The sequence below is a fragment of the Nipponia nippon genome, unplaced genomic scaffold (genome assembly GCF_047370975.1).
Source record: "Nipponia nippon isolate SJK-2023a ecotype South Korea unplaced genomic scaffold, ASM4737097v1 scaffold_12, whole genome shotgun sequence".
In the NCBI taxonomy this organism is placed as follows: domain Eukaryota; kingdom Metazoa; phylum Chordata; class Aves; order Pelecaniformes; family Threskiornithidae; genus Nipponia; species Nipponia nippon.
Window position 1 is genome coordinate 22,529,151 of NW_028262313.1, and position 119,183 is coordinate 22,648,333.

Genomic DNA, 119,183 nt, shown 5'->3' on the forward strand with positions numbered 1-119,183 from the left:
GAGGGGGCGGAGGAGGGACGGGAGCGGGCGGCCGGGCAGCCGGTACCTGCCGGCCTTGGTGATGATCATCTCGGTGCCGATCTCATGGAACCTCCTCCAGAGCTCGGAGCCCTGCAGCTCCACCTGCACCCCGGCCTCCCGGCTCTCGGCACCGGCCTGGGGCCGCTTTTCTGCGGGGAAGAGAAAGCGGAGGGGGCGGCTCGGGAGGCTGCCGGGGCCGGGGGGGGTCGGGCCCTCGCCCCGGGGGTCCCCGCCGGTACCGACCCGCCTCCGGGGCTCTGCGGCTCTGCCTGCAGCCGGCCCCGCTCTCCTCGTCGCCACCGTCCGGCACCTTCCTCTTGGCCGAGCGTCCCACCAGGGCTTCCACCGAGAAGGCGTGAGCCCGGGAGCTGAGCGCCATCCCCCCCGGGCCGGGGGTCCCCCCGGGCGGCAGCGGGCCTCAGGCGGGCGGCGGCGGCTCCATCCCGGCCGGTACCCGGCGAGCCTCGGCCGGCCGCCGCCCGGCTCCCGTCGGGGGGCAGCGGGCACGGCGAGATCCTCTTGCATCCAACTGAGTCAATAGACGGCTGCAGCCTCCACTGTTTGTTTTGGAAACTGGTGGGAGCATAAGAAACATTGAGTGACATTTCATGGGAGTAACGGGGGGGGAGAGGGGGAGGGAGGGGAGAGCGGGCGGTGGCGGGGAAGAGCGGGGGAAGAGGAGCCAGCCCCGTCTAGGATCAATAAAAGAGTTACTGTTCTCCATTAAATTGTAAAACTCAAAGAAATTTGACATAATTGCACACTAGGGGCCACTTTTCCAACAAAAGTGCAAATAACGTTTAACCAGAACCAGCGCAAAAAGGAAAAAAAAAATAGGAAAAAGAAAGAGGAAAAAGGAAAAAAATCGAAGGGAATAAAGGAACGGGAGAGCCGCGGCGGTGCTGGGCCGGGGGCGGCGGGGCCCGGGGCTGCCCCGCCGGGCCGGTCACCCCCGTGTCACCCCCGGGCACCCCGGCTTGTCCCCCGGCTTCGGTTGGGTTTGTTGGTTGCCTGGTTGGTTGGTTTGTTTGTTTGTTGGGGTGGTTTTTGGGTGGGTTGTTTTGTTGTTGTTTTCTTTTAAAGGCAGCAAACCGCCCCCGCCCTCCCGCTCCGGCGTCGTCCCGGGGGTGTTTCCACGGCTCCGCTTCAAAGCGCGGCCCCGCAGCGGCAGCTGCCCTGAATTAGGGACAGAAATCCCAGTTTTCCACTCGGGCGGCTGCTGGGAGCCCCTGGGCGGCCGGGCCGGGGCTGGGGCCGGGGGGCTGCGGGCCGGGGCCGGGGAGCCCGGCCGGGACCCGCAGGTACGCAGGGAAGGGGCTGCGCTGGGGTTGCGCGGCCGTTTTCGGGCCTCCCCGCCCTGCGAAGGCTTGAAGGCACCGCGCTGATTTATTTCCCAGCCGGGCACCCTCCCCGGAGCCGGCACCGAAGGGGATTCGGGGCTCGGTGGGGTTTTTCTGGGGGGAAGCGATGGTATTCACACTGAGCGGGGTGGGTGTCCGCAGCCCCAACCATCCCCAGCGCACCCCTCGCCCCGCTGCCGCTCCCTGCGCCGGGGAGGTCAGCCGGGATAGATGAGCCTTAACAGGAAAAAAATGTGGAAAGGGATAAAATTCACAGGCCAGCTGAGAAAGCAGGGGGGGTGCGGGAGCTGTGGCTTCAGGGTGGGCAGGGGATGGGGCGCAGCGCTCCGTGCCCCGCTTCCAAGCGCTCCTGGAGTTTCGGGGAACACGGGTTTACTAAAACGTTTCACTTTCCAGGATTTCTCACCGTATTTGTTAGGGTCTGCGCCCTGGCGCACGCATTCCTTCCAAGCCTTGGGCTGAAACAGAGGGAAAACTGCGTTGTCTTTGTGGAGACAAGCAAACCCAAAGGTCGGACAGCCGCTAGCTGGCAGAGCTCCTGGCGTTTTAAACTCCTGCACGTTTTAAATGCCCCAGCCTCCCGTCGTTACCCTCAAATCCCTGTTCCAAGGATGCTCGTGACTCAGTTTATGGTGGGGTTTGCATGTTGATACTCGTTTATACACATGTGTACTCATTCATACTTTTTAACACACGTTTATACACCAAATGCCTGGCGTATCTGCCTGGGACAGGAGTCTGTCTAAGGAAAAGGCCTTGGAGGAACTGGATGGGTGCAGATACAGGTGCTGAGCGCCAGAGCTCGACAGCCAGCCTGGGGATGAAAGCTGCCCGCTTTTCTGGCTGCCAACTTTTCCCCGAGTGCACGGTCCCGGTGCCGGCTCCAGCTCGGACCACGCCTGCAGCCCGATGCGGGAGCGGAAAATCAGCACCCCTGCCTGCAAAGGGGGCTCTGAAAGCTCCGGCTGAGCTCCCGTTTAACTCCCGGTGGAAAACTAACACCGCCGTTTATACCGGCAGCTGGGACAGATGCACGTGAGCCGTGAAACAAGTGTACGGCAGGATGTTCCTTGAATTTGCAGTCCCAGGCTTTTGTGGAGCTGTGTGTACCTGGGGCTCCAGGGGAGAGGAGCCAGCCCCGACCCGGGGGGGAGCGCAGGCAGCTCCTAGCGCGGCCTTTGGAGAGGCTGATGCCAATTACCTTTTGATTTGACTTTTATTGTGGGTGAATCTTCCTTCACAAAGCGTCTCAGAATCCGGGGACCTGCTACGCCGCGTCGTGATCCGCACTATAGGGTGGTTTTGTCCCAGTGTTACTGCTCCCATCCGCTGATGCCCATCGGCGGCGGCCCCGCAAAGCCCCGAGCCCTGCTGCCGTGGTTTCCCCCCGTCCAAGGCACCTCTGCGGGATGGGTGTCCGGCACGCGTCGGGGGCTCGTCTGGCTCGTCACCCACAGCCACCCCCGGCCGTTCCTGCGGGGCAAGGAACGGAGAGAAAACAGGGCCGGGGAGGAGGCTTCGGGGGTATCCTGCTCTGCCCTCGCCCCCGGGCAGGATCGGCCCCACCTCTGCAGGCCTTTATTTCTTCTTACAGAGAGAAATGAAACAAATTTCGTAAACACGTTCATAATTACAACAGCATAAGCTCACGATTTAAAAGCAAGGCGAACGGCGGGTCCCTCCCGGAGCCCGGCCGGGACCGACGCTGCGCTCCCCAGCGCTGATGGAAGCCAGCTGAGGGCACGAAGTGCGAACCTTTATCTCTGCTGACATGACATATTATTAAAAAGTATTTCAAGTAATCTTTTGTTTCCTTAGCGTTGCAACACATTTCAAGAACTTGGCCGGGGATCAACCAACCCTTTTTAATTTCCTACAATGAAAAATAAAACAAAAATAAAGCCCAATTGAGATGATATCATCAGGAACATTTTGAGGCTGTAGGTCAAATTAATATGTCAGAGAAGGGTTTTCAGGGGACTTGGAGAGCTTTAATCTGTCAAAGTCTGACTCAGACCCTTCTTGGTCTTTGTAATCTTATTGTCTTTACCAAATTATGTGATGGTATGACATGTATTACCGTCATCAGAAAATCGAGCAAATAATCAGTTGGCAGAAAGTTCAGAATAACTAACTTAATTTTAAAGCAAGTGTTATACAATATGCCAGAAATGTTTGCTTAACTTGAAAATGATCTTTTAATACTGTCCATTAATCGGTTAAAGCACACAGGTAAACTCCAAACGCAGACTTTTCCGACCACTTTAGGGGCAGACTTCAGTTGTGTTCAAGCTGCGCTCCGCTTTGCCAAGGTTTACTTTGCATTTACCAAAACAAACCAAAAAAGCCCCAAAGCAAACCGAACCTGGCTTGTGGCTTAGGGGCAATACTTTAATATCACCTGCACTCAATTATGCACCTAATACTTGTATCTTTTACAGCTGATATGTCATAGGTTTATATAAAGCTGCAATTATACATTTGGTGCTAGGACAATTTCGGTTCTAACGGATCGACTCGAAGGATCGTCTGTTCTCTGCTTCACAAATTGTTAGCGAGAAAATCTTTTCTTTTTTAGCATTTGGAAAAAAGGTGGTCTCCAAACCCGCAGTCTCTGGTCAGAGGGGGTGAAACTCCTCTCCTCTCGCAGAGACGCGGCGGAGGCAGCAACGCAGCAAACGCCTGCCGGTCCCTTGCCCCATGTCCTCTCCCCTCCCCGGCCTCGCTGGCACCAGCCACCCCTGCCCTCACATCTGCCCTTTTCAAAACCTTTCTTCTCCTGTAAAAATGTACTTTTAGGATTGATTTAACCATGTTTGCTCATGCTATTAATTTTTTATTCCAGGACGCACAGTCCAGTTTGCATTTTTTCAGTTTTCCAACCTTACTGTTACTAGTAAATAAATAACCTTTTTTTTTCAGGTCCCAGCCTATTTGTTTGTCATGTTGTAAATATAAATGTACGTGCCGCCTCAAATCTGATGGGGATAAACCTGACACTGAAGAAATACAATATTTAACATTCCAATGTGCAAATCATATTGTTTTCTTGGAAGAAAAAAAATAAACTTACGGATGATACAGCGTGCCACAAACAGCTGCCACTACCGATGCAGGAACGGGTGGAAGGTTTGTTACGGCAGCACGTTAAAGCTATAATAAAGCAGTTTCTAAGCGCTCTGGCTAATGCATAGGCTGCAACCGGAGTGGACGCGACCGTCAGCTGAATAACCCTTCTGTGGGCTGAAATAACGCCCGTTTGGGCTCTGCGGGAACTGGAACTTGCAATATTCAACTTTAATTTTTATAAATGTAACTACCACTTCATATGAGTTATTAACTAATTACTTATTAAGGGATTAACAAATGTTTCTTTTTCTAAAATACAAGCTTTTAAACAGAAACTCCTGAAGGGTAAGTAAATCTTGGCAGAAAACACCCATAGTAGCTTATAACAGCGCTTAGGAGATTGTTTTCCCTTACATTCTCAAATGTCCGGTCCCACAGCAAAGCTTTAATTTCATTCTCCATCTTACTTTGCCCATAATGAACTTTGAAAACCCTCTGCTCTTATACCCAGGCACAGGGCGACAGCGAGCCCTCTCCGTCCCGCGTCGGGCTGCGGCGCCTGTGGGCTGGCCCTGCGATGTCCGAAGCAGGGGGTGACGGCACGGTGCAGCCCCTCCTCGCTCTCAGGAACACCCCGAATTAATTTCATGGCAAAACCGGCAGGTCTGGGGAAGAAACAGCCAGCCTACGGCGGTGGACAGCCGGTGTTGAAGTCTCTCGGTTGGTTGACCTCCTAAGGAGGTTCTTCACTGCCACGCGCACTGCGTTAGTTAAAGATATATCAAAATAAATCTCTGCTATGTTGTTTTATACATAAGCCCCCAAAAAGGCTGCACAGGGAATAGGATTAAACTTTAAGGACATTATTCAGTGAAGTAAAAACAATATATACAGCATTTGGGGAGAGTTAAATCAAGCAAGGGGACTCGGCTCACTTTGTGACGAGGGAAGGGTTGGTGGTGTTCCCACCACAGGCAGGGAAGCTGAGGAAGGGTCAGTAATGTCCACGTGCCACTGGGGTAAGGATGAGAGCCCCGTGTGCATTTCTGGTACCGAGACATGACATGCCACCAGAAGAACTTCTATCCAGCATCTCTGGCTGCTGGATCCAGCATCATCTGCATGCCCTGTTGAGAGCTTTCCCGGGACCGCCAATGTGGCTGGGGCTGCGTAACGGGGGCTTCTGTCAGATAACTGACTGCGACCTCAAAATATTGTCTGGAAAAGCAAGATCTCTTGGCTCTGTCCCGTGAAAAACATTTTTAGGGTCGCCGTTCCTAGCCCGGCTCCTGGCTTTTGGCTGGTGGTTGTGTGAGAGCGAGGAGAAGCTGCTCCATCACTTCTCCAGGCACCTCCACCTGAGAAGTCCCTGCCAGCCTGGCCATCCCACTGAGCACCTTCCCACCACCTTCCCATCACCATGACTTCTCCAGAGCTGAGAAATAAGACCAAGACCCGGTCCCTTCCCCCTCTAAGTAAAGGGAAAAATTCCTGCCGTGTTGAACTTTTCTCATAATACTTAAAGAAAATACTTAAAGAATGTGTAATAATAGGGGATTTAGAGAGAGCAAAATTAACCACATGGACGAAGCAGAAAACCTTTAGAATGGCACTAAAATGTATCCGCCCGGCTTTACCATGGGGCAGAGCTCCAGGGGGAGAGAGGGTGACCCCACGTGAGCCCCGCCAGCTGCAGGTCCCCTGTCCCCAGGGCCACCCCTGCTCTTCCTACCGGGGGAGCACAGGGAGGGAAAAGCCAGAGCTCTCGGTTTAGCTGCCAGGGAAACCACACAGGAGAAGTGAAATTAAAATAGTTATGGGGAAGCCGATACTGAGTTATTCTATATTCCCGGGCAGGAGTGAAGCCAGGCCGACCTGGGGCCACCTTTCCTGCGCTCCCTGCTCGGCACCGGGGCCAGGCAGGGTCCGGCCATGGAGCATCCCAGGGTCTTGAGAACCCCAACTGGGGCCTTACCAACAGCGAGCCCTTTCACAGGCAGCAATCTGAGGGCAAAAAGCCTTTTTAAGGGGGAAGGTGATGCTATTTTTACAAAATACAGCCTATGTTCTGGTTTGCTTCACTTTCAATAGTAACTGGATGCCTTGAGACATCCCCTTGGTGCTGGTGCATAGGGGCAAGGTCCTTTGATGGCCTTGATCCCATCGTCTGCTCTGAAAGCAAAAATGGGACAAAGTATCCTGTGATGGCCAAGATTTGGGGCCGGGGAGGACAAGGGTTCACAGTACCAACACGTGTCCCAAACAGGGTTGGGCTTGCAAAGCCCACCTGAATGAACGGTCATCGCTACCAGGGTCAATACTGCGCCACCTTGAAGAGGCTGCGAGAGCTGCCTCTCCCGTACCATCGCTGCCCCAGCGGCGTCCCAGACCCACCTGCCCCTGTGCCGGCTGCCAAAGTCCCCGTGGAGGCTGTGTCTGCGCAGCCTCGGGGTGCACTCCGTGAGGAAGCAACGCCCCGTGGCCAGTGATGCCGGCGGCGCTGGGCCAGGACAGGGATGCTGGGGAGTCCCCAGGGCTCAGGTGATGCCTTTCACGTGCAGCCAAGAGCCTGCTCTGGAGGACGGCTTAGAAAATCAGTCCTGTTGGGGACATTCAGGTTTATTTATTGTTCATGCAGAAATTGCAGGTTATTGGGGCTTACTCTTCTATCTCACCAAATCCTGACATCTGCAATAAGCTTTGCTCCCTCCTTCACTGGGCTTAGAGAAGGTGGGTCCAAACAAGATGTGATGATTTATTCCCGGTCCCACTAGTTCTGGTACAGAGCGCTTTTCCAACTGTTTGGTTTCGACTGATTTCTTTCCACCGCCGCCGTCTCTGCACCACCAGCACTTTGCTGGAGGAGCCGGCCCCAAGACAGGTTTGAGACTTTTCCATCCCTGTCTGGAAAGATAAATGCAAACTCTGGCCTTAAACCAAGCCCACACCTGGGAGAGATCGACAGGCTGCGGAGAAACTCAGCTTTGTTTTGCTATTCTATCCTCGGTTATTGCAGCTAATTATTGCTGTAAATGCACATATAGAGGGACGAGAATAAAAGCTTGGAAGGGGTGATGCACTGGGGAGAAGGACAATAAATCAAAAAGTTGCAAGGAAGCTTTCACTCATCTTCGAAACACCGATTTTCTTGAGTTGTTAGCTTGCACTTTGGTTAAGGAAGCGACTTTTGAAATTAAACAGAAAAGATACAATCTTAATATTTCATAAGATCTGCCAATACAAATATCTGTTGGCAGATATGTAAAATAATAGCTTTTAAAACAAGAAAAAGAATCACATGAGATTTTCTAAGGAGGGTGATGTCACCCCCCAACCAGGCTATCTATTCTTTGTATTTGAAATTAAAACCGCATGAACTCTCCATGCAAAGCTGGGTGAAACTGCTTTTCCAAGTATCCCCTTAGGGATGATGGATATTATTTTCTGGTTTTAATTTTAAAGTAATAAATAAATGTGATTGACTTGCCACCCAACAGCACTGAGTTGTGCAAAATAAGTAAATGCAGTCCGCGCACGTTGATGTACAGGTAGTTGCTATATAAAGTCTGTCAAAGAAGTCCATCTGTAGCTGGTGTTGCTGGAGCAGAAGAAAATCAGCGTTAGCTGAACTGGTCAACAACCTTCAGCTTCACGAGGAATTTCAGCTCAGAGAAGAGGAAAATCTGTCTCCAGGGTATTATCTCCCTTTCCAAAGTTTCCTTCTGGCTGCACTGGGTCACAGGCTGCGGGCTGTAAATTATACGGCCAAAAATCAAACGATCTTTTTCAATAGGGGAAGAAGAAAACCATGCAATGATTGTATATATGAAACAGTTCGGCCTATGGCTTTCTCTTGTTTGCAAATGCGGACAGTCCTGTTGAGATCCAAAAACCACTCCAAACCATCAAAATTAGCAAATAACCATCTGGCCTGGTGGCTCAACACCTCCCGTGGCCATAAATTCAAATCCCAGCAACGTTAGCAGGGGATTTGCTCTGAAAAACAAGCTCTGTCCTCAAGTAATGTAAAAACAAGGTGAGATGGGGAAGGCTCGCGGGAGAGCCGCGGCTCGGGGTGGAGCTGGCTCTGGCCGAGCATCCGCTGCCTTCCAGTGGGGACCGGGGCTCTTGGCTTGCAAGGAGCATCTCCTCCTCGGCTCTCAGTGCCCCATCCCATGGCTGGGCTCCCCGAGCCCTTCCCCGGGGTCTGCCACCCCCACCCAGCAATGTCCCCGTGGTGTTTCGCCATCAGCCTGCTCCATCCCAGCTCCAAGACTCCGTGCACGCTCTTGGGGTTCACCAGAGCCATCATGGCCATGGACCGGTGCTTATCAGCTGTAATTTTCTTTCTAAGGTCTCCAGGACCAAAGCAAGTCAAGCGTGTAGGTGCTAGAGAAAAGATCTTCCTATCTGAAATGTAAAATCCTCTGCTCTGGCCGGGGTTGCTATGATCTGCAAAGACTTTCTCCATCCTTGGTTGGAGCCCACGCTGCAGAACAGGAAGATTTGGAGGGAACAAAATAGCTTTCCTTGTTATGTGCAATCCATTGATCTCAGCTCCTTTCCTTGCGTATTTTTTTTAGATAAGCTGCAATTTAAAACTGGGACGATGGAGATAATATCCCTGAGAAGCCTTGGCAGCAGGCAGAAGGGATGAGACTGGTAGAGCCCTGAAATCCTCATAACCACTGTGCCTGTGGGCACCACAGCCCTGGGAACTCGAGTCAGGCCCTGCATCTGGAGGATCTGCCTTCATTAATATTCTGCCCTGCCAGTCTTGGCCAAAAGGCTGAGTTAGGATTATAGCTCACACACAAAAAATTTGCCTCTTCCTAACCCTCAAGACCTGGAACTAGCAGCTGAGTCTGATTTTGCCTCTGCAGCAAGTTTTATCCATCGAAAAGTTGTGTATTTTTTGCACATCTGGTTGTATTTGGGGGTGATATTACCTTTCAGTGCTGCTCAAGTCTGTCTATGCCCATTAGTTACCGGAGTAAATAGCCCCTCCATCTGCAGAAGTGCGCTGTGGGGAACCTGGTGGACATTTTACATTGAAATATAATTGGTAATTCGTTCGCAATCCCATGTTTGAATCCCGCTTAGGACTGAGCACGGCACTAAACCAAGTGACAGGGAAAGTTTCGCTTCTCCCACGACAGTGCCACCAAAGGCAGAAGGTCAGGCGGCTCCTATGCTGCCAGGAAAAGTACTTTGGGTTGAAAAAAAAACCTTTTAAAAATGCATCTCATTCCAGAACATCGACATGCCCTGTGCCACTGAAGACGAGCGGCCTTGAAACCTCTCCTGTTTTTCTCGGAGCACCGAAGCCCGCCAGAGGTTCCCCAGGAGAAGATCCAGCGCCCGGTGCAGCGTGGCAGGAGCCACGCCGGCCCCGGCCCAAAGCCGCAGCCCTGCAGGGGTCACCCCCTGGGCTCCCACGCACTTCGATTTCGCTCGCCACTCCGCTTTCCCTTCCTCCCGGGCCCGCCGGGGCCAGGGCCGACAGCACGGGTAGGGGCAGGGGAGTTGCTTTAAGCTGTAGGGAGATGAACCATACTTTTTTTTTTTTTTCTGGATTTCTGCCTGCGTTCTTGCATCTGCTCGCTTTTATTGTCCCACATTCCACAAACTTAAAGCACTTCCATATATGACAGAATTAATCCTGTTCATTGAAAGTCATGATGAAGCTGATGATACCAAACGCTTCCGCTCTGCACATCCTCCAATTCCCGATCCTCAGAAATGGCAAATTCAGTGACCCTCTGCGGAGCCAGGGAAGCTTCAGTTACAGCACTGCTTTGCTGTTGGAGGGCAGGGAAGGACTCAAAAGTCTTTTATTTCATGTACTTTCAGGCCAGGTTTTGTTAGCATCGCTCCCCTGGCACTGCCCAGCCCCTGGGCAGAGCGGAGCCGCGGGTGGGGACCGGCCGGCAGCTCCGTGAGCCCCTGCCGTCCTCCGAGCAGCGCCGGGGCGAGCGATGCTCAGAGCAGGAGCATCCCATCCGCAGATGGGATCAGGAGATGCTGCCAGCGCTCTCCGGCTGACGAAGAAAGCCGGCAGACGGGAAGCCTCCTGCTCACCAGGGCTCAATTAGCTGTGGGTGATGAATCCCAGTTGCCTCGGAGAGATCGTTTCCCCATCTGAAAGACCAGCCATGGCTTTGAGGCCACTCGCAGACGCGCAGCCACCCCTACCGTGGCACTGCCTGGCCCAGCTCAATGTGGTTTGTATTACCCTGTCCGGGCAGCTGGAGATTGGAGGTAAGAGGACTGAAAAATATGTTATCCTCTAATTGCTGTAATGCAGGATATAGCCATGAAATAAGGAGTGAATCTGTGCTCCACCGAATCGTAGGGAATAAATACTCAAAGGGCAGCACTGGGATTTCCTCCCCCCTGTAATTTATATCAACAATAAAATGCAAGCAAGAAGATTAGTAGAAAATCAATACAAAAAAAATCTTGTCTCCCTGGCTGGCAAATATAGCTGAGGGATAGAAAAGGGGGAGTGCGATGTGTGACTCGGTCACCGGGCTCAGCTGTGGGACCACGGGGTTTCTGCCCGGGCTGGGGAAGGCGGCTGCTCACCCAAACCAGCCTGCAAACTTCTGGCGGCTATTGCATGTGCAAACAAGCCCTAGTTTGAAAACTATCTCAGTTTGTTTACTTACAGAAAAATCAGGAACACATTGGGAATTATTTGCAAGAAAAAAAAAAAAAACAAAAGCCTTAATTTACCAGGGACTCAATTCAACAAATAACATTAAATATCTTCTACTCCCGGGAAGCCGGCAAACCTCACGCTGGGATGTCGCATGTGCCGGAGCCGACGCTGCTGCAGGGAGCTCTCGGACGGTTTCTCAGCCATAAAGTTATGTAAAATTTTAAGTTCAAAGGAAGAAAGTTAAGTTAAAAGCCTGTAACGCTTTCTGGCTTGGCCTCTGTGCCTACAATTGCATCTCAGATCACTGCAATCGAGTGTGGTTGAAGGAAAATTATACTTTTACTTTCAGCATACTTTTTACTTTTGTTTCCCCTCTCTTACATCTCGGCTTTTCCTCTGCCTCTGTCGGCCAGGTCCTCCTGCTGGAGGCTGAAAAGCAAGGAGGGGAAAATACTATTGCTATTTATCCTTAAAGGCAAAAGAAACTGGCCAAAAAATCAAGGGGAAAGTATAACGATTGCAATCTTTTCAATTCAGATATTTATATGTGTTAATTTTTCAAGTTAAAATAAGTGGAATTGAATTCAGCAGCCTGTGAGTTTACTGCCGCATGTCATCAGAACAGTTACATCCACAGCTTATAAAAACCAGCAACAAAACAGACTTAGTCCCACTATTTATCATTTGTTCAGTTGTTCGCCTTCGGTTGGTTCTGGTCCGGTTGCAGTTTGTGCAAAAGTTGCACTGGTGCAACCCTTGCAGCCGTAGATTTGTCCGGCTCCGGAAGGATGCGGATGGCAAGGCCAATAACCAGTTCCAGTGATTATGTATCATTAAGGGAGGGGGTTTCCATTAGCTCTGCAAGGTAAAGTCGTGGTGCCCATCATCCAGCCACCTCCTCTCCCGTCTTGAATGTTTCTGCAAATAATTCAGAGAAAAGGTTAAAACCAGCAACTCGTACAAAATAACCTCACTGCCGGGAAAAAAGCCTTTTTGCCTTCATATTGAATTAGCAGATCGTTTTGCAAGCGACTGAGAGGTGGGTAGGAAAGTCGGTGTCGTTCAGCGTCAGCCCTTACCCCCGGCTCCATCCTTCGGCGGAGGTTTAGAGGCAGCGAAGGGAAGCGGTGCCCGCCCCCGGCACTGCGCGCGTGGCTCTGGGGACAGTTTCCAGACTTCCTAAGCCCTTTTTCTCTCCTAGAGTGTGAATCCCTGGCCGCTGCATGGCCCGGGCCCAGCAGGGAGATTTAGGGAGGATTTGGTGGGGCCATAGAGGATATCCGGAGTTCAGGGTGCGGGATACACAAACCGACTCAAGCACCCACCGAATCCAGATCTGCTTCTGAGGGCCGCTGGATGCGAGGAGATGGACTTGGTTAGATTTAAGGAGCAACAAGCAGCAGAAAAAGATGTGAATCCAAGGTTCATCACGCAATACTACGTGCTATATCATATTGCATGACATGTAATACGTTTATAATAGCGTTCTAAACAGGTTCTGCCGACAGCTTCCACCTCTGACTCGTGCCGGGTGGAAGCTTTCCTCTGAAATCCAGGAGATTACTCCAGAAAAAAAAATCTAAATTATCCCTGATGTCCCGGTACCTTTGAAATCAATGGGATCTCTGGCACTGATTTCTGGGCAGTGAGGATTTTGCATTACATGAACAAAGGTATCGAAACCTGGCTCATGTGCAGAACACAAAGCACGACCGATCCGGCAGTAATTTGTTTGAGGATGAAATATTTCTTATCCCACTTGAAAAAAGCCCTACAGCAACAGAACGGGAGGAAGAAAGCCTTCGCAATTAACCCCAGCTCAAAAAACCCGCTGCAAACGAAGAAGTGTTTTAAATTCCATTTAGATCTTTTTTTTTTAAAAAAAAAAGGCGTATTGGTTTACATTTATAATGTTGGTATCATCCAGTACTTTAAATCAAATTATAGCTGTATCAGGCTGCTTAACAATGTTTCTTTTTAATTAAGTTTACTCGTCCCACATGCATTTTTTTAAAAAACAAATTAAACAAACTTAATTAAATTACATGACAGGGGTTAGGTAAGACAGCAAAAAGCCTAGCAAGAATAGAAGGACTGATAAATCCTTGTGGCTGTACTCCCATTTTGCACTTTTCCTAAACCCTGTAGCCTTCCAGACAGCCCGATGAAGGTGCCATCCCCTGCCCGCGCCCCGCAGCACCGTACGCGCACGGCCCAGAGCATCTCACTTATATTTACCCTTATATAGGTTTTGATATCCTGCTTTCACGGACAGTTTAAACAGCTCAGGGAGCTCCTCAGAATGCTGAGCATCAATGAATTTCCATTCATTTCCCTGTGCTGTAGAGGCACGAGCAGGTGAAGACCTGCCTGACTTGGGGACCCTCTTGCCGGAGAAGCCCCGGCGGCGGGAGGTCCTGGGGGTCCCTGGGGTATCACCCCCACCCCGGCCGCTGGCAGCAGCCACGGCGCACGGGAGAGTGCGGGGATTTCAACCGCCTTCCCCGGGAGTCAGAATCCATCCCCGTGGGGTTTCGGTTTTATTTGATTGAAAAAACCCCACCAAAGTCAGGGGGTTCGTGGTAGTGCTCGCTTTGCAGAAGCTCCTTCTTTTCACGGAAAGCAAAGGCACTTGTGCCCTGTCGCAACTACCAAGAAAAAGGCAATTGCATTTTTACTGAGAAAATGTTAATAAAAAAGTAGGGGACGAGGGAAAAGGAAGTGGAACGGAGTGGGCAGCGGATTGCATGTGCAGACCTGGAGGGATTTCTGCTTTTCTCAGCTTCTCCAAGCGCACACCCCGGAGACGTGCTCCGTGAGCTGGGATGAGCTCCTGGGAGGGCACTCGCAGCCAGGGCATCCCATTGCGTGCATTTTTCTGGTGGAAATAGCACAAAAATAACCAGAGTGTCTACCTTTAAAAGATAAAAAGATTGCTGCGATGACGGCAGCTGGGACTTATTGCAGCGGGGAAAGCCCCTGTGCTTGCACAGCACCTTTCCAAGGAAGCACGAGATACGGTTGATAGCATCGGCCTGAATTTGCACCCTGAATAACCCGCGGTCACGGTAAGATTACCGGGGATTTTTATGGGGGTTAAAATTGAATAATCTCATAGACGGAGAGCAAAACAGCAAATCCCTCTGTCTCCAGCCCTGCGGGAAGCACAGCGATGGGAGCAGATGAGCGTAACACCCTGCATGGCCACCTAAAAGCTTCACGGAGCTGTGGGGTCCCAAATGTCCCTAAGACGAATTTGCCGTCCCCCCCATGAAGACAGACAGCCGTCACCGTGCGCGGAGAACAGCCTTGCGATCGTCTCCGTAATTCCCCCGACTCCGAGGGCTCTGCATCTGGGTCTGCAAGGATGAAGTCAGCCCCGGAGCTGCTACGGGCTGGAAATGATTTCACCGAGCTGCAATGCAGATGGATTAATTCCAGTACTGTAAAGTCAACATGGTTGAACACTGGCTACATCAGAGTCTTCATTACTGTGGTCTGGATCGGGTTTTGATGAAGTAATTTCCCTTGGGTTTAGCACTTAGAAAACATATAGGGCGTCCTTCTTGGATTTGCCTGGAGAGCGGCGGCGCCCCCTCCCATTCACCCCAAATTGGCCTTTATCAGTTGCACATGGACCCCTGCGAGTTGGAGGGGTTTCAAACGAGGCCCATATGGTCCGTGGCACACCATGCCCAAACAGTCGGCCGCATGAAATGAGACGCAGTTTGGGTGCGTACGATGGATGTCATTAATAACAAATGATATAACACTCCAAGGCTGTATCTTCAAATGCAAGGAGACGTGGGGTGAGTGCGGATTAGCAATTCCTCCATCCTCCATCACCAAATCGACTCTCGAAGAGCTCAACGTTAGGTTTTGGTGTGCCCGACACCAGGAAGCCAACACTCATCATCCTGCTCAATTTACATTTTCCGAGACTTGAAGAGAGCCCTTCATGCAGCGTAGATGTTTATTTTGTCATTTTTTTCCTTAGCTATAGTCTGTAATTGAATACTTGTCATGTGCAATTTGCTTCCTTGGGAAGTATTTCCGCAAACGTGACCGAGTTTTGCCTGGACACCAGGCTCCGCTCGCAGCGGTGGCATCTCCGAGATACCCTTCTGCAGGCGCTGCCCCACGAAAAGCAGCTCTGCCTACTTCATTTGATAGCAGGGCCTGAGTGAAAAATGTTTTTAAGGGATAATAATGGGGTCCCCCCGATCTAAGATTAATTCATTCACTTCCAAAGACCTCTTCCTATCACAGCTTGATGTTGAATGCCAGCACCCAGGTCCCGGTTTCCTGGAAGAGGGCAGAAAACGCTCGTGGGCAGGTGAAATTAAGCTGCACTCCGGCATTTTAAACCGTAAAAGAGAGCTTCAGGTGCAAATAGGAAGCAATACGCCAGTGAGTTTACCTTTGCATCTCGCAATGTCACCTCTTTTTAACCGGCAGGCAGGGAAGGATGAGGTGTGCGACACGTCAGCACGGTCCGGGCGAGGGGATAAGCTGCATCTGGTCAGCAAACACCTTTCCTCTCTTTCGACTTGCATTTAGAGGTTGAATTTAACCTGTCCCTCCAACACGCTCACCCTGCAGCTTTAGCGTTCGGCCCATAAGGCTTTCTGAATACACTTTATAGCGTGATAAATATCTATAATGAGCTGGCAACAAGAAACAAAACTATGGAAACACAAAAAAATGCTGAAATGCTGATGTAAAACGCCGTGCACACACCCACCCGCAGTCACCTTTCCGTGGGCAGCGTTGCAGGGGCAGAAACTCGGGGGGAAGCTGTGCTGGAGCCGTGCAATGCACCAGGGGTCCCCCGAGCCGGTGGCTCTTGGCCAGGCAAGCTGGGGTGGAAACTTGCTTTTTTTGATAATAAAAATATAAGGTATATATGGATACACTGAAGGAAAAGCAGGCAATTTGTGCACGGTCAAAACGAAGCCGTTTGAATGACTCAACGTCATTCTTCTTGCTTGGGTGTTTTCCTGCACAAACAACATTTTGGGGAGGGGAGGGTGAGTGGCAGGCAGCTAAGTGGGAAAAGATGAGATCTGCTCTCATTTGGGCTGAATCAGCGTATTTTCATTCTCGATATTCTGTCGAACCAGGAATTCAACGCTGCATACTGCTCCACTAAATAAGCTCGTTGCTCATCGAGATAATATTTATCTTTGATATAAAGCGTATCGCCGGCCAGTCTCAGGGCTCTCCACTCGTCGGTGTTGCTCTCTGCCATAACAGAGGACATGGCACGGCTGGTGCCACCTCCCTGCGCCCAGGGCGGGTGCGGGATGGAGCCGGCCTCTTGCCCACGGCCACGGTGCCGCTGTGGGGGCAGAGGCTGTTTCACCCACGCCGGGCCCTTGCGTGCCGTGTCTGCACCGTGGTCGATACCAGTTTTGCTGTGGGGCTGAATTAAAACCCCTGGCCTGTGAACAAAAAGCAGTGCCGCAGCGCAGCCGCCGCAATGCCCGACGGCTCCAGCCGCCTACAAGCTGTCCCCGGGAAATGCATCCTTGCTGCAGTGATCGCGTCTTTCATCTCTAACGAGAAGCAGCGGCAGAAGCTGTTCCGTGTGTCCATACAGCCACGGGTCAGGGAGCGGGATGTGGCCGAGACCCCCTTGACAGTCCTGCTTCCAGCAGGTCTTTGCGGTGAGCTCGGTCCTTCCAGCTCACCCCTCGTCCTCACGTTCATCAGCGCTGCCAGGGGTGGCAATGGGTACCAGGACCCCCCACTGCTGGGTGGGACCGGTGACAGCCACGGTGCCAGGAACACCAGCTCTGGGGTGGTGGGATGCTAGCATGGGCATGGGGGTGCTGACCCTGGGGTTTGGGGTGCTAACGCTGGGGTTTGAGGTGCTGACACCGGGGTTTGGGGTGCTAACACCAAGGTTTGGGGGTGCTGACATAGGGGTTTGGGGGATGCCAGCTCAGGGGCTTGGGGATGCTAACACTGGGGTTTTGGGGTGCTGACACCAGGCCTTTGGGATGCTGACAGCAGGGTTTGGGGATGCCAACGCAGGGGTTTGGGGGTGCTGACACAAGGCTGTGGGGTGGTGCCAGCACCACGCACATTTCGGGACAGCCGAGGTTTATCACACACCTTGTAAAGCATCGCAGCTGAGATGCAAGTCTCCTGCCTGCCATCTTGAGGCAAGACTGCGCTTTTCTTTAGCCTCCAAATCCTGCAAGAAGACAATTTTTCTGCGGCACCACATACGTTTTGCTGGATCTGAAACTTGGTCTGTGGCCCTGTTTTCCTGTGATGCTCATTGCTTGTGAAGTTTAACATGAGTGCTCGGGCAGGGGATTGGAGAGACAGCGCAGTGGACGGAAATATAAAATGCGCTGTTTTACTGTTTTCTAGTGAATCCTCTTTTCTAGTGAATCCCAAAGACAGCATGTGCAGTCCGTCCTGCTCAGCCGAGAGGAAGCAATGCTGCAGTTGGGTTATTTTTATGATCAGAAAAAAAGATTTCTTTCTCCCTGTTCTTTTTTGCAGGTGCTCTCTAGAGTGATAACGTGGAATTTCCTCTGAAACTCGAGCAGGGTGAAGGAAATTAATTTCCTCTCTTTTTTTTTTTCTATATATAAATTATTTCATATGCCTGAAACAAAGTGCCTTAACAAGCAGACTGACAAGTTTTAAATTTGAGCAAAACGATCCTCAGCAGTGCCATTGCCGTTGCTGGCACAGGGTTAGGACGTGGATGCTGCCGTCGGTTCAGTTCTGCAGAGGATGAGGAGCTCTCGCGGTGACGGGCGGCAGGGACGGAGCTGGGGCTGGCCTTGCTTCTTTGCAGGTTCTGCGCTGAAAAGTTTTACTGGGAAATATAGAAAATTAATTAATGTTCCTGAAGTATGAAGGTGAAGCATTTACCTCTAAGAGCTGGTGACTATCTAGGCTTATTTAACTCCAGTTATTATTTAATTCACATTTTATAAAACAATCAATAATACGATACCTCTCTTAAATCCTGTATTTTAAGCCATGTAATAGCAAACCACAGGGAGAAGAAAATATTCCCGATTTAATTTCCAAAGCGAGTGATTCAGTACTTTTACAAGCAAAGGGAGGTGGGTGCCTCAAGAGAACGACGATACCGGGAGAGCGAGTTAAACCACAGCGACGGCGAGCGATGCTCGCTGGAGTGCCGCTGCTCCCAGCTCTTAGGGCCGGGCTTACAGCACGGCTTCTGCTGTACATTAAAAGACTCCCGCACCTTATTTCCCACACGGTACTATTTCCACTTTTCGGTGTCATATAAGACAAAGGGAGGGACTGAGGGGACAGCGATCGAGGGCCTGATCCGGAACCGGCCGAGGGAGCTTGGAGGAGGCTGGGAGAGGGGGCGGCTCATTCTCCCCCTCCTCCTCCCTCATTCCCTCCATCAAAATTTAGTGAAATATTTGGTTTTTAATTGCCTGTTCTTTTTTTTAAACATCAGCAGCTTTTATTGTTTTTTACGTTGAACTGCAATATTCGGCTAAAATGACTTGTTCATCAAATTATACTAACTGTAAGTGCTTGGAGCATCAAGTGATAAAAATGGTTATCATTATTTCCCAGATTTTTCCTAAAAATACATTCACGTTGTAGGAGCTTTTGGGCCAATTCTTCTCTTTTTAATTAAAATTATTCCTCTCTTCTCCCTCCCCCCATCCTTATTTTATGTCTTTTTCTTCCCAGTTTTGGGTTTGCCATTGTAAATTAGAATGAACTCCATTAAATTTAATCACTCAAACAAAAATTACCATGAAAGCACCATAGGAGCAGCCTGGACTTCCTCTGCCTTTGCTTTTAAAGCTGTACTGATTATTGCAATAGGCTGGAGGAGGTGAAGCCGCATCAGTTTTGGGTTATATTTGTCCCAAATCAGTCACTTATCCTAATATTACATTTTGAGGCTCTTTCGGAGGTGGCCACTGACCGGCAAACCCCATCACTTGCTCCTTGATTTTTTAATTTAATGCATTTCTTTCATTTTATTTTCCTTACGCTGCAGCCGGTTCTCCTCCTGCCCTGGGAGGGCTTGCTTCACCCACTGCAAAAACACTTCAAAACCGCTCGGAGCTGCGCCGAGAAAGGCGCTGGGAGGAACGCAGGTTTGTAAACCTGGAGTTTCCTCTTCTTTGTTTTCTTTGTCGATCCAACTCCCCGCACGGAGGGCTGCGGGCAAGGGCAGGAGGTGGGAATCCACCTCTGCCCGCCCCGAAGCACTCAACTGACAGAATACAGTACTTCCATGTACCGTCAAAATTTGCCATCTCCCTTTTTTTGTGTTTTCCTTCAAAAGCTGGTTCTTTTTTCATAAAATGGCCACTCCCGAAGAAATGTAAATAATTTACCTTTTCTCTTATATATAAAAAAAATTACAGTAATAGAAAATGTTGTAATTTATCAGATTCCTGAAATGAATCAGCCTGACTTGGAGGAATTTTTTCTATTATTTATTTACTCGGTACTCAATGCTTGTAAGCCGCTCATCCCGGCGGCCCGCACCGGCCGGGGATGCTCTGCCAGGATCTCCCCGGGGTTCCTGCTGCAGGAAAAAATCCCAGCAGGACTACTGCAAGATTTCCTCTAGGTTTTAATCATCAGCTCGTCAAAACTTCAAGCTCTAAACTCCCACGTTTGCATCTCTGGGGCTGCAGAGCAGAAACGGTCGGGGCATGGGCAGCTTAATAGCTTAAGTACATAGAAAATTGTCAGGATGTGCAAGATATGGAGCCTACTAAGTTGCCTTGGCTTTGTGCCCTGGTAAAAAGGTTTTTCCTTTCACGGCCTTTCACAATACTACAGATTTTTTTCTACTGAATTGAGCCCTGAAAGGAGTAACTCTAGACAGAGCGAAATTTTCCAATCCCGGAGCCCTTTGCTTGCCCTTTAACAGCTTCCCTGTTATTTTTGCCCTACGACGAAATATTTCTGAACTGATGAGAACAGAACACCCACTTCTGCCGGGATCTGAAAAATATTGTTTCTCAAAGTGAGGCAGACCCTGGTATTCGAGTTATGGACCCAAAACCCAGGGAGGCACACGAGCCTCAGGCTTCCTCCCCGCGCCAATAAATGGTGATAAAAATCCATCTGCTAGGAGAGCAAGGATCACAGCGGGGTCTGCTGATAAAAAAAGTATCAGGTTTTCACTAATTTCTGGGCAGAAACAATTGTTTCAAACACTTGGTATGTGAATTATTTTAGTCTTTGCCAACGTGTGTTTTTGGCAACAGGAAAACAGGAAACCAGCTTGGAAAATATTAACGAAATGGAAACCGAGATCGTAAAGTATTTCGGTCTGGAGAGCTTTCGATTTTCCAATATGCGAAGGCAGCAGAAGCAGAACTGTAAACCAATTAAAGGCAATTTAATTTAAGAGACTTCTCACGGAGGGAAGAGATCTGGCGTGTATATGGTGATGCAGTAAGCGGCGAAGACAACACAACCCCCAGCACCTGCGGAGGTTATTGCTAACAGAGCCGGAGCGGGGATTCGATGCAGATGTGTCCCGGCATCCGCCTCCCTCCCTTCAGCTGCAGATACCAAAGATGGGCCGGTCGTGTCATGTTCTTCCTTAATTATTAGGGAATTTGAGGCAGGTTTTTAATGGCCCTGGTGGATATTTTGGAAAGGTTTGGGTTTAGGGTTGAGTCCTGCTTGGCTGAGCCAGGAATTTATGCCACACGCGGTCCCTGCACCAGCCCGCGGCAGCATCCAGCCCAGCACGGGGTAATACACCTCCATGGCAAACGGGGAGAGAATATAAAAAAACAAGTAAAAAGGACAGAACAGAGAAATAAAGTGAGTTTGTGGGTTTGCTCCATTCACATGCACTGGTGTGTCTTCACGGCACAAACCACGGGGGCTGGACTCGTGCTCCCCAGCAAGCAAGCAAGCAAGCAGCCCTGGAAGTTATTCCTCTTGTGCCTCTTCTCCTCCTCGTTTCTCTGATGATCAAAACATAGTTAAAGCAAAATAAACTCCTGCACCACCTCTGCTCTTCATTTGCATGGAGAGGGACGCAGACAGGCTGACTTCGTTCCTGTTTCTGGTCGGCTTCTTGGTAATTTCATTTCCACGCCGCCTCCTGGATGTCTGTGAGGCAGGAGGGAGCTGCAGCAGAGCCGGGAGGGTCAGGGTGGGCTCTGCAGTCCCCACGTCCCCACGCAAGCCCCGGCCGGGGCTGCCCAGGTGAATTACTGCTCGTCCTGCCCCCTTGGGACCCTTCCCGGGACCCTAACCCCCTTCAGTCGGGATTTTGCCCATTCTCTTAGAAACTCTTCTGGCTGTAACAACTCCCAAGATGAAACATCTCTCTCCTAAGTGCTTTTTCCTCCTAAGAGTCCTTGCAGAGACTCGTTTTCCCCCCTCGGCGCACAACCCGGCGAGCACTTACAGCCCACTTTGCATCCTGAGAACTCACCAACAAATTGCTTCCACACTACACCCCGACTTCAAAAATGGTGCAGTACAAGGGTTAACCAACTTAAACGTTTAAAGAGTCATGAAATGGACTGTTTCCGCTTTCCATCTGGCTTTTATCAATTTTAAGTCGGTTTCAGAAGTATTGCTACACAATCAAAACACACAATCTCCCTAGTCAGATAATTCAATTTTATAAATGAATTACTTATGTGCCTATAAGTAAATACATTCCTAGGAAGGGAGATATTGACTGCTGTCAATGAAATAATGAAGTCCAGGGGAAGCGGCCACGGCTGGAGCAGCGGCCCCTCGGAGACGTCCTTCTGGGGTGCAGTGGGACCGGTTGAGTCCCCGGCACAGTGGGGGACGTGGTGGAAAGGAGGGGCTGCCCAGCGGGATGGGACATCTTGAGCCACCACTGAGGACCATAGCGTGGACCATGACCAATGTCATGGACACGAAGGGGTGATGGACTTGGCTACGTTTGTGATTTGTTGTATCTGGGGGGAAATATGTTGACAGGGACACACAGAGCTCCTGCAGAGGGGGTGTAGAAGGTCCCAGTCTTCTCATGCAGACATGTCCCCTTCACCCATGCTGTTTCAGCCCCACCTTGTTCACCAGCATGCTAAAGGAGGGTGAAAATCTGCACTTAGATGTATCAAACCTCATGCAAGAAGACCTGATGCTGCAGGAAATTACTTTCAGCTATTGCATGTTGGTGCATGGGGTCTTTATTTAACGTGGACCTTGTCCAAGTGCAGACATGGGCACAAACACGCATCTACACACACCAGTTTGGTGGAGATCCAGCCTGCTGGCACCTGCTTTGGGTATCACTCAGCAAAATGTTACACAAAGGAATATACAGACTCTTGGCATCAAGTTTACCCTGGGGCAAGGAAATCTGTGAGGATCCTCTGATGGCTGTGCATCTCGGGTATGGATCTTGGCCAGGTGGCCCGTGGATTTCTGCTTTCCTTCTATTTTCATTGCTTCGTTTAATGATGAGCTAAAGGTGCCACAAAGCCTCCACTGGGCTGGGACCAAGCAAGGGTTTCAGACTGGGGGCTGGACCTGCCCCAACAGCCAGGGCAGACGATGGATCCCAGCGGAATCAGGGCAGAACTTTTAAAGTGCAAATATTTTGTGATTCACAGAAAATGGCAACTCTTTGGGGGTAATGTAACTGTTGAAGCATGGTTTTGTTTCCCCTCACTCTCCAACAGCTTCAGACCGAAGTCTGACAGGGCAGAAAAGGCCAGCATTTCTAGCTTTTCATGGTTTATGATCAGTTTTGATGAGTACGAGCACCATATTTAAACTAAAGCTGCTCCCAGTTCCCGGCGAGCCTCAGTTCCCCATCATCTCGGGGTCCATGTTTGCCTTCTTGTGGCACAATTGGAAAATGGTCCCATGGGAAACCAGCCCAACCCAGAGGGATGCAAGCTGCAGAGGTGGAGGATGAGTTGGATAGTGGGAACCGCCTGGAGTAGGCAGCAGTTGGGATTTATCTTGTCTTTTAAACATCTGTTTAATAGGAATCAGGTCATTGCGTTGAGTCACTGGAGGAAGGGCTGCTGTGAGCGCGAGCTGGTGCTGCCAAGACCTCGTATAGTGTTTCCCACTCTGGACGTGCGCCTCCTTGAACTAATCCTTCCCTTCTTCAGTTATTTCCTTTTTCTGCAGCAGTGATTTGACACCATCGGAGCAGCCCTGGCTGGCGGGGTCGTTTCATTGGGAGCTTTGCGTGGGTTTCTGCTGGTGCTTCGTCCACATCGGAGGCAGCGCACGGGCTTTTTCAAACTCTTCTCAAGCCCCTGCAGCTAAAAGCAGGGTTGTGCTGTAAGATCCATACCATAAGCTGTAACACATTCTTGAGAAACGTGGGGCTCTGCTGAGCAGCAGGATGCAAGCACATCTCCTGTGAAGCGATGGCAGACAAGGACCTGGCAGCAAAATTCGCATCCCACCCACAACAGACCGAAACGAACCCCATCACCGGTCCAGCCAGTGTCTGGAGCATGTGGGGTGCTGGGTTTTACATCGATGCTCACTTCCAGTAGCAATTTCAGCTATGGAAGTGGCTCCTGTTGCTTTGTACACACTTTTCTCCATCGTTTTCTTCTGGTCTCCAAAGCTGCTGGAAGGAGGAGAAGCAACGGGGTCTTGCAGCAAAATCCCTACGGAGAGACCCCGCAGCAGTGTGGAGCTCTCTGCAGAAACAGCTCCCCAAAAGGTGGAATAATTTGCTGGTTTGACTACCCTGGCTTGGCAGAGATCCCTAGGCTAGCCGAGAAAAGCAGCTCTGCTGTGTCCTCGGGTCCTCTCCGTGGGTTGGGAGGACCAGGGCAGGTCCGGCCCTAATCCGATGGCAAACTGACCTCGGGGTTGCTCCAGCCAGGGCCGTCCTCTCCCTCCCAGCAAATCCGGCACATTTCTGCATAATAATGCAATAAATCTTCTTTGCTGAGGGGGATTGGGAGCAAGGGTGATGTTTGCTCTCTAACGCTGCGAGTCAATTGCTAAACAAATAGAGTGTTGAAAGCCTGGAGAAATTTGGAGACAAGCCTTCAAACGGACAATTTTAGGGGGTACAAATTGTAACCACAAAATCTGCATTCACATTCTGCATCTGCAGATAATTGTAAGCATCTGTAGTGCCAAGTATGAGAGTGGGTGGGGACGAGGTAGGCAAGGGTAAAAATACAGGGGCATGCTCCTCCAGATCCTTGTCCAAGGTGTAAAAGTTTGGACACCGCAGGGACGCTGCACGCACCAGGGAAGAGCTACTATCATGCGTACTCTGTAACGTGCTAGGCAAATGTGTGGCTCAAAGGAAATAAGAAAAATACTTAATTAAAGAAAGTAATGAAGTGAAACAAAATAAAATAAAATATAATAAACTAAAATAAAATAAACAGATTGGTTTTAAATGCAAAATCCAGGTGTGCATAAATGCCATGAAGCAGACCTGTAGCACTTCCCATCCCAATCCTCTCTCACCGTACAGGGAATCGACCTGCCAGAAAACACAGAAATCCATACTAGGCTGATCTTTTGAAAAGGACTTCTGCCTCCTCATCTTAAAAATGCCAAATAAACAGGCTCCATTTTCTCTTTTGCTCCTTCTGTTGGTGCTGGCAAAAAATCTTTGATGCTCAAGTCCTATTTTTTCACCTGAGAAACTCTACGGGCGCTGACAGCTGGCTGGCATTTTTACAGCCATTATGTATTTGGAGGGTAATGCGCATATTTTGGCACTTTCCCTTAGAAGGGAACTGAAGCAAGATCTTGCCAATAGCCCACTAAATTACACCTCTACAGATATTTTTTTTCTGTCTTGTGATGGCTAGATTCTTTTATTATAATGTTGCAGGACAAACTGGCAGAAGTAGAGTTTGACGTTGCCCAAAGAACAGCTTCTGAGCAATCAGCTCTCTGCAAAGTTCAGGAGGTCCTTATTTTCGTGGGGGAAGTGCTTTAATCAAGATTAATTTTTTCCAGTTTTCAGTAATCGGAGCTCTTCCTGAGTTTTCCTCAACTCTCCTTTAGGATGAAATTATCAAATTTCCATGGCAATTAACGAAGAAAGTTTGAGCATAAGGATCGTTCTGTACAATTGATGGCAGGGAACAAGTGACATTAGGTCGGACGCTCTGTATGAAGGATCTCTACGTGACGTTGTCCCATAAAATGTGTCACTCTGCAATGCGCAATTTGTATCCGAGGCGTTGCTGACCTCCTGATGCTCACGAAAATCTGAGTCCTGCTCTCAGACTCTGCGGTCCACCAGTAAGACTGAGAAGGATTAGCAGAAGAAAGCAACTTTGACCTGGATTTAGGCTTTAGCTGAATATCCACCAAATCTCCTTTACCTTAAACCCACCTCGTGGCAAAGCCCTGGTGCGAGCCACCAGCGCGGGCTGAGCTTCGCAGGCGATGGGGGAGCAGCCAGGGCGCGCACCCTGACCTCAGCCGCAGCCACCCGGGTCTCCTCGAGGTGGGAGCGGGTGCTCGCAGATGTGGGGCTGCAGCCCACCGCTGCAGGGCTACTGGGTGCTGAGCCCAGAAGTACCTTTCTGCTGACTCAGCGGCTGAATGTCCCTTCTGGGAGGACCCGAAAAGGTGGATCATCTGCCATGTACCCCCAGAGGGAGAGCACGCCGAGCTCTGCCGCAGCGGGGAGAGGGAACGGGGGGCTGAGGGAAGAGGAGAAAGGAGTAAAGGAAAGAAAAGCTCTTTAGGAAATGTAGAGATTTGCAGAGGCTTGCACCGAAGCAAAAGGGACTTTTCAGTTCTGCGCTCTGCAGTTGCTGGGTGTAATTATTATCTGTGAGAACATGGAGAGTCCCGGGGGTTGTGAAACAGCTCAGGAGTCCCGGGAAGCTCATGAGTCACCTGGAAATGTGACCCCAAACTGCTCTTGATTATCCACTCCATTTTTAAAAGTTTTGGTCAGGCTGAGGCGGCAGAAGCAAGGGCACGGTGCAGCTGACAGCAACAACACAGACTAATCTAGCTGAGCGATAAAACCGCCATCGGGTCTGGTTGGCTCGTGCTTGGAAATAACAGATGCATTTAGGATCCTGGTGTCAGGTCGCATCTCAGTGGCCGTTTTCATAAAATGTGGGAGAAAAGAGAAGAGTCACCACTCCGTAGTTACATGTCAGAGCCCCATGTGGGAGAAGATGAGGTCGGGCTTCTCCGGGCTTTGCTTTGCCTGGAGGGGAGACAAAGCCAAAGCAGCGCAGGAGAAGGGCAGCTCCGAGGCGCTGGCCTGAAACCAGAGACCATTTGCAGGGGCCAGGCGCAGGAAGGCAGAGCAGCTTTTGTCAGCTCTGTTCCCACTGCGGTCCCCGCGACGTATTTCAAAATATAGCTAATGGATAGCGGGGTGGCTTCCTCTCCCTGCTGGGCTCTGTCCCTGCCGAGCCTGAGAACCCCCCAGTTACCTTCTCTGCTTCTCTGCCTGCTGTAAAACAGCACTTAAGCCATCCCTATTTCAGCAAGTCCTGGTGAACGGCAGAGGCGTCCGCGGGACGGCGGGGAGGGGAGAGAAGGGAAGGGGAGGCTTCGCTGGGGCTGCAGCTGCCGCAGCGGTGCAGCTGATGAAGTGACAGCAGGGAGGCCGTTGCCCATAAGTAACACACGTGTCGGTTTAGGAGGGAGGACAGGGCAGCCTGAAGAGGTACCTACCAATAACTCAAAGATGACAGCCCTTCCCACTCCACCTTGGGGAGCAGGTGGGGATGCTGAGTGCTTAAAATGGCCAGTGATGGCCCAGGAAAGCAACACCACCGCACCGGCCCGTGCCCAAATGCCGTCCCCCCAAACCAAATCCCCCTCCGACACCGGCAGGGACTGACCCCTGCCCCGAGCAGCCCTGTCCTCTGTGGCAGATGGGGATGGGATTTAAAACACAGGCGTGCATCCAAAGCTTGGGGAAACACCCTCTAATTCTGTTATATGGCTCAGCTACTCATTTCTGAAGCTGATGAATAAACATGACCAAAATATTTAGCAGAGGAATCTATAGGAGCTTGGGTTCGCAAATCATATGCTGCTTCGGTGGGGCTTGGGTCCTGCTGGCATCCCCCTGCGGTCCACAGCCACAGCAGAGCTGCCCCATCTTTGCAGCCGCTTACGCAAGAAGCAGGAGCAGACGGCGTGATCCTCCTGCTCCGTTACGTGATGCAGCCTCTGGAAAGGAGGAGAATTGCTATTACGTGACGAGCGAGCCATGGAGAGCAGCTCAGGAGCCAACAGGGAGGGTAAACAGCAGAATAACTCAGCATTGACCATGCTATTAGAAAATATATTCAAGAAAAAAGCTCCGTAGCCACCCGTCTTAGACATCAGGCGTTTCCTTTCTGAGAGACATTTCAAAATAATCACTTTCCTCTTTTAATGCAAGTTACAGTTGCATTTTGCATCACGGTGTTTGCCTTTGCAGAGATCTTTGGCGATGCGGGAAGCTGCTCAGGCTGATCGTAGCCTCTGATCCCTGGGCGAAGCCGTCTGCCCCATTTATGGCCCCAAATGGGGCTCGGGGAGCGGGCAGGGATTGCTGCGGGCAGCGAGCAGGCAGGCAGGGCCAGCACGCCCAACGCCACGCAGCCCCAGCTCTCCCGCAACGTGACTGGCAGCGCTGGGCTCTGGCACATCTCCTTTAAGTAAAATATGAATTAAACACCCAGAAAAGGCTTCTCATGTCTTTTTTTTCTTCCCTTGAAGGAAATGGTGTCCCCTGCAGCAGGAGCCACCTGTGATGCAGCCCCGGCCCCAGCTCGTCGTGGGCTCTCCCCGGCCATATGAAAGACATCACCCCTCCTCTGCATTCAACCCGGGATTGTGTTACCCTGTAGTAATTCACTTACAGTTAGCAAACGATAAATCCTTGCACAGTTGGTTGAGAAATCTGGGCTAAGAAGGTATGGAAGTGTATTATTAAATCCAAATGGCTCTGCAGCCCAAGGCTGCCTTACTCACTTCTTAGCAAAATTAACAGTATCATGGGGCACGATAAAGTGCAGCACTGTAATAGCTGTTCCCCAAGTACACCTTAAATAAAGCGATAGCTTTTTCAGTGAGGTTTTCAGCCTGATGCTAACTGAATGTTCGAAGAAAAGAAATCTTCAGTATTTTTCTTCCATTTCAGTGCAGTTCCTTTAAGTCCTGTCCTTTTCGATTGAGGGTGGCTGGTGGCAGGACAGTGGCTTCAGAGCGAGCCTGGGGCTGCCCCTGACACCGCTACAAATCGGAGCTTTGCAGAGCAATTCGGAGTAGGGGGCTGCAACGTCTGTTGCAAAAGAAATCCTTTAAAAGGTGAATTTCAGACAACAGCACTAGCTTTAAGGTACGCTCAACCGGCATCGCGCAGGCGGGACTGCGGGTCCCTGAGCGTCCAAGTGCGGGATGCTCAGAGGTGTCACTGTGACTTCTCCTGGCCAGGAAGAAAGGTGCGAGCCGTCCCTTGGCGGCTGGGTTCCTCTAAGCCAGCGTCAGGCTCAAGTGAGCTGCTGCCATCGGTGACTTATAATACAGAGCGAAAAAGAGCAGAAAGCCACTAAATCCTGACATTTGCCCCTTATCATCAGACGTTTGCGCTGGCTTATGACTTTCTGTTCATCTCCCAGCTGAGCTGCTGGCTGTATCACTAAACAGTAACATTATCTGTTCAGCCTTTCCAAAAATAGTCTGGGTTCAGGTCAGCACGAAGACAAGAATATTTTAGCCTTTGCTTCAGGGGGAGATGAAGACTCAAGGATGAAAACTCGGTGACTATGTTGGCTCTGACTTGCAGTGAAAATGCAAATTTGTCTGACCTGTTCATCCTTATCCATGGCCACATCTTAGTCATATAGATATAATCTGTTCCCTCAACTTGGATGGCTTCTTTAGAGGCTGAGGGTCTGCCAGGAGCCCAGCGCAGCCCCCAAAAAGCATCAGAGCTCCTGACGGGGTACCACCAACTCAGACCTGGAGCTTTGCATCCCCAGGGAGGCTTTAAATGATGCCCAGTGCGTGAAGTTGCCAACTTGCCATTCGCTTCTCCCTCCTCAGGCTCCCTGTTCCCCACTTGTCTCCTTACCGCCATACCAGCTACTTGCTTCTGAGCAGGTTTGTCTTAGCAAGAGGTGATGCTATGTGGTCACTGGCCTCCACGTGCTGTAGCTTCAGGAGAAGCATCCTAAAACTTGCTTCATAGAAACTTGGGTTGAATAGTGGAAAATCTGGCAGTGCTACTTTATAGAAAACCCCAGATTTAATTTTTTTTCATTTGCACTTTGGGTGTGAGCTGTTGTGTCGTTTTGGTGAATGCAAGATTCCCTCAGCAGGACAGCACGGCTTTGGGCAAAAAAAAAAAGTGAGAAAACACCAGTTGGAGTTTCTCAAAGGTGCAAAGACAAAGCAAGGAGGATGGAGGCGACGCCGGGGAGCTGCTGTACAACGGGTGAAGCCTGCACAGGGAAAACTGGATTCCTTTATCCACTTGCTTGGAGTTTCTTTTGTCAACGTGAATAGAAAATCAGGGTTCAACTGGACTGTTTTGGGTGAGGGAAGCCACAGGGTTTGTGACCGGTGTCGTACAGCGCTGGCCTCACACGAGGCAAAGCCTGAGCATTTCCACCCTCCCGGTCCCAGGCCAACGCTCATGCTGAGAACGGATTTGGTGAGGACAGGGGACACCGGCACTGTGTTTCTCCATCAGCACGGAGGGGATGGAGACAACTCCTCGAGCCAGCTCAGGTAACACCACATGTTAAGGAACTTAATAAAATGCGTTCAGCAGGATACAGAGCTCAGATTCGTTATATACCAAACTACTGGAGAAACAGGGCACATCCCAGACATGGATGCGACTGCCGCACACCACCTCTCTGACACAGAAAGATTATCCACATTTTTTTAATGAAGAAGTGGGGCATGGAGAGGTGGAGTGACTTACCCAAGGTGGCAGGGGTGTGAACCCCAGGCCTGAGCACCAGGGCTTCGGTAACAGCTTTCCTCCACATCGGAGAGAGGAAGGAAAGAAAAAGTATGAACAGGCTCTTTACTTCTATATTTTTGTGAAATAATCTGGTTCTGCTGATGTGTAATGAATGAAAAATATGAATCAAGGAGGTCAGCCCTGTAAAACACCAACTTTCTGCCCAGATCGTGATCTATGCCTGAGCCAGACTTGCTACGAGGTTTGCAAGGATTCAGGTAACTTTTTATGGGCTGTTTTTGCCAGCCTCTGTGTCTTTTGGCTTGGCTCAAGTCCAGAAGGAGCCACAACGAAGCCATTGGATGGAGTACGCGTTTCCAAGGACGATCGCAAAAGGATGTGGCTGAAAGTTTGTTTGCCAGCCTTTGGCATAAATAGCCCGTATCTGCAGGCCGAGGAGCTGCACCCTCGGCTCTCACGGGGCAAGGTGTCCTTCTGCACACATTTGCCATGCAAGGAGTTTGTTCATGCGTCAGAAATCGCAGTGACTTCAGCGGGTCATCCTGCACGAGCCAAGCTGCTTGCATAACTAAATGATGGCAGATTTGGGATTTCACCTAGGTGGTAGCTGGTGTTCTGGGATTTCTGGGAATCAGGCTCAGTCCTGATGTTGTGACATTCGTATCAACAGAGTCATACAATGGCTGATGCCACTCCGGTATGTTTTTCATAGAAAATGTCCATACTCGGGGCTGACGCAGACGGCGCTGGATTTTCTATCCGTAAGTCATCGCTTTGCGCAGCTCCGTTCTGCAGAGCCGCTGGCCCACACCTGGCCAAGCCCCTGAGCACAGGGGTTGTTTTAAACATATGGCACAGGCCATCTCTGTTCAGCAAAGAGCTTAAGCACATGCTTAATTTTTAGCTTAAATTCACAGGGCTGTATCTTAAATCAATGAGACATTCAATCAATGGGATTTTTTCCTTCGTAAGGACTGTAGGGCCAAAATTTAATATGGAAAGTCATGGGAGTTTCTCCTAAAGACTTAGTTTATAAAAATGAATATTACGGCATTGTTTTCAAGCTTATTAACTGTGTCATACTGTTATTGCCTCCAGTCATTTTTTCAGAAAACAAATAAACAGCAAGTATTTGTCAATCTCAGCAATAAACTATAGTGGCAGCGAACTTAATCTGGTGTTAATTAGGCTTGTGGAAAACTAAATCAAGCATCAGAAACCACAGATTATTTTAGGCTTCCTCTAGCATAAACACAAAGGCTTGAGGATCCCTAACATATTATTTTTGTTGACAGTTTTCCACTTTCCCCCCAATTTATTTCATGTATCCGATAGGCTGCTCCTTGATTGCTTTTAGCTCTGTCTTCTTTTGGCCTCAGCGTGGCAGTTTGTTAATCCTTCCTATTTTTGTGTATTTAAGCAGGATTACAAACTTCAAATACATTGTAAAAGGAACCTGTATACAATCTTTCAAAATCACTTAAGTGGGCCAATGACAGAAGTACCAGCCTTGCAAGTAAATACAGAACATTTCGGAAATCATCCCCAGTGTTTATTTATAAGCCATTTTTAATTACTCAGCAGGAATGAATGAAAGAACTAGAAAATGGAAAACGACAGAGGGTTTTGCATTAAGTTACAGCTCACGGAGAACAAGGGAGTGATCGCCATGCTTTCAAGTCCAGATAATTTTGGTGCGTAATTATGTCCTGCTGGTTTATTGACAATCTAATAAAACGAAACTGCAAACTATTTTGCAAATAGCATGGAGATCTCTTGAAAGGCTCCACACAGCACAGAAGAATAGCAGATGGCTCCACCCGGGGAGCAGCGGGTAAAGAAGACGGGTAAGTCGCAGGGCAGAAAACGCACTGGAAGACGAATTTAGGGCCGTAAAGGTTGAGAGAGGCAGGCAGAGCTTGGAAGCTCGCTCAGGCGCAGACTCAAGAGGAGGGTGCTCACATTGCCCCTCGGCAGCCACCTGAGGATGCTGCAGCGTGGGCCAGCACCGCTGCACCCACAGGCCCGGCTCCCTGCTACAGCTGCCCATGGTGCGACCAGAAAATGATGGTATGCCAACACTTTGCCAACTCATTTGAGATTGCAAAGAGTGAGGATTTAAGATGTGAAGGCAGCTGGTGTCATGGCAGCCCCGAGGGGAGGCAGGACGGTGGGGACAAGGCAGCCTGGGGACAAGCAAGTTCCTCGGGGCGCTCAAACTCTGGCAAGGTGCAGCTGAGCAAGGCAATTGCAGGAGGTGAAAACAGCATTCAGAGCGCTCCCTAACCCGTATGAAACAGGAACCATGAAGCTTCGGAGTGGGACTGCAAATAAAACGGAGCTGTCAGTGTCTTGATCAGCAACCGTCGGGCTGCTGAGCTGTAAGGTGGCGGGGATTTCTTCAGACTGCTCCCCAAGCTTCAACCTCCAAAGCGATCCTGGCACCCATGGCTGGTATTTGTTGCAGGTGCCACTCGCCGAAGGGCTATCCTGCCAGCAAGTTTTTGTCTGGAAAGGGTCATTAGTGTGGTGCTTCAAAATAAATGCGGGCATGGCAGTTAGTCAGGGATTTCAGCAGCTCCCGGGCACGGGCTGGAGGCTCACCAGCAATTTGGGGATGCTGCGACACCAAGATGGGGACAGTGACAGCTGCAGAAGACAGCTTGAGCAAGGTCGGGGTGGTGGGTTTCCTCCAGATACGGGACCCCCTGCCCTAACAGGAAAGACATCCCTGTGGAAAAACTCTGCCCATTCCCAGCATCAAACCAGAGCGTTTGGTGAGTTGATCCCGGGGACAAAGTGACGGAGTAGGCACATAAAGTGTTGGTGTATGTCAAAGAGTCCCTGGAGCTGCGTCCCTGGAGCCTCCATCGCTGCAGCATGGCCCAGAGACAAACAAAACATGGCACGGGCGTCACAGGAATTCAAGGATCAATAAACGGGCAAAACGCATGTAAAATTCCTGTTTACACGAGACTGATGAACAATTAATCAGTAACAAATAAAGGAAAATCTAACAGGTGAAAGAAATTCAACCTTGTTTCTAAAAAGCCCATCCCAGCAGACAAAGATGAAGAACAGCACGTTCCCATCAAGCATGAGATGAGCCTGCAAAGACTTGTCCTGACCATTAAGGCACAAGGATAGGAAATCTCTTACAGATGACGGTGGTTTACTCAAGAGCTTGAACACGTTCCTTGTCTCGTTATTCAGCAGCGAAGCTGGAGGCCAGCCTATCTCAGGTGAGCTGACGTGTTGCGGAGACAGCAGGAGCAAAGTCCTCTGCAAGCTGCTGCGACTCGCTGGGAGAGCACGCTCCAGTACGCTGGTGGAAACCAAAATTCAATGCTTGCTGTCCTTCCGCAATTCCTGTTATCATGTTTAACTGCATGGTTTTATTGATCATTTATAAATAAGTGCATGGTTGTAACTGAGAAGTGCCATTTGAAGCTTGCTCATACCCCAAAGTAGAGAGTCAATACTGTGACTCCTTGTTCAATGAGTTTTCCTACCAGGCTGGAGGGCGAACGAGACTCATGCCAATGAATCCAAGAGGAATCCCAAGTTATCACCTCCCAGGACAGGCAATGGCCACCCTCACACTGTGAGGGCATCGCAGCTGCTCCTCCAGCTTCCTCCAAGCCCTCTCCTCTCCTGCCCAGCATCACCTAAACGAACTCCAGATGGGATTCATCCATGTCTCATCTGTTACCAGACATCGTGACAGCAAAGAAACATCAGCATCTGAATTAGATGTTGGGAGTTCAAAAGGTAATTAAGCAACTTCAAAGGTTTTTAAGCAATAGGCCATATATTTTATGGTCTGGGAAAGGCTGGAGGTACCCACACTTCCTTGGCACATGCACGCCATGTTGAGTTCATCCCTCTGAGCAGCCGCCCCAGAGAGCTGAGCCACTGCCACGACTGCCTAAAAAGCTGCAAAAAGCGATGCAAACAATAATTTTGGAAGTGTGTATGCACGTCCATGGTACGCTCGCCTGTCTTAGGGCAGTTGTCGGGACAAGACCATGAGTTCTTGTGGTGACCCTGAAGATGCACAAGCTGGTGTCCCTGCTCATGACAGTATCACCAAGCACGCGAGGGATTTCCCGGCAGCACAGCTTTGTCGTGTCTAACCTTAACTCTGCAGTTTCAAATTCCTAGCTCTTAGGCTGGAATAATTAAAATATCCCTGCTTTATAGTTTACTTTTCTTTACTAATACATTCCCTCAAACATAAGTCCACACTAAAGCAGGCTTTTTTGCATAACGATTTCCTTTGTTTTTTAAAAAAGGCCATTAAACATCTATGCACAAATGCTGAGCAATGACCCAAACAGGGTTTTTCCTCACATTGCCCAAACTGTTTCTCGTTGACGGCAGCTGAGCCAGGAGAGGTGCCGCGCTCCGCCTGGCTGTGTAAATGTGCATACGTGGCGTGTGACGGCGGGATGGGCTCCAAAGGAAAGACCCGGGATCTGGGGCAAAGGGGACTGCAAAGAAGTGAGAAAAAAACGCCAACCCACAGTGTTTTTAGATGCGCAGCCCTGTGCCACCCCTTCCCTGCCCACGCCAGGACACTTGGCAAGGCCAGTGGATCTGGAGAGCGCTGCCAGCTGAGCTGTGTCGGTAATGTGAGCTGTGCATCTCCCTCCCTCCTCGTTCCTGTTATTAGACCTTTACGTGTGACATTTTTTAACGTTAAAAAGTCATTGCAGGTCATTGCTAAGAGATTTCTTATGGCAACCCCTGCTCCTGCACGTTTGATTTAGGGTTACCAAAGTGTTTGGCCTAATAGACCAAGACTCGCAAAGAGAAACATCCAAATAAAGTAACAAAAAAATTGTCCAAGCATTTCTAACATTGTTTAGCCCCAGGCTGATGACAGGGTGATGAAGGAGCCATCCCCGCTTCCCAGGCCACTCTGCACTGAGGGCTTGCAATGGGTAGAAATTCCTGGCCTGACAAAATCATATTCCTTCGGCCTCTACGGCACACGAAGAGGCTACATCACGCAGTGACAGAAATATGTATTACACATACAGCTTCACGTGGGCATGCTTTTCTTTGCAATTCCGCCTGTAAGAAATTTGGGTGAAGGAGCAGAAGTAATAACAAGCGGTGGGGCAATTTTTCCCCTTAAGCAATACCCAATTTACGAGGCTGCTGCTTCCTTGCGTACTTAAAAAGACTCGAGGATATTAAACCTGGAGACGGCACTGAGGAGAAAGCTTTGCACAGATAGCTGTTTCCCTTTTCTCAGTGCCAAGACCCCAGTTTCAGAGAGCCCAAAGGGGGCAGCTGCAAGGACGTATCTACAACACCCGTATGTACGCTATGCATTAACACTTGCATTCAGACGCTACCAGCACCACCATTACAGACCTCGCTTTTCCCCTTCCTTGAGTTTCTATTCCCATAAAAGTTAATATTAAATTGCCTGAGAAAGAACGGAGTGTTCATTTATTGGGACAAGAGGATTTTCAAGCTGATTTGCATTAATTTTGAAAGTAGGATTTTTTTTGTGTTCCTGTTTCTTTCCAGGAAAAACTGAAGTCATACAAGAGCAAACCCTGCCTTGCCTGGTTTTGATCACTTGGCATACTTAGAAACAAACTCCTCAAAGTAAATATTTCCTACGAAGATCATTAAGGGTGCGACCAACATGTAAGGAACAGCAACAGGAAAATACTGCTTTAAACCTAATACCACATCATGTTGCATTCATTAGTTACTTGACATTGTAGCTCGAACAGGAAAAAATAAAAAGGCATGGAGCAGAATGATATTTCAGTTTGTTAAACGCTTCCGAATCAGTACAGTTACCCCCTCGAAATTGCAGTAGTTCTCCACGTGTTCAGCAAAGGCAGCAGCTGCCGCTGCCTGTGCCCCCACCGATGCCCTTTTAGGTGGGCACAGGAGGGTCTGGGAGCTTGGGCTCAGCTCACAACCACGCCAGAGCTGGTACTAGAGAGAGATCCAACATGGGTCCCCAGGATACGATTTGGGAGATGATGCCTGGCTCCCTACATCACGAAAGAGAAATATTAATTCTACCAGGGTAAAACTAGCAGCCAGGACAGCCCAGTCCAGGAGCTGCACCTTCACCTCCCACGCGGCCCAGCCAGGAGGTCCCAGGGCGAGCAGGCGGGGAGCACCGGTGGCTGCCTGCCGCTCCTGCCCGGGACGTGCTCCGGGAAGCTCGCCAGCTCCTGCATGCTGAAAACCAGCCTCAATTTATATTTAGCAAAAATAAAAAGATGATGCAGTCCCGCACGGTGCTGGAGGAAGCAAGATAAGGCAGCGGTCCTCCCTCCCCGTCCGCCCAATGCAAGTCCAGGTTTTATCTGGTGAAGGCAGGGCTGCCCAGCTCCTGCTCCTCAGTGAGGAGGCACGGCACCAGGGACGGGGTTTTTAAGAAATAAAGCAGCAGTTTAACAGCAGAAAGGGTGGCCAAATGGCCCTGGGTGTGAGCAAGGCGATGCTCGCCCCGGATGGGCTGCAGTGCTTCGCTGGCTGGTTGTACCTTCCCACTTGTAAACCAGCTTTTTAATCGGAATTTCTGTTAATCGGTCAAAAATCATTCGCAGTAATAATAATAACAATCAGAATTTCTGCTAACTGATCAAAAATCATTCATAGTAATAACAATAATAACAATTTTGCTTTGCACCATTGATGCAATTCTAAATGAAGGGCTTAACGAGGCTAGACGAGATATGCCAGCTAAAACTGAATGCCAAATCCTACATTTTTGCAAGAGATTTTTCACACGGGTGCACTCAAGCACTATCGTATTAGACGCAAATATTCCGGAGGTCAGGCTCCTGGGGCTATGTCACAGCTAGCACAGCTCTGCCTACTGCTCTAGGCGGGCACGGGTGCGACATCGAAGTGATGCTGTCCATGAGCGAGCTGAGCCCTCGGCCGTCACCGGTGGCGGGAGCGGGGTAGGAAACGCGCGTGTCCCCGGTGGTAACGCAGGCGGCTTTAATAGCACTGGACCAGCAAGAAGCGCATTGCCTCTGCCCAGCACCGCCTGCCCTTCTGCTCCCAGGCGGGCGAAGCTCCAGCCCGTCCGCAGCGGTACAGCATCCTGAGGTTTGTTTTCTGTTATTACAGAAGAACCGGTGGAAATTAAGGAAGGGCAAATATTAATTTCACAGTAAGTGAATTTGCTTTACTTTGCCACAAGATGGAGCCTTGCGATTAAACCTTTTGTTTGAGGTTTGATTGTTATTTAAGAAAACTAAGCCACATTTAAAGATGCCTGTTTAACTTTCTCAGATGATTATCTGTGTTTTTTTTAATGAATCACATTTTTCATCATCTCTTATTAGTCAGATATGAGGAAACTCTGAAGACTCTGCCAAAATAGGTGCCACTGGCATAATTCAGCAGAGGAAGATGTGGAACAATGCAGCTTTTCTTCTTCAGTAAGAAATCATACTCCAATACCCTGCGATTGGTATGCCCTCCCCACGGGAGGGGACGAGACGGCAGGAGAAAGAGCACTTTGTGGAAAAGCTGAGGCATGGATGAGGGATAAAAGGAAGATATTTGCGAGGCAGAAGGCTGTTTTTCCCCCTTTATTTACCTTGTAGTTCAATTTTACTTCTGCAAAGTTCCCTAGTTATATATCCCACAGGTATTTCTGAAGAATGATAGAAAATTATCCATGCAAATCTTTTACTGAGTTTCAGCATTTGATATCAGCAGCAAAATTTAAGAGAGCCATCCCAGCAGCGTGTTCCTCCCTGACCTTTGCCAACAGGCACTTCCCCAAAATATAAAGCTTACGTGCATAAATTTCATTTCTCTTTTAATTTCACTTCCCTTCAGCCTTTGGGGATTGAAGGTTTTGTTTTGTAAGCGCCTTTCTGGTGGGTTGTTTTCTTTTTTCTAGTTGAAGCTCTTGCGAAAAAACTGGGAAAAGAAGTGGGGTTCGGATTTTTCTCTGAGGGCATTTGAGCTCTAGAAAAGTCTCCGAAAGTGGGCTTTACAGGGGAAAAAAAAAATCTTCTGCATTTAGGCATCACTCCTGAGAGCGATAGTTGCATGGCTCCAGTGGTCCCCACCCCAGCGGGGGCTTGGGCGAGCAAGGAGAAGAGCTGGAGGAGAAAGAGCCAAATTTTGAATCCAACTCGGAGCTCAGCAGAAGGCAGGGGGCAATAAGGCTCGCTGGGCTCTCGGTGTGCTTTTTCGTGTTCGGGACTGGCAAGGAAACGCCTGCGCTCAGTGAGGGGAAGGCAGAGGTGCAAATGTCGTTGAGTAGATAAGGATGAATAACCCCCCCTCTCTGGTCTTCGCTGGGAGCCAGGGCTTGCCGGGCTCGCTGTCAGGGAGCGGTGCCGCCTGCTTTGTGGGAACGGTCCTCCTCGGTAAGGCGAGCAGAATCAGGGCATGGCTGCCCGCAGCCTCCAAGAGCCTAGCCACCAGACCCCAGGCAACAGCAGACAACGTTGAAGTGTCTGCAGACCTCTTGTCACCCTCACACCTCTCTCTGACCTCCTGTCTCCTCCTGTGCACGGATCCCAAAGGAATGGGATGGATCAACGGTCTCCCTCTCGAATTCCATCCTTAGCATCACTTTATGTCTAGATCAGAGCAGAGCAGCAAAGGCCCGAACCCCAGCCGCTTGCCACGGTCCGAGTGGAGAGAATGAGGTGCTGGATCAGCACATCCATTGCCATCGTCAGCCCGGTACTGGGTTTCACTACTCCAAACTTCCCAGTACTCTGCAACTCGGTCTGCTGACTTCCTTTCAGCAGAACTGTTGCCTGTCAGCCTGTCGGGGAGCGGGCAAATTCACCTGGCCCGTCTTTCAGATGGAATATGCCACGGCCCCCTGCCCGTCGCAAGCCAACAGCACAAGCTCCGGAGAGCGGTTATGCTGCGAGAGGCTGGGAAGCGAATGGGCACCCAGCTGCAGTGCAGGCAGCATCAGGCAGGGTTCCCGCAGGCAGCTGCCTCCCCTGCCTGCGCCAGGTCCAGGCGTTGGGCAATCCGTCTCCCGGGAGCTCCACCCTCAGAGAGGTCTTTGTCTTTTCTTAAATAAAAAGCCAACACCCTTTCATGTGGTTTCTTGTACCAGCTCCTTTTTACAAAAAAAAAAAACAACTGTAAATAATGACACAGTTGTACCTGTACCCAAACCGTCATTATCAGGTGTTGTAAATAATTTCTTTCCCTTCACCTGTTTTCTAATTGCGAACGTCGGTGCTTCCCCAGTAAGACAGGGACTCCAGGAGACAGTGCTGTGCTTGGGTACACTGAGGATACTTCCCTAGCATCAACAGGGCTCCGAAACTGCCCGCAGCCCAATGCTGCTGGTGGCCGCAATGGCTGGCACAAAGGATCATCGGAACGGACATCTGAAGGGCAGAATATTTTTAAAGAGCACTGGATTTTACATTGCAGCAATGCTTCCTTCCCCCTCCCCTAGCGCTGCCCTGCACCGCTTCCCCTCTCGTGCCCCTTGTCCTCCTTGCCCCCCCAGCCCTTTCCCATGCCCCGCGCTCTCCAGATGTGCAGATGGATTAAAACACGGGGAGCAGCTTCGCGATGAGAACAATCATCTGCGCGATATCTTTAGCGGAATGACCATTTCCAGTGTCTGCGTGATGGAAACCAGGACTGAGGCTGCACCTCATCCTCTTAGCACAGTAACTAAACAGAAACTGGCCTCAGTTAATATTAATTTTCAATAAGTCTTGAAATGAACCAGACACAGTTCTGCTAATTAAGGGGAAAAAGCAGCTCATCCAAGAAACTGAAGCAATGCTCTCAGCAAGCAATTCCAAAGACGTATCTATTTGTTATATTCTGCGGATTTATTATTGCCAGGAGGTCATACAGGATATCAGTGGAAGAATTTCTAATGCTGTCATTAATTTCAGTGGCATCTTTTCACATCAGCAAACACCATCCAACTCTGCCAAATGAAAGTAGCTAAATTTCAGGAGAGCGGTGGTGATGCGCACTCGTCACAGGGGGAAATTTGGATTCAGGATGCTATCATCTCCAGGTCTCCAGCAGACGGCTCAGAGTAAGGGGGACACAGCAGCGGGGATCATGTCCTTCGCTAATGGGAATAGTCACTCGGGAAGAAGTAGAAGCAAATAAGCTAGAAATAAGGTCATCGTTCTCCTGACAGCCCCATGGGAAACTCTAGTAGTGCTGAGACTGAACCAATTTTCCTGCTGAGCATGACAGGCATGTGGATGCCACTTCGCATGGCAGCAAGAGCAGCCGGCTGCCAACAGTGGAAGCAGCTCTAATTTCTTTGGAAAATATTAGAAATCCCAAGGGAAGAGTCTGGGAAGAGTCTTTAGCCCTTTGGGCAAACGGTCCCGTGTGAATTCAACAACGCGTGCATTTCAAGATTATTGTTGCATGAAGCTGGGGCAAAATTTGGTTCCTAGTTTATCCAAGCATTACCAAACCACGAAACGTTGCACCATAACTGTCAAGAACTGTATTTCTCTGTGATGCAATCCTTAGAGAAGTGGAAGTAAACACACTGCTACCTCTGCGTGATTCTTCCTTTAGGGTGACTGCATTGCCACCTCCAAGAAATGGGTCCAAGCACTGAAACGACTGACACTTAGAAAGAGCTACTAAAATTTTAAGAGATTTCTAAATTGCAGAACAGAGATCTGTTTACTTGGACAAAGGGGTCCCATTCCTGGAAACCTTCATCCTATACACTCGGTTGCATAGCAGAGGAACAGCCGAGAATTAGAACTACGGCAGTGGGAACACAACCTCCTCCACGTCGTCAGAGTTAAGAGACCTGGAGGTACGAAAGGAATGGAAATGGTGCCCACACAGCCCAGCACAGGACTTTGGGTGTAAATATTCCAATCCATCCATAATGCGGTTGATTTTTTTTTAAAGACTAGTTATATGAACCAGAAACTCAGAACATTTTACTTAACCACTGTGTCCACTGTTAAGTGATAAGGTAGTATTGCTGTGAGTTGGATATTCCTGCCTGTTCACCTCATTAGTGAGTGACTGGTCTGACTAAAGCACACGATGCTTTACTATATAACACCTGAATAGCCTTGAGAAAGGGTCAGAAATGGCCCTGGGGAGGACTGCTGCCTCCGAGCAGAATAAGAGTTGTGTTTGAGAATGGACATGATCCAGTGAGAGGGCGCAGACGATGAGACGTGTTTAGTGGTGGCCTGGCAGAGCCTCAGCCCAGAGGGACGTGAGGAACCTTTGGGCCAGCAGAAACCCCTGAGGTACGGCAGGGTAAATGCCAGGTCCTGCACGTGGGCCAGGAAAAACCCCTGCCCTGGTAAAGGCTGGGAAGCTGCTGGGTGAGGAGCAGCCCTGCTGGAAAGGACCTGAGGACTGCAGCAGATGCCAGGCTGAACATGAGCCAACAGCGTGCGCTCATCTTGAGTAAGGCAACTGGATCCTGGGCTGTATTAGGATGAGGGAAACTATTATCCCCTTCTACTCAGTGAGACCTGGAGGCTGCATGCAGCTTTACTGCAAGAGGTGCAGGGCTCTCCTCCAGCTCAAGAAGGATGCGGAGACACCAGGGAGGACCCAGTGAAGAGATACCAAACTGCCCAGGGGCCCAGAGGACCCGACTGACAGCGAGAGGCTGGTGGAGCTGGGCTTGTTAGCCTGAGGAAGAGGAGGCCAAGGCTGACCTAAGAGCTGCTCACAACTGTCTGAAGGGCAGTTACAGAAATGCCAGAACCAAACTCCTATCAGAAGATAGAAACAAGGTTTAACGGCCACAAACTGTGGCTTAGGAGGCACAGGTTGGACATTAGGGGGAAAAAGTCCGTAGGAAGGTAGTGTAGTACTGGAGTAGGTTACCCAGGCAGGTTGAGGAGTCTCCAGCCTTGGTGCTTTTCCAACATTCATCTACACAAAACCCGATCTAATGTTGGTGATAGTCCTACTTTGAGTGGGAGGTTGGAGTGAAAAACAACAGAATTCTCTTCCAACAAACACTCCCAGGTTTCTGTGATCTTAAATTCAGGCCAATACACGTCTTTAACATTAACTTGGTGAGATTTCAATATATCCTGAATTGCTTTCCTTAACAAGACTTTCTGAACTGGGGGGCTTTTTTAGGGATTTCTTAATTCCACTCCTTCAAAACGCAAATGCTATTCACTCTGCTGTCTGCTGGAGAGCCAAAACATTCAAAAATAGCTTCGCATGGGGTCCCATCAAAGACTTCTAACATCACCAGGTGTCTCCTCAGTATGAAGAGATTTCTTAGAACAGGAAAATAAAGTACTGCAAGTTATTTCCCGTATCTTGATGTGGTATCTATCATATGAACAGAAAACACCTTCTGCAGTAAAACCTGTAGTCTAAAAATGCTGTAGACGGTAGATTTCCTTTCCCTTAAAATCAAAAGCCATCTTCTCAAAACAAATACATAAAAAAAAAAAAAATTAACAATTTTGTTAGGGTCTGTTCTGACAACGTAGTATTTCACATATGCGTTGAACAGTTGGTGTACGTACGTGCTTGTGTCTGTAGGAGTGGGGTGTGCGAGCATGTTTCTTCCTCTCTGCACTGTAAGGAGGAAACTCGTGCGTGTGTGTGTGTGTGTGTGTGTGCGCGTGTGTGTGTACGTACAATCGCAGGCGTCTTCCTCGCTGCACTGCGCAGAGGAAACGCAAGCTGGGCTTGTCAGCCTGCCTCTTACAGACCCAGCTTTCATCTGCACCCAGGAGCAGACACCGCAACTTCGTCGAGGCTTTGCCTCGGAGCTGCCGGTCCCTTTGCTCGCAGCTAAATGCCGTACCAGCATACCGCAATCACCTGTTCTGCCCCTTAACAGAAAATCTGCACCCCGTTGCACAAATTCTCTGGCAATCTGCAGAAAAAAAAGGCAACAAATCTCTCTAACTGACAATATTTGCACTCCAAGCTGCTGTTAGGGCAGGTGTTCTGCGGTATTTCTATTTTTGACTGTATAGGCTTCACACAGATGAAAAGGGACACCTGTATTCTAAAAACATACCCATAGATGAGGGTGAAGGCAGGTTCATTTTCCAGAAGTGCTTCTTTTTCAAAAGTTCATATTATTTCATTAGGTAAAAGAAGGCAAGAGAGCAGTGCAACTGGCTGCAAAAATCGGTAACGTATTCTTTCTCAGAGGCAAGTAGAGGGGTGATTTTTGTTAGCATTAATGGACTGAAGCTCAGTAGGTAAGGTGATACAATAAAATATTTTGTTTTTTAAAGTTCCTATAAATTAGTTATATTGTTATGATATCTAAAATATATATACTTAGTCTTCTTTAGATAGAAAAGTGACAGAAAGTAGGGTGTTATTTGCAGGCAAGGTGTCTCTACAATTGCACTACAGCTTTTTACCGACTGTGTACCACCAGTTCCAGCTGTGATATACCTCTGCATGACTGACAACACTCTGCTGAAGCCCTTGAAAGATTCACCCCAGGTCCAAAACCTTTTGTAGCCTCTTAGTGCAGTGCTCAGACTGGGTGCCTAAGGACATCACCCTGTGAATGAGCTAACTCTCCAGCTGGAATGTTGTCTAGCTATAAATCCTTTATTAATGTCATATTAATAGATACAGCTGCTCTGTAGGCAAGTGGCATGCATGCAACACACGCGGATGTAAACAATCAGACCAAACCAGAGCTCTCGTTTCCTCGGCTTTTTTCAGAACTGCGTCTTCGCTGGAAGACTGAATCGATGTTAAACCGGTGATGTGCCTACACAGCAATCATCTACGCAGTTCAGGAGTACCGTCTCTATAGGTACTATTTTCTTTATGCCAGAAAAGAGCCGCCCCTGTGTGCCCAGCCACATCGACACGTTGCAAAGTAAACCCCCACATAACAAGTCGAACAAGCTACACCAGTCAATGCAGGGTTTTGACAGCACATTAGGGATCTCTGCCAACACAGCTCTGTTGATCTGGGAACATCTTCACAGCCGCAGCGTACAGCTCTGGCTTAACTGTAGGCAAGCACATGCCGAGTTCAGCACAGTTTGGGACAGCACAGCCAAACAAGATGTAACCGTGTCCGTGCTCGTCATTGAACGAAGTTCAAACTACGACTGTGGTCACAAGCATGGTCAATACGGGGTTGTTTTGCTGCCGTTGATAAGAGGCTGGCCAACGCAGCGACGTCTGCTGAGCCTCGGGCGGCGGGGCGTAGGTGTGGGCTCCGCCGCGCTGCATTCCAGCAGGCTGGCTGAGACACCACCCCGCGCCTCCTGCTAGCAAGCAGAGATTAGGACACAGAGAAAATGCCAAGGACGGAGGGGTGGGGTTAACCCCAGCACTTTCCCATTTAGGGTGTCTAACAAGTAACAGCCCCTGACCTGCCCATGGTTCTTGCTCAGTCCGGGGGTCCTCGCCTACAGCAGCCCCAGGCAGGTGAACTGGCAGCATGGTGCTGCCGAGCCGCGGAGCGAACTGAGCCCCCGCCAGCCCCCCTTGCCGGAGGGAGCACTGCTGGGGCATGCCATCCATCAGGGTGGGTTTGGGGGAAAGCGTGCCTGAACGGAAAAAGGGGGAACCCGAGATGACACCCCTCAATGCCAAGGTAAACACTCATCTGTGTCCAAAAATGCGCATTCGGTCAGTTCAGTAGGAAATAGCTTGAGCTCTGAGTGTTTATTGTTCTTCCTCTAACCGCAGTGTTTAGCAATGCTGGTTTTAGACCTGCCAAGGCTCTGGGTTCCTAATGTATCTCTGGTGTAATTCTGCTTGCCTCACTGCAGTGACAGCAGAGGCGAATTTGGCCCTTTAATCGTTTGGGGTTGCTGATCACTCTGGGCGTGCTGCTTGCTCGGCACATTTTCTGGAGGACTGGAATTTCTTGTGGAATTCTGTTCCGTGAGGCAGCGGCTGTGTGGGCAGCGAGTCCTCTTCGCTGTCGGTCTGAGCACAGTCATTAGAGGATGTGCTCTTGACGTCGTTGCTTAATCGGTGATCACCTCTTCACCTCTCCTTCAGGCTCGCTTTTCTGCTCTTCGCTTCCAGTCTGTCACTACGGAGAAAATGGACTCATGACTTTCCCCTGAATGTAAACAGGCTACTTTCCATTTAACTAATATTCCTGTTGTAGTATTTTGTAACAAGGCAATCAGTAGAAGTGAGTAATGTATGCTTTCTTTGCCACAGATATTAACTTCATACTGCCGCAGCAAAGAAAAGCATGCCAGGCAGTGAGGGAAGCCAGTGGAGCAGGCACAGTAATTGCTGTCCAGAAACAGATCCTCAGTCAAGGGCCCAAACTCATCTCAACCCAGCAGGAAAAACTTCCCTCCACAAACATTTGTATTGGCAGCTCTCAGCGTTTTGGTTTCGTAGTCTGAAATACCGATGGGTTCCTGATCAACAGCCTGTAAACAAGAGTGAGGTAGAAAGGAGGTCCGAGGGTCACCGATTAGAGACGGAACGAAGGCAGCGAATGTCGGAGGTAGAGAGCGAGGGGCAAGAGGCTGGGGAGGTGCAGGAGGAGATCTCAGCAAGAGGGATGGAAAAGGACTGGAGGCAAAAAGGAGAACTTCAGGCGTCTGGGTAAACATAAAACGTCAAACTTGGAGAAGGTCTCCTTTCGGAAAGGAGAAAGTTTGTAGTTTCTCTTTCATTTTTAACAGTACTCCATGACGTACTTATTGTTTACCTTTTGTTGTCCCTCCTTCAGTAATCATGCTACTCATAAAAAAATTCCATTGATAGATAGATTTAAAACTACTTTTAATTACACGTATTATTTACTGTTTCTTTACGTGTGCTATCTTGAGCCTGGGCTGGGGCTCAGTTGCGCAATGCTCTGTGCGTGTATAATGCTCAGCGCAGGGGACAGCCCTCGGTACCCGTGCGCTTGTGCAACGTGCAGCGCGATCAAGCTCCTGCTAAGCGCACGTGCACCTCGGTACTTAGCGACGCAGGGGGACTCAGGTCTAACAAAAGACTTAAACACACGCTTAGCATTAAGCTGCGAGTGCCCGCTGAAATGCAAAGCGTGTGCTTACACGTCTTGCCAGGCCGTAGCCCTCCTGATCACAGCTTTGGCTGGGCGAGAACAGTAGACGCGACGGAAGATTATGCGCATCCCTAGGATCTTCTGCTTCGAAGTCTGAGAATACTGTACAAACTAGAACAACTATAATATCCTATTGTTCCCAAAAGGTAAGGAAGTGTTCTCCTGGCGTACATGAGAAGGAGAGAGAATAAACGTGAATGTATTTGAAAGTTTGTGGTTTTTAAAAAGTACTTTAGAGTGCTTAAAAAATTCCTACACAGTAAAAGTGAGTTTTAGTGCTACGCAGGATTGCTCAAAAAGGTGCTTCAGGTGGCGTTATCTGCTGAACCAATGATTCGTCCAGTAAAAGGTGCTACCTCACCTTACAAACCTTCTTCTTTAATATTCCTAGGCTGTCTGAGCTACTTACTACCACTAAAAAGGGAGGTGTCCCTGTTTAATGTCTCTTTTCAGAAGTACAGTTCACCGCTTTTTGTGAGTAAGCTTAAAGGTAACAGGACCATAGCCGCTACGGCACACCAGTTCACCCGCCTTCTTGGCCAAATTCCTCCGGTCTCTAAGACAATCTAGTCCGTATATTTGTTAAATTTTTAAGCAGTGTTGCTTTAACATTGCAAACACCAGAAGGATTAAAAGGATAATTAAGGGGATAATCCCTTGCCTTTCAAGGTGATAAAGACGATCTCAGAATAAACACCAGTAAACTAAACCCAGGGTATTTTAGTAGAAGGAAAATCAGAAATATTATGGAATTCAAAAGAATAAGTGGCATTATTTGTTCAGATGTCTTGGGATTTCCAGGCCTAAACTGCAGCCGACATGCGGCAAGTCTGAAAGAAAACTGGGCTGGTGCTAAGAGGCAAAAAAAGCAAAATGCAAAAGCATTTTAGAGGTGAAGTGGTGGAGTCACCCATGGAGATCTCTAAGATTTATTCAGTCAAACAGCCTGATCATTTCAGGATGGTAAAAAAATCTGAATTTTCTTATCTCTATGCATCTCAGGATGGAATTTGTCTTCCAGACCCGGTGCTTCAGATTGCAACTGCTCCACAAAACGCAGTCAGACTGCTGGAGCAGGAGCTTTGTTTGAAGGCGTAGTTACTGACCGAATTGGCAGCTATTATCAGCTGTGCAAGGACAGGGGACATGGTTTGATGATACTGGCGTTACTTTCTCCCGGACGCTGCACGTTTTAAATAAGCTTTGAACACCTTAAGATAAATGATTGTCACAGATGCTACAAATAGGAAAGCACAAAAAAACCCCACGACAGATCTTATGAGAGTTCCAGTTCTGCAAATTCAGCGAGTGCAGACAAAAGTAAAAAAAAAAAACCTTATATTTTTCTCATTTTTATCTGAGCACAATATTTCAAGGTGTGTCCATCCCTTCCAACAGATCACAGAACACAGACACTGAGCAAGCCGGGATGTACAGATGCCGATCTTGATAAACAGATAAATAGATAAATAGATAAATCTATTTCAGTTTTATTTCTGTGTTCTTTTTCAAGTAAAGGGGTTGGGTAATTGGAAGATAAAGTCAATTTGTTTAAGCATGAAGTAATTATACTAGATTAAGATATTGAAAAGTATTCATATAATTTATAAAGTGACAGGTTGTAGAGTACAGATATTGCATCGGCCACACAGGAAACTTACTTAATCTGTTTTAAAATCTGTGTTTCAGGGACTTTGATGAGAGTATGGCTTAACTTCTTCCTAATATGCTAAAGCTAAGAAATATGAAAATTAATTTTTCGATGGTTTCTTGGTAAAATGAGGCAAAAGTGTTTTCTGTTACTAGACAAAGTCAGGTTAAATAAACATAAAAGACTCTGTTCTTCTCTGACTGACGTCAAAGTCAAAATTCTTATTAACATGAAAGGGAGCACTATCAAACCTATGATCTTGAAAGGAAATAACAGTGGTAATGCATCTGTAGAATAACAGGAACATGCTTTGAATGCTGGAATACACGCTGCATTTTGTTTACACTTAGAAGAACTACTTATTGCAATATTTGCATAGTGTTCAGTTCTGTTTAATTACGGCTGTCTGCGAGGAAGGGTTCGATGGTGTAGGCACCAGACTCAAACCAGGTTTCTTTCTAGGGCCATAAAGTCTAATTCCAGTGAGACGGACGCAGAGTTTCATCCGTATGAAGGTGAAGATTGTGTCAGACAGTCTAATATATGAGGCGTTTTCTTCTTCTCCCCCTTTGGAGACATTAAATGAGTGGTGATGCCTTGTCTGTCATCTTGGCTGTTAAAGATCCCTTAGGCCCTATTTCAGAAGAGAAGGGAGGTGGCTTGGCTAAAGATGTCCCCATCGCTGAATGTGGCCCAGAGATGCCTCCTTCTCAGCAGTGATGTGCTCCTGGTGCCAATACAAAGCATGAGAGGTATGTACGATTGTCTGCATGAGCAGTGCACAAAGGTGGAAGGAAAGAAAACGCCTGGTGTGGAGGCAGGCTGGAGAAACGGGCAACGGCCGCCTCCTCGCCGCTGTCGCCTCACCGCCTCGCCCTCCCCGCACCACAGGCCGCCGCTCCCACATCTCAGGCTGGTTTTAGGACGCAGGCCCTTTATGTTCAATATGTTCAATGTCTTTATCGATGATCTTGATGAGGGGATCGAGCGCACCCTCAGTCAGTTTGCAGATGACACCAACTTGGGCAGGAGTGTTGATCTGCTGGAGGGCAGGGAGGCTCTGCAGAGGGCCCTGGCCAGGCTGGGTCGATGGGCCCAGGCACTGGGTGAGGGTCAGCAAGGCTCAGGGCCGGGTCCTGCACTTGGGGCACAACAACCCCAGGCACCGCTGCAGGCGTGGGGAGGAGCGGCTGGGAGCTGCCCGGCGGGAAAGGGCCTGGGGGCTGAACACGAGCCAGCAGTGTGCCCAGGTGGCCAAGAGGGCCAACGTCATCCTGGCTTGTATCAGGAATGGTATGGCCAGCAGGAGCAGGGCAGGGATCATCCCCCTGTGCTGGGCACTGGTGAGGCCGCCCCTCAAATGCTGTGCTCAGCGCTGGGCCCCTCACCCCAAGGCGGCCATGGAGGGGCTGGAGCGTGGCCAGAGCAGGGCAGCGAGGCTGGGGCAGGGGCTGGAGCCCAAGGCTGGGGAGGAGCGGCTGGGGGAGCTGGGGGGGCTCAGCCTGGAGAAGAGGAGGCTGAGGGGAGCCCTCATCGCTCTCTGCAACTGCCTGAAAGGAGGCTGGAGCCGGGGGGGTCGGTCTCTTCTCCCCAGTAACAGGCGATAGGATGAGAGGGAACGGCCTCAAGCTGCGCCAGGGGAATTTACATCAGATATGAGGAAAAATTTCTTCAGGGAGAGAGTGGTTAGGCATTGAACAGGCTGCCCAGGGAAGCGGTGCAATCACAGTCCCTGGAAGTGTTCAAAAAACCGTGTGGATGTGGTGCCTCGGGAGCCGGCAGTTCGGTTAACGGTTGGACTCGATAATCTCATAGGCCTTTTCCAACCCTAACGACTCCGCTGGCACGATGGCCTCACAGGGGCCGCCATCGTCTTTCCAGAAAGCTCCATGAGGAGACGGGGGCCGCGCCGCCGTGAGCCGCCCGGCCTGCAGGGGGCGCGCTGCCCCCGCCCGGGAGGCGGTGCTCGGCGGCGGCCCGCCCCGCGCGGGGCGTGGCGGGGGCGTGGCCATGCCGGGTCGCCCCGCCCCGCCGCCCGGAGGCTCTGCAGCGGGGAGGCGGCGGCGCGCAGGAGCGGCAAGATGGTGAAGATCGCCTTTAACTCCCCCTTCGCCCAGAAGGACGAGCCGAAGAAGGAGGCGGCCGCGGCGCTGGTGGCCGATAAGGTGCGGGGAGCGGGGTCTCTCCGCTTGCCGGGCCGCGGCGGGAGGAGCGGGGCCGAGGGGCGGTGAGGGCGGGGGGGCAGGAGGAGGTGGAAGCCGCCGCCATCTTCTCGCGGAGGCCGCGGGCCGGGGGCCGGCAGGCGCGGCCCGGGGAGCCCCCGCCTCGCCCGGCGGCCGCCCCACCGCTCCCTTGGGCGCTCCCCGGCGCTGGGGCAGTCTCTCAGCGTGGGCCGCTCTGCGGTCAGCCCCGGGGCGGGGGTGTGGGGGGGGTCGCTCCCCTCCGGGCCGCCGCCGTGAGGGGCCGCCGGGCGCTGCGGGTCTGAGAGGGCCCGAGCGCGTCGCGCCGCTGCAGCGGTTTGCGGTTCCCTCCCCGCAGCCGCTTTCCCAGCCCGGCTGCCGCTCGGCAGGCCCCGGGCGGTGGCGAGCAGCGGGCTGGTGTGGTGTGGCCGGGCCGGCTTCGGGGCGGCAGGCAGCGGGCAGGCCCGGCTGTTTATCTCGCAGCTGGGCCCGTGCCAGGGCCCTGTTTCCTGACGGGGCTTTAAACCTTCGCAGCTCGCAGGCGGGGTGAGCCCTGCGCCCTGCCGAGCTCCGGGGCTCGGCTCCGTCCCGGCGCCGCTGCCAGCCCGGGAAAAGGCGGAGGGAAAGCGCCGTGCCCTCGGCGGCAGCCGGGTCCCCCCGGGAAAAGAGCAGGTTTGCAGCAGCGTTTTCCAGGCAAACAAAGTGGGTGAGGGCTCGGCCTCCGCTCGCTGCTGCTCCGAAACCCTCGTAGGCAGCGAGTTGGAGAGCGGCGCTGCGGTGAGGTGTCTGGGCTCCTGGTATGTCTAGCTTAAATTAAGAAACCTGCCATAAAGGGTTTTAAATAGAAACCCAGGCAAGTACTCTGTGGTTGGCTTTTCCTTCCTAACGAGTTGCCGTTTTGCTGACTCGAATTGAACTTTCCAAATCTGTGGGAGACTTTATTTTGAAGATGTCTTGCTTAGCTGCTGACGTTTTTAAGGCAGATGAAGAAGATCAGTGTCTAGGTAAATAAATCAGTAGCCCTAGAGGAGGAATAGGGGATGGACCAAGTTATTTGTAATCAGCGAGTGGGACTATAAAAAAAAAAACCAACCAAACAAAACACAAACACCTGCGAGCTTGGATTCTGGTGTCTTTATTTATTCCCCCCCCTCCCCGTTCTAAGCTGTAATCAGGAAAGCAGCTTGACTTCTAGCCTGCAGAGCCTCTGCCTTTCCTGAAATAGCCTCCCTTCAAAAGGGGAAGTGCTGCAGAGTGGGGTTATTGCTCAGTGGACGCTTCCGAGCTGTAGGAGTTGTGTGTGTGCACAGTTAATACAGTAGCTCTGAGTTACTGGATCAAGAGGAGGGGGAGAAAGTAGTGAAACAGTGTAGATAAAGATAAAGGGCTAATTTTGATTTTGAATATGTCATTGGTCTGGGCACTTTCTTGTAGGACAAACTCGTCAGCTACTCCTGAGGCAACTCGTTACACATACTTTTACTGGCCCTGTACCATGCAAGTTCCGAGCATAGTAGTTCTAATGTACACTTAGACCCTTTCTTCTCTTCTCACGACAGCTGCTCTTCTCAATTTAGAAGCTACGCGTGCTGTTTTGTTATACCTGTCACAGTATTCTCTGTGTGTGCGCCTGTGTACATGCGTTTTTAACAACAATTCTCTCTAACTTCAGGGCTTAGAGTTGCATGTAAACATCAAGTTCATGATTTTACTCCAAGACAAACTTGTTCTAGTGCTTGTTAACATCTCCTTTTGCTGGAATATTTGTGCAGAGCAAACAAGCTTAATGGCTAATGTTGGCTGGGACAGCGCAATAAGAGTCCCCTAGAATATCTGCACGAAACACTTGAGCTCGCAGAATACTCTCCCTGCAGATTCTTTGGAGCTGACTGTGTCAACATGGTCTCTCGAGCTAGCTGCAGATGTTAACGCAAGTGATTTTTTTTCTTCTTCTTCTTTCTTAGTCCTAGCTCGCTTTGCTTGTTACTGCACAGCTTAGAACTGCATTTTCTTTGCATTTTTTTTTTTTATGACTCTTGTTATTTTTGAGCAGAGGCTTTTGTAACCTACTGGAGCGAAGTCTTGGTATTGTGTTCTCTTATCAACTCTTTCTTCTCAGATTCAGGCTGCCTACATTGCTTCTTGAATGATAAATACCTTTGCTTTGTTTGAAATAGGTGTAGCGCAGGTGTAGCTAATTACATGTCGACACCATCCAAGCACCAGGATGTCTGCGGTGCCAAAACCTGCTGCAGACTGTTGTGTTCAAGTAATGATAGGCTAGATGAGTAAGTTACTGAAAGGTGGAGGTGAAGGTGGCAGAATATGAAGAGAACAGAATTAGTCTTGATCTTAAAAGCCAGTTATCTCTGCAAGATCGTTTTCGCATAATGGTGTATAAATGTGGCATAATTCTTGAAACTAGTTTTTTTTTTTTTTTTGACAAATGCTTAACTAGCCAATTGTGGCAGCTTATGGCTTGCTGAACCAACATTTTTCTGTTTGGAGGATGCAAGAGTGGAATGTAGGAGTACTGACTTTCACAAAACAGCTTGTTTTTTGTTTCAGTCCTTGCATAGCTGATGTGTTTGACTTTTACACTGCTATATCTTGCTGAGCATGGAAATATGTGCAGCCTTTGTAATAATATTGTGGCTTGCCGTGATCACGGGTCATTTAAATATATTGTGCTTTCCAGGAGTGCGAATAGTGGGACCCAAATAAGGGCAGGCCATGGAAGCTGCTGTGCTCAATCTAGCTACTGACTCTAGGAACAACATGAAGGCAAAGATCTTTTGCTGTGAAATCCGATTTTTCTTCCTGACCAGTACAAAGAACAGGTCTTGAAAGTGAGCTGCTAAATACCGGAGTCATGAATCATTAAAGGGACATACTTGACCAAATATATAGATTATGTAAACATTTGGGGTTTGTTTTTTTTCTTCTGAAAGACCCAAACCCAATGTGTGTTTGCCCAAAGGGAATGTCTCTTCTGATTGTTTACTATTTGATAGTGCTGTTCTCTCAAATTGGCTTGTGGGAGCCTTTCACCTGGAAGTCCAGAAAGGCACTGAAAGAACTCTTGAGTGTTAAACTTGCCATTCAGACGCCACCGCTAACTTTGCAGTCGGTATTAAACAAGGCATCACCGCGTTACGGGATGATGATGGTAGTTTCCTTTGGATGCAGTCATCTTCTGTTTGAGAGAATGCTGTGGGGGGGGCAGGTGGAACAAGTCACTGAACTAAAGAGATAAGTTTCAGGTTGCTAGAAGCAAACCTTCCCTGGGACGTGGGTGGAAGAAAGAAGCTGCAAGGTAGGATGTGCCACAGGGACTTGTTTTTATTTGGCGTAATTTGAAGCTGCCTTTAAGCTGACGAGTGGTTCTCTTTCGTAGTGGACTTCACTTGTGCATATTACAAGTTCTAAAACTTGAATATTTGACTCGTGTCAGATGTCTGTTCCCCAGCTAATAGACAAAGTTGCATCTTAGCTGTTTCTGTTAGTCCAGCTTTGTAAGGAAAAGTAATGTTACTTTAATCCATCTGACAGCAAGAGGAGGATAGGAAATAGGCTTTTGGGAAGAGGCCTGAAAACACCGTGTACCTTAAAATGATCTGGCTCTACAAATCTTGCTTTTCTTGTACTATATTACGGCTGCAGCATTGTATCTTCTGTTACAGTTATTTAAATTTCTTACACCTCAAATAGTTCCTGGATAAAGGTTTGTCTAGAAAGTGTCCTCTAAGAAAATATCCTCTTCCAGTGCTGTTTGAAAACTGATCTTAATATGATACAGTAGTATTTCATATGAGGGTTTTCTTATTAATATGATGCTTGACTTACAATTCTGGCTGCATACGTAGAAGAAACAGAAGATGGTAGCTCAAAGTGAAGCAGCAGATAACAGCTTGCTTTAAATTCAGAGCAGCTACACTTTCTAAGTTCTCATCCGTCTTTCTTTAAAGGATCCTGAAGTTGCCACACATGGAGGTGAAAACTCATCTGGAAGATGTCTGTTGACTCTGCTGGGTCTAGCCTTCATCTTGGCAGGAGTTGTTGTCGGTGGAGCCTGCATCTACAAGTACTTCATGCCCAAGGTAACGTGAAAGTTCTTTACACTTGTTTTATTCCGCAGTGCTTAATCTTAAATGAGTTACCACTATGATGGTAACGGGGACATGAAGACTGCTCTGTCCTTTATAAAAGCTCCAGGTGTGACAGACCTGTGCTTCGTCATAGGACAAGCGTTAGAAATATGTTTTTAAAGCAACATTCGCTGTAAAAATAACTAGCCTTGCTCTTACTTTCAGCATAAGGTGTACCGTGGTGAAATGTGTTACTTTGAAAATGAAAATCGTGATCGTGCGGTAGAACCTTATTTCCTTCCTATTGCTGAAGAAGCTGACATTCGAGAAGATGATAACATAGCCATCATTGATGTGCCCGTTCCAAAGTTCTCGGACAGTGATCCAGCAGCAATCGTTCATGACTTTGATAGGGTGAGTATATGTGAAGCAATAAGAAATAACTAGTCTTGTTGCTCACTGGGAAACTGTGGAGTGGGTGGTAATCATAACAGCTCCAGGGTTTTCATTCTTGAGACCTTTAAAGCTTACTGTCAATGCAAGCTTCTCTTTGGGGATGGGTTTAAGTGCGGGAAATCTGATCCTTTTAACTCTATAATAATAGACTTAACTTCTGCACGGGAGGAGCGTTACAAGAATGTTAGAGGAGTTCACACCCGCAGTGGCTCTGACTGGATCGTTTCTTAGAACAATGCATCTCGGTGCTATGCAACTTTAAATATTGTTGCCCATAGGATGTCTGGAAGTGACACTTGCTGTTTGGTCAAGAGTCCTATGTACATGAAAGTGAGGGCAGGAGAACACTGTAAATGTGAGTGAAGAAATAGGGAAACTGAGAATTCGGTCTAAGATTCTGCCAGACTGTAACAGCAAAATGTAGAGTTCCAAACAAGTGTGGGCTCCTTCTCCTTGGATAAGTGAATTGAAAAAATCACTTCAAGTGGCTGAAACCTAGAAGTTGGAAGTGCTGTGTCAGTTGCATGTGGTTTCTCTAAAGCAAAGATGAGAGAATGGTTTTAATTTGACATTTTTATTAAAGTTGCACTGATAGTATTAACAGTTACCCTTAGTCAGCTGTAAAAGCTCTCGTAGGTTGTTAGTAAATCAAACCTTGGCAATGCAGATATGATCACGGTAAAGATGCTAGAGCTGACCTCTGTACATGCTGCCTTTAACAGTTGCCTGGAATGCCACGCAGCCAAGCTGCGCTACCTGCGTTCGCAGTATTTGCAGCTTTTATCTGTGTTGTCTTGACAGAACCTTGGCTATAACTTAAAGGATTCGGGCAGTGTAAGACCTTCAGTTGATTCTGGCGAAGTGCTATGCGAAGTCGTAATAAAACATGCAGATATGTTGATAATTTTAGTCTCTGCAGTTCTTGCAGTCAGAGGTAATGCTGATGTGACTTCCTAGAGACTAGTACTTTTTCTGAAGTATTTACAGTGAGTGATTACTTATCAGCAGTTGGATACCTTTTCTTTGCACTGTGCTTAGTTGGACTTCTCCAGTTACGAGAACATACTCCCAAATACTTTCTCTGTATTCACGCAAACTGTAGTCACTTCGAATTATGATAGGAACAGCTTTTATAGTCAGCTCCCACTTCTGTACAAAAGTCTGGTTGTAAACCACAGCTGTAGCCACTTTGTTTGCAAAAGTGGTAAGAGCTAAATTCTTACACTAGACGGGTCCTGAATTCATCACTTTGATACTAGCTGTGCGTGAGCTCCAGCTTTTTGAGCTTCCTTCTTAGTCCTTGTAGAACTGTGTTCTGATAATCAAAGGCCACACTTGATTAATCGAAACCTTGTTTTCAAAATAGCTTTTGACGGCCTATCTTGACTTGCAACTGGGTAACTGCTACGTGATTCCACTGAACACATCCATAGTTATGCCGCCAAGAAATCTGATGGATCTCTTCGCAAAACTGGCGGTACGTGGAAACTTTACTGTTTAGTTGTGCTGACAGGATCCCTTTTGTTAAGGATGCTGGGTGTTGCTCCTGAACTACAGTCCCTTGCTAGAACAGTCCTCTTGCCATCAAAGTACATAATCCCCCTGGCTCAGTCACCGTACTGAAGTCAGGGCCAGCTGTCAGTGTACATTATGTTGAGCAGATTCATGCTTAATGCTCTTATTAATACCTAGCTTTATGAAAGCTGCAAGCAACTAGCAAATAAGGTTAAATTTAGCTATTATAAAGGAATTTGATAATGCTCCAAATATCATTGAAAGCCTAAACCTGAAAGTTACGACTGGAAAGCTCTCTTGCCCCATGAGAGTTTTAATGAAAAGAACAATGCTAACTTGTTCTTCTGTTTTATTGGCACTGAAGTTAGGAGCTCCCCGCAAGCACGTTGACTCTTCAGTGACTAAAACTGGAATTTTTCCAAGAAGACTTACCTTATGGGTCAAGTTGATAGAGCTTGCTGCTGATGTCAAACTAAACGCAGTATCGAGCTATCGTGCGTCAAATGTACTTTTCAAAAAAGTGATTGATTCCCCTACACCTAGTGCTAGAGGCCACCTGATCTAGCTTAGCTTCTTTCATTTTCTTTGGCTTTGTGAAGACAAGCTTTAACATGTCTCCATGCCCCTGTTTTTAGGAGTTGGTCATGATGAGTGGGAAGTCGTTTCAGTAGTGCTTTGATCTTATGGTGAAGACTGAACTTTTGTAGGTTGCACTGCTTTTTTTGTATTGGAAATATATTGCCTCAAACATGGAAACTCTTGTGATGCTTTTTCTCCTCTTTTAACTGCAAACTTTCTGTTGTGTACAAATAAACTTGAACAGGTTCTGTTTATGTTTGCACCATGTGAGGTGAGCAATGTTAAGGTTAACTGTGCTTTGTTCGGATGTAACTGCAACTGTTTGAAATAGCCTATGTCTGTTTTTAACTTACCTGGTATGCAGCTGTTCAAGACCAGTGTATTTTAGTATTAAAAAGAAGGAAAGCTGAAATCTAGTGCTTGAAGCCCTTCCAAAGCAGAGAGTAAAATGTCGTGATGTTTGTCCGTTGTCAGCAGAATAGTGTATCTCAAGGTTTTTCTCTCTTTTAGACTGGCTCTTACTTGCCTCAGACCTACCTAGTCCGTGAAGAAATGGTGGTTACAGAGGAGATAGATAATGTGTCTGACTTGGGTATCTTCATCTACCAGCTCTGTGTTGGAAAAGAGACGTTCAGACTTCAGCGCAGAGACCAGATAACGGGTAAGTTCCCTTCGGTAAAAAAACCAAAAGTATTGTTCGAGTAGGGAAAGGGTAAATACTTTTGGAGTTTTTAGACTTGGAAATCTGCGAGTGTTCAACATGAGCTGAGACTGCTCGTAGAACTGATGGGTATTTTCCCCTACTTTCAGGTACGTATCTGAAGTTTCATACAAACATGGTGAGACAGGGTTTCAGTTATGGAATTAGAGGTTACATGCTCAAACCAAATTTGAGCTTAAGCCTATTTCTGTTCTGTCTTTTGGTTGAAGCTGTAAGTTAGTTTGGCCCCAAAATTCATATAATCCATCTGATAATGTGAGTCTCTGTAGGTGCAGCTTAGTCTGTCACTGTCCTGTCTAAAACTGGGTTAGAGGAGCACCAAGTAAAAGCATTATCTTCTGGTTCGGTTGCTCTGGGAAAACAACAACAACAACAAAATTGAACAGCTAGCTCCGGACATCCCAGACTTCCTCTCTAAAAGAGGAAGAACACTTCACAGGAACTTCTGAGCTCAGTTTCTGTATTGCCTGTCTCCTCACGCCACCCCACTGCCATTCTGTGAAAAGGATTGAATTTGAGGTGTCGGTGGTGTGACGTACTGGAAGGAGGCCTGGAGTACAGAAATCTGATGCTATGAATTTTAGTTCGCTGTAGTTCTCAAAGCATTTCATAGTTTGCTGCTCTCACCAAACACATAGTGAACGAATCCTTTGTCAGTTACAGCCTTTCAGAATGCAAATGTTTGGTTTGTCAGAACTCTCTGCTCTGGTTTTCCTGCCAAGCTCTTAGGCAAGAGTTTCCTCAGCCCAGTTATAGCTTGCAGCATCAGGAGCCACATCTGCTGTTTGCTACAGACTACATCCTGTTACTAGACGAAGGCTCTGAATGTGGGAGCATAAAACTGGTCCTGTGTAGCTAACAGGGCCCATGAAGAACCAGTAAACGCTGCCTTTATGGGAGGGAGAGGCATGTGTCTCCTACTGTCGCGAAGACGCTTTTCTGAACAAGTCTAAATTGTTGCTGTGACTGAAGGACTGTAGTTTACAGACAATACTGCAAAGAGTGTTTATGTTTACTTAAATCATCTTGCTATAGCATGTTGTTGACGTCTTCGCTGCATAGTAAAAGACTTCTACGGAATACTTGCACAAAAAGATAGTGGTAAATGAATACTGCTTCTTGGTACAGTTTCTGTTCTGTGACTGACCTTGTTTGCCCTTGGGGAGGGGGGCGGGAAACGTAGTCAAATGGAAGACTGCTGCTGAGGAGAAAATTGTTCAGGGACAAGGCTTGTCTTGCCTTCCAGATCAAATTTCTAGCACATCTTCTAGTGTGTACGAGCCATGCACACCTAAATAATTAGACTAAACCGGATGAACTCCTGTAATTTCTGTGGAGAAGTCTTCACATTTAGCTGGTGTTGCACTGGCTCTCGGATTTTTGTAGAGTTCAGGGGTTCATCTGTTAGATCAAACTGACCTCGGGTTTTGCGGCAGTTCCCTGGAGTTGTAACTGACAGCGTGCGAGAAACAGGACAGGTTATCCTGACTGTTCCGTGATGTACCCAGTTAGATAGCCACTGGAAACTTCTTACTTGTACAGGCATTAAGATTGAGGCAAATTGAAGGACAGCCTATATTTTAAGTGTTCATAAACCAAAGCAGTGCCCTGCTGGGTTCGGTTTAAGAGCTAGTGCTTCTAGACTTCGATGGGTAGCTTCTCTTGCTTACTCTGGACAATTCTCTGCCTATTAAACAAGCTAGAAATCTTCCTCTAACTCTTGTATGTTGAAGTGCTTTAGTGGAGCAGCTTGTCCTGGATGGCAGGATGACGATGTTCTTGGCTCCTAGTAAAGATTCACAGCTGATACAGGTAAACAGCCTGTGTCAGATCCAACACTGGCATGTCCCAAAATAGAGAAAATCACTTTAATAGTGTTAGGAAAAACTTGAGTAAGATCATCAGCTGAGTGGCAAATCCTCACAGGGCTCTCATCAAAGCAAAGCCTGCTCTACAGAAGCACACTCTGTGTTAATACACGCTGGGTGGGGGGGAAGCGCTGATGAAGAACTAAGTTGTTGGGTTTTTTTCCCCTGCACCCTTTGAGTTTTTAAACTCTTTCCCTGTCATTTCAATCTGCTTTGCTTTTCCTTTTCTTTGTGGTTCGGAAGGGCTATGAGAAACTTTGCCATAAATGATCTATTTAGCGTTGGCTCTTCTGTCACTAAAATGGTGGCAGGATACTAGAAAAAAGTGCGCGCTTGCTTGCTTTGTCCTGTGTTGTACGTGAGCCCCTCTCGTTGTTACCAATTCTGAAAATGAGGGAGGCTTTCTGATAGATAACAAACTGATCTCAAGCTCTGGTGGCAACTCATGGCTGTAGAAACGCTGTGTGCTGAATGACTGTATCTTGCTGCTGTTTATAACGGTACAAAACTTGTAAATACTTGCTGCTGGGTTCTAGATCTCCTTTACCGAGGCTCTCATTTTCTCTCGTCCCCAGGTCTGCAGAAACGTTCAGTGGAGAACTGTCATTCAATCAGACACTTTGAAAACTCTTTCGTTGTTGAAACAAAGATCTGTCAACAGTGAAGGGTGTCGGATGGGAGGTGACTAGTTCACACCTTCATTGAGAAGTCTGAGCATTAGACGTCGACTTCTTAAGTTAAAATGTGCAGTGATAATCAAAAGCCTTATGCATTTTCTGTGTATTGCTTGTATTTCAGAAGACACAGTCACCATTTCAGCTTTCTTTGATCCTTGGTATAACTTTTTAGTTGTCTCATGTAAGACTTAAATTTAAGTAAGGTTTGTTGTTTTTTTAGAAGGTTAATATCAGTTTATCCGTTGAATGTGTTTGATTTAGTGTAATCTGGGAATGGCGGAAAAATATATATATATATATATATAAAAATGTTAACCAATTCCTTGGCTGGAACCAATTTTGCTCACCTTAACTTTCACAGACTGATTAATATTAATAATCTGTGGTTTGCACATTTTGTGTAGTTCTGTAGAATAGCTCTGCACTCCGTATCCTGGCTAAAAAAACCTTCTAATGCGTATCATTAAAGGTTTATTTTAACTACCATGTGTGAAGCATGTAAAATCCAACCTCAGTGATCATAAACCTCTAACACTACCCTCTTTCATTTTGTGCAATTACTGTATTGAATTCGTATGTATATTTGGAACCTTCCCCAAGCTTATGTTTAATTCTTCTACCTTTGTTTGGTTTTGTGGTATTTGGTTGTTAGATTCGGATAGAGTTGCTCTTAAAGCTTGTCAGTATTTTTGGTTATGAATTAGTTTATCCTGTAACTTCCTATTTCAAGAATCTATTCTGGTATAGCTCACTTGTGAATGTGACTGTAGCTGTAAACTTAAACTACTCTGGCTTATATAAACTTTTTAGATCAACTTTTTATGAGCAAGTAGCATTACTACTGCAGTCAGAGCATTGTTCCTTTTTTTGAAAGCTGCGGTATAAAGATAATGAAGAGTTAGTGTCCTGCAGTTGATGAACTTCAGAGTTTTATTAAGGGACTTTATATTGGCATAAATTCTGCAACCCTATAATAAATGTTTCTCTAAAACTTTGGCGTCTGTGTGACTTCATGGCGCTCCGAGGCAAGAGCGCCGCACGCTGGTGTGCGGCCCGCCTGGGGGCAGTGGTGGTTGTGGGCCTGGGGCAGCGTGCGGCGCTCTTCCCTCTTACCCCTCTTACCTTCCCCTCTCTTTCAGCTTGTGAAGCCGAATTTCTTCTTGCTGTTGCTGTGGAAATGCTTTGTGGTGCAAAAAGAACTTGGGGAACAGAGGGAAGAAAAGACACCTCGCTTCCGACTTGATCCCCCAGCAGGCACTTCCCAGCGATGCTCAGCGAACCCGCTGAGCGGAGCTCCTGGCACGCGGGCCCTGACTGGCAGCTGCGGGGTGGCAAAGGCAATTCATCCATTTCAATATTGGTGTTGATGAGGCTGGTGATTAAAGGTACGCTTGGCTTAGTGTGTTTATGGCAGCGTTGATGAGAAGTCTTTTTAGCGTATCATAATAGACGGAGACAGCGGAGGGTTAATCAGCAGCTTATTGTAACACCTCTCAGCGTTTACCTGTGAGCTTTGCTGGGCTTTAAGCTCCAAGCACGCTGCGGTGTAATTCCTGTGACTGGTTGCTCAGAGAGCTAACGTGTGTATTGAACCCTTCTGGCTTTCCTGGGAAGTGGCTTGGATTGTACAGCTGGAAGTAAAACAGTGAGCAGGCTTTCAGCACTAGGAGCTAGGGAATGAGAAGTGACTGTAGGAGTAGCTGATCTCGGTCGTTGTTTATGAAACTGTGCAGGGGAGAGGAGCAGAGCCCCTGGGCAGCAGGGAATTCGGCTGCCTTGGCTTGGAAACCCCCGCAGCTCTTCTCCCGAGGTGCGTGGCGATGCGATGCAGAGGACGTGCCCCAAAACTAGGTCTTTGGTCTGCTTGGCTCTAAAATAGTAAGCGTAGGAGAGTACGTCATGTCGTACTTAACTTTACTGAAATAGGATGCTGTGGAAAGCTGTAATTACTGTCACCGGGAGCCAGGTATGCTTTACTGAAGCAGGTGTGTGTTACTGGGGGAAGCAGCTGCGCTGACAAGCGTCTGCTCCAGACTTGCTGTGTGCTGGGGCAAGTTACTGTCGTGGTGATCTCCTCCTCCTCCTCCGGATTGTCTGAGAGGGTATCGGGAGTGGGTTGGCTGGCTGGTTTGTTTTGGTAGCCTTGAGTGGAAGGGTTTGGAAATGTGTCAGTTGCGGGGAGCAAGAAGCATCTGCTTGGAGCGTTGAGGTTTGACTTTATTGAAATCAAAAAAAACTTCCTGCCAGCTTTGAGTGACTGTCTGGTGGGTGGCTCTCGCCGGACAAGCCTTTAACCTGCTGGCTACCTGGAGACATGCTTCCAGATGGGCTGCAACAGCTTGTCTTACCTTTGGTAAAGATTTTAAAAGAAATTAAGTCAGATCCTTAAGAGCTTATTAGATGTTCTAGGCAATAAGCCGGCGTGCTCAAAGGAACAGATTGTTCTTACCTGCTTGGCGCTCTTGCGCTGGGGAAGTAGGTGACGTTTCGGTCACGCGTGCGGCGTTCTCTGTCCCGGAGCGCTTTGTGCTGGGGGCAGGCATTCAGATCAAAGGGCTGCAGTTTTCAGGCTGCCCCTATGAAGACAGCCGGGATCGCCAGGGTCTTCTAACGCCGTCTCTGCTTGAGCAGCTCCTGTGTTCGGCTGGTCCGTAGGAGGCAGGGGAGAGGGTGCGAGTCAGAGGCGGCCTTCGCACCGGTAGATGGCACAGGCAGCAAGCGCTTGGGCGAAACGTGCGTGTAAATGATAAAAACCGGGTGTATTTATTGTAACGTACGGGTGTTCGGGTGTCTTGCCAAAACTAAACCTAAAAATGGTTTGATGAAAACTTCCTCTAGGTGGCGTTCGGTGTCTTTGCTTAGTTTTTATCTATAGTAATGAACACTTTTATAACACAACTGGAACCCGTGTAAAACCCTGTGAAGTAGTAAGTAAGACTGTGCTTCAGACATGGGTGTGGTAACTGAAGGGACAGCATTACCAAAATGCAAATGCAAGCTTGTTTACTGCAGTAGCTTCTGTTTACAGGTGTGTTTACTGAAGAAGCAACCAGTGTGCACAGGACAATCAGCAATACCTGTGCACTTGCTTATTGGCGAGTTATCTTTACGCTAGCTTGCGTGTTATTTTTCTGACATGGTGTATTTCGATGCGGGTTTTAAATACCTTTATGAATCTTAAGCTGACAGTCCGGTGCTTTGGATGATTCCTCTTCCAGCATTACGTGTGAGGTTTTTTTCAAGTTTAAGCACTCTAATCAAAGAGAAAACTCATAATGAAGAGCAAACTTGAATTCATTACTCGGAGGAGTTGCTGTTGAGCTTTGCAGAAGCCTGATAGCTTTCTGTCTGAGTGTGAGTGGGTAAGATAGCGGTGGGTGTCGGGGGGGGTGGGGTGGGTGACAGGCACTTCCATTAGAGTAGCTGCTATCTGTACTAGAACTGTAGAGTTTCCTCCAGCCTGACTTAGCAAAAATTCATAGGAATTAACCAGTTATTTGCCTGTATAAATACCTTGAGACGAAGATCCAGAGAAGAAGAAAACGGTGACAGCGTGGACACCATTGAAAGACATAGCGAGGCCTCGGCCTGGTATGAAATAGAGCTTGAGCACCTCGGACTTGATAAACTGGTTGTCTAAAAGCGAGATCTTTTTCACAATAAGCTCGGCTCTACACTGTGGACGGTTGCAGCACAGCCGTGCTTGGTATGGTAGCGAAAAGCTCTCGCCTCGCACCCGCAGCAGAAGTTACGGTGCATGTGCAGGTGCCTGGAGGATGAAGAGGAAAGGATTAGGACTAGGACTAGTCCTAGGAAAGGACTAGGACCTAGGACTCCAGCAAGCCTGGGCTTACTTCTGTGGGCTTCGCTAGTTCTTGGCATCACAGGGAAAGCTACCAAAAATTCAGGCGTGCTCGGCAGAGTTTGTGGTGAATGACGGCAGAAATATCAGAGTGCTGAAATCAGCTCTGAATTTCCCTGAGAAAAATTCTGGTTCGCTATTTTTAAATTGTCCTCCTGTGTCTGGGATTCATTCTTCCCCAGCTGCTGCAGCCCTGCTTGCAGCGGGGTGGGCTGCATGGGACAGTCCCCTGGTTAATGACGGAGCGGCTGCCAGCTTTAGATGTTGTAGGTTGATGCTGTTGTTTCTTGGTCTTTGAAGTATTCGGGAAGGCTAGAAAGAGGAAAAAAAACATGACATTTAACTAAAGACAGCCTCTTCCACCCTACCACTTCCCTGATCTGTTGCATTTCATCTCATGTTCTTCTAACGTGCCCGAAATAAATCCCAGAGCAGAAGAGAACATCTGCAGGGCCCGATAAATGCAGCGCAGTCCATGAGGCCCCCGCGGTGGCGCAGCAGCTAGCCGCGTGGCTGAATTACCGCCCTGGGAAGGCTGCGCTTGGGGTCAGGCTTGGAGGGATTAAAGCTGCTTTGACTGTCCTCGTTCTGAGCCGTGTGGGGGCTGGCTCGGCTGCCGGCTGTGGCACAGAGCCCGAATGCTAGCACCGATCGAAGCTTCGAGACTGCAAGCAAAATAATTATAATATGTGTAATTACAGCCACATGATTTCATTAAAATTATTTCATCATTATGCGTATATATTTGTGGTATTACCTAGGCAATATAAATGGGTGTATTTCCTGTCTTGAGAGTAATTAAAGACTCTCCACCTTGCACTCCACCTCCAAAGGAAATTATTTCTTATAGTTCAACTATTTTGTTTACTTCAGCGTATTTTTCTCTCTTTTTGTACCGTGACACCCCAGGGTCCCACATCAACGAAGGTAAAAGTGAATTTTCTGTCTTAAAAGTCGTCCTGACCGTGGACGTAGATGTTGTGTGTCTGTTACAGAAGCGTTCAGGCTCTCTAAGCTGTTCCCTTTTCGGCCTTGTTGACGTTTGAAGCTGTTCTGGGTTAAGCCCGTGTGCGGACACCTGATTCGGGACCAAGGAACCTCCTTCCTACAAACCCCGTCCCTTGTCCGAGTGGGACCAGGCGCTTTTATTCTGGAGCGAGAGCGCGTGCGTGTGGGATTCGTCAGGAACAGATCATGGATAGGTAAACCGACGGTTTCCGCTTGATGATCAAAAATCCCGTGGTGAGGATGGGGTCTGCAGGGGCTTTTGGTTCTGCGGGGCGCTGATATCAGCGGTGACACTCCACTCTCACCTGACAATAAGTGACTCGGTACTTTGGCTTCTCCGCACTTGGCAGTTGTAGCTTCTTTGTCATCTCCCGTTCTTCGCCTCTTTAGTTAATGCTTAGAAAAATAAGAGGGACGTAGAAGGCACCGTTCAGGCTACCCTACCCTTACCAGTGTGCCTTATCGCCCAGCGTGAGGCAGTTACGGCTTTGCCGCCTCAACTCATGTTTTTAAAAAAAACAAAACAAAAAAAAAAAACCAAAAACCAAAACAAAACAAGAGGGAGAGGGTGGGACCGGAGTTTCACCCAAATAAACCCTAGCACATCCCAGGCTGCGAGCTGAGCCGTAACTGCTGGCTTTCCACTGCAGGTTCTGCTCTGAAAAGAAATGAAAGCATTTCTGCTTATCTTGTACATCTGTGCTGCAGTGTTAGCTGCTTTCCTTGATGTCTGACTTCGTTCTGTTCTCGTCAAACCTCCGGTGTTAACTGCTCTTGACAATTTACAAACCACGGCTGAATCGGGGGCTGTCTGGGTGGCTGCGAGGCAGCAGTGACACCCCAAAGACACGGTCCCCTGCTACCGACTGCCTGGACGGGCTTTCTGTGGGCAAGGTGTGCGCGGGTGGAGGCGGCCGGCGAGTAGACGCGTACATGGCTTGGGGAGAGCTTGCACCTAGAGCTGCTGGCTGCTGGGGTGTTTCTGAGGGCCTGTTTTCACCGTAGATTAAGACCCTTGATTTTCAATAGGGAAATGACTCATACTAACTGGAGGGAAAACAAAGTTTCTGGCTAAGTGCCTTGAGCGTAAGAAAGAAGTGAGTTCCAGCTCTCAACAACTTCTGTATTTCTTCTATAAATATCCTGTTTGCAGAAATACTGGATACCTGCAGTATCTATTTGCAGACTCACAATATTTGTTGTTTTTCAATGAAGCTAATGGTTTTTCTCTACAAAACTTCTTTTTTGCTTTCTCAGCATCATTTGATTTTCTTCCTCTTCTGTGTTTTTGTCTACATTATTTTTAAAAAAAAAAAAAAAAAAAACCTAAACAAAAACCACTAGCCAAAAAACTCCAGTGCTACAAGGAAAAGATGGGTCCTTGCTGCAGAGCCGGGACCTACAACTGATGCTGATGTTCGGGTGAGCTGGGGCCCGTGCCGTGAGCCCGGGCCCCCGGCTCCTGCAGAAAAGCGTCGCCCCCTCGCAGGGGAGATGGGTGGAGGGGCCTGGTTTGCCCCGTTGCTCTCCCACGCTGTTCTGCATAGAAGAGGTCATGCTGGCTGTGGCTGTTGCACTGAGGAGCACGGAGGTGTTCTTCAAAGCCGTAAAATCTCAGCCTTGCTTCTGCATTCATCCTTTGGCCTTTGAACAGACAGTGCTGTGGTCCCCTACCTGGTATTTCTAGGAAGGGCTACTTGCTTTGATGCAAACGGAGGCGAACGCACCTTGATGAGGCCCGTGCAAATGCTAACGGCCACCTCCCGAGGGCTCAGCACCGAGCCCTGGAGAGCCTGCGCGTCTCTGGGCCCAGCGTTGGTCTTAGACCTGGCCTCGAGCCAGCGTGGGAACACCGTCCCGGTGCCAAACGCGATTCAGAGGAAGCTTCAGAAGCGCACGGATGGGCTTTAGTGCAACAGGCAGCGAGGGCAAAACCCACCGGTAACAAAATCAGCGGGGCTTGAATCTGGGATTTCTGCTGGGTTTAGTTCAGTGCTCGTGTGCCATATTCAGCCCGCTTATTTCTATAGTTCACAGTCAGGTTTTTTGTTTCTTTTCAACTCCTAAATATCCAACCAGTTTGGTGCCAAGTTGGCCTTACTGTCGTGCTGCCGTGGTGGGTGCTGGCAGTGCTGCCTGGGGGCAGGTGCATCTCCAAAGGGATTTCGATTTCCAGAAGCAATCTTCCCTTATGCTGAACTTGTGGATTTGACCGATCGCCAAACAAAGAGCTCTTGGGTAATGGGAGAAGACCTTAAAAATAAGTGCTCTGCAGCATTGCCCACGTTACGTGACTGCGAAGGGCTGTGCACCCCTGGGAAGCGAGGCAGTGGTTCGGGGCTGTCTTGTATCCCGGTGAGGAGCAGGATCGTTTGCCCTGCACCAAACCATCCTGCTTCCCATCCGTGGCAGCGCCGGTGGTTGCGTCCCTCCCGTGGGACGGCCAGAAGAACATGGCCCTGTCCCAAGCTGGTGGCTGCTGTAGAAGATCCCACTGAACCAGGCAGCAGCCAAAGAGCTTCTGAGCTGGATGCCACCGGGGTTTGACGTCCCATGGGAGACACCTGGGCTGGGTCAGTCGGGCGCAAACAAACCCAGAGGGAGAAACTTTGGGTGAAGGAACTCGCAGGACCGGCACCACGCCGGCGTGGGCACGGTGCCGCTGTTGTCTTTGGGCTTGCGATGGTGCTGCTCTGGGTTTTATAGACTGTTAACCAACAGGAACAGGCTGGGCTGTGGGGCTTTGATGGTTAGTGTTAATTCACCTAAATGAGAAACCTCTCATTAAACTAGAAAGTCAAAGCCGTATGAGTTTTAGCTTCTGTTTTATGTCGGTCTCCTGGGAACTTTCTCTCTAACTGCACAGACCTCTGTCTGACCACAAGGAGTTACCATTTCTTTAAATATCGACTATGGCATGTCATAGCGGAGTTTGCGAAGATAATGGCACTGAATCACAGGGCCGATAAACAGGCTGACAGCAGATTAGAGAAGCTAGGCAGCCAAGACAAGAGTTTGGGTGGATTAAAAAGCTTTAAATCCAAGCTTTTTCCCTTGGGGCTCCTGGGGCAGCAAGCAGGGAGGTGAAGCTGACCGTGGGGTGCCTGGAGCCGGCCGCTGGCCGGAGCCCCACCAGGATATGCCCTTCTTGCATCACTGCCCAGCCCACTGGGAAAATGGGTAGGCAGGTGAGGTAAGAGAGTTGTTAATTCTCCCAATACGGTATGGCAATCCCTTACATCATTTCTGTTCATCCTACCTTTGTTGGTTCTGTTGTTTTTTCTTTTTTCCTCTGAATTCTAGGTTTAGGAGGAAAAAAACAGGGGTGGAAGGAAACTTAAGCAGACTGGCATCAAAAATTCTAATCATGACGATGGTAGCTCAGCTGCTTGCTGACCACGGAGGTCCCTAACCTCCGAGAGGCTTCGTTTTTCCTCTCCCCGTGACTTTATGTTGGCACCTCTGTGTAAGCCCAGAACTGAGCACCGGCTCTGACTGGGATGAGGCCTTTTTCTGAGGTCTAACTCATGCCGAAACAGGCTCTGGGTACATCTGGGCATGTCGCCGGAGTGGCTTTCTTAGAGGTAGCCATTGCTCAATCATCGCCCGCACGCAGACGGGATGGAGATCCCTTAAAACGGAGCGCTAACTGCCACCAAAAAACCCCACCTAAACCCTGCCAGCAGCTGGTGGTGTTCACGGAGCGTATCCCGTGTTGCTTTGACGTAAGATACAGAAATAGAGCTGGAAGCGGGAACAAGCACCCAGGTCTTCCCCTTTGAGGAGACGGCACTAACCACCAAAAGTCGTGTTTCTGTCTGTTCCCCGTACCCAGGGCCAGCCTACGGGGCTGCGATCGCTTTGTCCTCGCGCTGCTTTGATGGAGGAGCAGAGACTGTCCTCATACCGACGAGCCAAGGGCATTTTCCTAGCAAGGAGAAACAGGCATTCAAATCCTTTCTTAAATTAAGGAGGAATTTTAACCGTTTTCCTTCCTTCTTAGGCAAGGACGGTACTTAGGGGAGGGGCAGTGACAGCCTTGTCCCTTCCCCATGATTTAGAACCTGGGTGTGCTCCTCCCAGAGAGACTGAAGCGATGCGGAATTGTTAAAACCCCAGTCCTACGTTAAATCTAGCCCTTAGTGTATCAGATGGGTGCGCCTGACCCCGGGCCAGGCACCTCCTCCTCTCGGCTGAAGGCTGCTCTCTGAGGAAGAGGATGATGGCAATCCTGAAAGAAGACATATTGATGCCCAGAAGCGGTCTCTGGTACAGCTGGAGATTCTTCCTAAATGCAGTGCAAGGCGTAGGAGCCCGCCGGGCCAACAAGCCATGCGGTCGTTCCCCTTGTAGCTACTGGAAGCACGATGAGAAAGGACATTTCTGTTGCTTCTCTCCTGGCTCTGGGGGAGCAGACCCTTGGACAAGGGTTGAGCCTTCAGGGGACTGAGCCCAAGTCGCCTCACATCGGCTGACCTAATCCAAATATGTGATTGTGTCCATCCCCGTTTGCTCCTGGGGAGGTCAGTGTTTTCATTAATGGAAGTTAATGAGCCTGCTGGCATCAGCAGGAGTCTTTGCGTGGGGTTCAGTCTCGGGAAGTAAGGAACGATACCAAAGTATGGAATGTTTTTGGGGTAATTCATCAGTACCGGGATACTATGGACGAGTCTTTAATAGAGCATAAAACATTAAAGGGACACTGGAGGAAAGAACTGATAAGCGAAACAAAGGTCCCTGTATCTCTGACTGTTTGTTTCAACTGGAATGTCCTGGTTATACCCCGCGTTTCCCAAATACTCTCCTTTGCGGCATATTTTTCTTTTAGTTTTGAGAAATTCATAGAGTCTTCCTCTATTTATGTATTTCAGCAGTGTTACCCATGCAGTAAAGTTCTGAAGTGGAAATCACTGCGTTAGAGAGAAGGGTGAGTGAAACAGGTCAATCCGATGGTAGTTGCTGGTCCCAACGAACTCCTTACAGTGGTGAGTGGTGGTACCAAAACAGCTGTTGCAGATGTGTTCTGGTTTTTTATTACTATTATTTTATTCTGGATGGCTTTAAGTAACTGGATCTTTTTCAAAATCTGATCTTTTGACCACTAATGTGTATCATACAGATCATATGTACACAGAGCTCAGTTTATCAGCCCAAATGCTGGAGCCCCTCTGCCCTGACTTAACTGGCAGCGTGAACCGTGCACTGGCCAGGCACCTCCAGCTTATCTGCTCTCTTTCTGTCAGGGCATTTATCAAACCATCTCTGACAAGATTTTAGCTTTTTTTTGTTGTTTTTGTACTGGATGAGGCTGACTTGTATCTGGGTCACTTGCTGTGGTTTGGTTTTTTTTAGTTATTGAGGTCTGAGGAGCGGTGTCCGGCAGCGCCGGGTTTGGTGCTTGGTGTGCCTTTATGGCCAGCAAGCTGTTTTTGTGATGCTGGGGACGATACTAATTTTGAGCCGCTAATAGCAAAGTGAAAAAGGAAGTAAACGGTGAAGTAAAAAGTGTCACAGTTTGCTGCTGGTGCAGCCTTAACCGGAGCTGGAAAATCTTAACGCTGCCCACCAAGAAATGGAGAGTCTTCTCAGGACGTTGAGCAACCAGACGACAAAATAGCAAATAAATTCTAGTGCTGATAAAAGAAAAGAGGTGTAAGGAGGGAGAACAACTCTGCTTAGGTGAGAGGAGCTGTAAATCAGCTCTTTTCATCATGAAAGGAGATTTTTTGAGTTACATGGATAGCTCATGGGCAACGGCTGGTGATGGTGGAGGAGATGAAGAGGAGATTGGAAAGGTGACGACGGGCTGTGGCCGTGGAGGACCTGCGCTGTGGCCACCAGCACGTGGCCCTGCTCCCACCCCGGAGGTGGCTGGGGGTCCTGAGCGCCGGTGAGGCCTCGCCTCCGCGGAGGCACGAGCCGTGCAGTGGAGCTGAAAAGGGAACTGGTCTCTCGTGGTGGAAGAGGAAGGGGCACCGAAAGACGTTGTCAGGTGGCCGGCTCAAAGCAACAGCGGGACGTTTCCAAGCAATGGTTGTGTAATTAAAACAGGAATGCATTGCTGCCGGATTCATTGCCCCCGGGATCAGTGGGTTCAGGCGTACGTTGGTCAAGCAGGTTGGAAAAGAGCTTTTCATGGCTCTGGAGAATGATGTGGCAGCAGGAAGCCCCACAACCGGCGGCTGGGGACGGCTGTGCCCAGGCAGGATTGCTGCCCGCAGCCCGGCGTTTCACCGCTCTCCCCAAGCCCGCCGCCAGCAGCGGGTCAGCCGCTTCGGGGGTCTCTGCTCTGGCTCGGCACGACCAGCTCGCAAAGGTGTAAAGAGGAGAACGGGAAGAGGGGCAGGCGCGCGCTCTCCACTTCCGCAGCAGCCTTCGCTTGCCGGCACAGTCTCAACGTGCAAAAAAAAAAAAAAAAAAAAAAAACAAACCCAACAAACGCATCGCGTCTCATCTCGTGATGACAGTGACATGAAGGAAGCTGTGAGAAGCGGTGCCTGAGGTGTGATGAAATCATCTGCAGCTGTTGCAGGCGGCGCCTGCGCTTTCCGCGGCGCGTGGGTTTGGAGGCGCGCGGCTGCGTGGGAGTCGATGGAAACGGGGGGCTGCCACGTGCGGCCTTCAGAAACGCGCCGAGAGCTCTGCTTCCACCCAGAACCGTGTCATCCTCATTCGCCTTGTCGTGTTGGGTATAAATAATGCTTCCCAAAAAAACACTTGTCTTGATGCTGTATCTGAATAGCTTAAGGTCCCCAGGCATCCCCTGAGACCTTCCCTGCGTCTGCGCTGTTGCCACAAATGGCTTTTTTTGGGATCGGGAGGGATGCAGCCTGCCCTCAGCGTGCTTCCAGTTTCAGGGAGAGTCCTTCAAAGAGGCTGCTTTCACTGCCAGATACAGAATAACTCTCCTGAAACATAACTGCTGCAAAAAAAAGAAGAGAATATGCCTTTTCTTTTGGCCTGGCACAAATTAAACCTAACGCTGTTTGTGTCAAAAAGCCACTTGTCGCTTCAGCACAAAGCCCGCCTGGCGCGGTTGTTGGCAGGGACTTCAGAGCTTTGCTTCTCGGCAGTAGCAGCCCTCGCAGGGGAGAGGTGCTTCTCGAGCAGCCGGAGGAAATGCTTCCTGCAGAATACAGGCGATGTTGGGGTTGGTTTTTTTTTGCTCTCAGTTACATTCTCATTCAGATTCCCAGTCCAGTGCTGCAGACCAGATTTATTACTGAAAAGGCCTTCCGGAGAAAAGATTTCCATGGGAATATCAGCTTCTGCTGACTTTGAACAGGCTAACAGAGAACTGCAGGCAGAGCTGAGCAAAGTCCAGGTGAAGAATCGGATCTGGCCCAGCACAGAGCTCGAAGCTGGGCAGAAAAGCGATCAAACAGCAATCGCTGCCTGCTGCTGCAGTGGCCGGGCATAATTGTCCTCTCTGAACCTCCCGTGCGCCATGTGCCATCCCCACCTGAGGCTTTCTTGGCTGGCAGAAATGCAGCAGAGCATCTCTCTGCTGGTGCGTGATAGCTGTGGGGCTCAAGCATGGGCTGGTGTCACGGATCCCGAGCCACCAACAGGGCATGAAAATACACCTTCGGTCAATCTAAGTAATATCTCGCTTCTCCAGATGTCCGTGGCCACCTCAGCCAAGGGCTCGCGAGACCTCTGCGATGGGGAGCACGGCCCAAGCCAGTCCCACCCGGCGCAGAGGTGCCGCGGCACGGGGAGGGCAGGCAGGTCTCGCCTGAATTCGGCCCGTGTGAGCTACCGCGACTATTACGCCAGGCTTCCTGTAAAGAGAGACCGTTAATACTAATATGAATAAACCACATTGCTATGGCAGCAGGGGAAACGGCTCGTGTTGCACCCACAGTATTTTCTAGGTGGGAAAACTTAAGCTTATTGAGGTTTTTCTCATTGAACAATTTCTGAACTTCTGACACCGTTTTGTGTAACATCTTTTTCCCCTCGGAAGCTAAAAGTAAGTCCGGGGGGTTGTACAGGGCCATCCCACTCCCCTCCCACGCAGCCGGGGACGTGGGACAGTGGCCAGAAGGGACGGCGATGGGCTTGCGCCGGTGCTGGCCCTCAGCTATGGGAAATCACGTTCTCTTGGTGAACCTCTCGTGGGGGGCAGAGGAGCTGCTGCCATTTGCAGCCGTGTGTTTTGTCCCTGTGCAAGCCAGCGTTTTGCATTTCTCCCCGGTGCAAGAAGGAGGTGAAAATAATTTTGAAAAGGCATCTGAAATGTTCTACAGGTGCTCGAGAGGCGTCAGCCATCCAAGTGCCGCCACGCGTTGGTCCACGGAAGCGCGTATTGGTGATGAAGGCAGTTACAGAGGGGAGAGCGGGCCGAGAATTACATTTAAAATTTAAAATTTAAACGGACTTTTTTATCATAACCAATGGGAAATATAAATATTTTTTCATTGCCGTGAACAAATGACAATGTGCTTTGTGGTTCCCATGAATTAGCAGTGCTTACTCAGCCGACACGCGGATACAGACACGCTGGCTCAGACTCCTGTAGGGATGAGGTGGTGGAGTTTTGTTTTATTATACAGAAAGGGGTTTTAAAAAGAAAAAAAGTCTTTCTGTGTTCCAGCACTCTCTGGGGTTCACATCATTTTTCTATAAAATACATATTTTGTTATAAATTAAATCTATAAAACAACATTTGCATTAAATAAAACCTCACACCGTCACAGTATTTTTATGTTTCATAATGTAACATTTCAAATGTTCACAGAAAAATACATTTTACAAGAAGGTGCAAATGAAATACCAGTCAAGCCCAAAGCTTCTGTTGTTTGATTTTAAAGAAATCATTATTAAACATACATCCATGTTTGAGCCTTTCGTAAAAATCTCTCGTAGCCTGTTGCGTGGCACCTTTGACTGCTTATAGTGAGTTTCCATTACAGTAAACTTCAGAAAGGTTTGGTTCCTCTGTGTTTTAATCACGCTGCTGTTAATGAAGAGCCGATGCGACGGCGCAGGGTCAGTTATCAGTGAAAGCGAAACAATTTGCCCCGTCTTTCGTGAAAAGATGACCTGAAAGGCTTGATGGACATCTAGCCTGAATAAATACCCTCGAAGCGCAGCCCTGTGGTTAAAGCTTATCCAAGGCAGTGATATAGCTTCAAACCGTACGGCTTGCAAGCCACAAATGGGAACTGATGGCAGAAAAATAGTGTCTGGACCCTTCAATGACTTTGTGATTTGGGGGTATGTCATTTGCTACACCCCAAAATGGAGGCTTGGTTAATTATTTAAATGGCAAGTTCTTTGGGACCACCTCACGCTCCTCGCCCCGTGGTCAGCATGGCCCAAGGCGGGCTCCTGGCACTCTCCGTAGGAATTAGTCACTGCTGCTTGTCTTTTGCTTCAGAAATATATAATATTGTGTCACCTACTAGTTTTTAGGATCAAATTCTTTCTGCATAGCAAGACCCCAAAATCTTTGCTGCCTTTTGCTGAAGCCAGAGTGTGTGACCAGGACATGGCTGGGCAATGGCCTCACCGGTGACAACGGGTCACAGCATCACCCCTCGCCACGGGTCCGCGTCCTCCTCCTGCTGCCAAAGCCACCTGCTCCTGGCTGCCCAGCTTAGAAACAGGGCCTGCGGGAACGACACGGTGTTATTTATATTCAGAGAAAATTTGCAACCACAGTATTAAATCAACATATTTTCGGACAGGTTTGGGTTTTGGGGGGTTTTGTTTGTTTTTCTCCAGCCCTCACTGAAATCAGCAGAAGCTTGCCCGAGTCCTAGGGAAAAAAAAATTGGGCCAAACCCCAAAATATAGTGAACGTTTGAAATCCTGGCAACCGTTTGGGGAAGGCCGGTGCTAGTAGTCCATGGCATCCTCCCTGAGCGTATCTCTGGAGTGCTTCCTCACGTAACTGAGGTTGTGGAGCTGAATGCTGTCTTGCAAGTCCTGCCTGGAAAGGCGTCTCCTGAACTCATCTGTAGTAAAGTAGTAGATGACTGGGTCCACGCAGGAGTTCAGGCTGGCAAGGCACAAAGCTACGACGTGAAACACCGAGATCACCTTCTGGACGCACCCATTTTTAATCTTTTTGGTTTTGACAAAGAAATCTAGTGGAAAGCTGATATGATAAGGTGCAAAGCAAATCAGAAATACCAAAGCACAAGTGAGAATCATCTTTAAAGCCTTTTTTTTCTCTCCGAGGTCATGTGAAGCAGAATTTTTTTCTTTTAATGATAAGATGGTCTTCCACGAGCAGTATAGGATGATGAATAGGGGTGTTACGAACCCCACCAATTCACCAATCGTCATCATTGCAATGGAGAGGGGAAGTTCCACTTCCTTTACGGGGAGATCCACAAAACACGTGTTTCTAACATCCTGGTGAAGCCTGAGAAGCGGGAAAGGCAAACAGCCAACGCAGACCACAACCCACCCAGCGATGCTGATATACACATCACAGATGCGTTTGCAGTCACTGAATTTGAATGGGTGCATAAGAAACAAATATCTTCGTACGCTGATGCAAACCAAGAAGTAGATGCTTGCGTACATATTGACGTACTTCAGGTAGAAGCAAAGCATGCAGAGACCTCCTCCAAATTCCCACGTCCCGGTCAAGTAGTAGAAAATCCTCAGGGGCAAGGACAAAACCTGCGATAGGTCGGCAATGGCTAAATTGATCATAAATATTACGGCCCTTTTAGTCTCTTTCATGTACCCATAAAAGACCCACAAAGCTAATGTGTTTCCTATTAGTCCAGGGATGAGGATGAAAGTGTACGTAATCGCATAGTAGGGCTTGAGGTCTGTTTCAGTGCAGGTCGAACTGTTCGTCATGGTTGTGCTCCAGATCCGTGCTCAGCCCTGGCATGATAACATGTTCCTCACTCGCATCCTGCAGCCAGGTTGTCCTCAGGTCGTCAGTGCTTAAATAAAAAGGTTCAGCCCTGGCACCCCTGCGTGAGGCTTTGGTTACCAGGTCATCGTGTCCACTCTGGGGAGGAGCTTCGTTATGGGGTGAGTTAATTAAAGTCCTGCTCGGGTGCTTTGCTCATGCTCTTTGTCAGAAGTGACCAGGCCTTACTCCAGTCTCTTGCAGGATTGAGAGGGAGAGGATCCACACCAAGAAATGCATCATCGTGTGCTGAAGCAGTTGACAGTTCGTCACCGGAGCTGCATCTCTGTCACCTTTTGGGTGGCATTGCAGCTGCTTCTCTCAACGCAGGGTTTGTTTGACAACCGACGTGGCCCTGCAGCTGAAAGACAGAAAGGCGCAGTTACAACGCTGCGGGGAGACACGGGTCTTACAAAGCAAGAGGTACAGGAAAGCTTGCAAGAGTGATGGGAGCATCTCTCTAGCAGAAACCTATTGCTAGAGGCATCTGTGGCGGTCAGCTCTTCTCCCACCGTGCTTCTCCCAGTGGAGGGAGGTGCAAAACCACTGAGGTATAAATAGAAAATCTGTTTAATTGCTGCCACAAACCAGCCTCCCATGCTGTACCACCAAGCAGAAATCAGCCCCGATCGCAGGGCTTATTTAACTGGCTGCGTCTTTCCCAGCTCCACCTTTTCCATCCAAATCTCCCTTGCGTTGGTCTCCCCGTGCCTGAGCACGCGGCCAGCGCAGAGATGCTCCGGCGAGCGCCGTGCCTGCGTCCCCCCTCGCTGCCCTGCCGCGGGCAGAGGGATGCTCTCGCCCGACACAGCACTCGTGAGTTTAACACTCCCCTGGTCTTCCCAGGAAGCTCTTCAGAAGCTTCCCACCCGCACCACGGCTATGGACAGGCGAGAAGATGACAGAACGACATCTGCTCCTTATGTAAATGAGCCTGACACACGCGCCTGAGAAATGAACATTTTCCACCAGTGCAGCCACTGCTGCTGCGGCATGGAGTGGAAGTCCCAAGTCGGTGGCTTTCACTGAACCGCGGTCAACTTTTTCATTTATCTTTCATAAACAGAATATAAATCATGCTTGCATGCAAGCAGGGACAACTGGCCCACTTATTAAACACTTTTTGCTGCAGAACTACCTCCATTATATTCAATTTGACTTTCTCACAGCTGCTTTTTCTAAGCCTTTCCTTTACCCATCTTGCACATGTGACTGCTGTGGCTGTTGGAAATACCAGATATCGTCCCTAAGGTGAGTGTAGGTGGACTTTATTTTAAAATTGCTTGCTTGATAAGCAGCTGATATTATCTGAACCTGTCAGACAAAAAAAAAAAAAACCAAACCCAGATCTGAAAATAGAGAGGAAATTCATATTTCTGTCCAAACTCTCTCAGGTTTGCCTTTTGCTTCAGCATGAAGAATTAACTTACAGGTCTAATTGGGAAAAGTTTGTAGATACCAACCAAGATGCCAAAGGCACATTCATAAAGGCAAAATTATATCCTGCTGCAATCCCGGATGGTTTTTCCTGTGCTTTGAGGTATAGGCGTTAAAATGTGAACATTTATTAACGAAGCTGATGTTCAACACTTGGCAGAGTGAATGTACCGAAACTTTGAAGTAGTTTTGGATGGAAACAGAAAATCATCTACAAAAGGAAATGGTTCAGGTGGGCAGCTTTTCTGTGGCTATTTGTGTAGTTTCTCTTGCATACCATTGAGTAACGAGTCCGATGAGATGGAGATGTCTTCCTTTCTTCCAGGGAGCCAGCATCTAACATAACCAGTAGGGCAAAATGGCTTGTGAAATAATCCCGTTAAACTTCAGAAGCGATGATTAATAAGCCGTAGAGTTAATTAGCCTTCTGTTCTAAGACTTTCCAATTCTTTTATTAATTCTCCGCCCAACTTCTGATGCACAGACCTGCACGTCTAATTCTAGAAATGTGAGTAATCTCTTCCTCATGCAGGAAAACTAATTGGTGCTCACCTACTCGTTAGGTTTTATCCGTCACTGGTGGGTAACTTGGGCCAAGGGCTTCGGTTTCCATTTGCTGGAGCTTGACTGGCACAAGTAACTGGGAGGGGGTTGTGGATGTGGCACCCAGAGCTGCTTAGTGGGGACTGGTACTTATAGAGGATGGGAGGGATGCTCTCCTTCACGTTGGTTTTCCGTGGTGATGCTGAGGCCCCATGAAGACGTGCCTGTCTTTACTCTTACAGCAAACTCCTCAGCGTGACGTGTCCAGGCTTCCCATCCAGGTCCTGGTCCTGCTGGGGTGTCCGAGCAAAACAACCGTGTTGTAGGTCCCTGGGGTGCACCCAGGCAGCGGGACCGGGTTCATCCTCTCGCTCCCGGAGAGCTCTGTTCCTCCTGGCTTCCCAGATACCAGCACCGTCCCCTCGGACACGGGCAGCCTGCCCGGCAGAGTGAGAGTGCCTCGCGAGAAGCTGCACAGCTTTTCCTCGGCTTGATCTTCACTGTTTTTCACCCAGAATGTCTCAACTTCTTGCCCGAAGTTTGCTGCGAAGCACCAGCAGTGAGGAGCCTGGGTGGCTTTGCGGTGCCATCGCTTGCTGCCCATACAGGTGTCCCGCTCCTGCAGATGCAGAGCTGGCACCGCTCCTGGGAATGCTGCTCGGTCAGGGCTGCACCTGGCTGGGGAGCACCTACAGGGGTGTTTGCAAGATAAAGCCCTAAACCCACATCACCCAGCTCTTCCTTCCTGTGACTTTTTAATTTTTTTTTTTTTTAAACAAGCTTGTCTTTCATCTCTTTCTCAGGGGCTCCTATCACCCACTCAGGGAGGCTGAATCATGCTCCTTTCCCTCTGGCTGCATTCCCTGGTGGGTAAATCTACCCTGCCTCCGTCGCTGGGCCATGGGACACGTGAAGGGAAGGACAAGGCGCAGTCCCAGCCCAGCTGTCTGTTCACAGCCCAGCACACACACACGTGCGCACACACGTGCATGTGGGCATTTTTCCTGCTGCCCCCCCAGCGCCTGCATTTCCCCGTCCCCACTGCACAGCAGCTTTCCTGCAACACCATCCCCTGCTCCCTCCAGCCCGGCCCCAGGGCAGGGATGCGCTTCCAGCACCTTCTGCCTCTCCCTGGGGCTGCAAACCCACAGCACGAGGGGTCCCAGAAAGCCCAGCTGAAGCCGAGAAGCAGCGTGGGTGCTCGCCCGGGGCACCTAGAAACGTCCCTGCGAGAGCGGCCGCCCTCAGAGCGGGGGTAGAAACACGGCAATGTGAGAAACCACACTTTGGAAATCCCGAGCAGTAACATTGCAAAGTTCAGCCAAATGTGCTATGTAAAAACCAGCAGGATGCTAAAAAAAGCTCCAGAAAGAGGAAATTTTGTTTCGCCTGCTCTGTGCTCGCTTCCCCTCGGCGCGGGGGGCTGGCCGCGGCGGTAGGTGTGAGACTCTCCCCAGGCATGGTTTCCTTCCTCCCCTGAACGGTTTTTCCCGCCTGTTTTGCCAAGGAGACCCCACCGTCAGCCACGCCAGGGCACTGGATGAAGAATTCTCCTTTGTACGTAATGAGTCAGAAACACCGGGTAGGTTCGGTAGCTAGCCTTTACAACCAGGGCTTGTTAAAGCTGGGCACATATTGTGTGAAATATTTTCTATATGCTGAAGGGCAGCCATGTATCCGTATGATCCATATGAAGAAATGCGGGAGCTGGGGAGCAGTCACAGCCACACCACCTGTGGGCCTGGGATGCAGTGGGGCCCTGCCCCATGCCCACATCAGAGCCCACCAGAGCAATCAGGCTCCTCACCTGAGGATGGTTATAACTGCCCGGGTCAACCCGGCAGCCTCGTTAGCAAATCCTGTGAGTTTTACCCCAGGAAGCAAAGCCACAGCAGCTCTTAAAACCCAGCTCGGTGGAGGAGAAGCTCTTAAACCAGCCTGGGGGGGAAGAAGCCTATGGCCAGGTGCTGTTTGTAGGTGCTGCTCCTGCTGCAGCGTCGTGCCTGGTCCTCTCCTGGTGCTCAGGTCCTTAGGGAACCTGGGATGCTGTCCAGCTCCTCCTGCTCCCTCCCAGAACCAGGGTAAGGGATCGGCCCGGCTGGATCCCACCACCGAGCACCATTCTTGCAAGGACCACTGCTGGCCAGGTGAGCAGTGGGTGCGCAGGGCCCCCGTGTTTGGTGGGGGGCTGGTATTTATGCCGTAGGAACGTGTAACGCCTGAGGCAGAGGTGACACGGGCAGAGCAGCAGCTGGTGCTGCAGCTGGCACCCTGGTGTCATCTGCTGACTTACCCTTTGGGGGAGGCTGGGGTGTGCTCCTGGCTGGCACCTTGCTTCTATTTTTCCTCCTTCTTCATGGCCTAAAATAAAAGGAGACCATGCACAGGGGTAACCTCAATAGAAATTTAGTTTCCCACTGAAGCTGCGCAAGCAGAGGTGGTGCGGTGGTGGCTCTGTCCCTCCCTGTGCCAGGGATGTGGGGACACGGGAGCTGGCCTGGCGACCGGAGCAGGGCAGCTGTGTCCTGTGCTGGGTTTCTCCCAGTAGCCACTCGCTTCCTATGTCACCCAAAGGGCTGCTGTCCCCTTTTGGCAGAGATAACTACTAATAGTAATAATTAATAGGTATTAACTGAAAATAGAACTGATAGAAATATAAACTGATCGTTGCATAGGATTGCTTTTTAGTTCTTTTCAAAATTGTCAGGGGAAGGTAAAGGCTTTTCTCCCTTGAAGCAGTTTTCTGGCAGATATTGGGGGTTTATATCTCCTTCCACAGGAGCAGTTGCCTCTTGCCGTGCTACCTGTGGAGATTTCTCTCTTCTATTTCTTCTCCGGTAGCCTCTGCCCAGAGAGGCCACAGCGCTTTTGTCAGGCCTCCGCAGGGCCTCCTGGGTTCTGCGGCGCTCGTCCTGACGCAGCGAACCCTGGCCGCTGCCGTCCCCGCCTGCCTTGCCCCCGCCTGGGCACCAGTGGCCTCCAGAGCATCCCTCCCCTCGCCCAGCCTCTGCTCTGCCCCGCGCCAGACGTGCTCTGAGGTGCCGGGGTATATTCGCTAATGCCGTGTTTGCAAAGCAATACGGATGAGAGCGGATTCTTCATTTTGACTTGGCTGCAGAGCACCAGAGCAAGTGCCTGTTCATCCCATCCCGTTTCTGCGGTTACCTGAAACGTGAGTCACCAAAGGTGGTGAATGTTTGTTCCAGGGGAAAAAGCAGTGAAACAGCCAAGATTTTGCAAGTTAGGACTGTGGGGCATTGGCACATGGAATGAAAAGGTTTCTTTCTATTTGTTCTTTCACTAATTTCTCATTCGCTCATTATTAAGGTAACTGAGTGTTTCCCTGGCATGCCTACCCCCTGCCTCGCCTGTGCTCCCTGCCTTTCCACCCATGTCCATGCTGGGAGGAGTGGCGGAGCTGCCGACATCTACTCGAGGGCGACTCCCCCTCTGGCCCCGGAATTTTGGGAAGGAGCTGTGGGGCTGGAGCACGGGGGAGCTCCCTGGAAGAGGGGCTGGGCCGTGCTGGTGGGCGGTGAGTCAGGCGGCCGGGGACGCCAGGGGGATTTCGGCTGGGTAAATTCCAAGATTATTGCAGGAAAAAATAAACGCTCTGGTTTAATGCCATGTGAAATAGGTTGCTTTTGCCTTTAATCCTTTGCAAAAGCTCTTGTCCTCCCTTGTTAATATTTATCCTGGTTAAAAATGGAAAATAAACCCGGAGCAGCAGTGTTGTGTATCAGGCTCATCCCTCGCCCCTCTTCTCCTTTCCTGGCACACCCTGATGTCCCTGGTAGATATGCACAGTAACGAGCACCGAAGCTGCGAGTTTTCCACCCAAACCGTCAGCGCATGCCCCCCCAGGCTGCGCAGCCGCACGCCCGCGCTCCCTGGGCACTAGCAGTCAAGTGGAAAATTGCCAGCGGAAAGTCAGTGTATTGCCTCTTGCGAGGAGCAGACTGCTTAAGAAAATCCATTGGACAAATACAGTGAGACCAACCCAAGGGAGACCCTGAGTAACGAGTAAATTGGACTGGTTATCCCCGTGCTTGTGGAGATGGGGCCGTATGGCCTCAAGAAGTGCACTTATAGACAAATCCCTTCACAAGCAGCTGTGGGTTTTGCAAAGGTTAAGAATTGCCACAGCTGGGGTTACTCTTAAACACAACTTCTTGATAATCACATAACAGTAACAGAAAATACGGGTTGAGACTTCATGGCTGGCTATTTTGGCTTAAGCCGTACCCCTCCTCTCCCTCAATTACTCAAGCATCTTGTGAGCACTTAGAGGAGCTTGCCCTTCTGATAAATGGAGATATTGGCTCCTCACCTGTACCTGGGCTTAGTCTGCACCTCCTTGCTTCTACTCACTTACTTTTGGAGATTCACAGGGGTGAGTGGTTAATGCTGCACCCTCTGGCCTCTCGGTGGGGCGTCCCCATCCCCTCTCCGCACTTCCAGTGCGAGTACCAAGAGGCTCCAAGTCTATGTTGCGATAACCAAAAAAAGTACAATTTAAACCCCTTAGCCTGAACCGAAGATAACCAGGGATAAAAGAATATCAGTCCTACCTTTGCCATCTCAGCGGGCTGCTCTGGTGTGACCCCGCGGGCCCCGATCCGTGGGTGCCAGCGGCGGGTCCCCACCCCTCTTGACGCGCAAAGCAAAAGTGCAACCACTGGGAGCAGCAGCCCGTGCCTGCGCAGGAGGGGAGCGGGGTCCTCCCCGGCCGGCAGCGCTGCGTGCACGGCTCCTCCTGCCTGTAGGTCCAAGCTGGACCCGACCCTTTTTTTCTTTTTTGTGGTTTTGTGTGTATATATATCTCTCTATATATATAGATGTAAAGGCGCTGTTGGTTCCGGGGTGTTTTGGAAACTGCCGGCAGTCGCTGTTAGCCGTGAGGCCACCGTCACCCCAGCAGCCTCCCCCGCAGCTGGTGGTGGGGGGCCCAGGGCCTCGACGCCCCGGCGGCACCCAGCTGAAGCAGCGCAGGCTCCCACGGGCGAGCGCCTGCTCGCAGAGTCCCCTTCTGCTCAGGACACGCAGCCAACGGGGCTGGTGAAGCCAGGGGCTTCATCAGTTATTTCCCTCTCCCTTCCCCAGCTTTCTGGGAAAGGTTCCTTTGCTCTTATCTGGATGTTTTTGTCCCTGAACACAGCGCTTTGCGGGGGCTTAAAGTCACGCTGAAGCTGCTCACGGTCTGGTTTGGGCTTCCCCAAAAGCAGGAGGTTCTTCACGATCATTATTTTCTTATTCAGTGGACTTCTGCAGCTCACACGCAGCAAACCGGGGCCAGAGCCGAGGACTCATCTCTTCCAAATGACCGCTTGCGCCATGAAGCGGCGTCGCCCATCGCCGTGGCCCCCCGGCTCCAGGCCCCGCGCCCACGGGGCGGTGGCCATCGGCAGAGGGCAGTGCTGGCTGCTCGCTTGCCGGCGCGCGCTCAGTCATTTTAATTTGAAAAATAGCACTTCTGTAGTTATCCGTCTGGGAGTCTGGCTCAAGAAGTATTAAAAAAAACAAACAAACAAAAAAAAACCACAAAAATTTGACATCAAGAGGGATCAAGGATTCTTGATTCAATTGGTTGTTTTGAAAAAGTGACTATTTTTTAAACCACTTCTATAGCAATTCGACTTAAAATCATTTGCAACGTTTTTATTTTCATTTATTCCCCATTTATTCCCATTTCTTGTGCGTCTGCTCGGGAGAACAGGACTTGTTTCACAGCGTGACTTACGGAGAGGTTTGTGGCGCTGTAGAGGTGTCCCGCAGTGCCCATCGGTGTGGCCCTGGGCACCGCCGTCCCCACCATGGCCTCAGCAGGCACCAGGAGCTCCGTGACACCCCCTTCTTTAAAGCATTATTGATTTACTCATATAACAATTCCAGCTTATAGCAGGGTTTTGTAGCTCTCTATACATCTTTTTATTATGGTTTATAGGAAATTAATCTCTCGGGGCCCGTCGTGGGCTTTTATAGCCTCAAATTGTGCCGGGTCTGCCGTCCCTGCGGTGGCACAGCTCCTCGCTGGGGCTTTGCAGCTTGCACCTCCCAAAACACACGGGTGCTTGCCTGTTTCAGCAGCTAATAATCCTACTAATTAAAGCTTCCAGCCTTTTTTTGAAGCCTGCTGATTACTTAATGTGCCTTAATTAATTTTGTGGGGGAGCTAGAGCTTTCAGCACTGTGGGATCTTTGCCACGGAGTTGTCCCCTCGGGTGCAGGGATGGATTAATCTGATGCTTTTGGACTAGAAGCAGCGGAGGTTTGGGGTTTGTTGCTTAAACGGGGCTTGTTGCTGTTGCGGAGTCTCCTGGGAGATGTGCTGAGACCTCGGTGGAGGATGCCAGCTCGGTTCGCATTAGTCCTGGAGCGTTCCTGTAGCTGCAGTGGGATCTGGGATGCAAAACTTTCCCCATGCTTGCCAGCACCTCCCGGCAGCTGCCTCTGCCATGCGCTCTCATGCTTTGCAAAGTGTTTTCACCGTAGTGATTTAAAGAAAAACCTTTTATTTCCTTTCCCCCCTCCCCCCCCGCCCCCCCCCCCCAAAATCATGCGATGTGAAACCTGGCAGGCCCCAGGCTCTGCTCCTGTCCCGCCAGCCTTTCCCTGCATGACCCTGGCTGCACATTGGGGATGGTTTGGACACCAATTCCACAGACAGCGGAGTTGAGGCCAGGACCAAGAATAACGGCAGTGCCACCCCCCGTGGCTGAACAGCACCTGGGCTCTGATGTCCTTTTCTTTTCTTTTCTTTCTTTTCTTTTCCTAATCAAACGTGTGATGGATGCTCAGTTTTGCACTTTCATTTCCGCAGAAGCCAGCCTATTTATAAGAAAGCATAGCCTGCGCTTGGGGCAGCGAGTGTATTTACTGTACAGATAGACTTTTTGTTTCAAAAACACCTTTCAGAGCATAACCATATCCTGTTTTGCTGGTGCCACGCTCTGCGCGCAGCCGGCGTGCGTGGCTGCCCGCATCCATCCCGTTTCCCATCGCTCCAGGAGCCGTCGCGTGCGGTGGCGCCGGCTCAGCCCCTTCTCGGGGCGCGTGGGTGGGAACCCGAGGGTGCCTTTACCGGCAGCCGGGTGCCAGCCTCCGAGCCGGGCTGTCCCTGGGCGCACGGCGGCAGCGCTGGCCGGACCCTCCCCAAGCCTGCTGTAGTTGAGGCCACCGAAAATCAGGAGAACTTGGAGCTGGGCATCAAATCACAACTCAATTATTTGACAGTATAACATAAGTTTTTACCTAATACTTATATTTTTCTCTTATTACTTATATTTTATCTTATACTTCCAATTTTTATAAGATAAAACTGTAAATTTTCAGTTCATCTAAGCTTGTGCTTCATGACCTTGTAGGAGATCCTCAGACAGAAACAGCCAAGGTCTTTCTGGTCTGCACTGACAGTCTTTAATGGCAATAATTCCTGAGAATGGGTTGCATGTCTGTCTTCTCTCCGCATGGCTGGTCATGTTTTGCTTGGTGATGGCCCAGGAGGAGCCCGGGGAGGGATGTGCACCGGGCAGGAGCATGTGTGCCCTGGCCCCGCGGCTGTGCCAGGCTCTCGCCCGCAGCTCCCAGCATCAGCGGGGCTTGCGTGGAGCCAGGGATGCAGCCGTGCTGTTTTCACCAGCCCGGGGGCTAAAAAGTTCTGGATTTTCCTCCCCAGCCTCAGTGCCTGCCCTATCCGCCTACAGCAGGGAAATTTTCTTTAAAAAAGCAAAAAATCCCCTGTTAAGAGAAGCAGGAGCAAGCGATTGGCGTGGCAATTCCTGCTGGAAAGGACTCGCCGACCGCCGCAAGGTTGAGGCTTTGACTGTTTCTCGGAGGAGAGCTAACCCTTACAGCCCTGAACGTGGCTGTGGCATCGATGCAGAGTTCCCAAAACCCGTTCCCTTGTGCTGTGAACAGGACCCTGCAGCGCACGAGGGACTGACGGACAGCCCCGGGCCTCTCAAATGGTGCTGTCCCATTGAACACCAGTGACTTGGGCTTCGCAGGGTGTTGCTGGCTGAGCCTGTGAATCAAAAAATTGGATTCGGGTCTGATGAAATCATGACTCTCTGGAAAACTGGCTCGGCTTGGTTTAAAGCAGCAAAATTTGCTTTCTGTGCGTTTAGGTTGCACTCGGAGTTGAAGTTGTTGTGTCTGTTCCTTTGCCAGGCGCAGCGCTTTCCCCTCTCTTCGGCGCGAGGTGAGTGGGTGGAGAAGCAGCTCGTTGCCAGCGCTGGTGGCCGTTAGTGCTGTGCCAAAAATCATCCGTCTGAGTCTCGCTACCGGGTAGGTGGTGCGAGCTCTGCTGAGGCTGAGTGGTTTTCCAGAGGCAAAGTCACTTTGCTGAGGCTGGACTGGAAGCAGGCGGTCATGGATGGAGCAAAAAGGTATTTATAGCAAAGAGACAAGCAGCCTTTCCTCCTTCCTTGCGGTGCCCTAGAAAGCGCTGTGCACAAGAGACGTCTTCTTGGATATTCCTAAGTACTGTGTAATTTTAGGTATATGTAAGTGCAGTCGGCGTGCAGGGGTGTATGTGGGTATGGATGAACACACATACATAAATGCAACTAAGCAGTTCTAGTCAAAGCCAGGTGTAAAGGATTAAGCCGTATAGAATAACTAATTGCACGTGAAAAGCTCAGGATGTGCCGTTGCTGTCGGTGCTGTCGGGGTCCGGCTGAGCCGCCCGCTCTGCTGCTGTGGCCTCTCACCCTTCCCGTGAGGGCATTTCGGCAGCCCTCCTGCCAGCACGCCTTGCTGGGGAGGAAACTATCACCGCCAAAATCGTCACCAGTGGCTTATCAGTCTGAGCTCTCGGGCTGGCTGAGGCCAGAGCATTGCGCCACGCGTCCGTCCGTCCGAATAGCCGAGGGTGGTACGTGGGGACGAGAGTGCCCCGGGTAAGGGACGTGCTCTCAGTGCTGTTGCCACCAGACCCACTTGCAAGAGCATTACCTGGAAAATGAATGAGGCTAAAGCGCAGCACTGGGGTTATTACTGCCTGGTTTTGTCATGTGAATAAAAGGTTTAACACCCACAGGTAATGGCTTTGAGAAAGAAATCCTGAAAAGCTCTTAATTCACCCTGTCCTCTTTCCCCCACACGTCAGTTCCCAGTGCCTTGCTCTCCCTTCTCTTCAACCTTGAGCTTTTCCCTTGTAAGACCTTAGCTCACACCTTGGCCTCGGCAAAGGAAATCCTCCACGTGGCAGCTTTTTACCGAAACCTTCTTAGGAGCACCACGAAGCCAGGCATCCCCCAGCCCACGCTGACCTGCTGCCCTGCAGGGTACCTGAGCTGCCACTGGTGAAACCCCCTGCTCCTGCATCTCTGCACTGGGGACCAGCAGCGCCCTGTCCGTCTGGCCCCCCCTCGCTGCTGCATCCAGGCAGCAGAGCTCTTTCTGACCCCAAATCCCGGCAGCTTGGGCGCCGGTGCCCAGCCAGGGTGTTTGTGGCAGCGGGTCTTGGTGGGCTGCGATAAAACAGGAGGGCTGGCAGGCATCTCGTGGCCTCCAAAGGGCAGGAAGCACTGGTTTGCACTGGAAAGGGATATTTCCTCAGGGTTGGGTTTGGGTAAAACCCAGCAAAATCCTTGCTATCCTGTGCGTGTAACCCAGAAAGGGATTTTTCTGTTCTATTTCCGATGCGACCTGCGGTGCAGGCAAGCCCAAGGGGCGGCAGGGGCAGCCCGAGTAAGGGCTGCTGCTGTGTCTCTCTGTGACAGGTTAGGAAGAGTTTTTGTTTTGCTTGCTTTCCTGTTTTTTTTTTTTTCTTTTTGGAAGGGGCAAACTGCATTGCAGACATCATAGAAAAGCTGTGCAATCTGAAAACAAACTGGCAAAGTCCCACTGGTAACTGGTGCTACTGGGAAACCTGGAGCTGGCGCTGCCAGTAAGGTCAGAGCCGCAACAGGGGCTTTGTGGTCAGTCAGCAGGACTTATAAATATCCAACTGTGGTTATTGAGGGCTACCTGGATGTCCACCCCAGCTACTCAGGGTTGTACCGTTCCCGAAAGACACTCCCAGGCTAAAACCACGCTCCCAGTTAAGGTGCTGGTGGTGTGACCTGTCCTGTCTGTGGTGGCTGCCCGGGGCCGGCTCTTGCCAGCCACGGCATCGACGAGGTTTTGCTTGGGTTTCCTGTTTTGCCTGTGCACGCTGCTGGGTTTGTGCCACTCTGAAAACTTTTTCCCCCCCAAGCAAACAAGGAACATGTGTCCTTTTGTTGGTTTTTTTGTGTGTGTGAGAGGAGGAGAAGATTTGGGACAGAGCTGCAGGGCAGCTGTTTGCTGCCTGTCTCTGGCATGCTGTGAGTACCAAAGCAAATTCCTCCAGGTTGTCTGGATCTCCCCTCGTCTTTAAGACGAGCCTTGGCAATGTGAGGGTAAGCCACCGCCTGCTCCGTGCTCCCCAGAAATGCTGCATGGGTTGGAAAGGTGCATCCGATTACCGGCAAAGCTGTTTTCTACCAAACCCCCTCTGCCTACGTTTACTTATATAGTTCCTCAAGGGTTTTTTGGCATTGCAGTTGCCAATGCTTTAGCTGTCAAGGAGGAAACCTTGCAGTCCCTGCGCTGGCTGCTGTGCGAGGGGCCGCGGTGGCAACGGGGCCTCTCTGAGCCCCAAACTGGGGTCCCCCCCTTGCAGATTGTGCCGTTGCTTTGAGAGCAGACATGGTGCATAATGAGAATATTTACAAGCACTTAAAATAATACCCGCAATGCCAAAATTTGTGTTGAGATAATTTTATTTCCTCCTGCGTTTGAAGCCTTAAGGATGCACTTGGGTCAGTTTTGTAAACTTTTCTCAGTACCCGGTGGGGGCTGGGACTTTTTCTGGTTTTTAAAGCAAAGCTGAGAGGCTCGGGTAACATAGAATCACAGAACGCTTTGGGATGGAAGGGACCTTTCCAGGCCATCCAGTCCATCCCCCCTGCAACGGGCAGGGACATCTTCAACCAGATCAGGTTGCACAGAGCCCCATCCAGCCTGGCCTTGAATGTTGCCAAGGATGGGGCATCTCTCACCTCTCTGGGCAACCCTTTCCAGTGTTTCACCACCCTCAGCGTGAAATTTTTTTTTTTCTTGATCTGTGACCGCAGGCTTTAGCAAAATGCCAAATAACGCAAGCCTCCTACTAACAACAGAAGAGAGGGCAACACCAGCTGCTAGTCCTCCCTTCTGCAGCTTACCCTGGGTCGCTGCAAGCAGACGTGCCCTGGGAGAGATCCTTCATCCTTCCTCCTCTTTGCTCGTGGCATATCCAGTCACAGTCTGTCTTCCAGGTATTCATCCCCCCATAATCAGTTGAGCATCCTGTAGCTCCTGGGAGCCAGGTGGATTCCCTTGCTCAGTTCTGGGTGCCTTTTTCAATAGCATGAGCTGACCCCAGTTTGTTCGAACCCCCCCCTTTAACACTGATGAGGATATAGATTAATACTCTTTGCTTGATATATGTTGGTAAAGTCATAGTCTTGCAGTCCAGGTTAGGCTAGATTAGGTACAGATGACCGATTATTTTTTTTTTTTTTTTTAAATGGAAAGAGGTTCAGTTTATATGGAGATAATTAACTGTCCTGATCTGGAGCCTCACGTGAGCACGGTCGATGCTGTAAGTCATCATGGGTTGCGGGTAGCTGCGGTCAGGGCTGAAACTCCCCTGGTGCTGCCTCCCCGAGCTGTGCCGAGGCTGAGCCGCCCGCTTACAACTCAGGATTCTGAAGGATTTTCAAAAATGACAAATATGTAGAAGCAGTGAAACAACAGAAATGAGAGGGACCCAAACCTGGCTGCAGTTCAGCACAGGAGAAATACTGGCATCAGCAATGGCTGCTTCAGGTATTTTAATATTAATGTGATGGAGAACATTGTAAGGCAAACAGTCCCCAACAGCGACAACACAACCAGCAAACCTTTTTTTTTTCTTCTTCACTAAAATGTCCTTCTAGGTCAGATCCTGACATCTGTTGCACACAAGGGTAATTCAAGGCTTATTTGGAGACTTAAGGCAATCTTCACTCAAGCTATGAGAAGCACCTACATGGAGAGAAATGGCTTACGCTTCAAGAGATGGACTCCAGCAGAAGCTCGTCGGGTGGCATGGGGGGGATTTCCATGCTGTTTATTCGGCCGAAGAACTTGGTAAAAGACCAAAACTTAAAGCGTGGAAGATGTCTCCTCTTCATATGAATGTCGTGGCCGGTTTCGGTGACAGAGAAGCTGCTCCCGCAGCACGCGAACCGAGCCCGCAGGGCGGCACGGCTGTGGTGCAGCAGCCGGTCCTGGAACTCAGAGGTTGTGAAGTAGTAGAGGACCGGATCCAGGCAGCAGTTGAGGCTCGCCAGGCAGAGGGAGATGGGGTGGAAGCGGAGCGTGCTTCTGTGAAAGGCACAGTCCTGGATAATGTTCTCTATCACCATCATGAAGAAAGGGAAGTTGATGTGGTAGGGGGTGAAGCAGATGAAGAAGACTGCCGCGCACATCAAGACCATGCGCAAAGCCTTCTGCTTCTCGTTGGTGTTTTGCAGCTGCATGGGATCCTCCCGCAGGGACTGCCACATCTTCCAAGTGCAGCAGGCAATGATGCCGAAGGGGATGACAAACCCAAACAGCTCTGCCACTGTCACCAGCGCAATGGATTCTCCCGGGCTCAGCTTCTTCACCGCCAGGTCCGAGAAGCACGTGTCTGTGCTGTTGGACAAGGCTGGGCTCCTCAATACGAGCAGGGGTAAGCACGCCGCCCCGACGAAGAGCCAGATGGCAATGCTGATGCTTGCGTCGTACCGCTGCTTCCAGTCCTTGGCTTTGAAGGGATGGAGGAGGAAGAGGTACCGCTGGATGCTGATGCAGGTGAGGAAGCAAATGCTGGCGTACATGTTGAGGTACTTCAGGTAGAAGCACAGCTGGCAAAGAAAACTTCCAAATGGCCAGGTGTGGTTTATGTAGTAATACATCCGTAAGGGCAGCGAGAGGACGTGAGTCAGGTCGGCTATGGCCAGGTTGATCATGAAGATGATGGCTTTGTTCTTCTTGCTGATGTAGCGGCACAAGACCCACAGGGCAGCGCTGTTGGCCAGGAGGCCGGGGACGAATATGATGGTGTAAGTGGTTGCGTACAGGGTGGACTGGAAGGACATCTGGGGATTGGTACAGTTCCCGGAGGACACGTTGCTCTCCATCTCAGCTGAGTCTCTTCACTCATGGGGCAATTAAGGCGGGTGGAGAGGTTCTGTAGGGAGTCAAAACAGATGCTGTAAAGCCAAAAACTTGCCAGTATTTCCCTACATGGAGTAAATGCACTTCAGTACAGAAGAATAAGTTGCGTGTAGGTACAGTGTGTGTGCGTGCAGGCGTACGTGCAAGATGGTGTTGGGAAGGGTGCAGAGCGAGCCCCTGCTTACAGGCAGCGATCCCAAGCATCTTCCACACAGCTCCTTTCGGATGTGCTCTGCAGGGTTTGTACCCTGCCACCCCTTAAGGCGATGCCACAGTTACAGTCACACTGAGCTCCATAGCATTAATCTCTTTATTCTTAATGCCAGAGAGCTTCTTCAGCTCCCTGGGGTTTTTTCAAGACAGCTCTTATTGCATATAGTTTTCTGTCAAACTCCCACCTCTGATATGCCTATAACCAGTTTTGGTGGGACTGTAAATAAATAGGGACTTCAAATGGATCTAGACACTGTCTTTTTGGATCCATACAGTGGTCTGATGTGAATCGGCAATGAGGGCAATAATTAGCATCGGCAAACGATGGTGCTGGCAGGCAGCCGACCGGAGCAGAGGCCGGTGGGAGAGGTGCAGACAGATCTATCGGAGCTCTGGCTCCAGATTTAAGGCTGGATTTATAAGCTAATAGCTGGCCGAACACACGCCAGTTGCTCTGCCGGTCCTGCTAACTCAATTCCAGCACTCATGGCACATTGTGCAGGCATCGTGTTGTGGCAACAGAAATTATCCTCCAGCAACAGTTCAGGATGTGAAGGAAGATAAATACATCTGTCTTTTAGTTAGAGCAGAAATTCTTTTCATCCATTTACCCATTTCAACTCATCCAGCCAGCGCTGAGGGTATTGGCGGGTCATGGGGAGTTCACAGGTACTCGCGCAGCTCTCTGGAGAGGTGATGGATTTTGCCATTCGTGAGCAGAGCCTGCAGGGAAACGGTCTGCTCTTTCGGGAAGAGGCAATTTAGCAGCAGCAGGTAAAAACCAAGGGCCTGTAGCATTGTCTGCAACAAACCAGTGCAGTTTTCCGCTCGGAAATGGAGCCTGTAGCTGCCTGCAAGGTGTCGGGCAGCCTGCCCTTCCCTTCCAGGTGACCAGAGCCTGATCTGGCAGAGCCCTGAGCACCTCTTGCCATTGCCACTGAGCCCCTCGACAGGGATATTTAATTAAGAAGCAGCCAGTCCTGCTGTTTCTCACAGCCCTGAGCCTGGCGTTTCCCACAGGGACGGATTTCTGAAAGCTAATTGCCCGCAGCGAGGACCAGGCTTCTGCGCAGAGCTCAGCATCGCTTCGAGGTGCGGGGTGAAGGCTCCCCTACCCTGCTCCTCCTCACCTAGGCAGCTCTTCAGAGAGGTCGTCACGTTTTCAGTTTCAGGAGGAAGGTTATATGTTTATATACGTATAAAATATAGCCAGCAGCCTCTCGGCTAGCTGCCTCCCACCTGCACCTCTGATGCAAGGAGGGTCGGTGCATTTACCTGTGTTTCTGTGCATGTGTGGTGCTTACACCCTGCGTTCTGACCTGAGCCCTTGCCGAACTGCCTTCTCCCACTTGCTGATTTCTCCAGGGTTTGGCTGCAGAAAAGCAAGGCTGCAGTGAAACCCTGGCTGCAGGCGGGCTGCTGGGCTAATGCACTGTTGGGCTGCTGACTGTGCTTGGCCCGGCAGCCCCAGGTCAGAGGTTTCTGGTTTCTCTGCCAGGACAGGGGAGCAGGGACATCTGGCTTGAGGGGACAGCGGGAAAGAAAACCCTTCGGTCCCCGCAGCATCCCCACATGCTCCTCACCTGCCTGAAAACCCACAAGGGGCTCGTGCTCGGCATTGACCCCGCTCTCGGCTGGTGCCCTTTGCACCGAGTCTGTTCAACCCTGGAAAAGTGGTGGCAGGATGCCTTGTCTCCACATCCCAGCAGAAAATAGGGAGGGAAAACTGCCAGAGAGTGTGGGCAGTGCAGCTATTCCCAGCTCTTGTCACGGCCTTCCAGCGACAGAGGTGGCACTTGCTGGTCTGGGCTTGTAAAAAGGATTGTAGAGTGCCCGGCGTCCCTGTCCCACCATCTCCCTGCCATGCGTCTCAGCCCAAATCCTAAGCCTTGTCCCAGCAGAGGTGACCACGGGGAGCCTCCTTGCTGTCTTTCTCCATTTTTTTGGCTTTCCCTAGAAGCCCGGGAGCCCATTTCTGGGCAGGAGGGCTGGCTGTCGCTCCTGCTACCCAACACTTTCAGTTTTTAGGTGACAGTGCTTTGTCAGGGCACCTGGCAGGGAAGTGGTGGGGATCTCCCTGCTGAGCCACCGCTGGTCTGGGTTCAGGCCGGTGCTCATTCACTACAACGCTTCCTGAAAGGGTGGGGGGGGGGGTTGTTTATTATTGTTTTCCAGTTTTCGCCTTCCCTCCTGTCTGCACCTTGCCCCAAGCCCCTCCAGCTGCCCCCATGTTTTGCCCTCCGTGACGGCGGTGTCGGGGCAGAGATGCTCCCGTGGGCTTTGGCAGGGGTTTTGTTCAGCAGCTTTATAAAGCTTGTATGAAATACTCCCTGCCATTCCTTCATTGTTTTCCTACTTCATCCGTGCACGGATTTACACATGGGCGGGGGGGGGGGGGGGGCGCTTTTTTTAAGTCGTAAAGCTGAGTTTTATCCAACTGCATCCTGAAATCACAGAGGGGAGACTGGTACCGCTGCCAGAGGGGTAAGACAACTGGTTGTGGATGTAGCACTGCAATTCGTTAAACATCAAGTAACTTTGCGACTAATTAGGAGGTTAAGGCAGCTATTTAAACACCCGTGTTTCTTTTTTTGAGTATGTTAGCAGTATCTGTTCCTGGATGCGTATGTGGCTGTCATGATTGGAAATCGCCTGGCTACTCTGAATCACCCTGCGCCCCACCCAGCCCTACACTGCGTTTACTACTCCCAGATTCACTGGCAAACTCACCCTCATCTTTTCCGTGGGTTGGTTGGCCAAACCCAGCTAAAGCTGCGCCCCAGGGGCGGCTGGGGAGAGGCTTTGGGGGCCCCGGAGCTGGGGGGCAGCCGGGGGCTGGGGCAGCGCTGCCTCCCTTCAACCCTGCTCAAGCCTGGGATGCTGGAGGGAAAAGCAGCCTAGGAAAAAAGAAAAAAATCCACTTTTGGCTTGAAATAAGCTCCTGATTCCGAAGTAGTGGAGGCTTGCCGGCACTTGTGTTTTAAGCAATAATTTTGTTTGTCTAATCCAGGCACTAATAGGAAAAATATAAACAGAGCTGATCAGTTATGGCAGCTTCTGTCAGTAACAACAAAATTGCAGTATTTTGGGTAAAACAGGCTTTCCCCGCGTTCTGCCGCACACAGCAGCCTGCTCGGATGCTCCGAGCTCTGCTCACCCAGCCCTCGGAGCCAAGCGAGACAGAAAAACGGGGGTACGGTCAGAAGCTGCTGAGGATGTTGCACAAGCTTCTGCCTGATAAGATCTCTCGATGAAGAACTAAAAAAAAAAAAAAAAAGTGACAGCGCTGCTCAAAACTGCGACAGTTTCAGTCTATGGAAGAAAACACGCAGCAGAAACCACGCTTACCTTGCCGCGACTCCCATCCTTCGGGGGGATGATATCCATGCTAGAGAGCAGGAGGAGCGAGCTTTCTGCTTTTATTTCCTCCCAATTTTCGCAGCAATCCCAGCCCCATCGACTCCTCGTTAAACTTCCACATCTTTTCGGAGCACTGGAATGCTGCCAGCATCTGCAGCCCAGTACAGTGGCTGCAGACCAGGAAATCCTGTATTTTCTTTCTCTTCGCCACACAAAACGTGTACAGCTAATGACGTTAAAACAACTGGGAGGCGATGACGTTTGATCCAGCTGCTGTGCCACAGAGACCTCAGGCACAGATTTCTCTCCTCCTTTTTGCACAGAAGTTGTGTTCGGTGCCAGTGTCCTTCGGTCGAGCTGCTTCTGCTTTTATGCACGGTTGCTTGCCATTTGCTTGCTAAAAGCTATAAAATACAGAAGCAAAAATTGTCCAATAAGTGCTCGCTAAAGTAAAACTGAAAACTCTGCCAGTGTAAGTTACTGGAAGGTAATAATTTTCTTTCATTTTCTTGGAAGTTTGGTTAGCCTCAGACTATCAAGGCTGTAGGCTAAAGCTAAGGGTTTGGACTTTATTTCGGAAATAATATGATGGTTGAAGGTGGCGATTTTCCCAAAATACTGTTGTTTTAAAAAAAAAACAACACATAATATGCATTATTCCCAATTTCTTTTTTTTTCTTTTTGCCTCCTTTAATTCCTTTCCCCTATATATATATATATATATATGCATATATATATATATAATTTTTAGGGTTTTTTTACTGCCTGCTAAGCATGACCATCTTCTTTCTGAATTGCTGAAAACCGGCAGGCATATATTGTAGCGTAACTTCTTATGAGCTGCCTCATTTCCAGCTGAACAGTTTTACTTGATACACAGCATCACATCTTACGGCCCAGGGCTTGCGAAGATAATATGGCTGTTGGCACCTTTCCCTTTCTTACTGTAAGTAATGTATAAATAGAACTATTCTTGCTGTATTCGTGTATTTTCTGTAATTGGTCCTGTGACCCTGCAAAATTCACAGAAATATAACTGTGGAAGAGAAATGAAAGAAGGAAGCTGTTATAACTCTTAATTGTAGAATAAGCCACCAGCTCAGGGTCTGGGATCAAGCGTGCATCTTTCCCCACGGCATCCGAGCCCACCGGCTCTGCCGGCTGTGCCATTGCCAGGGCTTCTCCGTGCTGGCAGCGATGCCAGCTGCGGGGACCTGCGTGCACCCCCGTGCCGTGGAGTGGTGCTTCACGGCAGTGGCGTGGAGAAGGGAGAAGAGGATCCTTGACCTGAAGTGTCCTGTGGTCAGCGGAGATGCAGTTACTGAAATCCCTTGGTCAACATCCTCATGAAGGCAAAGGCAAGAGCAGTTTGTAGACAGTTTATATACCAGCCTTTATAGACATATCTGTGGGCTGCTTCATTACCATTTGCTTATCCATCATGTAAACGTAGCCTGATAGCAACCTGTGAAGCCCCGTTGGTTCTCATCTCAGCTGAGAGCAACGTGATTTGGAAGGTGCAAGAGCTGTTCATCATTCCAGATTTTCATCTTGTGCACCTTTTTCAGCAGCTGATGCTGATCCTTGGAAGAAAGAACAGTGCTGGTGTATTTGCAAAACATTCATAGATTCGCAGAAGGGAGGCTGGCACTGTGCCCCGTCCCTCTCCAGAGGTTAAGGGTTTATCCCAAAGCGAAGTGGCTGTTTTATCAGGATATCCTGCCTGGGACACCCTCCCAGCACACATCCAGCACAGTATCCAGCCATCTCTCAGCCCTATTTTTAGGGACGTGTTTACGGCAGGGCTGCTGGGGAAGGGGAGGTCAGTGGATGTCAGACCATAGTGAGGGTCAGGCTCCCACCTCGGGCTCATAACCACGTCGAGTCCTTCCTCTGCTCATCGGCTTTTTGGAGTACTTTTACAGAAGACCACAACCTTCCTGGTCGTGAAAGGCTGATGGATTGACAAGCCTCGAGCCTTTTCCTTCAACATATACTAACCAACCTCTCCGTCCTTCTTTCAACTGCATGCATATTTTTGTTTAGCATTTCTGCTCTTTTGTCTCATTACCAATACTAAACATGCATTTTACGCTACGCAATGTTATACTTTCAAAGGCAGAAGACACAAAGGAATTTTTAAATAACTGTGAGACTTTATCTGAGGCCTCCAGATAAAGGTCGTCTTCGCCTTTAGCCTGGTATCCTGTGGGCGGAAGGCCAAATGCATATGATCAGCACCTCTTTAAGCGCTCAGCATTTAGAAATATCTGACAGGATGCACCTGAAGGATGTATGAAAAACAGTGGGCCATTCAGGAGGAGGAGGTCTTGTTTACACAAAGCAACTCACCCTTGTGCAGAGACTTGCTACGGCTTGACCAGAGCCGTCGGCACATGGCCCGTGGGGCTGGGTGCGTCCCTGGTGCCCTGCGGCACACGGTCCTCCTCGCCCCTGCACCGTGGCCTCTACAGGGGCAGCATTTTTAGGAAGCTTTGATTTATTTTACAGCAAATAATTGTTGCTTACTCCCTAGCTTTTTGGGCTAAGCCCTTGTGTAATCCACGGACCCAGTATTTTTGGTCAAAATGCACCAGTCATAGCCCTGAAATCTGTTAAATGCAATGAAGGGTTTTCATATTTTTGAGCTGGCTTCTAGTTGTTGAGATGTTGTCCTGCATTTACAGCTTATTTTGTTTTTCCTCTGCGCAGAGACCTGGTAATTTCATTTAAGGAAAGAAAATGAAGCTGAGGTACTTGCAAGATCCTGCAGCTCAGAACCTGAGCCTGCAGAAAGGCATTAATTCCCATGGGCTTTCTTTACAAATATGTTTGCTGCCAAGCACGGGAGGGCCCTTTCTCAAGAAGGAGAGGACTTACCAGACCTCTGATACCAGTTAAGATGGGGTGGCCATTTGCTGGCACTGCAGAGAAACACATTTTCTTTTGGTAACGGGTGAACGGCTCACGTGCTAGAGAAGGAGGATACCTCATGCCCTGGTTTTGCCCAGGGCTGTGCCACTGGGGGACGTGCACCACTGTCGGTGCGGGTGGCCTGGGGACCTCCCCGTGTTTCCACCCAGAGCGGTTCCCTTTGGGGTGAGGCTTAATGCAGGGTTGCTCCAGCACCAGGTGCCAGTGGAGCCCTTCAGATCCATCCTTCACAAACCTGCGTAGCTGTACCCAGCCTCTTGATTCAGGTAACTTCTGCCTTTCCGTGGCATCTCTGTTGAAAGGCTTTTTTTGTGTGTCTGCCCAAGAAGGATGAAGATGTCTTCTTTCTATAGCTGGTGAGTCTGGGCAGTGGGGCCAGCACAAGAGATAATCCAGGAGCAACATAATGAAATTATATTTCCTCTCGTCAAAATAATAAACATGGTTTATGGTCACAGGAAAGGGGGTGAATTACAGGAACCGGAGCTGGGCACGTTGTGCCTTTGAAAGTGTGAGAGCACTGGCAGGCAAAGGCAGCACCTGCAGCCCCAGGTCTTGTGTCGGATCCCGCACCTCCCAGCCATGAAGGCAGCCAAAATAATGTCCTCCTTGACAGTAACGCTGGATTTGTCTGTTCATCTCTTGAGAGGCACTGCTGAGGTTTTGGAAGACTTGAACTAAAGGCTTTGAGTTTCACATATGGCTTTGTGGAGGCCAAACTGACGGTCTTTGACTTTCTACGTGCTTTCAGAAAATTACAGGTTTTCCTTGATCTCTTTTACTTTGTTGCTCTCTAGGCTAGCTCACCATCATGACCATCTTGGCTAACTTTCTGTTGTGGTTTAACCCCATCCGGCAACTAAGCACCACACAGCTGATCTCACTCTATCCCAGCCAAAACCAGTATGCTTTCCCACACACCAGAAGAGACCATTAGACCAAGTTGTCTAAGCTCCTGCACATCAAAGTGGTGTGACTTGAAAGGCTGAAAGTGTTGGGCGTGTGACTTCTCCTGACAGGCTAGGGCTGAGTATGTGAAAGACCATTTTGGGGGGTCTAAGGGAGTTCAGGGGGGAGTGAGACAGGAAGGTGGGGGGAGATTGTGAGCAGCGAGTTCTTGGGGATGCCATCGTGGTGACGGGGAATGTTACCCCTCATGGAGCCACCAAATTCCTCGTTAAGGTTAAGGGTGGGAGAGCCACCATCACTCTTTGGACATTCAGGTGCTGGAGCAGGTATTCCCCTGCCGGGTCCACATTATAACTTTCAGTACTTGTGGGACAATAAATACCAATTTCTGCTTTACCAATCTCATCATAGATAATGTGAGTGCTTTTTTAAGCCGTATAGATTTGGATCTGCAAAATGACTGTTGGATGAGATATAGAGAGATGGTTTCTGTGGTCTTGTCTGCATGTAAGGATGATAGCGATAGCTCCTCCTCATTCAGTCACGCACCACTCACAGCACAGCTATTCCCACAGAGGACCTTTCTCTCCCCAAAATACCTCTAAATCCAACGTAAGTGTTGTAGTGTAAAAAAACCCAACAAATGAACAGTCATATTAGAACGGGGTGAAAACCTTTCTGTAGACAAGCAAGCAATCTGCTTAAGAATAACAGAAGTTGATGTGCTCCATCACTTGAACTCTTTGATTCAAGGAGGAGCTGATCCCATTCAGTTTTCTAGGTATAAGTGATAACTATGAAACTCAGCTTATGTTTGCAAAAATGCGTTTATTTTTTAAGCATCAATTTTTTTGGAAATAAAAATGTAGGACAAGCTACATAATTACCATAACAGTGCCTTCAGCTTGTTTTCACCTGATAAATGGAGAATTCTATGAGAGAAATCACAGTAAACAGCTCCCAGACACATGCTAGCTGATCAAGGTCCACAAAAATCCTCAAAACAAGCGTTGAAACTAAAGTCTCCTTCACTGACAATATTATACAGTGTCTAGCTTATGAGAAAACTGCTGAATTGACAAAAAATTCACGATGCAGGCTTAACTGTGTACCTGAGCATCAACCTCTGCTCACGTTTTTAAGGGGACCACTTGCAGTGTGTAAACACATGTCCCTGTCATTGGCATAATGAACTGCCGGGTAAATCGGAGAAAACGTTTCCCTTGACTTCAGTGGGAGATGGGCTGTTTGCCTACTCTGCAGCTTTCTCACCAGAAGCCTGCAATAATACTCCCTCTGTAAGAGTTACTTCCTTCAGATAGTCATATTTTGGTGTTTTCACTTATCTATGTGTAAGATTAAGTTCATCGTACTGTGGCCCATAATCATCTCCTCACAAATGGGAGGAGACCTACAAGAGCCTATTGTATTTATTCAGTAAGCCTTTCAGAGGAACTCCAGTGTAATGGTTATTTAAACATGGCTATTGTTTGCTTTTTCCCATTTTATTGTAAAACAGTCAAGTGGAAAAACATAATATGCAGAAAATTTTTGGCTGAGTTAAAATGTAATTAAGTGGAATTGAGTAGTTAGATTTAAAATATACTTAGCAAGTCTTTCTGGTACTTCTATTTTTGTAGCAACGTGTAAGATGCTGGCACTGGTGCTTATTAGGAATTGTGCACATTCCCTTTGAAAAAACACAGGTGTTCAAAAGCAGTAAATCAGTGCCTGTGTTCAGCCAAACCAGTCCCCAGGTATCATGAGGATACCCTTGAAGCTACACAAAGTGGGTGAACTTGGCCGAAGAGCTGTTGCTAATTTAAAATAAGGGGTAAAATGGCATCCTTTCTTGTCACTGCTTTTCATATCTTCACAGCTGATGAAGTTATAAAAATGTAAACATTATGATCATGAGAGGAGCTGGTGTAAAAAATCACAATGAATGATTTACTTAAGAAATTAGCCTATGCTCAATTAGTGGAATCACCTTCACAAGGACACCTCTCTTTTTAAAAAGCTGTGCCAATTGAACCTATTGAGCAGAGATTTCATGGGGTGGATCCGTTGCAGGTACCTCTGAGGTGAAGAAGCCACATGCAGAAGAAAGCGAGGACCTGAACGGTACCAAAAGCATCATCAAATCCACCTGCGCCAATACTGAGTCCGGCTGCGCCCAACCCATGGCACGCTCCCGGTGGTCCTGCCCCTCGGGGTCCAAAGACAAAGGCCTCGTGCTGATGCCCCCCTTACCCCTGGGGGCAGCTCGGAGGGGAAGAAAGTCACTCGGAGCAAGGGAAGGTCCCACTTTCAGGAGTGTTCGAGGAGCCGTCGGGAGAATTTGTCCTGCAGAGCGTCTTGCACCAGTTGTAGGTGCAAGTTATGGGATGCGTCAGCAATTAAGGAATAAACTTCGAGTTGGGTGAGGAGGAAATAACGAATGAGATCGGAAGGGAGCGCGCGGGGAAGGTGAAGCAGAGGTAAGTGTGGTGAGCAGTGGGATGCACTCAAAGCCGGGGCTGCTGTGCTGAAGCAAGCTGCCAGCCTTCACACGCCTGCAGCCCCAAGTGTGGAGACCAAAACTGCCATTTATTGTTACTAGGCATTTTCAGGTTTTGTATGTTGTTGTGTGTTTTTAGCAGAGAAGACACTTCAGCGGATGTCAGTGTATGGATGTGGGGTTGTCTTTGGCTTGATCATAGAGCCAGGAGTTGGGAAAACAGATGAAAAGCTCCTGGGATGTTTCCACCAATTCCTAGCAAAAGTTTTGTTGCTCCCTCCTGTATATTTTCTAGTCCAGCTAGGTCAGGCGTGGGTGGCGCAGCGGTAGGTGTCGTCACGCCAGTTGGGTGGCTCATCAGTTCCCAACACATCGGTCTTAAACTAAGTTTTATCTTCTATATGTCGAAAGATTTCCACTGCCACAAAACTCCCCTGAATAAACTTGCAGGATCTTCCGCCTGGAGTTGGTAATCGAGTATCACAGAACAGTCCCAGATTTCATATGAAATATCTTCATTCTTTTAAGTTGGGTTTCTTGTCATTCCTTAATTGATGAGGCACTCTCTTTGCTCATGAGCCGACTCCTGATGATCATGCTGCTGTGCCTTGATATCTGGTCCTGAAACTCCGAAGTTGTAAAGAAATACAGGATCGGATCCAAACAGCAGTCCAGACTCGCAAGACTTAAGCAAAAGGGCTGGGTGTAGAGCGTGATGGCACTCACGAAGCAGTCTGTAATGACTTTTTCTTTCACCAACATGTAGAAAAAGAAGTTGATGTGGTATGGTGCGAAACACACGCAGAACACGATGGCACACATGGAAACCATCCTTAAAGCCTTCCGCCTCTCGCTGCTGTTTTGCAGCGGTATCTGGAAGCCCCGAAGAGAGTCTTTTGTTTTCCAAGTACAGAATAAAATAATGATGAGTGGGCCGATGAACCCAAAGAGCTCTGCCGTGCCTGTCATCAGCACGGTGGCCGCCTTGCTGTCGATCTGCCGGACTTGGAGGTCTGCAAAGCAGGTATTGGTGGTATTCGTGGTATTATTGGACATGCTGTAGCTGCGCATGATGGGGAACGGCAAGCACGCCACCCCAACGACGAGCCACACCATGCTGCTGATGGCTACGTCATACCGCCGCTTCCAGTCCTTGGCTTTGAACGGCTGATACAGGAAGAAATACCTCTGAATGCTGATGCAGGTGAGGAAACAAATGCTGGCGTACATGTTGAGGTACTTCAGGTAGAAACACCATAAGCAAAGGAATCTCCCAAAAGGCCAAGTGGAGTTAATATAATAGTATATTCGCAGTGGCAGTGAGAGGACGTGAGCCAGGTCGGCCATGGCCAGGTTGATCATGAAAATGACGGCTTTGTTCTTCTTGCTGATGAGGCGGCACAGGACCCATAAGGCAGTGCTGTTTGCCAGGAGGCCGGGGATGAATATGATGGTGTAAGTGGTTGCGTACAGGCTGTTTTTGAATGTTATATTGTGACTGGAGCAGGTCTGGTTGCTCTGTGTCATGACTGGGCTGCTGGAAACATCTGTCGTGGTATAGGGTGGGTGGTTCATTCCTGTAGAGAACAAAAACAGGGGCTGTAAAGGCAAAGGCAGTGCAAGAGTTGTCGCTATTCACATTTGCATTTCCTATCTGACTACTCAGTACAAAGTAGAGGTTTGGAAATGTCTTCTGTACAAAACATCCTGCTATCTTCTTCAAAGCTGCCCTTTCAGAGGTCTCCCACTTTTCAGGCAGAGGTGGGGGACCAATCCTGTTGTGGCAGCCCCCTTGCTGGGCTGTCCGGGTGCCATAAGCAGGGGTGAAGCTGCGCCATACTGCTAATAGAGGAGCAGGAGAAGCTGCCTGTCCTTTTGGCAGCTCAAGGCCATCTGGGGTTTGGTGTCTGGGTAGCAGGGTAGGAATACATGGAAGAAAGGTGTGCCATAGCCCACCTTCTGCATGTGAGCAACCACATGGCTCAGCGATCAAAACGTGGGTGCCAGCCACTGAATCATACCTGCTGTTAAGTTGTATGCTAGGCATTGCGTGGGTGGCATGTCTCCTGACCCCATCAGTGGACCTCATGGACACTCCTTCTCTGGCATGATGAGGACAGACCACATGGAAAAGGGTAGCAGGGGATGGGCTTGAGAAGTTTGACTGTTGTAAGTGCAGCCAGTGCTCTTGAAGTGTGCTGCCATGTATTTAAGCTAATGTAACAAGCAGAGACCTAATCAGGTCACCAACTTCCATTTCTTATCACCCTAGCAGCCTCTGTTGAACACTTTTTTCCATCAGATAATTTTATTTTTAGATGGTTCCAATTTCTGGCTCTCCTTTGATTCAGATGAGTAGGGATAGCGAAATGTCACACGTTGAATTTGTTGGGCCATCTTTTTTTTTGTCAGCTTTTGTAACTGGGACTTGTCATCAGTAAGGCAACACAGGCAGGAGGAGTTTGGTTTTATCGGGTATTTCCCCATAGGGTTATAATTCTCATTACAGCGATTCCCTCCTGTGTCTAATACAATGGTTAAAATTGAATATCAGCTTCCTATTTCATGTAGCGTTGCAGACACTGATTCATTCCTTCTGACTCATTTCCTGCACCGCTGGCAAGGGCCATTTGCCAGAAAAAGTGTCTCTGTAGGTAGATATTAGTAACTCGTACCCTGTTACTAATGGTTTTTTTCCTTCATGTTACAAAAAAAGAGCAGTGTTCAGAGCTCTCAAGTGACAAAGAACAGAAATAGCTGTTTTTTCAGCTTGCTAATCATTGTGGTACTTGGACTTGGCAGTTCGTACAGGCACTGTTCAAGGCTGCTATGGAAGGGCTGTAACTCAGGCCCCAGAAATGCCCAGACGTAGCAAGGTCCCAGCATGGGACACGGGCCACCCTCACCGTGGGTACAGTGGCTCTGGCTGACGCTGACGGTGAGCAGGGCCACTTAACCACGGCTCCTGCGAGCTCCCTAAACAGATGCTGCTGCCAAATTTCTTGCTTTTCTTTTTAAACTTGTCTTTCATTTTCTCACACTCTTCAAAAAGAAAAATCTGCATGTTTATCTCCTGAACCACCCTCAGCTTTAGCAACTGGGCTACATCCTTCAGTTACACCAAACTTCAAAGAAATGGTGCGGTTGAGAAACCCTGTATCTAATCCTGCTCCTTCACAAAGATGGCACGAGTACCCTGACGCCAGGCACCCCAGAGCACACCTCCCAGCCTGGTTTTGTCCCTCCGGGGCAATCCCTCCAGTCTGCAGTTCGCTCCCAGTAACCCTTGCCCCAAGGCAGCTCTGGGACAAGAGGCTCCCCTCTGTGGTGGGGTGTCCCCAGCTGCCCCCATCCCAGGACACCACAGCCTTGCTCCTGTCACAAGGCCAGAACATGTCCATGAGGAGGGAAGGGGGCTCAAAAGGTGCTGGAAACGAGGGGGAAAGATGCATCTGGCCCATGGCCTTATTTCCACTGGTCTGAGAAGCAACATTGGAGGCCTCCTTTCTGGTTCTCCTTAGGACACTGAGACAGTGGACAGGGCATGGAGCTGAGCACCGGGGTGTTCACTCAGAGCGGTAAATTTGGGTTAGATCCCATTTCTTGCTGTGAATTTCTGGTGCTCAGGGTGGTTGCGATCTCTTTCCACCTGGTTCACCTGGACCTCTAGCTGGACAGGCTGTCTGCTGCCCTTGCCTCCCATAAGAGCACTGCTCACTGCACCCAACTCCTCTCCCTTCGGGTGACCTCCCACTTTGCCAAGAAGTCATTAAAGAGCCACCTTCACAGTCACTGGCTGCCTTCCTTTGGATGTCAGGGTTAGGCGGACTGGCTGGCGCCTCTCCAAAAACATGAGTGCTGGATGGCCATTGAAACCATGGAGGATTAGGTACACTTGCAGTGTGTTCTACTTTAAGGACGCGCTTATATTTAAATGCTGGCCAATGAACGCCTGTTCTTCAGTTCCAATGAGTCATAACAGTTTGCTTATTGAGGTCTCTAGATACAGTTGGCCCTTATTTACATTTCATGTGACAGCTAAGGACCAGACCGCAATGTCAGCAATCAGAATAATCAAGTTCAGGCTGCTGACTCAAACTGACCTCTGAATGGAGCAATTTAGGGTAAACCGATGAGTCCAGGACATGCCTGCCGTACCGCGAGGGTGATGCTGAGTGCACACGCTCCATACCAGAATTCAGCCTTCACTTTCTGATTGCAGCAAACTGTGCCCAGGCATACAGACGAGCAGAGGGCTGGGCTGCAAGGGCTGCAGCACGCCTGAGACCATGGTGGAGCCCACAGCACGGAGGGGTTCCCCCTCGGCCTTCATCTTCATCTGCTAATTGTCCACAAGGTGTCAGAGTTAATCAAGATTTCATTTCTTTGCTCTCCTCTTTAAGGTATCCTTCTAACCCCCAAGGGAGTAGGGCTGTCTGAGCAGGAGGCAGAGGCGGTGGTGTGACTGTGTTCTCGTGAGTTTGTGTTGCTATCTTCTAGGGCGATCCCAAATTGAAAAACTCTTGTGTTGCTGAATAACTGATATTGGGAAAAAAAAGTGCTGCCAGGAGTCGTCCTCATATTGCTGGTATTTACAGGTAGAAGAGTCCTGAAAAGCTGCACTTTGATGGAGACCAGGGAGCTGCTTTGAGCCTTGGAGCCAAAAGGTTATAAAACCCAACCTGTGGAAATGCAGGTGATGTCCCATCCCCACCCCCCGAGCAAATGTAACACGGTGATTGATGAACAGGAGCCATGCGGCCCATGGGGTGAGGAAACGCCTCTCCTTTGCCTTCAGTGAGCTCAGGGTCGGGCCGTTTACAGTGAAGTGGACTGAGCAGGGTGACCTGGCTGGCAGTGCAACAGCATTCACACAATTAACATATCCATGGGTGATGCCTGCTGGCTCATCAGAACAGGGCACTTTCTGAGAGTGAAGGACTTCATTACAAAGTCATAAAAATATAATGAGGCTACACCACCTCTTTAGACAAAATGCACCCAAGCACATGCACAAGGGACTACAAACCAATTACATTTCTGCCCTTCCTCCCACTTCTCTCCTTCAGATTGAAGCTTAATCCTACACTGTCCCCTTATCTTCCCACCTGTGCAGAAAAGCAGACACACAGAGACACCACTGAAGCTCGGTCTGAAATTGGGTCTCCAAAGCTGTTAAGAAAGCAAAGTCGTTTGCTGCATGCTGTGTGTACAGCAAAGGCAGAAGGCTGAAAAGCTCCATCAGATTTTATCGACACTTACTGACATACTGCAGGGAGACTGCTCCGACTAAAACATTGTTTTCAGAATAAGAAATTTTAAAAAAATGGTAGTAAATAATTGCACTGTTATCTAACTACTGTTTTTTACATTTTAATTAAAGTCTGTATTTCTGAGGCTGTTGCAATAAGGGCATAATTAATTGTGGACATTATTACTTGTAGCTGGACGTTTAGAAACTAAATGTGGCATTTCCAGGAAAAAGATGTTCATCTTGATAGGACTGAGGAGCACAGGAATGTCATTCCAGAGTCCTGGATCTTTCTGGCATGCCCATCAGCAGACGGGTTGATTGATTTGATTAAGACACAAATGCCTCTACACTCTGCCCTCATTGCATGGCCATGAACATCTCATGCTATTGCACTCGCGCTTCAGTATGAAACCTCCGCAGTCAGAAGTGGAAAGTCCTACAGTTAAGGGTACTTTTTCTGGTTTTCTTCTTCCACAAAAAAGAGCAGATCTGGGTTGTCTGATCTGTTGTGATGAGATGTTTTGGTTTTGCAACACTAGTCTAATTCTCGCTTCTGCAGCTCCGGCAGCTGAAGCAGCAGGGCATGCAGAGGCAGCAGGACGCCGGCAGCCCCGCTGGAGCGCTTGCTCCAGGCTGGGCGAGGGCTGTCCCGTGGATGGGCTTCCATCATGGATGCAATTCCCGTGGCTGGTGATGTTTGCACCGGAGCCGAGGTCCCAGCACTTTCACTTGACACGAGAAAACATGCCCTTGAGCAAAAATCACACTCTTACTTCACACATCCTACTGCTCCAGCCTGCTGCTGAAGGCCTCTCCTACATGAATCTGCGCCAAGCCAGATTTGACATACTGACTCACCTTCGGTGCGATTCCCTTTTGATTTACTTCAAGAAATTTCAGATTCAGGGGCCACCCACTACAAATCCTGTCTATAATTGCCAAAGTGCATATGTGCTATATCGCTGTGCTCCCGTCAGAGCTGAGCTGCAGGTGCAAATAAACGCAAACCCATCAGTAAACCGCCTTTTGCAAAGTACAGTTTAAAAGCGTCAGTCCATGAAGTAAGTTAAGTTTTAATCCAGACCAGTGACTGCAGTCTGAATTATGAATTAAAACTGCCTCGGGATTCTCATTAACAGAAACAAGTCCAAGGAAGCTTGCTGGTTTTTTCATAGCGGCCCCCTGACTAATGTTACTTGCCTACTGTTGCAATTGGGTCAAAAAGCATTGGATGGCACAAAGACAGGCAGCATGTAGATTTTTTTAATGGTAAAATAAATCACCGTTAGAAAAAACAGATTTGCAAGTTTCCCGTACTGTCCAGTATGATTTTAAAATAAAAGATATTCCCTGAGAAATCAGGCAAAAGAAAGAAATTGTGCCTAGTAAAGATGCTGGAGAACAGTTGGAGAACTGCTAACTGCCCATGCTGTAACATTTTGCTTTCTCTAGCAACAGCAACTTCATGCAGCCGCCGTTTCAACTCCTCCATGTGTTCATACAGAGGATTGGCGCGCAAGGAGGGCTGCTGTTTTTTCAAGACCCGAAGCACCACAAATTTCCTCCTGGCAAGAGCCAACCCCTACGAAAAAGCCCGAGGATCGCAACATTTTCATAGGGAACAGCTTAGGCTCATTAACGGTGGTTCTAGATCGCAAAGAGAGAGCTTAAAAGCAGCCTTACCTTTTCAGGCAGACGCCCAGCTAAGAGCACCCGTGCCGTCAGGAGGAAGTGGAGTGTCTTGGCTGCACCGCACCAGCCTTGTTTACATGTGCGCTGCGACCTGAATGACATCACGGGGTGCTGCAAGGTGCTGCTTTGCCTGCGGCTCCGTGCCGGGGCTGCCGCTGCGGCGGGCGCCTGGCTCGCAGCCCCTGCCTGCTTTTGTGGCACTCGCTTGCTCGGCTCCCAGCTCTGCCGAGCTGAGTCCCAGCCAGGTGTACGCACGGTTGGCCCAAAATCGGGTTCGTGTGTCTTCGTCCTCGGTGTTTTCTCTCCCGCTGCTCCGCTGGGGTGGCTCGGCACCCCTCGGGCGGCTGCGGGACGGGGTTCCGAGTGGATGCTGCTCTGTGCAGGGCACCCCTTCCTCCTCTCCCACTCTTCCTCCCCTCCAAGCGCAGCTCCGAGCTGACCATGGAAACACTCCCGAGGTTTCTGCTTGCTCCCGCCTGGGAAGGTCAGCGTTGCTCTCGCCAGCTGATGGCGGGGCTGTAGCCCATCATTGCCGTGTGTGAGCCCCGGCCGGCGCTTGCTCTGTTTCACCTAGCGCTAACTCCTCTTGCTGATGAAGTCCAACTTCCCAATGGCTTTTTATAGCGCTGCTGTGAGCCTTGCCTGACATTTCTCTTGAACTAAGTGAGCAGGCAGCTCAGTTTACACTTGCCGGAGTTTGCTGCCAGCAATGTCAAACGGTGGCACTTCTTAGGTTGTTTCAAGCAATGGCGTGAAATCCAGCCTCACCCTTATCCTGGGGAGTAAATGCATTAGTGAGGCTAGGGCTTTACCCACTTAGAGGATCTAATTGTTTGGATTTTCAGAAAGCCACCAGGAACCTGCCCTGCTTTGCCTCGCCGGTACCGGCCTCTGGCTTGCAGCACACGACTGTCCCTGTAGCTCAGCAGTTAAACTCTCTGCTGGGCTGTGCTTTAAGAGTGTGAAGTGGAACATCACTGCACCTTCTACCTGACTAGGGTATAACGTAGATGTCGATGTCTGACTGCTCAGAAACCCAGAACTAATGGTTTCGAGTCAAATAAGAACGCCCCACAACGAACACCCCCTGTAATGCAGTGCCGTGCTTTACAGATGCTCCCGTTTCCATGAATTGTCAAAAGAGGTTGGTAGAAGTTGGGAGACTGTCAGATGTTTATTTTTAAATTATTTGTATGGGCTTCATGAAAAGCAATAGTGGGCTTTTGGCCGATGTTGCAGTGTTTATCAGTACATCCTGTTTAGCCGACTTTTTAGGTTGTTCATCAGCAATGGGAACATATTTGCTGGAATTTATCCAATCGCAAAGTTGTTTTTACCATTAAATCACCGCACGATACTCTGCAGCCCGGCAAGCTAAGCAGAGCCTCATTTGGGACCAGCAATTCAGAAACAGTTCACTGATTGACCCGACTAGCATTTGTGGAAAACAAACATCATTAACTCTTCTGCAGATGCTCTCTTGTCTGCATGAACTTGAATCTATAACGCTTTCGTCCCTCACTCAGTTGTCACTAATAGACCTGGCTGATTTGAGCAAAAGCCACAGTCTTTGCAGAAAGGAGAGGTGAAGTTAATCGCGGCTGCACTTGTACGTGTCAGTATGTGAAACACTGCAGTTACAAAAGGAAACTATAACAATAAAAAAGGGTGCTTGTGAAAATACACTGTATACTTACGAACAGGTCTGCTTACAGAAGAGATGCAGCTACTGCTGCTGCTCCGTACTTATGCACAGGAATTGGCCTGGCAGCCTGGTTTAGGGCAGATGGTTATACCAGAAGTGTCGGACCAAGGCAGAGATTGAAAGGCATGAGTCAAAAACCCTGCAGAATAGTTCTGTCGAAGTTCTTCGTGCTTAGATTGACCCAGTTGCAAAGTGGGGATGACATTTTCCTGTCTGGAACTGGGATGTTTGCTGTCTGGACTTCTGTAAGACTCAGCTAGAAGATCACATACATTCAAAAAACTTTTAGGTGACCTGTCCAGTACCGTGCACTCCTGGTACTGGAAGAGGACTATGGTGTAGCCAGCCTGGAGGATTTGGACCTTGCTTGCCAGCGTCGCCTATCAGTTATCCTGCAGGCAAAGGAGCGAGGAAGTGGCTTTTTCTGCTGACAAAACCAAACTTACTCTAGGGATTTTGCAGACAGTTATACTGGTTACAGATGTACTTTCCCTATACATCTATTTGCCCTCATTTTGTAGGTAAAACTTCGATTTGCATAGCATGCCTAAGACTGTTCCCGCCCTTGGTTATTGCTTACCAGAATAATGAGCTTGCCAGAAATATTTGCTGCCATAATTACCTGTATCAGAGGAGAGCTTGGCTCCTACAAAACAGCATGGGCAATAATTCCCGGAGCTCAGGGAAGGGGCTTGACCTCAGCTCTGTTCGTGCGGCTGGGCATCAGGTGCGTGCGGACCTTCCCCGGGGCGGTCTGCAGCACGACTTTGGTGTCCTTCGCTTTAGGAAAGAGAGGCCTGCGCGGAGCAGCGTCCCTGGCAGGAGGCTGCCGAGGCCACGGCAGGCTGCAGAGCCTACCTGCCGGCCTGCGGCTCTAATGGCAGCGGCGGCCGGGACGGCGGCTGCCGCCTTTACGTAACGAATAATTGAGCAATACGCGCTCTCACAGCTTTAATGCAAAAAATAACTCCATATTTGCCTGTTTGTTTGTTAGGAAGCTTGCTTCAACGTGCAAGAGCGAACACGTGTAGAAACATGTTACTGTGCCTTTTTCATGCTTCTGCTTCCTTTCTGAGTTCTTTTCCAAACTCCAAAATTAGGTTGCTGCTACGTGTCCTGCCAGGCAGTAACAGCACCGATGCATTTGAGGTCACAGAATATTTGAAGCAGGTTTTTTTTAGATACGCGTGTTTTCCACATGTACAAGGGAAAGAGTCGCACGAGGAAAAAAATCAATCTCCAATGAAACAACTTACAGCCCTTTAGTGGGAACCAGGGCAAAACCAATTGCATGTCTAAATTATTAGTAGTCTCACTGATATTGTATAATTATTAACATTTGCCTGAAATAAAGACTTAGGGTTAGATTTCATGTCATAACGTGGATAGTGAATTTATTTTGCTGTCAACTCAAGCCTTCGTAGCCTGGAAAAGCAGATACGCAGTGAAAGATACTACCAAGAAGTTGTAAAAGTTTTGTCAAAAGATGTACTATGACAAACAGAAAGTAAATATTTGTATCCTGGTTGCCTGTCTTCTTATGGAGAATTAGACAGGTTTATTTAAAGGAGTACAAACACATTGGGAAGCGAAAAGCATGTATGCCGATTAAAGTACATAAATATGTTGTTTATTCTAAAATCCTCTTGCATGCTATAAATCAGATAACAAAAAGAGGAACACAGAATGGCAAACATTTCAAAATCCTGTACTTTTATCTATGCGTTTGGGCCCCCAGATGGTAATCATTTTTCCCCTTGCAAAAAACGAAAAAGCAGACATACTGAAAAGGTAAAACCTGGGTGTACTGTGAGAAATCATTTCTAATTACCTGCCTGCATTTTCATGGCAGCTGAAAGACCGTTGCTCATTAGTGACTCTTTCGCTGTTACAGAGCTAGAATGACACAGCACAGTTAAATCATGTTGTTAATAATTTCCTCTGGTCCTAGCACAGACGCACATGTTACTCTTATCCAAAAGAGAGGCAGATTCTGTTTGAAATAGATAGGGTTTTAATTCGAAACAGGAGCATTTCCTAATAGAGAAGCCTGCTGCTTCTGTCTTAGTTCATCACTGACTACATCCCACAACACCCACTCCCTTCCGTGGGCGCTTGAAACTGAACAGATAATGAACCGAAAACAGTCATATCCAAGCGTTTCTACAGTCACGAAAACATTCCTCTCCAACAGCAGAAAGAGAAAGGAAATCTTAGTATGTTTTGGAGTCTGGGGTACCCAGAACCTTGGAAGCTCACCCCAGATTTTATTCAGACCAGCTGAGCACCTTGAATCTCTGGAACTGGATGAGATTTTCTCGTGGGAGATTTGGGGCTTGCCAATACCAGCCGCAAGTACTTGCCCATCAGAACCGTTGCTCTTTTGTTATTGTTATTTACTTCCGAAGTTCTGTTTTTCAGCAGAAACTAAAAAGGAGGAAATATGTCTTCTGTTCTAACACACCAGAGCCTCTGAGAAGTATTTTCCATGCAACTAATACTAAAAATATCTTCATCGGTCGTCTTTGCTAAAACTTCTTTGCCGTCCTTTACAGTTCAGAATCCCTTGGCACACAGAATCCAGTAACCTATGGCCTTTTGGAGGGGATAAAAGACAATTTTGTGGGGGAGGGATGTGGGGGGAATGCGGGCTTATTTTTGCCGGTGGTGATTTTGATTTCTTTGCCCAGTTTGTCCAAGAGGCTTGCAAAAGTTCTCTTTCCAAGGGGGTCTGTATAGCTGTGAGTAACCCCAGAGCAGCTCCTGCAAGCCTGCACATGTGAGTCCTTTTTCTTACCTGCACAGCGCATGGAACACACCCTTGGCGTGCCTTGAGGAGCTTTACACCTCCTGCCACCGCTCACTGCCCGGCAGCGCTCCTGGAGGAGGAAGACTGGCACAAGCTGGTGAGATCCAACTAAGCGTAAAGGTTATACAATTAACAGGCTTTAGAGCTCTCTGCATGAGGATCTTCTAGTATCAGCTCATCGTGCTAAGGGAACCAAAATCAGCTTGGAAGCTATCATCTGCTAGAGTTATGCCAACTCTTACATGCTGGTGACTAACCCCTTTTGTACTGGCAAGCCGATTATAAGAGTAGCAGTAATGAAAGTCTGCGATGGTGGTGTGAACTTGTACATCCTCAGGTTGTTGCCATTGGGAACCTACCTGAAATATAATAGCTGACTTTCAGGAAATTAGATTTTCAAGCTGTATTGGAGCCATGCGGGCGTTCCCATGCCCGCAGCTCACCCTCCCGCCTCAGCCAGCGGTAACTGTAAAGTGCGGTAGTGCCTGGGTCAGCAGGGGAAAGCTCACGAAACTGGTGTGAGAAGGTCCACAGTTCTGAGTTCAGGTATTTGCATGTTTGCAGTACTTCCTCTCAGCAGGCCAAAGGAGTTCCCATCCATTACGTGGCATCGCTTACCAGCACAGGAGCACACATCGTGATTTAACACACGCGGAGAGCAGAGGAGCGGGCACCAGGAAGGCTGGAAGGAAAATGAGGCTGCTTCCAAAGCCATTGGTGTGCCAATGTCCCAAATATCGTCTGTGATGCTGCAGGCTGCTGCACCCTGCACATGATGGCTGCGAAGCGAAGGGCAAGCATTTTCATGCGAACTAGAACACGAAAAGCAATGAATTCCACGGGGGATTCCCGAGACTGGAAAACACCCTCCTAACAAATACGAGCAACCTCCACTCATGTTCTTCATCACATTTGCTTCATAAGGCTGTGCTTCCCCTTTCACTTCATCTGGGCAGATAGCAGCAAAGGTTTCAGCAAACACAGAACTTAATTAAATTTAAAAACTAGGAAAAACCTGACAAGAATGAGGTCAGACTGCTAACATACACAAATGAGAGTGGTGTGCAGATCAAACCATACAAGAGCAAAAGTAAAAGCAAGTCAACTAAACTCAATATATCAAAGTACTGGTAGGGGCTTGGCACTAAAGCTAATCCCCTGTAAGCCCCTTTCATATCTTCTGCCCTAAACCAAAGCCAACCACAGCTGAAGGAAGATGAAATCCTTCGCAACTTCGCTGGACGCCCTTCAAAGTAACGATCAAGTGTGTGCAGCCAGCGGTGCGTGGGCTGAGGCCCAAGCAGCCATACCTGCTGCTGGCAGGCCACGGCACCAACAGGGATCCTGCCCAGCATCCCGGCAGGAAAGAGGCCGAGGGGGTGCAGAAGGGCGAAGGGCTACAGGAACAGAGAACGGTGGGACTGCAATGGAAACACCTTCTGTCCATGCTCTGTAGGACGAGGCTGTGCTACAAATGGGATATTTCCCAAGGGAGGTTAGCAGGTGTCTGCATCCCCAGAAATTGTGCAGAGCTGGCAACGTCATGCTGGGCTGGTGCGGTGAAAGGCCTGTCAGGTGCCGTGTAGGACAAAGAAGGTGTCTTACAAGCATGAAGAGAGGGCTAGGCATGTGCCTAGGTATCAAGATGTAAACCTGTTCAGAGAAAAAAAGAGAGTTCAATGACATCAACAACTAACACCAAGAGATCAACAGCAACAGTTGCATTTCAGGTCTAGTCTGGGTAGCTCCTGTCTGGTAAAGGACTCCAAGGAGAATGATTCATGGGAGAAACACAGGCTCAGGAAACAATCATTTTATCATTTCATTAAGATCAGAAACAGCACTGGCAGTGCCTGCAAATCAAAGCATCTGCAACAAGGGTTTCACTGGTTGATTGGAATAATGAAAAGACATGAGAAGGTTTTGCTCTTATCACTGCTTTCCATGATTCTAACAGAGCAGGATAAAGTCTTGGGAGCTGGTTTAATTTCCCTGCCCGAAGGTAGAGGTGCAGGGATGTACGTACATGAAGACAGAGTAGCTTTATCTCAGCCCTTCCTGAGAAACATTAGCTAAGCACAATCTGTTTGGGTTTTTTTTTTGCTTATAAAGATCTTTTGTAAGCTATCACTCTGGTACGAAGTGCCTAACTCTGCTTGGACTCCACTGAAGCTGAACACCACCAGTTATGAGCGCCAAGTTTGCGCCTTCCTGCGGGTATGAACAGAGCTACAGCTGAAGTCCTACGGTACAGCAAGTTCTAGGCAAATAGGCAAAGGAGAGCTGGGAAGAGGCATGGAAAAGAGCTGTGGCATCCCACAAGAAGGTGGATTTGGTCTTCTGAAACTGGTGGGAGGGAGCAGAGCGGGAGCCAACAGGACTGCGTGTCAGACCTGGCGCCTGCTTCCCATTTTGGAGAATGCTGTCCTTTGCTCGCATCCCACGAGGACTGTTAAATCCAGCTGTGTGTTGGGAGGAATGAGTAAGTCTTCACTATTACAGACAGTTCATTTGGATAGAGGAGTCAAGATTTCCTTGGCAATGATAATTCATTGGCGCTGTTGATTTTTTCAGTCACTGCTTCTCCTTTTGATGATTTCTCCGGTATCTCTGTATTCAAGTAGTCTCCTTTTTTCTATTTTCTCTTTCAAATTTGTCTTTCACTCATCAGTCACTGTTTTTCTCTGACACCTGGGGAGGAAATGCAACACAATAATATCTTAATTACGTCTGCAGCATTCTGCAGTTTTGCCATGTTTGCAGAAAACATCCTTCACATTCTGGGATGACACAATGGTTAAGCCACATCCTAGTTTTCTTACCTTTTTTTCTTATTTTCTCACTTTTTTGGTTTCCAACCTATTTTGTTGGATCCAATCCACACCTATAATGTGGATTGTATCAAACTACCAATTCCTTAAGCAGTATTTCTGAAGCTGTGGTATCAATTGCCTTAAGGGATTTGACTCTAAATTGGTGTTTCTAACCATATATGATCAGATATAGGATTAATGAGCTAGGAGGTGGAACATTTCTTGCCCTTCAGTCAGTCTAAATTTATTTTTCCCCCTGTATTACCGTTGTACTTGGAGAGGGAAAGCACAGCTACCGGCTGGACTACCCTTGAACCAGTACCACAACTCCTGTCTATTCATTAGGGCTTAAATCCGAGCTTTAACTGGCAAAATCCCATGCAAACATTCCACATCGTTTCTAGGGCTGTTTAAGTTTTTTGCACAGAAATCGGGGCCATTTGAAGTGCGTTGGAGCTGTGTGTGCAAACATTAGGGGTTTTCACTATGAACACATCTTGCAAACACCTTCCCACACACACAGTGCACATTTAGCTAAGATGCCTAATCAAGGAGCCAGATCACAACAGTCCTACCCCACTTGAGAAAACAGGCATCCCACAAACTTCTGATGGATTTTTAACTTGATGGTAACTTTCAATTTTTGTTGCTTTAAAATGCAAACCCTTGAGGATCTGTTTGGGAGATTCAGAAGAAAGCTGTTGAGATTGGGATAATGACTCTGTCTTTAAAACCTGTTGAGAAACTGGAGAGTATGGGCTGGGGGGCTCCACATGTAGAACACCCCAACGAGTGGTCAAAGAGAGAAAAAGTTCAGAACTGGTTTCTTAAAAAGTCTAGTTTCAGACTACAAGCAAAGTTCCTTATTTCCGCTCCTCCCTGAAATCAGTGGAAGAATGCACGACAGGCCTACGATCCCCTGTAAATCAAGCCATAGCTAATCCCAGTTTGCGTTGGGCACTGACTGAGAAATTATAATTGCCTTTGAACTAGAACTGGACTCTACACTTTCTCATTTCAGGCTGGGATATTGGGTTTTGGGCTTTTTTTCTTTGGTTTGGGTTAGGTTGTTTCTTTTTTTTTTGCCTTGCTGAGCTTTCATAAAACACTTTGGGGTTTTTTTTTTCTGTTTACTCTTCGTAAGCAGAGCACAGATGTTTCCCAGATCCGTCAGTAATTCTCAGGTTCCTCTTCCACATCGATATCAACTCCATCTCTACTTTTCCCAGGACATCTCAGCATCTTTGCATCGAGATAAAAACATTTTTAGCCACAGTAAATGACAAAATACATTGTCTTGGGTAGCTGCATCTCATAAATTCATGGTGCAGTCATTTTTTACTGAGAGCTATTGTACAGTTAAAAAAAAAAAAGAAACCACTGGTTTGTGGTCAAGACATGCACAGTGATGTGAGAGTTTTACCCAATTGAATAATGGTGTCGGTGCAAAGATCAGCCACGGTGATTCCTTTTTCTTTCTTCCTTTCTAACTGGAAAGAGAACTAATATCTGGAAGAAGCACTGAACTGTCACCGTATCAGGGATTTCAAATTAGCGCTTTTAACCTGTATTTGTTAGATTGCCGCAGAGCAAAAGACATCAGGCTTCATCAAAGCAATATCCTGCCTCTTGTCAGTGGTCTCAACAGATGCTTCGGAGGAAGGAAAGATATGCCTTCCACAGTGTGTGCGGCAGCGAGACGGCGCGTATTAGAGCAGGAGGGAAATTCCATCGAGAGCACGTGAGGGATATCGCGAGGGTTGAGCTGTGTCTAACCACTCTTACTCACTGCAGCTGTGCGCTGGCTGGTGCGTGTTTAGACAGCTCAGGCAAGAAAGAAGTGCCCTGAAAGACGGTGCCGTGGGAGAGGTGTAGGAAACAGAAAGGGATAAGCATGTCCTGAGCAGTCCATGGAGTAGCTCGCAGGAGGAGGACGGGACAGCGACTGCCTGCAGGCTGGCACTGAGACGGTGTCAGGCACAGACGCCTTTGAACCGTAGAACAGGCACTGCAGGGCGGTGAGGGAGAAACAGGACTGATTTCACGCGAAGTCAGGCCAAATCTGCAAGCAGGAAATGTTCGTTCTTTGCTGGCAACGTGGTTTCTTGTTAAAAGTGGCAAAAGTAACGAATCCTATTCTCATCGGGAGTGAATGAGCGATGGCAACAAAATATATTTTTGCTTCCTAAAACATAGATTAAAGCCACTAAGCCACTGCAGAAGTGAGAGGAGCTTTGCAGCTGAGGGGACTCATTGTTTTTCTGTCCTCATTCAATCCTCTCTGTTGAGAAAAGATTACCAAAAGATGGAGGGAGGTCATTTAAATCCTGTTGTGGTGCGGTTTAAACATGACCCTTTTCACATTAAGGTGTGAATTCATCACACATAGCTTAGCAGCCTCTTCCATTACAGCTATATTTTTAAAATCACGTGTTTAAGCCCAAAACTCAGCTACCTTTCATCTCATAGCTACTTCTTCAGACAAGGCTATATATAACTTTCAGCTGAAACTGGCCCAGAGCAGTACGTGGCTGCTTTCTGCTCATATATGTTGGGGCTAGACCTCCTGCATCAGCATATCCTTGAACAACAGGCACTCCCATGCCTGATGTTTGGACACTTAAGTGAGTCTTGAATTCTTGGCTGCACAAGTGGAATTGCTGAGAAGGGAAGGGTGGAAAGGCACCCTTCCTTTTTACAAGGATTAATGGACAAGTGCGGTAGCTAGGGCAGTGTCCCCTGAGGTGTGTGACACGGGTGGGAACCCACCTTGGATGCCAGCACTGAGCTGAGCGGGCCCTCCAGCCATGTGGAAATCACGAAGGACAGCAGCAGCACCACCACGACTGCAGGCGTTTGTCCATTCGTTTATTTTAAGCACCACTGCAGCTGCATTTTGTGAGGAGCCTGATCCCGTCAGTGTAAATGTGCCTTGAGCAGAGGGACTGGGTGACATGGGTTGTCCGAGAGGCTTGAAGCAATAGCTCTTTCCTGGATTCCTGCCAGATGGAGACAGGAGTTTGGTGTTGAAAGGCTCTGGACAGCACAGCTCCGGGCATGTGGCACAATTCCAGGCACCTTCTGTAGCACAAGTGGAAATGCAAAGTGTCCGAAGCGCTTGGGCACATCCAGGGCAGTGCTGGCTGCCTGCGACTGCGGTTCTGGTACCTCTGTCTTACCAAAACCGCTTTTAAGAATCCCAAGTCCTTTTTCAACCTCAGCTTGAGCATTTGGGAGTGTGCTGGCTGATGGAAAGCTGATCACCAGGGAAGACAATGAAGAGATTTCCCCACGTAGGTCACCAAAGAAAACTTTGAAGATAAAATGCTTTTTTCTCAGCCTGTTTCTTGCCAAAAGAGTAAACTTGGGCAAAAGGCGGCTAATACTGGAACGCTGGCCATGCAGCTGCGTGACATGCAGCATTGACCCGGCTGAATTCACTGAGGTTTCACATTCGTGCACACGAAATTTTCACTTGGGAGTGGCATGCTTGGGAACTGTCTGTCCTTTTGTATAAACGTGTCCTGTACTCCCCACCGCTTGTCCTGATTTGTTTGACTACAGTGTGACTGCCCCAACCAGAATCCAAACCAACTCTGGCCGGTTGGATAATCCCGCGGTGCACGAGCAAATCCCCGTGTCCCCCTGTGCAGCGGTTGCTGCAGAACGCGTTACCCGCAGACCGTTCAGCTCCAGCACTGAGCAGCGTGGCTGTAATAGCATGGTGTCTTGCTTGAGCTGTCTGGACACTTATGCAGCTTTGTGGGCAGGCTTTGCAGCCCACAGTTTCGTGCAGCTGTGGCTAGACTGTTATTAGTTCCCCAGGCAGCAGGTCTGAAGGCCCCCGAGCTACGAGATGAAGCATAGATGAATGTTTGTGTATCTATATAGCTTCCCTGATTAACTATTTGAGTGCCTTCTGGCCTTTGATGTGCTCAGCCTACTAGGAAAGGCGGTGGTATTAGCTCTGTTTCACAGAAAGAGGACCAAGAAACAGCAAGGGCTAAGGCAAAAAGCTCCTGGTTTCTCATGTTGGTCTTTGTCCCTTTATCCACAGCCCTTCATGACAGTGTTTATTTGGCTCTGCCTTTATAGCTGCCTGCCCTAATGAGAGGTCTCCATGCGCAGAGGTTCATTGGCACTGCGGCTCTGCTAATGGTTGCCACTGTGCCAAACCAGCTGGCCAGCCCATGGCCCTCCAAAAAGATCCTCGCAGATTTTAGGGCCTTTTAGCCTTCCTAAAGACCAGAATGTGTCCAGCAGACCATGGCAGTCTCAAAT

At 49.1% G+C, this 119,183-nt stretch overlaps 5 protein-coding genes and 2 long non-coding RNA genes across 10 annotated transcripts in view; 3 read left to right on the top strand and 4 right to left on the bottom strand.

The window, feature by feature from the left end:
* TBX22 (T-box transcription factor 22) overlaps positions 1-554 on the bottom strand; it is a 6,917-nt gene extending 6,363 nt beyond the window's left edge. Inside the window, exons 1-2 of the mRNA XM_087748134.1 lie at positions 265-554; positions 47-170 (exon numbers count right to left, since the gene is read on the bottom strand). Coding sequence (XP_087604260.1) covers positions 47-170; positions 265-400 — 260 coding nt within the window. The 5' untranslated portion in view covers positions 401-554. The remainder of the gene's footprint in view (positions 1-46; positions 171-264) is intronic.
* A 43,824-nt stretch (positions 555-44,378) lies between these two features.
* On the top strand, positions 44,379-60,754 carry ITM2A (integral membrane protein 2A). 2 transcript variants are annotated; one of them, XM_087749180.1, is made up of 6 exons: positions 44,379-44,579; positions 53,828-53,959; positions 54,173-54,361; positions 55,770-55,880; positions 57,008-57,158; positions 59,662-60,754. In XM_087749180.1, the coding sequence occupies exons 1-6, from the start codon at positions 44,496-44,498 to the stop codon at positions 59,748-59,750; spliced, it is 756 nt and encodes a 251-aa protein (XP_087605306.1). In that variant the 5' UTR covers positions 44,379-44,495; the 3' UTR covers positions 59,751-60,754. The 2 variants fall into 2 exon arrangements, with proteins under 2 accessions (XP_087605306.1, XP_087605305.1); XM_087749179.1 differs by lacking the exon at positions 44,379-44,579 and adding an exon at positions 49,687-49,844.
* Positions 60,755-67,937: 7,183 nt separating this feature from the next.
* On the bottom strand, positions 67,938-75,465 carry GPR174 (G protein-coupled receptor 174). Its single transcript, XM_087749182.1, has one exon. The coding sequence runs from the start codon at positions 75,458-75,460 to the stop codon at positions 74,480-74,482; it is 981 nt and encodes a 326-aa protein (XP_087605308.1). The 5' UTR covers positions 75,461-75,465; the 3' UTR covers positions 67,938-74,479.
* A 36-nt stretch (positions 75,466-75,501) lies between these two features.
* LOC148056755 (uncharacterized) lies at positions 75,502-79,758 on the top strand. Its single transcript, XR_015702779.1, has 3 exons — positions 75,502-75,640; positions 75,723-77,463; positions 77,741-79,758. It is a non-coding gene; the product is annotated as an uncharacterized LOC148056755 (long non-coding RNA).
* An 8,492-nt stretch (positions 79,759-88,250) lies between these two features.
* LOC104012847 (putative P2Y purinoceptor 10) lies at positions 88,251-107,597 on the bottom strand. 3 transcript variants are annotated; one of them, XM_087749172.1, is made up of 3 exons: positions 107,567-107,597; positions 94,275-94,690; positions 88,251-90,726 (listed from the first exon to the last, which is right to left on the bottom strand). In XM_087749172.1, exon 3 carries the CDS (start codon positions 90,674-90,676, stop codon positions 89,561-89,563), a length of 1,116 nt encoding a protein of 371 aa, XP_087605298.1. In that variant the 5' UTR covers positions 90,677-90,726; positions 94,275-94,690; positions 107,567-107,597; the 3' UTR covers positions 88,251-89,560. The 3 variants fall into 3 exon arrangements, with proteins under 3 accessions (XP_087605298.1, XP_009463531.1, XP_087605299.1); XM_009465256.2 differs by lacking the exon at positions 107,567-107,597 and having other exon boundaries at positions 94,275-94,875; XM_087749173.1 differs by lacking the exons at positions 94,275-94,690; positions 107,567-107,597 and adding an exon at positions 91,538-92,919.
* On the top strand, positions 90,245-100,609 carry LOC148056756 (uncharacterized). The gene is made up of 2 exons (XR_015702781.1): positions 90,245-90,347; positions 100,203-100,609. It is a non-coding gene; the product is annotated as an uncharacterized LOC148056756 (long non-coding RNA).
* Positions 98,938-109,339, bottom strand: LOC104012846 (putative P2Y purinoceptor 10). The gene is made up of 3 exons (XM_087749181.1): positions 109,273-109,339; positions 107,567-108,350; positions 98,938-102,206 (listed from the first exon to the last, which is right to left on the bottom strand). Exon 3 carries the CDS (start codon positions 102,202-102,204, stop codon positions 101,170-101,172), a length of 1,035 nt encoding a protein of 344 aa, XP_087605307.1. The 5' UTR covers positions 102,205-102,206; positions 107,567-108,350; positions 109,273-109,339; the 3' UTR covers positions 98,938-101,169.
* Positions 109,340-119,183: the final 9,844 nt, after the last annotated feature.

Excerpts from the sequence above, each read along its gene's own strand:
- ITM2A (XM_087749180.1), top strand. The coding sequence starts at position 44,496 with ATGCCATCCATCAGGGTGGGTTTGGGGGAAAGCGTGCCTGAACGGAAA. Across the intron at positions 44,580-53,827 it reads TGACACCCCTCAATGCCAAG|GATCCTGAAGTTGCCACACA; the intron begins GTAAACACTCAT and ends CTTTCTTTAAAG. Across the intron at positions 54,362-55,769 it reads TCGTTCATGACTTTGATAGG|CTTTTGACGGCCTATCTTGA; the intron begins GTGAGTATATGT and ends TTTTCAAAATAG.
- LOC104012847 (XM_087749172.1), bottom strand. The coding sequence starts at position 90,676 with ATGGAGAGCAACGTGTCCTCCGGGAACTGTACCAATCCCCAGATGTCC.
- LOC104012846 (XM_087749181.1), bottom strand. The coding sequence starts at position 102,204 with ATGAACCACCCACCCTATACCACGACAGATGTTTCCAGCAGCCCAGTC.
- GPR174 (XM_087749182.1), bottom strand. The coding sequence starts at position 75,460 with ATGACGAACAGTTCGACCTGCACTGAAACAGACCTCAAGCCCTACTAT.